This window comes from Rana temporaria, chromosome 5 (assembly GCF_905171775.1).
Source record: "Rana temporaria chromosome 5, aRanTem1.1, whole genome shotgun sequence".
Taxonomy (NCBI): Eukaryota; Metazoa; Chordata; class Amphibia; order Anura; family Ranidae; genus Rana; species Rana temporaria.
This window is the reverse complement of record NC_053493.1, coordinates 95,980,950-96,125,128: the sequence shown is the minus strand read 5'-3', so window position 1 is coordinate 96,125,128 and position 144,179 is coordinate 95,980,950. Positions and strand designations below refer to the sequence as shown.

Below are 144,179 nucleotides of genomic sequence, written 5' to 3'. Positions count from 1 at the left end.
TTTTCTTGTCCATTTTGCTCCATTGTTCGTCAATAATATCTTTCAATTCGCAGAAAATTAGAGCTACCCTTCCCCAAGTGATTCTCCTTTGCTTAGCTAGCAGAGTAGAAGACTCTTCCCACTTCAGGACCTCTTTCCATTATGGCAGGAGCTAGAAGCCGCATTTAAAATCCCCGCCCATGACGTCAACGCCCCCCTCCACCTCGCGTCGGCGCATGCACGAGCCAAGCCTTATTCTCGCTGAGGCCTCCATGCATGTGCAAAAGACGGCGACGCTCGTGACCCGGAATTGCCGCGGCGAGCTGGAACGCAGAAGTGTTCCAATCGCCATATGGGGTAGCTCGGGACACAGAAAGGGACTGATGAAAAATAAAAAAGGGACTACAAACAAACAGAAAAAACACAGAGGCGACTGCCATGTATATAGGAGAAGAAGAGAGTCGCAGACCTTGCCAGCCGTTGATGCGTCCATCTTGAAGGCATACAGAGGCAACCTCCCCTCCACCACTGGGGAATCTAGTGCCTTAAAGCTACTCGCCCACCCATGGCTGGGCCCTGCGCTGCATTGCATAAGTAGTATGCCAGATCCTGGAAAATATCCGACTGGACGCGAACAGGAACAATTGTGTGTGTAGGTCTATTGGAGGAGGACAAAAAAGGAACGCAATCTCTACCGGTGAGCTCAAACTTATAGGGAAGGGGGTCCTATAACATTGGAGAGGAGGCGGGGTTTATCCACACGTAGGCTGCCATGGAGTCTGTCAGGAAAATCTAATATGTTCATATCTATGGTATTGAGGTATGAACATGCACTACAGACCAGTGTTAATTTTGAAGTAAAATTTCAGTTTAGTTTTAGTCTTAGGCCCGGATTCACAAAGCACTTACACCGACGTATCTCGAGATACGCCGCGTAAGTGTAACTATGCGCCATCGTATCTATGCGCCGTGCCCACAAGCTGAGATACGCCTAAAAATAGGCTTCCTACGACCGACGTAACTCACCTACGCCATCGTATCGTGGGCGCATATTTACGCTGGGCGCATTTGCCGCTCCCTTTGATTTTCTATGCACATATGCAAATGAGGGAGATACGCTGATTCACGAACGTACTTGCGCCCGGCGCATAATATACGCGGTTTGCGTAAGTCGTACGTCCGGCGTAAAGTTATTCCCCGGATATGAGACGCAAGTCATGCAAAGGTATGGACCAGGGAACACAGCCGTGGTATTTTACGTTGTTTACGTAGTACGTGAATATGGCTAGGCGTAGGTTACGTTCACGTCGTAGGCAGTGATTCGACGTAACTTAGGCAGTTGTTTCGACGTGATTCTGAGCATGCGCACTGGGATGCGGCCACGGGACGGCACATGCGCCGTTCATTTTAAGTACCTCTATGGCGCTTGGCCCATCATTTGCATGGGGTCACGCCTCATTAGCATGGCTCACGCCCACTTCCACCTTACGCCGAGGAAACCCAGCGCAGTTTGGGAGGCAAGTGCTTTGTGAATACTGTGCTTGCCTCTCTGCGCTGCGTTGGTGTAGCATATATTCGATACGCTACGCCGGCATAAATATGCGCCAATGTATGTGAATCCGGGCCTTAGTCTTTTGACTAAAATACCCCTTAAATTTTTGTCCCATTTTAGTTTTTTGACTAAAATGCAGTTTTAGTCGTATTTTAGTAATCTCAATTGTTTTAGTTTTAGTCGTATTTTAAAACGTGTTAGTAGTTTTAGTCGACTAAATTAACACTGGTGCGTAGCCAGGAGGGCTGGTGAGTGACAGACACAGTTGGGAGCTTTGGAGACATGCTGGAGCCGACTGGGAGTGTGTAGTCTGAGATGGATGTAGAGCCAGTAGCAAGAACTGTGATGTCATGTGCAGTTGATTTGAGCAGCTGCAGCCAGATGGTTTGGTAGGGCCTGGAGAGAACTAGCTGGGAGCAGTAGTCCACCACGGGACAGCTAGCACAAATAGACTTTGCTATCATTGCTTTGCTACATCAAAGGGGCCCGCGGTCCCTGCCTGCAAAAGGCATTCAACAAGGCTTAACTGAGTTAGAGTTGGGCCCAACCATGTGCTAGCTAGTGAGTCCTGGGAGTTTAAGTGTTGTGCAGGAGAGAGAGAGAGAGAGAGAGAGAGAGAGAGAGAGAGAGAGAGGAGACAGTCTGCAAGCAAGTGTTGTGCTGAAGGAGACTGGAGTACAGTGTAAATAGAGGTCCTAAGCAATCCATCAATTTATTTCTGGGCATCTCATAATTCCCTTACCCATCCATTTACCAATCTGTTCATTGTCTCAAGAGTGACTGAGGAGTGAATTCTGGACTGGACAGAGGTAACAGGTGGGACCACAACTTTCAGCAGCTCCTACGGGGGGTACCACTACATATAGAATTAGCTAACAGTCTACTAATCTTATTACCAAACTCGTAACTAGTTCTTATGTCAATAGTACATCTGGTCCAGTAGCTGGAGAAGGTCCTAAAGTTTTCTTTCCAGTTGTTGAAAAAGATTAGCCACAAGGGTACGTTTGTGGGCAAGCTCTAATGTGTGAACTTCCTGTATAAGCCGCGTGATTTCCAAAGAGCGTTCTTTTTTCAAGGGCACCCTCTGAAATAAAGGTCCCTCTAATAACACCCTTCAAGGCCTCCCATTTGAATGGTTGCACTGTGTCTTGAATATGATCTAATACAAATTGATAGATTGTATGCCTAATTGCCTCGTAAGGCCCCGTACACACGACCGGATCTATCCGCTGGGATTGATCCGCGGATCAGTTCCAGCAGACAGATCCGGTCGTGTGTAGGCCCGAGCGGACATTTCCCAGCAGATAAAAATCCAGCCGACGGATTTCCAGCGGATAAAAATTTCTTAGCATGCTAAGAAATCTATCTGCTGGAATCCAGTCCCTCGGACTTATTCGGTCGTCTGTACAGACTCACCGGATAAGTCCGCCCGATCCCCATCCCTCGCATGCGTCGAAGTGATTCGACGCATGCGTGGAAGTATTTACCTTCCAGGGTCGCGCACGTCACCGCGTATGTTTTCCGCTGGGATTTTGATCTGATGGTGTGTACAAGCCATCAGATCAAAATCCGGAGGAGGAATGTCCGCTGGAAACGGTCCGGCGGACCGTTTCCAGCGGATATCCTCTTGTCTGTACGAGGCCTTAGTCAGTTTATCTTTTTTTTTTCAAAATTCTTTATTTATACAATACAACGGGCGATCTTGTACGGATCACAGCAAAAGTGCAACATACAGCGGTGAGCACAAACTTGTAAGCAAAGTGCATATCAGTTAAACAGTCATACTCATCCAAGTCTTATAAACATGACCCGCCGGCACGCCCATATTTTCCTGTTTTCTAAGAAATAGTAAGTAGAGGTAGAAAAGGGGCTGGTGGATCATCACCTTCTGCTCTATCCAGGTCGGGGTTACTGCTAGCCGCGTCCAGTTCTAGGGCGGCGGGCCTCTGAGGGACTGTCCCTCATCTGAGTATTTGTGTACGTTCCACAGCTGCCATTTATTTTTGTAGGATTCCTGTCTGTCCTGGTTCGAAAGGGTCAGGTCCTCCAATCTTCCAACGTCGTCCACCTTCCGTAGCCACATTGCCACGGTCGGTGGATCGGGGGACTTCCAACAAAGTGGAATGCAAGCTTTGGCGGCGTCGAAGAGGTGTCGAAGAATCGACTTCTTATACACACGGGTCGGGATGTCATTAGCGTGTAGTAGATAGAAGGCTGGGTCGTCAGGGAGCTGTCGTTCCGTAAACTTCTGGGAGATCTTTTTGACCTCCGACCAGAAGGGTTTCCGTTTTGGGCAGGACCAAAAGATATGTAGCAATGTACCCGTTTCGCTCTGGCAGCGCCAGCACAGTTCCGACGTTGTCTGGTATAGCTTACTGAGGAGAGCTGGTGTGCGGTACCAGCGTGTCATGATTTTATAGTTCGTTTCCTGCACTTTTGTGCAGATGGAAGATTTATGTGTAAAGGTCAATATGTGTTGTTTTTGTCTTGTCGAGAATGAGCAGTGCAGTTCTTGTTCCCATTTGACTATGCATGGGATTAGGTAGCCGTCCGGTGGCGTCAAGAGTGTGGTATACAGGATGGATAGGGCATGCGGCAGGGCCTCTGTGCCCGAGCACAGTTCCTCCAAGGGTGTCAGTGTTTGCGTTCCTGTCGCGGGAGGTGACAAGGAGCGAAGGAAGTGATGAAGCTGAGTCGCTGTCAGGAAGTTTAAACCATAGTTTCCGGTCGGGTCTGTCAGCTCTGTCAAAGTCCTCCAGCGGCCGGCCACACCAAAGTGGGAGGCCCTAAGCATTCCTAAGTCTCTCAAGTTTTGAAAACTCCCGCCTCGTAGTCCTGGTTGGAAGTGTGGGTTGCCCAACACTGGGTATAAGGGTGAAACACCCTGTGCCGGTCCCGGTCTGGGTAGTAGCTTAGCACACACCTTAACCGTGGTGAGTCAGTTTATCTTTTAAGAGGGTTTTGTTCAGTCTCCAAGGTAAAATGAGTGAAAAAAAGTGGAAAATTATCCGACCAAAGTTGGGATCCAATAAGCGCCTATGGCTGCCGGCTATGCATATTATGCAAGACAAAAAATAGGTCTATCCTACTGTAGGTAGAGTGAGTTAGAGAATGGCAGGTGTAGTCCCGTTCAGTTGGATGTAATACCCACCACATATCTACTAATTGGAATTCATGTAAGCAGCGCTTTAATCAATTGAGTTGGAAAAGGGAAGGCGATGACAGGTTGAGGTTGTGTCTAATGATGAATCCAGTATGATATTTAGATCCCCTCCCAGTGCTGCCCTCCCTTCTGCCAAGGCACGTACTTTATGCAAAAGGGTGAGCAGCATAGGGATCTGTCCATTATTATAAGCATACACATTGATCAAAGTAAATGGCATTTTGTTGATTTTACATTTAAGGATAAGATATCTTCCTCCTGGATCCCTTACCTCATGAACATCCGAGACCGAGAACGAGGATGAAAACCTATAGCCACACCTTTAGATTTACTTACTTGGCTATCACAAAGATACCACTTACCATAATGACGAGTGCGCAAAGAATTGCTTTTTCAGAGGGCTTCTTTTCTTTTAGCTTTGGATAGAGGTGGGAAGAGTTCAAACCTTTGTCAGGTTTTGGCTCCTATCTGTGTTGAGTAGATATCCCTCCTGGACCCACTGTGAGCTGTGCAAGAACTATGATCTATGATTTCTTCCTTCTTTAAAGATATGACCCAGCTTTACTACATCCCCATTGTTTCTTTGAAGCGGGATCCATGCTTAGTGCATTTTAGCAACATTGGGCTGGATTCAGGTAGATTTGCGCTTTTTTTACGGAGGCGCAGGGCAACGTTTTTGCCCTGCGCCCCCGCAAATTTACTGCGCTGCCCTTGATTCACGGAGCAGTAGCTCCGTAAATTGCGTGGGCGCGCCGGCAAAATGCCCGGCGTAAACGCGCAATTTAAATGATCCCGTAGGGGGCGGGAATTATTTAAATTAGGCGCGTTCCTGCGCCGATCGTAGAGCGCATGCTCCGTCGGGAAACTTTCCTGACGTGCATTGCGGCAAATGACGTCGCAAGGACGTCATTTGCTTCGAAGTGAACGTGAATGGCGTCCAGCGCCATTCACTAATCACTTACGCAAACTACGTAAATTTGAAATTTTGCGACGCGGGAATGACGGGTATACGTAACATTGGCTGCCCCTGCTAATAGCAGGGGCAGCCTTACGCGAAAACCGCCATACGGAAACGACGTAAACTGCGTACGCAGGGCTCGCGTAACGTTGTGAATCGGCGTTAGTATGCAATTTGCATACTCTGCGCTGAGCACAACGGGATCGCCACCTAGCGGCCATCGCAAGAATGCAGCCTAAGATATGCGGGCATAAGAGCCTTATGCCGCGCATATCTTAGGCTGCAGTCGGCATAACGAGGTTCCTGAATCAGGAGCATTCGTTACGCCGGGGCAAGTAAGCAATTGCGCTGTGTAACTATGGTTACACAGGCGCAATTGCTTCTTGAATCCAGCCCACTGTAGATACATGCTGGGCTACATATCTGATGTCCAGCGGTGGAGCTGGAGTTTCTTTATGATGTTAGTTTTGTCTTTTAGTCTATCTGATCCTTTCATAACTACTTGCCTACCGTTCACCGTCATATGACAGTGGGACAATGAGGCTTTCATTACGGGTAGACATCATATGACGTCTTCTCCTTCCCAGGCCACTAGGGGGCGCGCGCGCCTGCCGGCGTCACTGGGAACCCGATGTGCGTGCCCTTTGGCCGTGATGTTCACCGGCCACCCGCGATTGCCCAGTAACTGAGCAGGACTGTGAATCTGTGTGTGTAAACACACAGATCCACGTCCTGTCAGGGAGAGGAGACCGATGGTGTGCCCTTGTACATAGGGACACTGATCGTTCACCTCCCCCAGTCAGTCCCCTCCCCCCACAGTTAGAATCACTCCCTAGGGAACACATTTAACCCCTTGATCGCCCCCTAGTGTTAACCCCTTCCCTGCCAATCACATTCACACAGTAATCAATGCATTTTTATAGCACTAATTGCTGTATAAATTTGAATGGTCCCAAAAATGTGTCAAAAGTGTCCGATATGTCCGCCGCAGTCATGATAAAAATGGCAGATCGCTGTCATTACTAGTAAAAAAAAAAATTATAAAAATGCTATAAATCTATCCCCTATTTTGTAGACGCTATAACTTTTGAGCAAACCAATCAATATACGCTTATGTAGAAGAATATATATCGGCCTTTTTTTTCAAAATTGTCACTCTTCTTTTGTTAATAGCGCAAAAAAAAAAAACTGCAGAGGTGATCAAATACCACCAAACGAAAGCTCTATTTGTGGGGAAAAAAATAACATACATTTTGTTTGAGAGCCACGTCACACGACCACGCAATTGTCATTCAAAATGTGACAATGCTGAAAATGTTAAATTGGTTTGGGCAGGAAGGGGTTGAAAATGCACTGTATTGAAGTGGTTAAAATAGTTGTTAGCCAGAACTGGAGAACCTAGAATTGTCAAATACTATAATAATAATTTATCCACCAATTAGTGTAGATACACAAGGTTGCAATGAACAATGAGTTTTCAGCCCACCTGAATGGTGTCCAAAATTCTGACCACATCAGCCCAAAGTAGTATTAAGGGTCCTTTCACACTGCCTGCGATCCGCTTGCTCAACAGGGGATCTGTCCTCTGATCCCCGCTGAGCAGGCAGATGACCGGTCAGTGTCCATTGCGCTTATGCAGAGCAGTGTGTCCACTCTCCTCTATAAGTGGTCGGATGTAAATGGACCATAGCAGGTCCTCTTTACTACCAATAATTACTTTCCAAATGCTCCCCTATCTCTAGGTTATGGGGGTGCATAAAATTCTCTCTTCTACCCATAAGGCAGGCTTTGTGTCTAAGCACCCATTCACCAGGCCTGGATGCTGTCATGCTGAAACAGGAAGGGTCCTTAGCCAGTTTTAGCTCAGACTTGGATCAGATCCATAATTTACCCAGGGATTTAAGGGGGTCTAGTCAGTGAACATGGTAGCATAAAAGCAAAGTAAATAGTGCCCAAACGAAAATGAAAAAAGTAGGCTCTGACCTGCACATAGCTGTATTTCTGAGCGCTGCAAGAAAAATAAATTGGAACTCAAGAAACAAATATAGTAAATGTGTCTGACATCAATAAAGATCATTTGGAGTATACATCATTTGGAAAAAACACATCTACACTTTACCATTTATTATGTTGTATAGAGGGCCTCCCGAAGCCCAGACCCAAACTAAACTACACTGATGCGTCATTTCCAAATTTTCCATGATCAGTATCTTTGATAGGCCAAAAACATATAGGGGCAGATCCACAAAGATCTGCCCCGGCGCAGCGTATCTGAGATACGCTATGCCGCCGTAACTTACTTCTCTTTGCTTCGAATCCAGAAAGAATTTGCGCCGTAAGTTACGGCGGCGTAGTCTATCTCTCGCGGCGTAATAATGCGTAATTCAAATCGGCGAGTAGGGGGCGTGTTTCATTTAAATGAAGCGCGTCCCCGCGCCGAACGAACTGCGCATGCTCCGTTCCTAAATTTCCTGCAGTGCATTGCGCTAAATGATGTCGCAAGGACGTCATTTTTTTGGACGTGGACGTAAATTACGTCCAGCCCGATTCACGGACGACTTACGCAAACTGATTTTTTTTTTTTAATTATACGCGGGAACGACGGCCATACTTAACATTGCGTACGCCACCAAATAACAGCTTTAACTATACGCCGAAAACAGCCGACTAGAGACGACGTAAAAGAATGCGACGGCCGCTCGTATGTTCGTGGATCGTCGGAAATAGCTAATTTGCATACTCGACGCGGAAAACAACGGGAACGCCACCCAGCGGACGCCGAAGAATTGCATCTAAGATCCGAAGGCGTACGAAGACGTACACCTGTCGGATCTAACCCAGATGCCGTCGTATCTTGTTTTGAGGATTCAAAACAAAGATACGACGCAGGAAATTTGAAAGTACTCTCTTTGTGGATCTGCCCCATACATTTTGTTAAAATTCATCAATAAAGTGTATTAGTCAGAATTTAATTCCACTCTGATGTAATTAAAATTTTAACACTGGTGATGATGAAGTTTCTGCACAGACACTATTAGCATGCATATGAATCAAACCTGCCCAGTTCACAGAAAGAAAATTGTAAATGAGCTATTGTTGTAGCAGCCAAAGTGTAAAACAGCCACTCATCTTCATGTAAATTTTTTACTGTTTTATTTACATATGTTTTGTTTTAATGCAATTAAGTTGTACTGCAATGTCTCCTCAAATACAGCAAATATACAGAGCATGCTTATGCATCTCACATGTTTTAATTGCAAATATTGATGAAAAGCAATACCAAAGGCCTTGTATTTTTTTTTTGCTTTCTATTTTTACAAAGACTGTCCACTTGCGTACTGGGCACCTCTTCCTGTCCAGGCCAGTTTTCAGCTTTCAGCGCTATTGCATTTTGAATGACAATTGCGCAGTTATGCAACACTGTACCCAAATTAAATTGTTATAAAAAATAAAATTCACACAAATTATTTTGGTGGTATTTAATCACCACTGGGTTTTTTATTTTTGCTAAAAAAAAAAAAATCATAGTTTGTTATACTATTTTTCTCTCACAGAAGAGCGTTATGGGCACTGATAGGCTGCACTGATGGGCACTGATAGGCGCCACTGAAGGGCACTGATAGGAGGCACTGATAGGCAGCACTAATAGATGACCCTAATGATGAGGCACCGATGGGCAGTGATTGGCAGCACTAATAGGTGGCACTGGTGGGCACTGATTAGCAGCACAGATCGGGTACCGATGCCCCTGTAACATAACATCATTGGATGACAGCTGATCAAGTGGTAAAGAGCCCACTGTGATTGTCCCTTTAAGTCCAAAGGACTCGGCTGATCACAGCGCGGTCATGGGGGCATGTCTATTGATGCCCTCCTGGCACTGGAAGCCCACGATGTAGCCGTCATTTGGCTATAGCGCGGTCGAAAGGTGGTTAAAGTGGATGTAAACCCAAAAAATGTTTTTTTTGTTTTTGATGTCACATTGTAGAGTATAAGATTCCCTATCATCTGTGCCCAGTCTTGCCACACAGAGTTAATGCAGCGCTGAGCAATCCTCTTTTAATATTCAGTGAAAATTAACAGAATTCCAGATAAAAACTTGCCAAATTATAAAGTCCGTTTCTCTGTTCTTGCTTTGTGTTCATTTAAGTAATATATACGGCATAGGATTACACTTAAGCCCTGTACACACGGCCCAGATTCTCGTCAGGAAAAAAACATTGTTTTTCCTGACGAGATTCCTGGCAAGAGTTTACAGACACACCATTCAAAAGAACCGATGTTCGAAGGCACGAACGCGGTGACATCATTGACTACAACGAGCATGCGCTCGTCACATTCAATGCCGTCGCCGCCATCTTGCTTCACCCCACCTATGCCTTGGAAGCTACTGCGCATGCGTCAAAGTCATTTCGAGCATGCACAGTTTTCCATGGAGAGGTAAGTAAGTACACACGCTCGGGTTTCTCGGCTGGAAAACACTGCCGAGAATCTCACGACGATAAAATAGAGAACAGGGTCTCTATTTTTCTCATCTAGATTCTGGGCAGTTTTCTTGACGAGAAACCTCAAAGCCTCGTGTACTCTGCAAGAAAGCTCTGCCAGCAGTTAACTTGCTGGTTCTTGCCGAGAAAACCGTGCGTGTGTACGAGGCTTGAGTTGTAGATTATGTCCATAATGTGGCAGATCTTTGGAATGATCTTTTTGTCCTATCCAAAAGAGGACTCCATAAGACCCGCCCTTCTTAGATCTGTTCTACCCAAAACAGGTCTCCCAAAATCATATCCAAAAGAAGTCTCCTAAGATCTGTCCTAGCCAAAAGAGGTCTCCTAGGATCTGCACTACTCAAAAGAGGTTTCTTAAGATCTGGCATACCCAAAAGAGGTCTCCCATTGCTGCTTACGCTGCTTCTCCTGTGGTTATTCATGCAGCCCAGCACAATGAAAGACTCGTTCTTTTATCATACGGGAAAATTAAAGACTGAACAGAGATTTTTCAGCAAGTTTAAAACCTCTCCAGCTGGCCCTGACCTGAGTTGTACCGCTAACAACAGGGCCTATTTGTAAGGCAAGAAATGTGACATTCACCAAACAATCAATGAAAGTGAACCAACCACTGTAATTAAAGCCCAACTTCAGAAAACGTGAAAAGTTGATAAGAAAGTGAATAAAATCTTTCATGCAGACTATGCAGCACGCTGGAAAAAATCACCTTGATGTGGTTGGAATCAGTCATGTCATGCACCTTACAATGGTACAGCTGATGCTGGAATTGTTCCTACTGTTATATTGGATTGTGTAGAGCCATCTCACTTGATTAAAGGGATTCTTTATTATGTCAGTCCATGGTAGTTCCTGGATTTACAAAAAAAATTGAGAGTTACGCTTACCGGTAATGTCTTTTCCAGTAGTCTTTCAGGACAGCCACAAACAAGACGCCTTGGCTCCTCCCCTTCCTTCAGAAACACTGCACCAGCCCATACATTTTCACCTCCCCAGACCTCAGTTTTTTAACACTTAAGGACCGCCTCCTGCACATTTACATCGGCAGAATGGCACGGCTGGGCACATGCACGTACAGGTACGTCCTCTGCTAGTGCCCAGCTGTGGGTTGCGGGCGCGCGCCCGCGACCCGGTCCGAAGCTCTGTGACCAGGACCGCGGGACCCGTGGACCCGATCGCCACTGGAGTCCCACGATTGGAGCTGAAGAACGGGGAGAGCTGTGTGTAAACACAGCTTCCCCGTTCTTCACTGTGGCTCATCATCAATCGTGTGATCCCTTTTATAGGGATACACAATCGATGATGTCACACCTACAGCCACACCCCCCTACAGTTAGAAACACATATTAGGTCATACATAACCCTTTCAGCGCCCCCTTGTGGTTAACTCCCAAACTGCAACTGTCATTTTCACAGTAAACAATGCATTTTAAATGCATTTTTTGCTGTGAAAATGACAAGGGTCCCAAAAATGTGTCAAAATTGTCCGCCATAATGTTGCAGGCACGAAAAAAATTGCTGATCGCCGTCATTAGTAGTAAAAAAAAAAAATAATTATAAAAATGCAATAAAACTATCCCCTATTTTGTAAACGCTATAAATTTTGCACAAACCAACCGATAAACGCTTATTGCGATTTTTTTTACCAAAAATAGGTAGACAAATACGTATCGGCCTAAACTGAGGAAAAAAAAGTTTTTTTATATATTTTTGGGGGATATTTATTATAGCAAAAAGTTAAAAATATTGCATTTTTTTTTGTTTATAGCGCAAAAAATTAAAACCGCAGAGGTGATCAAATACCACCAAAAGAAAGCTCTATTTGTGGGAAAAAAAGGACACCAATTTTGTTTGGGAGCCACGTCGCACGACCGCGCAATTGTCTGTTAAAGCGACGCAGTGCCGAATCGCAAAACCTGCCCGGGTCCTTTAGCTGCCTAAAGGTCCGGGTCTTAAGTGGTTAAAGAGCAACTCTGGTCAGCTGGGGAGACACAAGAACACATTAATAGCATATCATCACATATTACTATCGTGCCTGCGTTTAGGTCTTCCTCAAAACCCCACAAAAAATTGGGTGGGTAACTAGGGCTGTCCTAAAAGACTACTGGAAAAGACGTTACCGGCAAGCGTAACTCTAATTTTTCCTTCCCGTCTTAGGACAGCCACAAATGAGAGGATAGACGAGCACTTACCACTTAGGGCGAGACAACAGCTTGCAGAACCTTTCGCCCAAAGGCTTGCTCATTTGCCGACACCAGGTACACTCTGTAATGTTTTACAAAGGTGGTAAAACTGGACCACATTCCTGCCTTGTAAATTTGCTCTGGCGTTACTTCAGCACTTTCTGCCTGCAAAGCCGCCATAGCCCTAGTAGAGTGTACTTTTAAACAAAACAGGAACCTCTTTCCCTGCTAGTTTATAGGCCTGACCAATGGTTACACTGAGCCATCTGGCAATGGTGCGTCGAGACGCCTTATGTCTCTTTTTTGCCCTGCCAAACAAAATAAACAGAGAGTCTGACTTTCTTCCAGTCTTCATCAGCTCTAAGTACTGCAAGATACATCTCCTTACATCTAAGGTATGAAATCTGAACTCCCTTTCTTATGAGGGATTAGGGCAAAAAGTGGGTAAAACTATCTCCTGGCTTCTATGGTATTTCAAAGCCATCTTAGGTAGAAAAGCCTGCTCGGTCTTGAAAACTACCCAATCCCAAAAAATAACACAAAGGGGGGGGGGGGGGGGTCTAACCAATAAAGCCTCTATTTCGCTGACCCTCCTGGCAGTAGTCACTGCAACCAAAAAAACGGTTTTGAAAGTAAGCTCCTTTAGCGCACAATCTTCTAAAGGCTCAAATGGAAGCTCAGTTAGGGCCTGCAAGACCAGAGATAGGTCCCACTTAGGGAAGGGTGAACCCTGCACTGGTCTCTGTCTTGCTTGAGCTTTAAAGAATCTGACCACCCAGGGGTTGGTGGCCAGAGATTTCCCCAAAAATGCGCTGAGTGCTAAGACCAGGCTTTTAAGGGTACTGATGGCTAGCCCCTTATCTTCCCCGCATTGCAAAAACTCCAAGACTGCTATAGGGTTACTTTTCAGAACCGGTGCTAGTGTAGATTTAGAGGGGTCAGGGAGTTAAGTGGCTATGACCAGGTTAATCTGTTTAAATTTGGAGCCTCTGTCCTAGATTTGGCTGTGCTGTGGGTTCATGCTGTCGTTTTTGGGGTGCTGGGCCACCCCAGGCCAACAGGTGGCAGCAGTGGAGTCAAGGGTTTGGATATTCCTTCCCGGCAGCCTATCAGGGGGAGTCTGCCTCGCTGTGCATGCTAGGGAAGGGTATTTATGGGGCAGACGCCATTTTCTTGGGTCTTCTTCCCATGTGGCGCCCACCATCAGGGAACTAATACTACATCACCCCGGCAAAATGGCCTTACAGGCCGGGGTGTGTGTGCTACGCAGTGTTCCTGGTCCTGGGACCACGTTGGCCCAGCACATTTGATCTGCGGCTGGGGCCTAGTGTTTGACTGGGTCCCTAATCTGATGAGGTCCTGAGCGGTCTGTCTTGTTAGAGGAAGTTGTCCGGTGGAGAGTCTGCCCGAGGAGTGCCAAGAGAGGCTGGTGTTCCAAGAGGGGTCTGACCAGCCATCGGGGACCAGGGAAACTGGGTACTGAGAGGCTGTACGTGGTCGCCTATCCTAAACAAAACTACCTGAAGGAGATCCGGGTGCTGGACCACTATTATCTCCATTATTTTCAACCATTGGGAGGGTCTGTGGCTGAGACTTAAAGTGGTTGTAAACCCACTTTTTTTACTTTTGCCTACAGGTAAGCCTATAATAAGGCTTACCTGTAGGTATAAAGAATATCTCCTAAACCTGTACGGTTTAGGAGATATTCCCCTCGCAATGCGCCGCTGATTGCAGCGGCGCATGCGCAGGGGGGATCCTCGGCTGAAGGGCCGGCCCCGCCGACCCATGCCGGATTGAAATCTCCCGCGCGCGCGGGAGGGAGTGACGTCATCGCCGCTCCAGCCAATCACAGCGCTGGAACGGCGATACCCGGAAGACACGCTCGGCTCGGCGTGGACCAGGTAAGTTCCCTACCTCGTTCCGAGGTAAGTATTTCATAATGAGCTAATATGCGGTGCATACTAGCTCATTATGGCTTTTGCCTTGCAGGTTTAAAAAAACAAAAAATGTATATGCGGGTTTACAACCGCTTTAACCCCAAGTTCCGAGTGACATTCTGGCTGCCAGGCTGGTGAGAGAAGCCTGTCCAGATGTGCTATACCCACTCTGGCTAGAGTGGTGAAGCAATAGTTGTCGTTGGAAGCAGGATTGTTTCCCATCTACATACACCTGAATCTGCTATTATTCGTTTCTGCTATCTCTTCACTCTTCACCAAGTTTTATTGTTTTTACCCGGCTGGGTAATAAAAGCACAGAAAAGACACCTGATGTGTGGACATTCCATTTACTACAACTCTCATCAAGTACCCCTAGATGGCAGAGAAACAGAGGTAACATGCTACCCAAAACAAACCAGCAGCTCCTTCGGGGGTAGTGCTACATAAGCAACGACCGAGGAGTTGTCTGATCGCACATGGATATGGTGGCCCTGAAGTTCCCCTCTGTAGGCTTTGAGTGCCAATCCGATCGCTTTTAGTTCTTTCCAGTTGGATGACCTCATGAGTTCCTCGTCCTACCAAGTGCCCTGTGCCAGCTGAGATCCCAAGTGTGCTCCCCAAGCCTCTGCCGCTTGCATCTGTGGTAATCACCCTGGAAACTGGAATGAGCCACAGATGCCCCTGTGACAGATTTACCAGCTTCCTCCACCACCAGAGTGATCTTTTTACCCGAGGATGAACTGATAGGTGTCTAACGACTCCTGGCTGTGATCACACACTTTTAGAACAAAGGCCTGCAGGGGACGGAAATGTAGGCCTGCTCATTGGGCTGCTGGGATGGCAGAGGTCAGTAACCCCAGGGTTGACATTGCTGCTCTTATTTAGACCTGCTGGTTGTTTTGGAGAGATGCTACTGCTCTGTTCACCTTCAGTACTTTCTCTGCTGGGAAAAAAATGCTCAGCTGGGTAGAGTCCAGCAGGTACCCCAGATAGGTAATTCGCTGAGCTGGAATCAAGCTGGACTTTTCCAGATTCAGCAGCCACCCCAGCCCTGTCAGGGTTTCCTTTGTTAGTTCCAGATCCCTGACTATTTGATTTGGAGATACTGCGAAGAGGATCAAGTCGTCCAGATATGCGATAATTAAGACTCCCCTGAGTCGCAGAAAGGCCATGGCTTCTGCCATGATCTTTGTGAATATTCGGGGTGACGAGGATAGGCCGAATGGCAGTGCTTGAAACTGCAGATGAATAGTTTCTCCATCTACATTCATTGCCAGAAAAGTTTCTGCAATAGGGACGTGGAGGTAGGTATCCTTCATATCCAATGACACCATATAACAGTTCTGGGGTAGTAATGTTCTGACTGTGAATATAGATTCCATTCGGAACCTTTTGTAGACAATCTTTTGGTTCAGGGGTTTCAGGTTTAGGATCAGTCTGCAACTTCCTGAGGGCTTTTTCACTACGAAAATGTGTGAATAAAAGCCCCCCTTCTTCCCCTTTTGGAACTCTGCGAACCACGTTCTGTTCCTCTAGTTCCCTTAATGCCCTCAGTAGGGCCTCTGCCTTTGGCATCCGGGAATAAGTGTGACTAGGCTTTCGTCATGGGGGGGGGGGGGGTCTGTAAATTCCAGGCAGTACCCCCTCCTTATGATCCCCAGGATATATTGATTGGGGGAAATTGCTTCCCACTGTGGAAGGAAGGCCCACAGTCTTTCACCCATTGTGACTGGCAGGTTATTGGCCTTTTCGGGGCTGTTTAGGTGAGCAAAAAATAGCCCCTCCTCTGCCCTTGCCCTTTTAGCCCCAAGTCTTCTTTTCATCCTCTGGCTTGGGGGCCCTCTTCTTTTTTGCGGACAAAACCCCTTCTTGGTTTGAATTGGGGGTTTTCGTTAAACCGGGAATTACTTCTTCTTGTCCGCTGTATGGTTTAGACCTGGGCCAAACAGAAGATCCCCAGTCAGTGGAATGCCGCATAATTTAACCTTAGAAGCATTGTCGCCTGGCCATGTTTTAAGCCAGAGAGCCCTTCTGGGCGAGTTGGCTGGTTATGCGGTTCTGACCAACTTGAGAACCGACTCTGCAGATGCATCCGCTATATATGCTACCCCTCGCAAAATAGTCGGAAAGGATGACAAAATAGTCTCTTTGGCTGTACCTGCTTCAATATGAGCCTGAATCTGGGTAAGCCAGTGCTCCAGGTTACGGGCCACTACTGTGACCGCCATTTCTGGTTTCAAATTGCCTAAAGTTGATTCCCAGGTCTTCTTTAGAAGGGAATCTATTCTCTTGTCCATAATGTCTGCCAGAGCCCCCATATCCTCGAAGGCCAGATCCGTGTGTCTGGAGACCTGCGAGAAGGCTGCGTCCAGTTTGGGGTTTTTGTTCCAGACTGACCCTGGGTCCTCTGAAAATGGGAACCTTCTTTTCAAGGATCTGGAGAAAAAAGGTTTCTGCTCAGGATCCTGCCACTCCTTTTTTACTGTCTTTACCAGGACCTCATGAACTGGGGGAAAAAAATTCTGTTCCCCCAAGCCCTTATACATCTGGTCGTGGAGAGTTAGGGGTTTCTTGTCCGCCTGAATTCCAAGGGTGGCATAGACTGCCCCTAAGAGGTCCTCTACCTCATCTAGGGACAGTTTTTATCTTGAGGGTTTCCTGGACTCCCCGTCCCGGGTTTTCTCCCTCGGATTCCTCCTGAGAACCGGAGGTGGCACTATCTGGCTCATCCCTAGCCTCCTCTCTGGAGGCCCCCGTAGTCTCCTCTGCCGTGGCAGTGGCAACCGGCCGAGAAGATGCAGAACCCTGTGCAAGTGGAGGGGTTGTACTCTGTAATGCTGGTGAAGGATTAGCGGGAAATTGTAAACCTTAAAACAAGGATTTAAAGGACTGAAAAGTTGAAGAAAACACCTTAACTGATGCCGCTAACCCCACCTCCTGCTCTGATGCCTTTTCTCTGACCAGCGCAACAATAAAATCTGACTTTTTTTTCCTTCAGATATTACACTTTGTGCAGGGACAATTCCAAGCACGATAAACATGCGCTACTTTACATGCATACTTTAGACACCCCCCAGGTACGGAATTTAAAGGAATATTTCACTATTATTGTTTCACTTTAAGCATTATTAAAATCACTGCTCCAGAAAAAACTGCCGTTTTTAAAACAGGCATAGGTGGAGGTGCGGATGGAATCTTGGGCAGCATCCAGGTGGGACTGTAGGAGTTTTTTTTTTCTGATCGTTGCTGCAGCAGACGGCGGTCGAAGCTGAATGGCTAATTTGATGAGGCCTTCGAGGATAACGGGAGACTCAACTCTATCTAGTTTGTCCTTAAGAGCTTCGGACAGACCGAGCCGATACTGGTATTTAAGGGCGGCCTCATTCCATCCGGTATCTGCAGACCATTTATGGAAATCAACGATATAATGCTCAACAGGGCGTCGCACTTGTTGCAGGGTATGAAGGGTATGAAGGGTAGCCTCTGCCATGGCCACGCATTGAGGATCATTGTAAAGCTGTGCCATGGCCTCGAGGAACGTGGCAACAGTATTGGTCACAGGATTTTTCTGCTCCAGTAGATGATGTGCCCATGACTGGGTGTCAAAGAAACCTTCAGCTGCAGACTGGGCGTCCCAGGTGGCGGAGTGCGCTAGGTCGCAACAGCAAAACCGCTCTCGGCATCTGTGAGTACTCTTATTCTGACACTGGGGTTCTTCTGAGAGGAGGGAGATGATTAACCCGACTGTTATGGATTCCAGAGAAAAAAGTCCTTGCAAAATACAGAAGGCACGCATTCTGGAATGCTCTGAACTTTCGGGCCACTTTCGGGGCGAGGCAGAACATTCTTGGGCAGGAGCCGCTGAACCAGAGGGAGCAGCAGAGAGATTCTGGCTAACAGGTGCAGATGACACAGCAAGATTCTGTAGGCAACCTTCCAGCTGAAAGTAACCTTCTTGCAGGTTCTTCACCGTTTGGGTAAGGGCAGTAACTTGCTGGCATAGAGTCTCTAATGGGGAAGCACCTCTTACAGCCTCAGACATTCTGGCTGGATTATACTGTCACGTACCAGGCTGGAGGCTGAGGTGACGAGAGGGCTCTCCTTGTGGCTGAGTGCAGAGTACCCCTGGAGTTGGAGACAGAGGGTGCTATGCCCAGAGATGCACGGGTTGCCTGCCAGTGAAGCTGGCAGTGAAGCTATTTGATGGTTCCAGAAGCAGACAGCCCAGGCTGACTTTAGGGCTATTCACTGCATCTTTCAAGAAAAAAACATGTTTGCTCAGAAGGGAGGTATATCTCCCGAGCTTGCTCCACTCATCCAAAATGATGTTCCCTAGTTCCATTTGGAATGGGAAAATAGAACACTCTCTCTGAGACTATGCCACTATTGCGACCCCAAATTTGCACGATTTAGAGTGCTACTTTGGAGTGCGACCTTGATACGACTGAGTGCAGCCCCGAACCAACTTCACAGTCTCTGGTTCAAATTTGCATCAAAAGTCACACCAAAGTAGTGCAGAAACCTTTCCAGAGTCGCTGCAGCTTTAATTTGCTATGACTCATCTTGTGACCATGTGTGTCCCAAGTCGCATTACAAATTGCACTAGAGGAAAACAGAGCCCAAGATGCTTACAGAACTTCCTCTTGCTTTGCAGGAGACTCTACAGGTTCCATTCATGTAAATACACCCATCATTTCCATAACCAAAAGGTGTTACAAGGGTAAAGAGGCTCATCTCCCTCTGCCTCACTGTCTGAGGTCTTCATAGATGGATGGCTTGGTTGGGACAGTTCCAGTTCTTCCTGGTCATCCTAGTGGGAGAACACGCCGCAATGGCTGTTGAACTTTGCCTTTTTGCTTTGTATTCCACTCTTTAAGTGGGTTCCAGCACCACGTGCCTCACCAGAGATTCCATTTGCTGGAAATCACCATCCCCTTTTCCAACCGCCTGGGCTTAGCGTGGCTCACACAGAGACTTGCCCTCTGGGACCGAAGTCCGGCATCCCCAGCAGGCTCCCTCCTTGGATCGGCTGACATAGCGGTGGGTGTGTAAAAGATGATTCATAGCTTCTACTATGAAGGCTGAACCTTCACGTTGACCTATGCCAAATACATCTGGAAGAGGAATGTTGTGACCTAATGAGGTCTTTATCATCTCGTGACATGTATTGTCTACCTAACCCAGAAGGACTTAAAAAAAAAAAAGAAGAGAGAAGAAGAGGATAGAAAGAAAATGGTTAAAAAAACAAAACGAGTACCCAGGTCAGCAAGGAAGGAAAGGGTTAAACCCACCCTCTCAACCTGCTGCACAAGGGCTGGGGACACGGGGGGGGGGGGGGCAATGAAACATCCACAATGTGAACTGCACAGACAGACTACCTGCACAGGTGATCAAATCATAGCGGAATCACACAGAGGCAGCATACAAGGGTGTTAGTGCAGAGCATATACCTATCTATGATGGCACACAGCATTTAGGGAAACAGCTGCAAGCTGCCCACAGAGAAATCCCAATATCGATAGTACTGACCGCCGACGCTGATTGAATTTCCCCCCTGAAATTACGCCACCACCGCCCACAGCGTGCATGCACTGGGCCCCTGGGCCAGAAGAGAAAGCAGCGGCTTGGAACGCAAATGCACTCTAGCTGCCATAGACTGGAAGACACTAGAGCCAGAGAAGAAAACAGACAAACAGAAACACACAAACCGCTGCCATAGAATATGTAATATAAAAGTATACATTGCTGCACACGGCATGCACACACATCTGCAATTCAATCCTGCTTCCATGATCAAACTGGGCCAGGTAGGCTGATCACGCCATACTTGGGGCAGATAGGGCCACCTGCTAACAGCTGGGCTTTCTGGCCATTGCACCGCTTGCCTGCCAATAGCCAGGCTTCAGCTCTTCCAGCGCCTCTTCCGTTTTCAGACTCCATACCTCACTAACAGCTAAGGCTTATCGGAGTACCGCAACCTATTCCAGTGCCTCTTCCTTTTGCCCACTTCATAATCCGCTAGTAGCTAAGGCTTATTGAAGTAACGCCAGTGGTTACCATTTGCCGGTCTTGATCACGGAGAGTAAAAACTTCAGGTAGACAATTTTTTTTTCTAAAGCCCATGGTGTGTGAAACACATTCAAAAACTTCACCCGGTGCCCAAAAAAATGTGCAGAACATAAAGGGGTGACACAAAAACGTGCAACGGGTGTACACAAGCCCTCTAAAATCAGAGGGCCTTGCCTTGAATCCCCTTGGGGGTTAGGCTACAGACAGGGACATGGGTACCTACACTTTGGTCCATCTGGCCGAAACCAGACGGACCCCTTTCTCTGGTGGGTCTGCTGAAATTACACCAACCCAAGTTCTAGGTGGGGCTCCCCCCAAGGGAGACCCCATGAGAGAGGGTGACCTAAGCCAGAAGGCCATGTCCACCCCCTCCCAAGACTTTCAGGGCAGGCCCGAGGATCTACACCCTACCAGTCAAACAGTTCAACAAACCGTGTACAACACAGAAATACAAAAAAGTGACAAACAAAGGAATAAATAAAATAAAGTGGGGGAGGAAGATAGTGGAGAGGAGAGTGAAATCACCTTCCTGCAACATCAGAGGGAGCTGAGTTCCTGTTAGGCACAAACTGTAGTCTATAAGCTATGTTCACAAAGTGACACCTTGCTACACACTCACCCCCACTTGAAATCTTTGGTCCCCAAAGATGGCAGTGGTTTGTGACTTGTTACATGCTTTGTTCAGATACACAAGGAGAAAAAGGACCAGTTAGTGTAAACAAGGAATAAGACAATTCACATTTTCAAAAGAACTAGGCAGAGTAACCCCCCACAAAGCTTTGGAGAGGATGTTGTTCTGCCTACAGGCCACCTTAACTGGTACAGCCCAACCAGATGTGCCAGGGGGTGAGCTAGAGTTGTCCTCCATTAAATGAGCTGTGGAAGGACTAGGCATCTCAATTGTCCTTTTCGAGATAAGTATAGCCTCTTCAGAGCATTCACCCAATAGATCATAAGTCAGTCTCTTGGGTGGGTGAATGACTCTTCTCTCTCTCTCTGCTCCTTAGGTGTCAAAGTCTCAGGCGCACTAGACTCTGCTTCCTCCGCATCTTCTTCTCTTTGGTCAGGCACACTGGACTCTGTTTCTCCCAAAGCTTCCAGTTCTTCTTCTACAAGGGACGAGAACCCCGATGTCCGCCAACTTAGGAGCAGTTGAAGGAGAGGTCGTAGGCCCTGGTAGTTGAGATGACCACAGCCAGTCATTATCCTCAGGGTCTTCATCTTCCACATCTTGAGGTACTGACTGAGACCTGAAAGAAAGAAAAATGTGCTAGAAATCAACTACTAGAATATATAACAAACTGGTAGACAAATATACGTATATGCAACATAAATGATAACATATGATGATCCCATATGGTGCTCGTGCTTAATAAAGACTCCTATGGTCTGGTGCTCAGACTGGGTGCCCCACATAGATGTGCACTCACCGCAATGTGTGGACCAACTATCACTAGTGTGGTCTATTAGGCATGTGGGGATACCCCGAACTCAGATCTTTAGGATGTCGTCTTATTGATAGAGATGTTGCTCATATGGATGAATGGGGATCGAAAGAGCCTCATTGCGCAATGCAGTTTAAAACATTTATTGATTACACAAAATAAAAAAGGTTACACTTACATTGCTGAGTGCCTAATAGCCCTGGCACCTGGTGTGTATAGCAGGCGATGGATTAAAAGGGTAATCGGCCCTGAACGGCATAGTCCTAGTAGCGGCGTCCTCGTGCACGATTCCCTGGTGGTTTCAATTGGGACGGAAGTAGTACCTCGACGTTTCGGCCAATCACAAGGCCATCATCAGGAAGTAGTAATTCAACCATATTGGTTGAGGGCATTTATACCCTCACTATAAACCATTGGTTGAATGGTTAGAAAACAATATATCGTCTGCTATATATTTCGGGGGTGCTCACAATCTAATGTTAGCTGCTACAGCACTGGTGATAGAAGAATCTATCATAAACACATATTAGCAGTGAGTATTGATCCAATACATATAAACAATAGACGAAAATAAGATAGAAAGAAAGGGAAAAAAACGGGATGGCCCTCTGGTGGCCAAAAAAGATTATTATAACATATGTGCCCTATGTTGAGGCCAAGAGGCCATCTTAGCCAATCACTGAGACCTAGTGATTGGTCGGTACCCTTAAGAGGTTGAGGGGGCCATCTGCAAATCTGACATGGGTGGCAGATGAACCGCCTCTGAGAGGGGCAGTAGATGATTTTGATGCCAAGCCTTTAGTGGGCCTACACTCTCTTCTGGCCTGATCTGGTACACTGGGAGGCCTGGCAGTTGCTTGCAGACAACATACAGCTGTGACTTCCAGTGGTCGGCCAACTTGTGTTTTCCAGGGACACCCAGATTTCTTAACAGCACTCTGTCCCCTGGCTGCAAATCCTGCACTCGAAAATTGAGATCAAAATTCTTCTTGTTTCTCAGCCTTCTCCGGTCTGAGGTAGCTTGGGCCTTGTCATAGGTGGTCTTCAAGCTTCTCCGCAGTCGATCTACATACCCTTTGCTGATGTATGATCAAGGGATATGCCAAAGGCCAGATCCACTGGTAGTCGAGCTTCCCGTCCAAACATTAAACGGTAGGGAGAGTATCCTGTAGCATCATTTTCAGTACTGTTGTAGGCATGCACAATACACTGGCAGCTACATGTTTGCTCCAATGTTGCTTCTTCTCCGAGCTTAGCGTTCCAAGCATGTCAAGAAGTGTTTGGTTAAATCTTTCAGGTTGAGCATCCCCCTGGGGGTGGTATGGGGTGGTTCTGGACTTTTTGATGCCTAACAGGTCTAAAAGTCTTTTGATAAGGCTACTTTCAAAGTCTCTCCCTTGATCTGAGTGGATACGTTGGGGAAAACTATAGTGCATGAAGAACTTCTCCACTAAGACTTTAGCCACTGTTGATGCTTGCTGATCTTTTGTTGGGAATGCTTGGGCATATATGGTGAAATGATCAGTCACCACTAGAATGTTTCCCTGCCCACTCAGGTCAGGCTCCAGGCAAAGGAAGTCAATGCACACCAGCTCCATGGGTCCCTGACTCTGAAGATGGCCCATTGGGGCGGGTCGATGAGGCAGGGTCTTCCACTGGATACATCGAATACAGGAGTGACAGTAACCCTCGACTTCAGCCCGCATGTAGGGCCAGTAGAATCTGTCTCTCACTAAATGAAATATTCTCTCAGGCCCCAGATGGCCATGATTGTCATGAAGGGCGGTTAGGACCGTCTCTCTGTGCTTCTTGGGCAGGAACAGTCGCCACTTTTCTTCAGGACCATCAGAGGGGCCCCTTCGGTAGACCACCCCTTGATGCAGCTGCAACCAGTCCCACTCTCGGTGTAGCAGATGAGCTTCTTTTGGGGAATCAGTGAGAAGCATGTCAGAGCATTGATTCTCCAGAGCCTTCAGTGTCAGATTTCCCAGGGGGTCTTCCAACTGATCCCTTCTCAGGTCCTTCTTTGACAGCTTTGGCAGGCCTTCATCCCCCACTTGGGTCACATTGCAGTAGCATTTGGGCACACCAGCAGCCGAAACTCCAATCTCTTTGGCCCTGGACCCTCCTCCGGCCTGACGTTCAGTTCCCTGATATAAGGCTTGCACTCCTTCTGGTGACAGATGAGTCCATTCTTCTGTGGGGTTACTGGAGCCATGAGGCCTTCTAGATAGGGCGTCTGCATCCCTGTTGCCAACTCCTGGTCGATATTTCAGATTAAAGGTGAACCCTAAGAGGGCAGCCAACCACCTATGTCCTGTGGCATCCAGTTTGGCTGTAGTGAGGATGTAGGTAAGCAGGTTGTTGTCTGTCTTGACCACTAACTCAGCCCCATAGAGGTAGTCTCTTAATTTATCCACTACAGCCCACTTTAAGGCCAGGAATTCAAGCTTATGCGTGGGGTAGTTCCTTTCAGTGGGGACCATACTCCGACTCACATAGGCAACAGGCCGCAGGTGACCATCATGTTCTTGGTATAGCACCCCGCCCAGCCTATCTCGACTGGCATCGACATGTAGTTCGTAGGGCTTGGTGGTGTCTGCATAGGCCAGGACTGAGGCAGAGGTTAAGCTTTTCTTTAGCTGAATAAAGGCCTCTTCACACTCGGTAGTTCACTGGTCCTGGATGGACTCTTTAGGCTTCCTTGGCCCCACGGTGGACCTCACAGGTTTGACCGGTTCTGGGACATCCTCCTCTTATTCACTCCTCAGTAATTCATTAAGTGGGCGGGCTATCTTGGCTATCTTGTTTCTGCTTTTTGCTTTGTTTGGATTTCGTTTTGCTTTCTGTTTTGATACATCGCCACTCTGTTTGTTATCAGCACTATTTGGTAGCGGTTACTATCATCATCATTTAACTGGCTTATTCATAGCCATTGTTGTCTTCCACACTGCTAGTTGCACTGTATTGGTACACTTATTGTTTTCACATAGTGTTGTGTATATTTTTATATACATTTCTTATGTTTAGTGTGTAGGGAATTGCGCTCATCACTCTTTTCTCTTTCACTCCAATTTTTTAAGTGTTTTGTACACTTTTAGATTTGAGCAGCATTCCTATTAGATTACACATTTTCCCTGGTTTAGATCCTTGATTATTCATTTTGGCCAGCGCAGAAGATTTTCTTTTATTCTATCTTGGCAAACCCTTCTACAAATCTACGATAGTAAGAGCAGAATCCCAGGAATGACCAAACCTCGGTCACATTAGTGGGTCTCGGCCAAGAGGTGACGGCATCCAGCTTTTCAGGGTCTGTGGCTATCCCCTCGGTAGACACGATGTGGCCAAGGTAGTGGACTGAGGGCTGATAGAACTGGCACTTTTCTAAGGAGAGCTTCAGGCCTTCTTCGTGGAGTCTCTTCAGAACCTTCTCCAACCGCTCTTCGTGCTCTTCCAGAGTCCTGCCAAACACTATAATGTCGTCCAGGTACACCAGCACTTCAATCAGGTTCATGTCGCCCACTGTTTTCTCCATCAGCCGCTGAAAGGTGGTCGGGGCCCCTGACAACCCCTGAGGCATGCGGTCAAACTCAAAAAACCCCACTGGAGTAATGAAGGCAGTTTTTTCTTTGTCCTCAGGGTGCATGGGGATTTAATAGTACCCACTCTTCAGGTCCATCATGCTGAACCACTTAGCTCCTGACAGACTCTGCAAGGCGTCTTCTATCCAGGGGGTGGTGTACTGATCAGGAATGGTTCTTCTGTTCAGTGTTCGGTAGTCAATGCACAACCTTAATGACCTATTCTTCTTCCGCACCACCACTATTGGAGAAGCGTATGGGCTCCTGGATTCTCTGATGATCCCAGCTCTCTTGAGTTCTGCCAGTTGCTCACGTAAGTCTTCCAAGTCCCCCAGCGGAACCAGTCGGACCCTTTCTCTGAACGGTTTGTCTTGTAGACGAATCTTGTGGGTGGCACTCTTTGCACATCCTACATCAAACTCGTTCTTAGAGAATGCAGCCTGCCATCAGACGAGCTGGGCCTTGATGCTCTCTCCATTCTGGGGGAAGGGTATCCTCTTCTGGGTAGGACTTCTCTACTAAAGTCTCACCCCTCTCCTCCTCCTTCAAGTCAGATGGCGCGATTGGGGGGGCTGGATTCACTTGGCACAACAGCATTCTGCCCAGTACCTTCACAGGCGAGGTGGTTGTGTTGCGAATACTCACTGAGACCTTCCCACGATTCCTCTGCAGGGCCTTCAATGAAACCACTTTGGGCATTACTTCTATCCCCTTGCCTTCCCTCCGTGGGTCCGCCTCAAGGACAATAAAAGGGGCCTGGTTGCTTCCAAGTAAGCTTAACGGACGCTCTCAGTCAAGTCACCTCTCCTGGCTGTAGTACTTTCTCTCCTTTATCCAAACGCCAGATCGTGCCGACTCTCTGTTCGAGTACTAGGCGCTGATACACCTGCTTTAACATGGGATGCACTCTGACAGTTGAAGTACTCTGCTCCTGGGCCAGAGGTGTTCGTAGTCTCCTGACCAGGTCAGTGTTGGTCCCTATGATGAGGGAACTCTTGCCAGCTCCTGGTAGGCGAGGGCAGACCACTGCCAAAGTGTGAAAAGTTTATGTCTCTCCTGCCACTGAAGGGTCAAAAGTTAGTTTGATTGGCAGGTAGTCATCATAGGGAAAGTTTTGAGTTCCAATGCCCCATATCTCCAGTTCTTCCAACTTCTGTAACGGCAAGTGTTTGAGGTGCTTGTTGTAAAAGTCCCTGTACAGAAGAGTCACTTGAGCCCCAGTATCAAGGAGGGCTTTGGTGTAAATCCCTTCTACCTGGATGGAGACTACTGGGGAGGGCCCCACTAACTTGGCAGGAAACTTTCGAGGAGGGGCATGTTTGCCTGGTTCAGTAATCTGTACCCTTACTCCTTTATTTTTGGAACTTTGACTGGATCTCGACCCCTGTTGGGTCTGGTGTGCACTGACTCCCCGCCGTTTTGGCAGTTTGGGTCATGGAGCGTGAGACATTGGGTCGCTTGGAGGTAACAACAGAGACACTTGGTAAGGTTCTAAAAATCGTTGGATTTTGTGGAATTAGCTGAAACTGGTGGGCACCCGGTTGACTCCTTCACCGCTGCCCTCTGAAGTTTTCCGCCGGCTTGCGGTACAGTGCTGCAGCTTTCTCCGGACTTGGAAACACTTCCTTGTGATGTCCGACTCCTCCACAGTTGAAACAAGTCATCAGTTTCCTTGGTTTCTGCATTTGGGCAGCATTGGAGCTGAGAGACTTCTTGGGTTCTTGAGTTTTTCCACTGGGTAGTACAGTTGCCTGGTTGGTCAGTATAGACATCATCTCTATTAGCTGAGACACTTGAGTCTTTAGAAGCTCAACCTGGGGGTCACCATCATCAGCACTTATCACTCTGACTCCGGCAGTGGGTTCAGATCTCTGGCTCTTCTTCTTATTGTCCAACGTGACTTCTTCTTCCCTGACAATCCAGATCAAGTCTGGGTACTCCAGGATACCACCATCCTGCCAGGTTCTCAACAGAAGGGCAATGGGGTCTAACGGTTGAGCCCCCTTCAAAACTTGCTTTGCTCTGATCTCATCCACCATCCGAGGGTCTAACCCCTTCTTCAACAGGATCTGGTGTATGATCTTGTCCAGGCGCCTCATGTACTCAGATAACTTCTCTCCTTCTTTCTGATAACAGTGCTCCATTTGATAGATGAGTTCATTGACTTTCTCGGTACGGCCAAATACATCTTGCAAAATGCTCAGGTAGTCTTGGGCAGTATGGTTTGTTTTACTGAGCTTCAGGTTGCGTACAGCCTCCAAGGCAGGCCCCTTCAGACTCTCCGTGATCCTCTGTTTCTTATGTGGCTCTGGTATATCCCATTCATCCAAAGCTTGGGTAGCTTGGTCCAACCATTCTTCAAAGCTGTTTTCTGCTGAAGGTACTGGTTGTCTTCCAGAGAAGATCCTGAGCTTCCTGTAACCAGCGGCCAGGGAGTTTAAGGGATTTTTCTTACATTTGGCAACGAATTCCCCAAGGGCAGTGCAGAGTTCTGGCCCAAGAGTGGTCAATGGGGACGAAGTGGAAGCCTTTGATCGGCTGGGATCACCTTGACTGGAGTCAGCTTGGCTGGAGGTCGTGGGGCCTTCTTTTGAGGCCTCTGGGTGTATCAGATTAAGTTCTGTCTGGTTGGCTGTTTCACACTAGTGCCCTTGAAATTCTCGGAAATTCCCTTCTTCCATTCGCACAATGCATAGGTGTGCAGAGTCACTGAGTCTGTTCTTACATCAATCACCCATACTTTCTTGTCTGGCGATAGTGTCTTTAAGACTTGACTTATCTGCTCCTCTCTATAGGCCTCTCCTTTAATTTCAATAACTACACTGAGGCAGGGGAGAGTGTTTTCTTCCTCACACCACCGGATTGCAGCAGTGGAGTCCATCGTGGTGTTGGCAGGGGTTCTGTCTAGGGGGGAGGGGGTTGATTGCATAGTCGCAGAAATCCCGGACAAGCCCCTACGTGTAGCACTACCCCCGTAGGAGCTGCTGGTTTGTTTTGGGTCCGCACTCTGCCTGTCAACCCCAGAAATATGGCTCAAACCCTCCCCTGGCACACCTGGATAATAACTTGATTGTGGGACTCACTAGCAGTAGAGAACCACGGTAATACCATACAGTACTATACCAGTATATGTGTAAAGGAAAACTGTTACCTTGTTGCTGGTTTCCTGCTCCACACATGCAACATACAAAGTCTGAACCAAACAAACTGCAGCAATATAATAATTGAACACCAGAGGGAGCTGAGTTCCTGTTAGGCACAAACTGTAGTCTATAAGCTACGTTCACAAAGTGACACCTTGCTACATATATATATATATATATATATATATATATATATATACATATATATATATATATATATATATATATATATACATATATATATATATATATATATATATATATATATATATATATATATATATATATATATATATATATATACAGTGCCTTGCGAAAGTATTCGGCCCCCTTGAACTTTGCGACTTTTTGCCACATTTCAGGCTTCAAACATAAAGATATAAAACTGTAATTTTTTTGGAAGAATCAACAACAAGTGGGACACAATCATTAAGTGGAACGAAATTTATTGGATATTTCAAACTTTAAAAAAAAATAAAAACTGAAAAATTGGGCGTGCAAAATTATTCAGCCCCCTTAAGTTAATACTTTGTAGCGCCACCTTTTGCTGCGATTACAGCTGTAAGTCGCTTGGGGTATGTCTCTATCAGTTTTGCACATCGAGAGACTGACATTTTTGTCCATTCCTCCTTGCAAAACAGCTTGAGCTCAGTGAGGTTGGATGGAGAGCGTTTGTGAAAAAACTGTTTTCAGTTCTTTCCACAGATTCTCGATTGGATTTAGGTCTGGACTTTGACTTGGCCATTCTAACACCTGGATATGTTTATTTGTGAACCATTCCATTGTAGATTTTGCTTTAGGTTTTGGATCATTGTCTTGTTGGAAGACAAATCTCCGTCCCAGTCTCAGGTCTTTTGCAGACTCCATCAGGTTTTCTTCCAGAATGGTCCTGTATTTGGCTCCATCCATCTTCCCATCAATTGTAACCATCTTCCCTGTCCCTGCTGAAGAAAAGCAGGCCCAAACCATGATGCTGCCACCACCATGTTTCACAGTGGGGATGGTGTGTTCAGGGTGATGAGCTGTGTTGCTTTTACGCCAAACATAATGTTTTGCATTATTGCCAAAAAGTTCGATTTTGGTTTCATCTGACCAGAGCACCTTCTTCCACATGTTTGGTGTGTCTCCCAGGTGGCTTGTGGCAAACTTTAAACAACACTTTTTATGGATATCTTTAAGAAATGGCTTTTTTCTTGCCACTCTTCCATAAAGGACAGATTTGTGCAGTATACGACTGATTGTTGTCCTATGGACAGAGTCTCCCACCTCAGCTGTAGATCTCTGCAGTTCTTCCAGAGTGATCATGGGCCTCTTGGCTGCATCTCTGATCAGTCTTCTCCTTGTATGAGCTGAAAGTTTAAAGGAACGGCCAGGTCTTCGTAGATTTGCAGTGGTCTGATACTCCTTCCATTTCAATATTATCGCTTGTACAGTGCTCCTTGGGATGTTTAAAGCTTGGGAAATCTTTTTGTATCCAAATCCGGCTTTAAACTTCTCCACAACAGTATCTCGTACCTGCCTGGTGTGTTCCTTGTTCTTCATGATGCTCTCTGCGTTTTAAACGGACCTCTGAGACTATCACAATGCAGGTGCATTTATACGGAGACTTGATTACACACAGGTGGATTCTATTTATTAGTCATTTAGGTCAACATTGGATCATTCAGAGATCCTCACTGAACTTCTGGAGAGAGTTTGCTGCACTGAAAGTAAAGGGGCTGAATAATTTTGCACGCCCAATTTTTCATTTTTTTTTTTTAAAGTTTGAAATATCCAATAAATTTCATTCCACTTCACGATTGTGTCCCACTTGTTGTTGATTCTTCAAAAAAAATTACAGTTTTATATGTTTATGTTTGAAGCCTGAAATGTGGCAAAAGGTCGCAAAGTTCAAGGGGGGCGAATACTTTCGCAAGGCACTGTATATATATATACATATATATATATATATATAGATATATATATATATATACATATATATATATATATATATACATGTATATATATATATATATATATATATATATATATATATATATATTGTGACAGGAAGTCAGGTAAATCTGTGGGTGTTGTCACAGACGGGACATACATTTCTGCCTTGTTTAGACAATACACCAATTGTTATTAGGCGTCGGCTGCAAAAGTAGCCAGAAAAGGTCTAAGGGCGTTGGAAAATTTCAGCTGTTCAGAGTAAGGCAATTGAGGCCTCTATAAGTAATCCAGAGGATTACCACTGAATTGCTGCATCCTGAGGCTTTCTGAGTGAAAGAGAGCAGTAGCTGAAAGTCTTCTGAGGAGGTGAGGAGGTGATTGATTTTTCTGTGTGATAAAAATCAAAAGACTATTGTTTTTCTGCTGTATGACCAGCAATGTCTGCCCAGCACTAGGCTGTGCCAGACTCCATAGATAGGTTCCTGTGTGGTGAAGATAGACTCCCCAAGTGGCCAGGGTTTATTTTATGTTTGATTTTGTTTATGCTGTTTGGATGCTTGCACTTGTTTCCAGCAAGATGGAAGAATAAACCAAAATCTTTGTTTTCAACCGTCTTCGACTGCCTGTCTGTGTAAATTCAGTGTGTAGTGAACCCATCCAAGGGGTCACACACCCCGCTACCAAGCTAACCCCTTACACATGGTGGAGTGCCGCGGGCAGTTAAAGTAAACCCAAAATGGAGGAGATACTGAAACAGCTGGCTATAGCAAATGCAAATCAACAACAGGCAAATGCAAATCAACAACAGACGAATGCAGGTTTGCAGCGGAGCATTGCAGCTCAACAACAGAGCCTTGCAGCTCAACAACAGGCTCACGCAGCTCAACAACAGGCTCACCAAGAGAGCATTGCTTTTCGGGTAAGACACTTATTGCCAAAAATGACTGCAGATGAGGACCCTGAGATGTTTCTGACCACGTTTGAGAGAGCAGCGGAAAGAGAGAGTTGGCCTAAAGAACAGTGGGCTGGACTAGTGGTCCCCCTATTATCTGGAGAAGCCCAAAAGGCATATTTCGAATTGGAGCTTGCAGACGCAAAAAAATATGATCGATTAAAAGAGGAAATATTGGCACGTTGTGTCCGTGCTCAGCGGGTCCACAATTGGAGTTATCAGCAGAAGAAGCCACCTCGGTCGCAGATGTATGACCTCATCCATTTGGCTAAGAAATGGCTGCAGCCAGAAACTCTGTCCGGACCAAAAATTTTGGAGCGAGTAGTCATGGACAAATTTCTTAGGTCTCTTCCTAACACCCTGCAGAAATGGGTGAACCATGGTGGTCCGAAAACCGCAGACAAACTTGTAGACCTGGTCGAAAGGTACCTAACAACAGAGAATTTGTCCTCTTCCACCAGAGACGCACAGACTTTTCACCCCAAGACCAGACCCTCCCCACCTATAGGTAAGACTGCATCAAGGGATGGGGGTGGAGAGAGGTACCAAAGAGCAACTAGAGGAATTATCGGGACTACTACTAATGTTTGGCTAGAGCGGCCTGAAAGACACATCCCACAGGAGAGGACTAGAAGGTTGATTTGTTACCGTTGCCGGGAAGAGGGACATGTAGCAGCGGTTTGCCCAGCGGGTGATGAACCCATGCAGTGTGACTTTCTGACAGAGAGACGACAGTCCCTTTTTGCAACCACATGCACTGCAGTAAAGGGAAATGAGAAACCTTTATATAGAATGTGCTTAGATGGTAAAAATGTTGTGGTATTGTTGGATTCAGGTAGCCTGGTCACCTTAGTGAAAAGTGATCTAGTGGTGGGAAAAACCTTACATCCGAGGAAAATGGCTGTAGTTTGTGTACATGGGGACACTCGAGAATATCCGGTGACTACGGTTTCCTTTGAAACCTCCCTCGGTAACTTGTGTCACCAGGTGGGTTTAGTTCCCAAACTGCCACATGACGCCATTGTGGGAAGGGATTTCCCAAAATTCTGGGAACTCTGGGACTGCCCAGATTTCCCAGTAGGTGGTTCTTCTGAGTCTGAGTTTCCATTCTCAGTATTAGCAGTGGAAACACCAGTCCCTAGGGAAGAGCCTGCTACCTCAGAATAGGAACAGCGGCCGATAGGGTTTGATGACCTCGAGTTGCACAGAGAAAATGTTGTCACTAAGCAATTGAGGGACCCCACATTGCTAAGAGCCCGGAAGAATGTAGTGAAGATAAATGGGGAGTTAGTTAACCCAGACGAGAGGGTTGCCCTCCCTTACTTCATTATTGAAAGGGACCTGTTATATCGAGTGTCACAGAGGATAGAGGACACCATTGAGCAACTGGTAGTGCCTAAACCGTACCGCAAGATAGTTTTGGAACTGGCCCATGGGCACATTCTTGGGGGACATTTGGGAGCAGAAAAAACCCGGGAGAGGATCACCCAGAGGTTTTATTGGCCTGGGATCACTAAAGAAGTGCAATTGTACTGCTCTTCCTGTCCAGTGTGTCAGATTACTGCACCCATGCCACATTTCCGCAGTCCGTTGGTACCCCTGCCCATTATCAAGGTCCCTTTTGAGAGGATCGCCATGGACTTGGTTGGCCCCTTACTGAAGTCCACTAGAGGGCACCAGCACATCTTGGTAATAATTTGTGTTGCTCAAGAATATTCGTATTGCGAATATTCGTTACGAATATTGCATATTCGAGTATTCGCGAATAACTCGAATATCGCGGTCAAAATTCGCTATTACGAATATTCGTATTTTTTCAAATTTATTTTTAAAACAGATCACATCCTAGTGATCTCCATCGACGTCTAAAAGCATTGCTGGTATGATTAGAGACCCTGGGCCGAGTAGCTGAGGCGATCCTTTTATGTTGACGAATATTCGCTTTCGCGAATATTCGTATTACGAAGATTTGTGAATACTTTCTCCGCCCTTCTTTTGCATCAGAGCCAATCAGAGTTCTCCTACCACAGTTGTCAGAGGTTAGCAACCTCCATAGCAACCAATAGGAACCTGCCTGCACGACCAGTATATAAGATCACTCCCAGCAGTATTTCAGTGCAGATTCACAAGGTGGCTAGAGAGAGTGGAGTGTTTCTGTGCGTTTTTCCAGTGTATTGCGATCTTAGAGCTTAGAGCATTGTGCTTCCTATAGTGCTTTCAGTTCTGAGTTTCCTGCTTCTATAACCAACTGCTTTTTTCAAAGCAAAAGACCCAACAGCTTTTCTAAAAGCTCAGATTTGTGTTGTTTTGTCCAGGTTAGTGTAGCTTAGTGTTAGATAGATTTCTGTGTAGTTAGTGTAAGTGTACATTTCTTTAAGGTAGCTTAGTTTAGTGTGTGTTTAGTCTCTGGCAAAGATCCAGGAAATGATCTCCGTTATCGCGTGTTCTTAGCGCGAATGCGCGGACGAGAATTTCGCAATCAATTTCGCATTCGCATTAGCGAATATCACGAATATTCGATTTTAACGAATATTTCACGAATATTCGTCTATATATTCGTGATATATCGCGAAATCGAATATGGCGTATTCCGCTCAACACTAGTAATAATGGACTATGCCACCCGGTACCCAGAAGCGATTCCTCTCCGAAACACCTCTGCTAAAACAATTGCCAAAGAGTTATTTCAGGTTTTCAGCTGTGTGGGTCTTCCTAAGGAAGTCCTAACTGACCAGGGCACCCCGTTTATGTCCAGGGTGACCAAAGAACTTTATAAACTCCTGAAAGTGACCCAATTACGTACATCAGTATATCACCCGCAAACAGACGGGTTAGTGGAAAGGTTTAATAAAACCTTAAAAACAAATGTTGAGGAAGGTGGTGGATAAAGACGGAAAGAATTGGGATTATCTGCTCCCTTATCTGATGTTTGCAATAAGAGAGGTTCCCCAATCGTCCACAGGGTTCTCTCAGTTTGAGCTACTGTATGGGAGGCACCCCCGGGGCCTACTGGACATTGCCAGGGAAACATGGGAGAGTGAGAGTTCCCCTCATCGAAGTGTGATTGAACATGTAGCCCAAATGCAAGATAGAATTGCCCAAGTGATGCCGATTGTGAAGGAACATTTAGCCCAGGGGTGCCCAACCTTTTGAAGAGCGAGGGCCACTTAAGCAACTTGGTAACCAGTCGCGGGCCACAATGAGCAGAGCGGGTCGGATGACAGGTCACAGCTACTCTATTGGTCCTCCGATCCACCCAGATGGAAGGGGACAAATTCCCTTTTGTTTTTCGGATTGGAGGTAGGCGGGCGTAAACGGACATCTGTCACTCTGTAGAGGTGAATTGAGGGTCCCATTTGGTCGGGCTACTCGTGTGAAAAGGGCCTAAGGCTGCTTTCACACTGATGTGCTGCGGTTTACCCACACCGTGGGTGCAGCGTAGTGCACCTGTGTCTAACCTGCTGGTTAGCTGAACTTTGCCATAGAGTCCACCTGTGGCAAAAGCCAGCGCTGTGGAGGACGCATTGGCTTATGGGGCTCTGCACTGCAGCCGCTTTCTTCCTCTACCACCGGCTTCATTCACAATACTGATGTTGCAGTATGGCAGGTCGGCAACCTGCGATCTGGGCTTGCAAAGCCGCCATTCCAGAGTAGGAGGTCGCGGGCCACTGGTTGGCCACCCCTGATTTAGCCCAAGCCCAATTGGCTCAACAAAGGATTTACAATCGTGGGGCCCAGGTCCGTTCCTTTGCACCTAGTCATAGGGTGTTGGTGCTGGTCCCCCACGGTCGAAAGTAAATTCCTAGCCAAATGGCAGGGTCCATATGAAGTGTTGGAAAAAATGGGAGTGGTGAATTATAAAATTAGCCAACCGGGAAGACGAAAACCTGAGCAGCTCTATCACGTGAACTTGCTGAAACCATGGAAGGATAGAGTGTCCTTGGTCGCTAAGACTACCCGATTTTCTGCTCCATTTAACCTGGCTGTCCCTGAAGTTGGGATAGCGGAGACTCTATCCAAAACTCAGCAACAGGAGGTTAAAGAATTTGTGCTCCGTAATAAGGAAAAGTTTTCAGACCTGCCAGGTTGGGTCTCCGGAGTTGAACATGACATTATCACCATACCAGGGGATAATGTCACGTTGAAGCCTTATAGAATTCCAGAAGCCCAGCGAGAGGCAATTCGCCAGGAAGTAAAACAAATGCTTGAGCTGGGGGTGATAGAAGAGTCAAATAGTGATTGGTCCAGTCCCATTGTCTTAGTGCCCAAACCAGATGGAAGTTGGCGGTTTTGTAATAACTTTCGCTGCCTGAATCAAATCACTAAGTTTGACACCTATCCTATGCCCCGCATAGATGAACTGATTGATCGCCTAGGCACTGCCCGGTACATGACGACGTTAGACCTGACCAAGGGTTATTGGCAAATTCCTCTCTCGGAGTCGGCCAGGGAAAAAACAGCATTTGTAACTCCAGACGGATCTTTCCAATATAGGAGGATGCCTTTTGGGTTACAAAATGCTCCCGCCACATTCCAGCGCACCATGGATAAGACCATTCGGCCTCATCGAGCCTATGCTGCTGCATACCTCGATGACGTTGTCATCCACAGTGAGGATTGGGAATCACACTTGCCAAAAGTTTAGGCTGTGTTGGATTCCATCTGGAAAGCCGGGTTTACAGCCAATCCAAAAAAATGTACCCTTGGCTAGAAGAGGCGAAGTATCTGGGGTATACCATTGGAAGAGGTCTAATCAAGCCCCAAATAAACAAAGTTGAGGCTATTCAGGATTGGCCACGTCCCACCAACAAGAAACAGGTTTGTGCATTTTTAGGGATCGCGGGGTATTATCGCCGCTTTATCCCCCATTTTGCATCACAGGCTACTCCCCTGACAAATGTGACCAAAGGGAAGGAGTCTGTCATGACCAAATGGACTCCCGAAGCAGAAACAGCTTTTCAGGCTTTAAAACAGGCTTTATGTAGTCAGACAGTTTTAAATTTGCCTGATTTTTCATGGGACTTCGTGGTTCAGACAGATGCGTCAAATGTGGGCTTAGGAGCTGTACTGTCTCAATTATCAAGGGGGAGGAACACCCTGTTATGTACCTCAGCCGAAAGATGAAGGCCCATGAGGAGAATTATGCCACCATTGAGAAAGAATGTTTGGCGGTGAAATGGGCTTTGGATTCTCTCCGGTACTACCTCGTGGGTAGACAGTTTGAACTGGTGACGGATCATGCCCCATTGAAGTGGATGGCACAGAACATAGAGACCAACAGGAGAATAAATAGGTGGTTCCTGGCCCTCCAGGAATTTAGTTTTGTGGTAACGCATCGCCCCGTTGCTAAAATGGGGAATGCAGATGGGTTGTCCCGAGTGCATGCCTGCCTGGCAACCTGTGTCCCAACCCTAGGGTTGAAACAAGAGGAGGGGGGGTATGTGACAGGAAGTCAGGTAGATCTGTGGGTGTTGTCACAGACGGGAGATACATTTCTGCCTTATTTAGACAATACACCAATTGTTATTAGGCGTCGGCTGCAAAAGTAGCCAGAAAAGGTCTAAGGGCGTTGGAAAACTTCAGCTGTTCAGAATGAGGCAATTAAGGCCTCTATAAGTAATCCAGAAGATTACCACTGAATTGCTGCATCCTGAGGCTTTCTGAGTGAAAGAGAGCAGTAGCTGAAAGTCTTCTGAGGAGGTGATTGATTTTTCTGTGTGATAAAAATCAAAAGACTATTGTTTTTCTGCTGTATGACCAGCAATGTCTGCCCAGCACTAGGCTGTGCCAGACTCCATAGATAGGTTCCTGTGTGGTGAAGATAGACACCCCAAGTGGCCAGGGTTTATTTTATGTTTGATTTTGTTTATGCTGTTTGGATGCTTGCACTTGTTTCCAGCAAGATGGAAGAATAAACCAAAATCTTTGTTTTCAACCGTCTTCGACTGCCTGTCTGTGTAAATTCAGTGTGTAGTGAACCCATCCAAGGGGTCACACACCCCGCTACCAAGCTAACCCCTTAAAAAAAATATATATATACACACACAAAGCGGATCACAAGGGCAGTGCAATTGGAATTCGGGGTGAGAAACTCATGCGGATTGTTTCCCTGCACCACATTTGTGTGAACCTTGGCCTGGTTCACACCTATGTGTTTTTGCAGAAACGCACGACTAGTCCATTTAACATGGTTTCCTATGGGACATGTTCACATCTTTGCATTTTTCAGCTGCTGTGTTTTTGGAAAGGGTGGGGGACTTTTTCAAGTGCAACATGGTGCGTTTTTGGTTTAATAAACGGCAATTGACACACTGCAGAAATCCGTTTCTGCATTGCTTTTTGCAGTGCATTTTTTCATGCGCTTTTTCACTTGTTTTTAATGCGTTTTGCTTTTTTGCATTTTTTTTTTTTATATATATTTATACATTTTTAGCAAAATAAGGTAAAGATCCTTTAAAACAACAGCGATACATCAAGGGTACATCAACATAACCAAAGTGATTGTAACCTCGTCTCCAGATGTATGGACCATCAAAAAGGAGATGTATTTTGTTGTTAGGCAGATTAAGGCCTCGTACACACGACCGAACATGCCGGCTGAAACTGGTCCACGGACCAGTTTCAGCAGACATGTTCGGTCGTGTGTACGGCCGACCAGACAATTTTCCGGCGGATCGGACAGGTTTCCGGTGGACCGTTTTCATCGGACTGTCCGCTCGTCTGTACGGGGCCTTAGAAAAAACACAATACATGCGTATTGTCCCCTCCCGTCGCCTGTAAAGCCTCATACACTTCATCGGATTATCCAATGGGAATTGTGTGATGAAAGGCTGATGTCGGAAAATCCGACCGGTTGAACGCTCCATCGGACAATTGTTGTTGGATTTTCCACAGACAAATGTGGCATAGCATGCTTTAAAATTGTCTGCCAACAATTGTGTGTTGTCGGTTTGCTGTTTGTATGCAAGACAACTTCCTGGCCAACGCCCTTCGGACAAAAGTCCTACGCTTTGTCTGTTGAAAATCCGATCGTGTGTATGAGGCTTAAAGCAGAGGTCCCGTGAAAAAAAAAATATTAAAAGCCAGCAGCTACAAATACTGCAGCTGCTGACTTTTAATAAATGGACACTTACCTGTCCAGAGCGCTAGCAGCGCAATCGCTCGTCTCTCTGCTGCCCCGCTGGCATCCTCAGTGAGGGAGCCAGGAAGTGAAGCCTTGCAGCTTCACTGCCCGGTTCCCTACTGCGCATGTGCGAGTAACGCAGTGCGTTCCCAGTGGTCCCCGCTGTCTCCTGGGACCAAGTGTGTTTCCCAGAAGGCAGTGGGGAGGGGGACAGGAAGTGGAGTGACTCCCGTAGGATTCTCTCACCGGAAGTGGGTGCAAATACCTGTATTATACAGGTATCTGCACCCCCCTCCCCCCTGTAAAGTGCCAAATGTGACACTGGAGGGGGAGGGTTTCGAAAAGCGGAAGTTCCATTTTTGGGTGGAACTCCGCTTTAAGAACGTTCAAGTGGTGGAACTGCCGCTATGATCATTCTTATGGTGCATAGAATTGCCAGCTGAAAACAAGGGCCCAGATTCTCGTCCAGCGGCTCAATTTTGTGCGGGCGTAACGTATCCGCTTTACGTTACGCCTCCGCAACTTAGACGGGCAAGTGCTGTATTCTCAAAGCACTTGCTCCGTAAGTTGCGGCGGCGCAGCGTAAATCGGCCAGCGTAAGCCCGCCTAATTCAAATTTGGATCAGGGGGGCGTGTTTTATGTTAAACTACTGTGACCCGATGTGATTGACGTTTTTGCGGAACGGCGCATGCGCCGTTCGTGGAATTTCCCAGTGTGCATTGCTCCAAAGTATGCCGCAAGGACGTCATTGGTTTCGACGTGAATGTAAATGACGTCCAGCCCCATTCACGGACGACTTACGCAATCGACGTAACTTTTTAAAATTTCGAGGCGGGAACGACGGCCATACTTAACATTGGTACGCCGCACTTATGCCTCATATAGCAGGGCAACTATACGCCGGGAAAAGCCTAACGTAAACGTCGTAACTTTACTGCGTCGGCCGCGCGTACGTTCGGGAATTCGCGTATCTAGCTAATTTGCATACTCGACGCGGAATTCGACGGAAGCGCCACCTAGCGGTCAAAAAAAAAATGCAGTTAAGATCCGACAGGCGTAAGAGACTTACGCCTGTCGGATCTAATGGATATCTATGCGTAACTGATTCTAAGAATCAGGCGCATAGATACGACGGCTCGGATTAGGACTTACGACGGCGTACATGGCGCTGCGCCGTCGTAAGTCCTTTCTGAATCTGGGCCAAGGATATCTGAAGGATGCCTGTAGCTGCAGACATCATTCAGATATTCTCACTGAAAGTCAATCACGTCATATGACGGACGGCCTTGGGCGGGAAGTGGTTAATCAGTACAGTTGTCATCCGAAAATACAATAGAAATACACTACAACACGTGACATCACTTGTGATTTTTTATTCTGTCGTACGAGAATTTTTGGAACTTTAGTAATAGTCGATATGCAACTAGCATGCAAAATAAACCAGGGATGGTCTGTTGTCTGATTTTCGGATGGGGTGTACAGGCCATTAGGCCAGGGATGTAAAAAGTTGTCAGAAGATCCAGCGTAATGTCTAAGGCCTCGTACACACGGCCGAGGAACTCGACGTGCCAAACACATCGAGTTCCTCGGCGAGTTCAGCCCTGAAGCCGCCGAGGAGCTCGGCGGGCCGAGTTCTCCCATTGAAGGAGAAAATAGAGAACATGTTCTCTATTTTCTCGACGAGTTCCTCGGCGGCTCCATCGGGCCGAAAGTGTACACACGACAGAGTTTCTCGGCAGAATCCGGCTCTGACCAAGTTTCTCGCTGAATTCTGCCGAGAAACTCTGTCGTGTGTACGAGGCCTTAGGCCCCTTTCACATTGAGGAGTTTTTCAGGCGGTACAGCACTAAAAATAGCGCTGCTATCCCGCCTGAAAAACTCCTTCACTGCAGACTCAATGTGAAAGCCCGAGGGCTTTCACACTGAGGTGATGCGCTGGCGGGAGACAAAAAAATCTCCTGTCAGCAGCATCTTTGGAGTGGTGAGAGGAGCGGCATGTATACGCTCCTTCCCATTGAAAACAATGGGAAACCGCGGCAATGCCCTTCAATAGAGGCGCATTGCGGGCGGTATTAACCCTTTATCGGACGCTAGCGGGGGTTAATACCGCACCGCTAGCGGCCGATTCCTGCGGCAATCTCGGCAGTATAGCGCCGCTATTTTTAGCGGCGATATACCGCCACCGTGGCTACAGGTCCAATGTGAAAGGGGCCTTTTTTAGACAGGCAGATTGCGGATTTGTCTCTTTGGCTAACGATCAGCAGGTGCCGGAGGACAGCGGGTACCGTTCACCCACCAATTGGCCTCTGCTGTGTGGAAACAAAACACCGGCGGCACACATGTGCCTACCCGAAAGTGTCAGATCGCGAATGCGCTACCCTGTAGCTGTAAAACTGCCATGGGGCGGACCTGAAGCCATTAACTCTTTGTGTAATCTCGCGTGAAGCCATAAATGAATGCAAAAAAATCTTCTTCATTGCCAGTGCTTTAATGAATGCAAATACTCTACATTTCTGCGCTAAAATGTAAATCGCTTTTTCACTTGCGGCTGTATACTGATCATTGTATGTCTGAGCTTTATGTATCGGTGTGCATGGCTCCCATAAAGAACAATGCCTCCAGATTCAGATCAGTAGAACACGTGCTCTTTTTTTCCTCCAGTGTTCATGAGGCCTATCTAGAGATTTTACTGCAGGATGGTGTGTATTGTCCCCGGATGGAACACAACCCCCCAGCACCCATTTCCCTCCCATAGAAGAAGAAAGCGGCCCAGCAGACAATAGAATGAAATCTCCCACAATCCCTCGCGCCTGCCCCCCCACAGCAACCCCCTCTGCATTCGTTTCACGTCCACGGGAAGGGCGTAGCCGTATTCACAAAGCTCGCCTCAGCCTACGCAGCCCCCCATCCTCTATTCACAGCCCGCTCCTTTACGAACATTGGCCCGCCCCCTGCCGAGCGCCATTATCATTCTAAAGAGGCGCCGCCATGGCAACGCCGCTCGGGTTACGCTAACCACCAGCCTCTCGGGTACCGCCCTCCGCCCGCCATTGGCTGAGCCCACGCTTTCTAGTGACGTAGAGAGGCGTAGCCAAAGCTGGCGAGAGAATTTTCTAGAAGAAGCGGGGGTTGCTCTTTCGCCATTACCATCGAGCCGTCGTCCGGTGTGCATGCGGGGAGAGTTGTCCTTCCGTATATAACATTCTAGCATCTCGGAGGTCGGTGTGGCCGGACAACATGGAGGTGAGTGAGGCAAAGGGGGTTGTATGCGGCTCGGTGCTTTGTCCCGGGTGTGTGCGGAGCGGGAAGGGGGAGACCGGCTCTCTGTATGAATGAATGAATGGCGGGCGGGGAGGAGACCGCGCGCGGCCTGGGGGCCCGGCCATTGTACAGTGAGATGTGTCCCGGTACTGGGAGAAGAGGAGGGGGAGCCGGCTCGGCGCTGCTCCTGTAATGGCGGCTTTGCTCTCTTATTGGCCGCCATCTTGTCTGTTCTGCAGTGTGAGGCTGAGATGGCCGCGAGCACCCCCCTCCCCCCACCATGTTACCGGGGGACATGATTGTCATTTGTCAGCATATGATGAATCTGAGTGTATGGAGGGATCTGATCATCCACCAGTTAATGGAGAATACACATCACTTATCACATTCTGCAGCACTGTGCATGGCAGCCAACCAGTGCATACTTTTCTTTTTCACATTTTACATGAAGATGGAAGTGGATCAGTTTTGTGAGATGGAGAATGATGGTTGGTGAGCTGCCTGCACTAACGCGTGACAGTGATTGTATGACTGGCAACAGATCATTATCTATGAACATTGCTAACCGGCTCTGCATACAGAACACTCCAATAAGGAGTTCCTCCTTTACTGGCTCCTCTAATATGAATACCAATCATGCCAGGGTTCCTCCAAAGGTGGTTCAGGGTTCCATGGATATCTAGGGGTTCCTCCCCCATAGGTGGGTTCCATGGATCTCTGGGGGGCTTCCCAGGGTTCCATGGATCTCTGGGGGGCTTCCCGAGCAATTTCTTACTAGGTTTAATGAGGTATCTCTTCTCACTGACCTCACACTAATGTGCCCGAGTTATAGTTGGTTTTAGTGGGGCTTCCCTGAGACTGCAAAGTTATTCAAGGGGTCCTTTGTGTTGAAAAGGTTGAGGCCAATTTTTTTTTTCTAATAAAAAAAAGGGGGGTGGGTGCAGCCCCCCCCCCCCCAGAAACAGTGGTTGCTGTGTGAGCCCTTTCTTTATAGATCTCATCTTTTGTGTCTTTTGCAGAGGGAAAAGGAGCAGTTCAGGAAGCTTTTCATTGGAGGACTCAGCTTTGAAACGACAGAAGAGAGTCTGAGGAAATACTACGAACAATGGGGGAAGCTGACAGACTGTGTGGTGAGTAGATGAGCTATGGCGAGGACATTGTGCGCACCCTAGTGTAACTGTTTTTTTTTTTTTTTAACTGATTTGGCAAACTTGTATTATTGGCAAGTGCTTCTATACGTAGGGGTTGGTTCAGGGTTTTATGCAAATGGAAAACCAATACTACTCCCTCGTTCACACCGGTGCAACTTGACATTTCCAAATTGAATTACAAGTCGCACCCCATTTCCGGCAATGGAACTGTTCAATTTGTCACCTCATGCTGCAGTGACTTTGAAAGGTTCCTACGCTACATCTGATTTTCATTGCGACTTGCGTAGGTTTTTGTTAAATGAAGTCGGAGCTGCAAATCACACTGATCAGCAGCTTTGATGACATGCTGGAGTAACTTTTTTTTTTAAGCGGGGGTTCACCCAAAAATCAACTTTCTGACATCTGCAGTATTTTTTATTTTTTTTTGTACTTATTGTTTTATCAGCCGTTGTTATCCGGCTCTGAGCGGGGATTCCTTCCGGGTATAGGTGTTGCTAAGCGGAGTTGATTGACGGGCTGCTAAATCGCGTCACGCCTTCCGAAAATACCAGACGTGACACTCGGGTGTTTACGGCGCCTGCACAGTCAGCCCTACACGGCAGGCGCAGTATAGCGCCGTAAACACCAGAGTGTCACTAAGGGTATTTTCGGCAGGCGTGACGCGCTTTAGCAGTCCCGTCAATCAAATCCGCTTGGCTTAGGAACGCCTATTCCCCGCAGAAATCCCCGCTCGGAGCCGGATAACAACGGCTGATAAAACGATAAGTACAATAAAAAACCCAGCATACTGCAGATGTCAGCCGTATGCTGGATCTAATGGCAGAAAGTTGATTTTTGGGTGAACCTCCGCTTTAAGCTGCTTTGAACCAGGGCTTGATCTCTAATCCTTTGTTGGCACAGACCACAATTGTCCATTATAAAAACTGTATGTACATGAACAGTACACAGGGTTAATGATAGTAAGCATAAATCCCCCCCCCATTGATTTTTCTTTCACTTGACTGTAAAACTACCAATGTGCTATTGTAGGCCCCTCTCATTCAATATGCTGCTTTGAAATCCACAATATCAATCTTTGCCTCTTAACACCGGCATCTGGCTGCTTGCAGTGAAGGTGATGTCACTCACCGAAGCTTCCCATTCTTGTGAGAACACTTGCAAGATTTGGGGTCCTTTGAGGGACTCGCAGTAAAGCTGAATGACCTAACCCTAAGATCACTGAATATGGTGACTGGGGTTTTTTTTTTTTTATTATTTTTATTTTTTTTATTATTATTATTATTCGAATGTGCCTTTTTACAAAGTGATGCTGTTTTTCCTCCTAGGTCATGAGGGACCCTCAAAGCAAAAGATCCAGAGGTTTTGGATTTGTAACCTTTTCATCCATGAATGAAGTGGATGCAGCAATGTCGGCTCGCCCACATTCTATTGACGGTAGAGTTGTGGAGCCGAAGCGTGCTGTAGCCAGAGAGGTAATAATGCTTGTTTATGCACCAACCCTGTTTCTACCACTTGACAGCTGCATTGTTTTCAGAGCTGTTATGTGTGAAAGGAGATTCAAGTATTCTTTTAATTTCAGGAATCTGCTAAGCCTGGTGCCCATGTTACAGTTAAGAAACTCTTTGTTGGTGGTATCAAGGAAGATACAGAAGAGCATCACCTTAGGGAATACTTTCAGGAATATGGAAAGATTGACAGCATAGAAATCATCACAGACAAACAATCTGGCAAAAAGAGGGGCTTTGGTTTCGTAACATTTGATGACCATGATCCAGTTGACAAAATTGTTTGTAAGTCTTTCTTTTTTCTTAATGTATCTGCATATAAATGCAAAAAGCAGGCATTTTTGAAGTTTGACTTTTGGTATTTTGTTTTCTTTCTTAGTGCAAAAATATCACACTATAAATGGACACAATGCAGAAGTCAGAAAAGCTTTATCAAGACAAGAAATGCATGAAGTACAGAGCACAAGGAGTACCAGAGGAGGTGAGCATTAGATTCCCAATTGCTGTCGCAGCTGCTTTATGTTGACAATGTCACCAAATATTTATGGTTGATGGTCGGCAAGCGTTGTACGCTGACACTTGAATGACCCTAAATATGCTATGCTCTTGGTTTTTAGGCAACTTTGGCTTCAGTGATTCACGTGGTGGTGGTGGTAACTTTGGACCAGGACCTGGAAGCAACTTCAGAGGAGGCTCAGGTAAAGTGTCTTCGTGTGTCTTCGTGTGTCTTCGTGTGTCTTCGTGTGTCTTCGTGTGTCTTCGTGTGTCTTCGTGTGTCTTCGTGTGTCTTCGTGTGTTAATTTTTTATGTACTTTTAAACAGATAGCTATGGTGGTGGACGAGGTTATGGGGATGGATACAACGGATATGGTGGAGGCCAAGGAGGTAAGTCATTTGCCACATGCTTCAGACACCTCCGACTCTTGGCTCCCATAGAATGCAGATCTAATTGCCTTGTCTCCCAACCATAAACAGAATGGGGTCGGTTAACTCACTAGTGTGATGGTGGCTCTTGGGGCAGTGTGCCATTTGATACAGACTCGATATTCCCATCCCATAGTTTTAGCGACACTTTCTGGTCACTGGTAGGATGCTTTTAACCCCCACTGGTGGCTGAGGAAAGGGTTAATGGCGCCCGTATTGCCAGCACTTCGGCAGCGCTGCCCATTTCAGTGGGCAGGGGTGGTGTAGGACCACCCGACTGCTAAAGTGTGAAAGCGGTCGGGCTTTCACACTGGGGTGGCTTGAGAGGCACTTTACAGAATATATATTATATAATTTTTTTTTTTTTTTTGTGGAGGGTCTTGGCATGCAGATAAACTGTCCATTGGGAGAGGGGTGGTTTCTGCTGCTATACTGGGCCTTGTATAGCCCAATTTCTACAGTTATGACCTCAGTCTTGACAAATAGTAACCACCTAAGGACCGCACAACTATATACGTTTTTGGTTTTAAAAGGGATATCTCAGTAATGGCGGCAGCTGCTGCCACAACCGAGGTATCCATCTCTTCAGGCAGCAGTCCTGTAAACGATAATGGTGGTCTCTGCGGGAGATTCGCCGCGAGATCACCATAATCACCAGTGGGGCCCTCCACCACTTACCGGAGGCGAAAGGGTCCATTTTCGTGCTGGGTATGGATACGAGAGGGCAAGATGGCCCCCACCCATCTCCATAGCAGCGACGTCGAAACGTCACTGAAACATACATCTGAAACAAAAATCAATTTACTTTGTTTTTTTATTTGTATTGGTCTAAATATTTAAGAGGACCTGTCTTGCTTGTCTATTACAAGGGATTTCTACTCTACATTCCTTGTAATGAGAATAAGTGACTCAATTAAATAAGGTGTAAAAAAAAAAAAATCTAGTTAAATAAAATTAAATAGACTTGACGAGCTCACGCACAGAAGCAAACGCATAGGTTAGTAGCGACCGCATATGAAAATGGTGTTCAAACCACACATGCGAGATATCGCCACGATCGTTGGAGCAATAATTCTAGCCTTAGACCTCAAAACATGCAACCTGTAGAATATAATTTTCAAAAAAGCCTGCAAAGCGCTTTCAGTGTGAAAGGGGTCTTAACCTCTTAAGGACCGAGCCTGTTTGTTTTAAAAAAAAGTCTAAAACAGGCTCGGTCCTTAAGAGGTTAAGACCCCTTTCACAATGAAAGCGCTTTGCAGGCTTTTTTGAAAATTATATTCTACAGGTTGCATGTTTTGAGGTCTAAGGCTAGAATTATTGCTCCAACGATCGTGGCGATATCTCGCATGTGTGGTTTGAACACCATTTTCATATGCGGTCGCTACTCACCTATGCGTTTGCTTCTGTGCGTGAGCTCGTCAAGTCGATTTAATTTTATTTAACTAGATTTTTTTTTTGGATTTTTTTTTTCTTTTTTTTTTACACCTTATTTAATTGAGTCACTTTTGTATTAAGAAAAGCACCTGTAAACTGCCTCCCAGTGTGAGTGCGGTGCGCTCTCCAGTCTCTGGTGTGGTCCTAAACTGCCCCTTCCATTGAAATCAATGGGCAGCACTGTCAAAGTGCAGTGGCTCTTTTTGGGTACCCTTGACCCTTAGGGTTAAAAGCACCCCGCTCCCACACAGTGCTGTTTAAAATGAGCATTGCTTTACCGCTAGTGTGGGGCGCTCTTCAGTGGGTCTAGGGGGTTTGTTAAACTGTGGCTAATGCACTGCATTATATACTCCAGTTCTACAATTGTCTTTATGTCTAAAATGCCTAGAAAAAGCCTATGATTATCTGCCTAATTATGGGCTTCCTGTTTTTCTGCAGGTGGAAACTTTGGAGGTGGACCTGGCGGTTATGGTGGTGGCCGTGGTGGTTATGGTGGTGGTCCTGGTTATGGCAATCAAGGTGGTGGATATGGTGGCGGATATGACAACTATGGAGGAGGTAAGATACTTTGTACATTTTAGGACACTAGGATCCATTCCCAAAACTTTATGGACTTTTTTTTTTTTTTTTTTTTTTCTCCCAGAAATGTGGTTGCAATTTTTAAATCTTATGACTTGGCTGAGAATATTTTCTTTATCTCTTTTGTATAGTGAACTCTTCAAATGAATCTGTTGCTACAGGTAACTATGGAGGAGGAGGAAACTACAATGAATTTGGAAACTACAATCAGCAGTCTTCTAATTATGGCCCTATGAAGAGTGGAGGAAACTTTGGAGGCAGCAGAAGTATGGGAGGACCATATGGTGGAGGTAGAATTGGTAGTCATAGGCCTTTGGGTGTTACATAGTACACATCAAGCTGGCCATACATTACATTTCTTCAATTTCCTTTAGCTTTAACTATATAGTGCAGAGGCTGGCCTGACTACATATAAATTGAAAGTGTTTAGGTCTGACCTCATTATATGGTTTTTGGTAAATCGAAAGAAATTGTTTAATGTATGGCCTGCTTTCATTAAGGCTCCATTCACATCTAGGTATTGCTAGCTTACATGCATGGGGGGGGGGGGTTTGTTTTGTTTGTTCTGCATTTTTGCAGCATTTTTATACAGGTGCTTTGAAGTTCAAAAGGTCACCAATGTTAAAAGCGGTTAGACTTTTAATCTGTCAAAGCTCATGTACTTTTTTGAGCGACGGGCATTTTTTGCCTTGGGGCCACTGAAATTAACAGGATTGTTTTGGGTGTTTTTAGAGCTGAGGCTTGGAGCGGAAACGCCTGGATGTGAACGGAATGTAAAGATCTTTTCATACACACTTCAGGAGTTTAATTTGACCTAGTGGAGCGTAATGCATGTTATACTCAGAAGTTCATTTTTCTCCCGTCTATGTGGGACACAGAATTTTTTTTTTTTTCTGTCCCAATGACCACAGGTAGGGATTGAATAGTAATGCGGGCAGATCACATACCAGAAGAGATCTCTAGCTTATCTATTTAAAAAAAAGAAATCTTACTGGCAGAACGGCACAGAGATCATCTGCTTTCCACACCTTCCTCTTGGTGTGTTCTGCTCTTTGAATTAGGGGAAGAGACCATCACTGCTTGGTGTGGCTCCTACCAGAATAGAATTGCACACATTTTCTAGCTAAAATTCCCAACTTCCTGTGGGGAAATGATTGCATTTCTCCTCAGATGGTAACACCCATTGTCCCCAGGCATTTTTTTTGTATTTAGAAATGACAGACTTTTGAGTTTATTCTGATCTAAGGGATCACAGTGTAGATCTGAAATTCTCATCAAACATCCAATCACTTGCAGTAGAATTTAAATAGTCACTTGTTAACATGGCTGAATGTGTAGGTCAGGGTTTTAAAAACAAATCTTGCCTTTTCCAGGCAACTATGGCCCTGGCAGTGGCAGTGGAGGGAGTGGTGGTGGAGGATATGGAGGAGGAAGAAATCGCTATTAATTCCACATTGTCACTTCTGGGTAAGTAAACAAAGCATCTTCTGAATCTCTTCTCTCTTTTTTTTTTTTTTTTTTTTATTTATTTTTTTAAAGATATGAAGAGTTCTTTAGCTACAGGTTAAGCTTATCAGGATAGTATTGTCTTTTTAAACTGGCTAGCTGGATATCGTCATAACCTATTTTTACTCTTTACTTCTGTTGAAACAGGCTTCAATGTATAAATAGGAGAGGATGAGAGCCCAGAGGTAACACAGCTGCAGGTTATCGAGATTACAAAGTTAAGGAGTCATTATCTCAGTCATGCGTAGAACATGCAGTGATATGACAGAAGACACCAGAGCAGATACAGAGAGCCATTTTGTGAATGGAATGGATATATTTAAGTACATACCTTTACAATGGAGGAAGGACTGTAAAATATGCCTTTTTTGAGACAGTTTTTAGGTTTTTAAATGTTTATTTGTAGTGGTCATTTGTAAAGAGTGCAACAGCATTCCTTTTTGATAATGTTCAATTTAAGTTGCAGGTAACGTGACACTTTTATAAGATTTATGAACAGTCAAAGCAACTAGCCAGGATCATGGTGTAATATGAGACTTTTTTTTTTAACTTTATTTTCATTTTAAATTTCAGTGTGTGTATAGTTCAAGCTGTTGTACACTTTCATTTAATAAAAAAAAAATTCGAAAGGAAATTCTTGTGTCTTTTTAGCTGTATGTATTGAATTGTCAAGGAAAGGTGTAGTACAAAGTGTTGTACAAAATAAAAGTTTTAAGTGTTAATGTGTGTTTTTGCAAGTTGTAAGGAGAAAAGAACCTAGATAACAAGGGCTATCTCTACAAAGAGAAGCTCCTGTTTAGATCTTTTAGATGCAGCTGCTTCATCCATGGCGAGTAAAGGAGCTTTCTACCCAGCAAGGGACTCTACCCAGGGGCACAGGTCTAGTGCAAGAGAAGCAATGGGTGCCGCCTCTAAGCTCAGTCGTTATTATCACTGAGCTAAAGTTCTGGATAAAGGTTTTACTACACTAGATTTAAGGAGGACAACGAAAGCTGAGGGGGTAGAGCAAAGTAGTGCTAAGCTTCAGTTAAACTTCTTTAGGTAAGATCTGTTTTCTTTCTATTAACACATCAGTTTACAGTATAGTTTCTATTTGAGCATTGTAAAACTTTATGTATAATATTCTAACTTTGTTCAATGTTTTGTAAGTCTAAGGTTTTTTTTTTTTTTTTTTTCTCTTGCTGGAATTTTCAGCATTGTGGTTTGAGAAGTGGACAAGCAGTCTGACAAAGGCTGAACTTCGTTTCAACAAGTGAAACCATGTACACTCAAGCGGTCCCAAATTTTGAAATCTTACAGGATGCTGCTACAGGTAACTGAATAGAGGGAAGACCCTTCTAAATTATTTTGGCTTCTAAAGGAGGGTTCACAAGTGCCCATTGTTTGTCCTGTCCTAGAGCACAAAGACATTCATATTTATGCAGGGGGACTCTTCAATGGAAGCCCATTGTGCACTGAAAGGGTTAGTTGCCCATGATTGCTAGGATTTTAGACCAGGCAGAACTGCTTGGCAGTCTCCCTGCTCTGGCTGCTCCAGCGGCGGTCTCTGCATGAAGCTGCTTGGGGTGGAGTCTCCGTTTCAGAGCCTACATTAGAGACCCTAATCTTGTTTTGGAAGCATCAGAGCCAGTCAGTTTAGAGGGGCTGCAGGGACCCTGCTGGCATGATTAAAAAAAAAAAAAATGCTTTAACTTATCTACCTAGTTGGCAATTTAACAATTTTTGCAGGTGGCTCCTGTTAAGACAATCTTTTACAGTGGTATTTGCAAGGATGGGGCCACCTACATTAAGAGTTCCTGGTTTAGTTCCAATAAACACCTATAAGCCAAGTTTTGGCCCATCAGGGTAGTTTCTATTGCAGAACAAGACTGGGTCCTTGAGTGTGAGAGATATAGATAGATAGATAGATAGATAGATAGATATCTATCTATCTATCTATCTCTATCTCTATTAAAAAAAATCTATATCCCGATGCCACTTTAAGTCGAGTACAAGTACCGATTTTTTTTTTTTTCCCAAGTACTTGCCGATACTTTTTTCAATGTTTGACAGATGAGGACTGATAGGCAGCACTTATGGGTGGCACTTGTGGGCACTGAAATGCTGCCAAAAATGACAGGATTTAAAAAAATAAGCTGGGCTGCAACTAACAATAATTTTCATAATCTGTTAGTTGGCCGATCGGATAATGGCCTTAAAAAAAAAAATTGCATTTAAAAAAAATTTGGGATAATTTGTTGGGCAGATTACAAAACACAAATTGCCGCAAAAACACATTGCATGCTTTTCTGCAGCTTCTCCATTGAAGTATATGGCACCGTCTTGCATTAAAAAAAAAAGTCCTTGCTTTTCTAAATATGCAGCAGCTGAAAGAATCATGGATGTGAACGTGTCCCATAGGGAAACATGTAAATGAACTGTAGTGTTTCTGCAAAAAGCGCCAAAAACCGAGGTGTGACCCCGGCCTGAGATGTTTAATAACATAATGGGGGTTAAAAAAACAAATGTACAAAGAGCAAATCGCTACTGTAAGGGGTTCATTTTTTTTCTGTTGGACAGTGAAAGTAATATTTACAGTAGCAATTTGCTTTTTTGTAATATAAAGGGCTAATTTTCATTTTTTTAACTCCATTATATTACTGCCCAATCGATTATGAAATTAATTGGTTACCATTTTCATAATCGATTAGTTTCGGCCCTAGCTGCATTGCCCATCTTGGTACACCCTGCTGCAGTAAGCAGCAGCAGACATCTTGTTACACCCAGCCCATATAGCTCGGGCTGGGTGTAACCAGATGTCTGCTGCTTACTGCAGCCGAGTGCAGGGTGTACCAAGATAGGCGTAGGGACATTCCTCCGCTGATGGCTACCGAATGTGACCGCACCGGTCGTTGGTTCTGATGCGCCCTACAGCCCTGCCAGCTTAGAGTTCCACTGCAGGTGAGGACTTGCTCTGTGCCTGCCCTCTCCAGACTACGCCTGCACTTTCCTTCCACAGACTCAGCCTGCCCCCTCTCCAGCCAGACTCCGCCCACCCTCCCCAGCCACTGACTCCTCCGGCCATTCTACACTAAAAAAAATCTACTCAAGCAAATGCTCTGTATTGGTTCAGATACTACCCTAATAGAGATATCTCTGTCATGTAAAACTTCTATGCACCCAGTGAAGTGAACAGCCTCTGATACACAGGGATGAACCATATCTCCCTACATAGGTTTGACATGTATATCTGCTGTCTTCACATTTTATATACTGTTTAGAAAGTTCAGATTGTGTTTGATTTTCTGTTTAACACCGTGTCGGGAGTTAAAAGGAACGGTTCAGAGAGCTAAGAGACTTGGCTCATTGGAGATGTAATAAAACACTGCAGATATGTAGGAGATCAGATTTACATTTTTTTGTAATGATGGGCAGTACTCTACTGTATCAACGAAGTGTGTGTAGTTTAATATATAAATTATTTAAACTAATATATTCTTTGTCTAACAGGTCATTTCTGGAGCAGGTAAAAGTGCAAATGGAGACTTGTGCAGTATTCAAAGTAACTTATTGGAGCTTTTATGGCCCAGACTTCAAGATGCAGTTACTTGAAATTAACTGCCAGTGGTGGCTTTTTTAAATAACTTTTTGTGGAAAGCAGACTGGTTCTGTATAACATTTATTTTTTGTAGTTTTTAATAAACACTTTTTTAAATAAATGGTAATTGTCTTTTTTGTATTTGCAATGTGTTTTAATCATCTTGCTTAAAAGGGTTGTAAAGGTTTGTCTTTTAATTTATAAATGGGTTCCTTTAAGCTCGTGCATTGTTGGTTCACGTACCTTTTCCTTCGATTTCCCTTCTAAATGTTTTTATTTGAATTTCTCACTTTTTGTTCTCCTCAGTAAGCTTTCCACCACCTGAGCCATGGAAAGTAATTTAGAAACAGCTTACTGAGGAGAAACAGGAAGTGAGAAATGCAGACAAAGGGGGGGGGAGAAAACATTTAAAAGGAAAAGGTAAGTGAACCAACAATGCACTAGCTTAAAGTAACCTATTTAGAAAATAAAAAAACCTTTACAACCCCTTAAATACTATGAATTTCTTAAGAGCATGAATGAAGAGCAGAATACAATTAAGCATGCCTTTAATGGAATAACTGAAGTGAGAACTATATTCAAAGTGGGGGTGTGTTTAGAAAATGGACAAAACATGCCTAGTTTTGATGACCTGGATTTATGCGGCAGAATTTTATTTTTTACACACAAACTGGGTTATAAACCCTCCATAACACTGGCTTGGGGGCAATTGAACATTTTTGCAGATGTACAGTAGGGGGGGGAATGATTTCTCCCCATAGTATTTGTACAAGCTTCTGCGGGGACCTAAACCAATTTTTCTAGAAGGTGGATCTATAAAGTGGTTTCTGAACCCCTTTGACTTCAGTGGTTGCCAACCATAATGGACCACTAAATTCGCAATTTTGAATCCTGCAGCCTGCTAACATGGGTTTTGCTTGCCTTATAGTGCTGTCTCTGCTGCCTTAAACACAATCAGGATCTCCCCTTCTTATCCAGCCATGTTACCGCTCTATCGCACAGTTTGATCAGTGCTGCAATTGGAAGTTGCCAGTATCAACTGTCGGCACGCATTGCAAACAGTGGATCATATACATTAGGCACACTGTTGATTTGCGATGGGACCACCAAAATGTTCTGGTTGGTGATTTCTGCTTTACACACCTTTTGCTGAATGACTAGTCTTCCACTTTAAAAGAACAAGCTAAAAATGCATTCCCCCTTTTTATTTCAGCAATATAGTGTTTTTTTAAATTTAAATAACCCTTTGTCTGGATTGGGCAGTTCCCAAAAATAAATTCAGTAACCCCTCCTGTCTTCCACCGCCCACATTTGCTATGCGTATGTAGGTGAAAGAGGACCTAAGGTCCAGATCTATGACTAGGGTTTTACATCCACTTTCAAATTATTGGACACTGGCAAAAACATCCTGTCCCAGCAGGGATTTTCTTTGCTAGTGGTTTAAAGTGATGGTCATGTCTATAAAGTCTTTGCATGGGAAAAATTAGCTGGCTTCTCAACAGATCCATCTGGGATCAAGACACTTTCCTCCAGATCGATTTCGTATGACTAATCTACACAGATAAATGGTATTGGATGTGTGGCGATTGCCTATAACAGCAGGCTTCTATACATGTCCAGGGCAGTGATTCCCAGCTGAACCATCAAGTTTCTGAAGGCCTTAGTGGCAGAAGCTGCCATGATAGGTGGAGACTGGATCCCCTAAGGAGTCCTGTGGCAGACTGGTGGGGTGCTCTAGAATAGCTTTTGCTGATGTGGTAAAGTTGAGTCACAGCCTTGTTGCCATTTTTCTGCACACAGGATGTGGAAGCAGGTGCTCTGGACTGATGATTTGAAATATTTGGATGTTACTGGAGACAGTTTGTAAAGGGCTGGAGCGCAGTACAATGAGTGCCTGCAGATAAGTGTAGCATGGTGGAGATCCTGTGCAAGCTTGAGGCTGCATTTCTGCAAATGGAGTTACTTGGTCAGGATCAATAGTGTTCTCCATGCTGAGAAATGCAGGCAGATACTTCATCATGCAATTGCACCAGGGAGGCATATGATTGGCCCAATTTTTTTTCTGCAGCAGGATTGCAACTCCAAACATACAGCCAATTTCATGAACCATCTTCAGTGTAAAAAACAAAAGGGAGTCCTAGAAGTGATGGTTTGGGCCCCCCCCAAATAGAAGAATTTGAGGCTACATACATCCACAGAAGATCTGTGGTTAGTTCTCAAGATGTTTGGTCAACCTACCTGCTGAGTTCTTTTAACCAGTTTCGGACCGCCCCACATACATATTACTGCAGCAGTGAAGCCCGGCTGCGCAAAGTCATGTAAATGTATGTGACTTTTGAGTGCCCACCATCATTGCGGCGATCAGATTCGGTTGAGAACTGATCTCTCATTAGGTCCAGACAATTGAGTAATGTCCTGGACCTGCTGATCAGTTCTAGGAAATCTGAGAACTGCCTGTGTAATGTAAGCACAGGAAATTAAGTAATCTCGGTTAACCCTTTCACTTCCTGTCAGTCTCACCAAGTGCAGTATATATATATATATATATATATATATATATATTTTTTTTTTTAATATTGATCACACTTGTCCCAGGTAGGTTTAGGGTACCCCCATATATTTCCTAATAAAGGTTTTACCCATTGATCAACCCCAAGTAAACCCTTCCACTCCCTGTCGGTGTCATTAGTGTACAGATTATTATTTTTTTCTTCTGATCACTATTGGTGTCACTAGTTAGTGCCAGTGTCAATCCCAGACACCGTCGGATTATAACCCTTTGATCGCCAGTAACACACTATATACCCACATTACTAGTATAGTGTCTGAACGGATTAATATCTTTGATCTGATCAAAACTATACTAGCATCCCCAATAGTATAGCGTTCCCAAAAACGTGGTGTTGGCAGGATCAGCCCTAGCACCTGCATTTAGTCCCTCTGCCCAGCACACCCAAGTGCAGTATCAGAAGATCACTGTCACTCCAAATACACGGCACACAACTGCAGCATTTAGCAGTCAGGCCTGATCCCTGCTAGTACTAGCAGTTATTTTTATTTTCTCTTCCATTCATGGACGGACACAGTAGTTTCCCTTTGCAGCAATTGACCTTAGGGTTATCTACCTTCCTTTTAGGAGATTACTAGGCAGAAAAAACAGCACTTCAAGTGTTAAAACACTTCTCAGTATAGCACCTCCCAGGGAGCAGTTCCCCCGGGTACATCCCTCACTCTGCATCATGCAGCCCCAGTTTTTTTCTGCCTAGCGTGAGAAGACATGCCTCCTCTGGGCCCATGTGCTCTGGATTTTTTTTTTTTGCGATTTATTTTCAATGTTATTTTATTTTTTCCTGCATTTTTGGATCCTGGGATCTTCAATTAACTGCCGACTGGGTGACAGGCTGGCTCCTCGATCCTTGTAGTCCCCCCATGTACGGCCATCGAGCGTGTGCCGACATGCTATACGCTCCAGGGCACACATATGACCGGTCTCTATGGCCGAGTCACAGTGTGCCGGGCTGACATCCATGCCGTACCTACTGCGGACGTTGGGTCTGTCTGGATGGGGTAAGTAGTTTCCCCTTGCCTTGGTATGGTGGTTCGGCTGGTGCATTCCCGGGGGGGTCGATCGAGGGTCCGCCCTGCTTTCCTCTCTCCCTTCCTCTCCCTCCTTAACCGCATTCTGGGTGGCGGCCGTGGGTTGAGGGGTCCGCCTCGGAGGCTCCGTCCTACCTGGGGCTGCGGCTGCTGTGGGGTGCTGTATGCTTTTTTGTGATGTGTGTGCGGTGGGGGACCTGCAGGGTCTGGTACGTTTGCCGTGTTTATGCTGCTTTATGTCACTGTGTTTTAAAAAGGTGTTTGGCCACCATTTTTTCGGTGACGGGCGCTCTTATTGGCGTTCGGCGGACATTTTCTTGTAGCCCGCATGCTGTTTTTTTTTGCATGTCGGCGGCCATTTTAGAATTTTTTTCTGCCTTTAGTGACCAGAACAACGGCGCGAAAGCTCCCAGCACACTTCCTGAGGGACGGCACAGCACTACAGCTTGGTCAGGTGGTGAGTCCTCTGGGGGGTCCCCTGCTCTCTGTTGCGGCCGGGAGGGTGGGGGTCTTGCCTTTCAGTACAAGGGTGGCATTTACAGTGGGTCAGCATGGCGTCCAAACCGGAGGCTTCTTCCCCAAGCATGCCAGAGTTAACCCTTAGTGCCCCTGTTCCTGCGGCCTCAGTGGATGCTATGACAGCAGTCCTTGAGGCGTTTGTTGCCAGGATTGAAGCGGCGAGTGGCCAGAAGCGGGGTAAAAAGCGCCCCTCCCTCTGCCTTCTTTTGGGGATGTCTCTGACACGGAATTAGGCCCTGCTACAGCGTCTGGCCCTGGTTCCGTTATGTCAGAAGATGCAAGCCTAGCCCACACGCACAGTGAGGATGACTCTGCTTCAGGGTCAGCGCATGATAAGGCGTTTGTTGGAGCTCTTACCACTGCAGTGCGGGATACTCAAAAACTTGAGGATTCGGCGGAGACATCAGATATGCCGGTACCTTTTGGGTTCCGCAAGCCGCCCCGCAAAAGTTTTTTCTTGTGTTCCTTATCTGGACAAATTGTTGTACAAGGAGTGGGATCGGCCGCAGAAAGTTTTTGCTGTTCCAAAATACTTTGCGGTCCGTTACCCACTTTTTTTTAGAAAATCCTCCTCAAACGGGTATCTCCTCCGTCAGTGGACCCCCCTGTGTCCAGACTGAACAAGGCTACCACGTTGCCTGTGGAAGGGGCTCCCGCTTTTCAAGATCCCGCAGATAGGAGAGCTGAGGCTGTGGCCCGCTCCATGTTCACAGTGGTGTGGTCGGTGGTGAGACCGGTCTTGGCCAGGGCTCTAGTGTCGCAGACACTTACCGAACAGGCAAAGTCCTTGCTGCAGGAGCTGGAGGCGCAGAATGCTCCTGAGCTCTGTGTGGAACTGGCCAACCAGTTGGTACAGGGCCTAAAGTTTGTGAGTTGGCCCTGGATACACTTCCCTTGCTCTCCAGGGCCTCCACTTACGCGGTGGTACTACGCCGCCTTGTGTGGCTGAAGTGTTGGTCTGCAGACCAGTCTCCTAAAAATTCCTTGGTGGATTTACCCTTTAAGGGTGAACGGCTTTTTGTATGACATAAAGGATGCCACTGGAGGTAAGAGCATTCTGCTCCCGCAATCTGGAAAGGGTAAGGAGCCTCGCCGTAAGCAAGGGCCCTCCTTTACTACCCCCAAACATTTTTTTCGCCCCCCAGGTGCGGCAGGAAAACGTTTCCAGGGTGCGAAGGCGCCCGCTGAAGGACAAAAGCGCACCTGGTACCGCAAGCCTGCTTCTGCATGAAGGTCTCCCGGGTGGGTGGCCGGCTTCGCGTCTCGGTGGAGGTCTCTTCTTTCCAACCGATGGGTTTGCAAAGTAGTTTCCTCGGGGTACAAGATAGTTTCTCTCTTGTCCACCAAACAGATTTATTCCTTCCAGCTTCCTCCGGAACGCCGGGTGGCCCTGTCGGGGTCTGTTCAGGATCTGCTGGTCAGGGGAGTGATTGTGACGGTTCCCTCAGTGGAACGGTTTCAGGGGTTTTACTCCAATCTGTTTGTAGTCCCCAAGAAGGAAGGGGTCTGTCCAATCCTGGACCTCAAGGACCTCAATTGTTTTGTCAAAGTGCAAAAGTTCAGGATGGAGACGATTCGCTCGGTAGTGGCGTCGCTCCATCAGGGGGATTTTCTGGCGTCCTTGGATATCAAGGACGCGTACCCGCATAGCCCCATTGTAACGGTCACCACCGTTTACGACCTTCCATCAACCCACGACAGCTCATCTGACACTCCAATCAACAGGACCCGATCCATCCCATTTCCCAGAATAACCGAAACGCACACAGCTCTGGGTTCTGGTTTTAAAATGCAAGACAACTTTAATGGTTAGCTCTCAAAGTTATATACAGTTTAAGCATGAAAGGAACAATCAAACTCTCCACCCACACCTCACACCCTGGGGGGCTTCAATACACCTTCAGGTGGCTAATTGCTAAACATTCCAGACATCTCGGTGCCGGGCTATAATTATCACTGCACCTGAGCAGTCACATTCCTTCATTAACAGAATTCAACAAAACACCATCACACAATGATTTCTTCTCAATCCACATCTTTAAAAAGACGGTCCGTCTCCGACAAAGGTATTCACACCTAATCATCAATAGGCTTTAAACAGTGTTATCACACAATGAAAGGCCTTCCAAGAGCCAGCCTTATTTAACATGTCAACAGTCTACACAGAGAGATGAGTCATAGAATTAACCAACACTTTGCAATCTCCTGCAATATGAACTATCAGTAATGTCCCCTGTCCTGTAATTTAGGATATCATTTCTCAGTCACCCTATGGCCCTATCGGTCATAAGGTGACCCTAGACATAAGAGTTATTAATGACGCTGGCACAGGAGTAGCCCTCATCCTTACAAAGTCTCTGTTTGTCCTGGGTCATTCCGTTACACCCATCACCAGAGATTTCTGCGTTTTGCAGTCGGAGAGGACCACTTTCAATTTATGGCCCTCCAGTTCTGCCTAGCCTCGGCACCACAAGTTTTCACAAAGGTGCTTGCTCCGATTCTGACCCTGCTGAGGCAGCGCGGGATCGCTATTGTGGGATACCTGGACGACCCTCTTCTGAGAGCTTCCTCAAGCTCAGAGTTAGAAGAGGACGTGTCTATCACCTGTCAGGCCCTCCGAGTGTTCGGTTGGCTATTGAATGTCCAGAAGTTGGTTCTGGTACCGTCTCAGCGTTGGAATATCTGGGGTTGGTCCTGGATTCCTCAGAGGCAAGGGTTTTTCTCCCAACAGAGAAATTACAGACTGCAATCTGCAGTGCAGCGGTTGGCGACTCAGGAGTGGTTGTCGCTTCGCTTTTGCATGCAAGTTCTGGGTCTGATGGTGGCCTTGTTCAAGGCAGTTCTGTATGCTCAATTCCACACTCGAGTGTTACAGAAAGAGATTCTGTCACGTTGGGACAAGCTCCCCTCGTCTCTGGATTACCAGATTCGGGTGAGTCGCCTGCTCAGGTCCTCCCTAGTGTGGTGGCTGACATCCCCGGTACTTCGGACCGGGAAATTGTTTCTGCCGTGCCATTGGACAGTGGTCATGATGGATGCCAGCCTCTCCGGCTGGGGAGGTGTCTGGGGTGTCCAGTCAGCCCAGGGGCGCTGGACTCAGGAGGAGTCCCGCCGGCCGATCAATGTCCTGGAGCGCCGAGTGATCCGGCTGTGCCTCTCCAAGTGGTCAGGATCCAGTCTGACAACGCCAGGGGTTGACATAAGTCAATCATCAGGGGGGCACACGGAGCTCGGTCGCAGCGACGGATGTCGCGCACATTCTCCGGTAAAGCTGAGGGCAGGGCCACACAATGACCTAAATGGGTGACCCGCTCCCTTCTGACATCATGTGATGTTACGTAATGTCAGAGGGGTGCGGGGTCATCCGTTTACGTCACTGGGTGGCCCCATCCTCAGCTATATAACAGCTGTCAATGCAGAAAGCCTGCAGTCAGTGGGAGCTTTCCATGGAGGCAGAGTTTTTTCCTTTTTTTTTTTTTTCCTTGGGCCGTTGGACGCTGTGATCGAAGATAAATGGACATCGCGGGACAGTTTTTTTTTTTTTTTTTTTTTAAATAAAGGACTTGTCCCAAACTGTCTCCTGTAATTTTTACACTTTTTGGTGAATGTGTAGGGGTACAATGTACATATAGGGGGACCCCAAGCACCCTCCCCATGTTGAGAGCATGTGGCCTGGTATAGTTCAGCAGGGGGGCCACTCTCTCGCCCCCTTTTCCTGCGGCCTGCCAGGTTGCGTGTAAAATTATTTTCTTGGAGTACATTGTGGAACATGCAGTACACTTTAGAAAAACTTAACCCTGTCAGTCATAGCTTTTCCATTTTAACGTAAACCTTTTTATTTTAGTTGGCGTAGAGTGGTAACAAGGTCTCTTTAGAAAGCCATAGACGTGCCATTTTTTTTAATGAATTATCACTGTGTAAGAGTGGACCAAAATCCCTCCTGAGATGTGTGCAAACCTGGTCACCAACTGCAAGAAATGTCTTACCTCTGTGCTTGCCAACAAGGATGTCTCCACCAAGTACCAAGTCCTGCTTTGCTTGGAGATCAAATACTTATTTTACTAACTGAACTGCAACTCAAAGTATAGCATTTGTAATGTGTGTGTTTTTCCCCCTGGATTTTTGGTTGATATTCTGTCTCCATTTAAAATACACATATGATAAAAAAAAATTATAGATCCTTAATTTCTTTGTAAGTTTGCAAACTTACAAAATCTGCAGGGGGTCAAAATAAATGTTTCCCCCATTATACAGAATCTCGTAATTACATGAATATATTTATACACCTCACGGCCCCTCTAAGTCAACCTTTTAAGTGGTTAAAAAATCTGTTGTAAAAACGCCAAACAAATTTATGCCCACAAACCATATCCTCTAGCACAGGGGTCTCCAAACTGCGGCCCGAGGGCCAGATGTGGCCCTTTGCTAGCCCTTATGCGGCCCTTGGGGCACTATTCCTCCAACTGATATGAGGCACTATTCCTCCCACTGATACCAACAAGGGGGCGCTATTTCTTCTAATAATATCAATGATGGGATACTATTCCTCCTACTGATAGGGGCCCTACGCCTCCTCCTACTGACCACCAACCCTGAAACCACATTTATTCTCACTGGAGCTGGGTCCAGGACATTTTCTGCCCCTCCCGCTGGCCACAATCCGGCCCTCCTAAAGTCTGAATGGCAATAAAGTGGCCCTTTGTTTGAAAAGTTTGAAGACCCCTGCTCTAGCAGAACGAGGCAAAGTAACAGATTTACATGTTTTTGCTCCGATAGAACTTGTACAAGAGTGATATAGGATTGTCAAGTGACTTTGTATATTTGTTTTTATAGAAAACAAATAATTTAGACACAAAACTAAAAATGATAAATATGCACGTTTATTGGTCGCTTATTTTTGACATTACCCCTTACTGGTAAACCAAATCTTGTAAAAATGTGAGTAGTTAGTGACTAAAAATAGTTACATTTTTTTTATAGAAAAGTTAAATAGCTGAGTAATACACAGACCCAAAACTAAAAACTGAAAATATTTAGGTTTATTGGTTGCCTATTTGAAACATTACCTTTTAGTGGTAAATCAAAAGCTTAAAGCGGGGGTTCACCCTTAGAGGGCACTTTTTCCCCCTTAGCTTCATGCTCGTTTTCTCTAGGGGAATCGGCTATTTGTTTTAAAATATGTGCAGTACTTACCCGTTTACGAGATGCATCCTCTCCGTCGCTTCCGGGTATAGGCTGCGGGAATGGGCGTTCCTTCTTGATTGACAGTCTTCCGAGAGGCTTCCGACGGTCGCATCCATCGCGTCACGATTTTCCGAAAGAAGCCGAACGTCGGTGCGCAGGCGCAGTATAGAGCCGCACCGACGTTCGGCTTCTTTCGGCTACGAGTGACGCGATGGATGCGACCGTCGGAAGCCTCTCGGAAGACTGTCAATCAAGAAGGAACGCCCGCTCCCGAAGACCCATGCCCGGAAGCGACGGAAGAAGATGCAGCTCGAAAACGGGTAAGTACTGCTCATATTTTAATACAAATAGCCGATTCCCCTAGACCGAACGAGCAGGAATCTAAGGGGAGAAAAAAAAAAATTTAATAAATGGGTGAACTCCCGCTTTAAAGTAGCAGTCAAGTAAACCATGTTTCAAGACAACAGATACTCACAGACCTTTGATAGTGTTTACAAATGGTAATCAGGTTATAAGTAGAATCTCTTCATGATAACACTATCAGTACATTAGAGATTTTGAAAGAGTTTTGATCATGAAGTGACAGAAATGTGTTTATAAAAAAAAAAAAAAAAAAAATCAGGAAGTAGATAGGTTTGCCCCAACTGCATACAATGGGGGTTGATTTACTAAAGGCAAATGGACTGTACTCTGCAGCTGCTCAAGGGGGTTTGTAATTGAGGCAAAGCTTCACTTCGCAACCAACCAACCACATGCAAGTAAAATAAAAATACTGAATTGTTGCTTGCACATGATTGCATGATGGAAGACAACAGAACCTCTGCTCATTTACTAAGCTCAGGAACAACCGCTCTTGCAGGGTTTAAAGGGTCACTAAAGGAATTATTATATATTTTTTTAGCTAAATAGCTTCCTTTACCTTACTGCAGTCCTGGTTTCATGTTCTCATTGTTCGTTTTTGCTCGGACGTTGCTGTAATTCTGCTCTGTTCTGGACACTTCCTGGTTGTCTGTTTCCTGATCACCACAGTACTGGGAGATTCTAGTTTTGTTTTCCAAACCAATACTGCTCTACCGGTCTGTCCAGCACAGAGGCATCAAATAACATGCAAAAACTAAGCTAGATGCAAAAACGAAACTGAAACTAGGAGGTACATTATATGATTGATTTGTATCTATTTTTAAAATGAATCAGTTAACTATTATGTCTCTATATCCTGTAAACAGTAATTTCAGCTAAAAAATGTTTTTCCTTTAGTGACCCTTTAAGTGCCTTTAGTAAATCAATCCCAATGTTTTTTTGCTCAGCATGGCTTTTAAATAATAGTTACATATTGAAGTAAAATCAGACAAGAGAATTGTCTCCCTTTACCAAGAGGTCTAGCCTCACTGGGACCCCAAGGGGAGCAGGGCTACAAACAGCATGTATTGCAGTTTATATTAATATAGTTTGATGGTGTACTCTTAAACTTGGGGCAGATACTATTTGGTTATGAAACGCTTGCATGGCAGTGCTTTTGGTAGTATCCAAGGACTGGTTTAGTAAACACTTATGTATGTTTGTGTATTAAGAACATATAAAGATATATTTTTCTGTCTGAATGCATGTACAGTTAAAGAGGAAGTAAACCCTGATGGGTTTTACTTCCTGTTTCCCTGCAAAGGTAAAGCATAATGGGCTACTATGCATTGCATAGTAGCCCATTATGTGTCACTTACCTGAAACCGAAGCCTGCAAAGTCACAGCTGTCCCCTGTTGCAGGAAGCATCCATTCTTCACCCCTCTTCCTTCCAGGGACCGCAAACTCTGGCTCTGTGATTGGCCGGAGTCGCGTGACGCACGGGAGCCACCAGTCACTGTATGACCCCAGCGAGCCGTTTCTAGAGTGCATGCGCCGAATACATCGCCGTATGGGGAATTGTAAATATCTCCTAAACCGTGTAGGTTTAGGATATATTTCCAGCACCTACAGGCAAGTCTTAATCTAGGCTTACCTGTAGGTGAAAGTGGTCTGTAAGGGTTTACAACCACTTTAAAATAGATTCATCAACTATTAAAAGATGGGGGGGGGGGGGGGGGGGAAACAAAATGTGAAAAATTTGTGATAAACCTAACCTGTTCTAATATTGGGTTCTACTCTTAGATAAGGGCAGATATACAAAATACGCTGGGGCAGATCCACTAAAGCAGGGATATGCAATTAGCGGACCTCCAGCTGTTGCCAAACTACAAGTCCCATGAGGCATAGCAAGACTCTGACAGCATCAAGCATGACACCCATAGGCAGAGGCATGATGGGACTTGTAGTTTGGCAACAGCTGGAGGTCCGCTAATTGCATATCCCTGCACTAAAGGATTACACCGGCGTAATTTTAAATTTCCCGCATCGTATCTTTGTTTTGTATCCACAAAACAAGATACGACGGCATCTGGGATCGATCCGACAGGCGTACGTCTTAGTACGCCGTCGGATCTTGGATGCAATTTTTTTGGCGGCCGCTAGGTGGCGTTCCCGTCGAAATCCGCATTGAGTATGCAAATGAGCCATTTACGGCGATCCACAAATGTACGTCCGGCACATTGTTTTTACGTCGTTTGCGTTCGGCTTTTTCCGGCGTATAGTCAGAGCTGCTATTCTGAGGCGTACTCAATGTTAAGTATGGCCGTCGTTCCCGCGTACAATTTTGAATTTTTTACGTTGTTTGCGTAAGTCGTTCGCAAATAGGAATTTGCGTCGAATGACGTCACCGTCGTAAGCATTGGCTTGTTCCGGTTAAATTTCGAGCATGCGCACTGGGATACCCCCAGGGATGGCGAATGCGCAGTTTAAAAAAAAAAACTTTGTTTACGTCGGGTCACGACGTATTTACAAAAAAAACATGCCCCCATTACAACCATTTGAATTCCGCACCCAAGATACACTACGCCGCCGTAACTTACGGCGCAAATTCTTTGTGGATTAAAAATACAAATAAATAAGTTACGGCGGCGTAGTGCATCTTAGATACGCTGCGCCCGGCGGAAGATTACACGCAGGTACGTGGATCTGCCCCGCTGTGTATAACCTACTGAGAAACTACAAGTACCAGTGATTTTATTTAAATTTTGGTGCTTGGGCAATAGAGGATATTAATGGTTAATTGTTCACAAGTAAAATGTCAGGCACTATGCAAGCATAAGAATAATAGCAGTATTATTAAACAGATATGTGCTAAAGCACCACTGTACTGTATACCAGAGGTGGAAGATATAGTATACAGCACTGGAATTAGTTGAGTGCTGTCTAAGCTTTTTCAGAGCTCATTGCCTCTCTATGCTGATCCATGGGTTTATTTTGCTCACATGGTTTGAAAGGCATGAAACTAAAGGATAGTATGGATGCTGAAGTCAGCTGATAAAGAAATTGTAAGAAACACTTCAGTGGGTTTACAAGTTGTGAAAAATGAAAGCAACAAGGAAACTGTTCACCCTTTAGTACAACCCGCATTTAAAATAGATATCACTGGCTGGTATGGTATGTATTTTCACATAAGAATAGTTATTCAAGTGGTTGTAAAACATCTGAAATGAACAGAGTATATCCTTCTACAGTGTGTAATTGCCTTAATCCAAAAGCAATTTATTTTCCTTTTCTCTCCATCTGCATTAGTTACACTTGACAGGTTTTCCTGACCCCACAGAATTTTTGGAGACAGCCCCAACCTCCCTTCAGTACACAGAAAGCAATAGCCTCAGCCCTGTGTTTTCATATGAGACTTTGTGTGTGGGGGGGGGGGGGTCCTTTCCCTCAACTCAGGTCTCAGGTTACACTAGGTTCTCTATGCAGTGTGTGACCATTGCATCTCCCCCTTGCTTTCTGGAGCTGGGGAATGGTCTATGATCTGGGTGTTTTAGAAGGCTGTAGAGAAGAGAGTGCCGCAGATTAAAAAAAGGTACACCTTTTGAAGAAGGATTTGTTTCATCTATGTATATCAACCTGCCACTTCAGTGGGGGTGATTTACCAAAACTGATGCACTCAGAATATGGTGCAGCTGTACATAGTAGACAATCAGCTTCCAACTTCAGCTTGTTCAATTAAGCTTTGGCAATATCACCTGGAAGCTGACTGGTTTCTATGCAAAGCTGCACCAGATTTTGCACTCTCTGGTTTTGGTAAATAACCTCCAGTGGGTATATGTAAGAATTTACAACCACTTTAAGATAATGTACCATCAACACAGCAGTTTGAGTTTCATAAGGCCCAAATACAGTCACACACTAGACCAGGGGGGTCTTCATACTGGCTCGAGGGCCAGATGCAGGCTTTTGCTAGCCTTTATCTTGCCCTTAGGGACCAATAATATGAGGCACCATTCCTCCCACTGAAGCCTAACTATGGGGCACCATTTCTTTTTGCCAATACCAATGATGGTGTACTATTCCTCCCACCAATAATGGGGCACTATTCCTCCCACTACTACTTTTCTAAAAATATGTAAGGTTGAATAAAGACAACAGTTCATCCAATTCAACCAGTGTTGGTGTTGTCATTTCCCATATTCCTGTATATCGTGTTTGCTAAGATGCTCATCCAAGAGGCTTTTAAAACTATCAATATATCCTCCTGCCGACAACCAACCCTGCATCCATGTTTATTCTTGATCCAGTCCCCCTAAAATTTGGAGACCCCTGCACTACAGAAATGAAACCGCAAATCAACACACTAAAAGATACTAAGCTGCCCAACTATGGTCAAATTTGAATTGGTTTGAAAAGATTTGCCAGCAATATCGCTATTGGTAAATTCTGCTTAACTGAATACCTTTGATTTCTTTGTATGGTCAAATTTAAAGTGCAACTACAACCAGAACTTGTTTTCTCTTTTGTCCATGGACGGACACAGCTTCCTTATATTCTTGACTGTAGGGTTATATTCCCTCTATCAGGAGAGAATATAAAGGAAGCCATGTCCATCCATGGACTTCAGAAAAAAGGATTTTACAGTGAGTACAAAAATCCTATTTTCTCTTTTGTCCATGGACAGACACGGCTTCCTTATATTCTTGACTGTAGGGTTATGTTCCGTCAAGCAGGAGAGAATATAAGGAAACCGTGTCTGTCCATGGACAAAAGAGAAAATAGGATTTTTGTACTCACTGTAAAATCCTTTTTTCTGAAGTCCATGGATGGACACGGCTTCCTTATATTCTCTCCTGATAGAGGGAATATAACCCTACAGTCAAGAATATAAGGAAGCTGTGTCGGTCCATGGACAAAAAAGGAAAAGGATTTTACAGTCAGTACAAAAATCCTATTTTCTCTTTTGTCCATGGACAGACACAGCTTCCTTATATTCTTGACTGTAGGGTTATGTTCCATCAAGCAGGAGAGAATATAAGGAAATGTGTGTCAGTCCATGGCCAAAAAGGAAAAGGATTTTACGGTGAGTACAAAAAATCCAATTTTTTTCCCCCCTTTCAAATAGACTTGGAGAACGTAAGCCTGTCAAAGCCCAACTTCAGGGAGAAAAACTGTGTCCCATCAGGAGTTGAAAACAAACCCAAACCCCCCCCCCCCCCCAGAATTATCTGCAATGCTCACCTCCTCTTCTGTGCTTTCCCTTGCAGTAACTCCTTTTCTCCACTTGATGCCCCCAGTTCCAGGCACAATTTAATCCAGAACTCCTCTTTAAAGTATGATTAAACCCACATCATTAAAAAAAAAATCTATCACTAAAGGCTGAATTCCATGCTGTTCATACGCTGTCACTATGTGATTGGTTTTCTGTATTCTGCACAAAACCTGGTTGATCCTGCTGCTCTCTATCGCCACGTTCATGTCCCTAATTCAGCTAGGGATTTGCAGCTGTGGTGGCAACTCAACACATGCTTAGTTTTCAGAGAGTTTCTATGCTGAGCATTTCCTCCACTTACCAGCTAAATACAACGGGGCAGGATATTACATGTAGATTAATGGGGGTTTCACCTCCCTCTTAATTCTAAGACACAGGCTGGAGGGAAAAGACACAGCTTGTGACTGGCAAAATCTACCCACACCATGTTATTGACAAAAATAAAGATTTGATCCAAATATAAAATTAGTATGACAAGTTAAAACCGTTTGATATTACATTTTTACTCTTTATTCCAAAGGCTGTTTTTATTGAACATGTGACCAGCAGAAGACTAGAGGGGACTAGCTGGGTCACGTGACAGCTGTGTATCAATTAGGAAAATGGTACTTAGATTTGTTTTTTATTAAAATAATTACAGTGCCATCATCCACATACAGAAATAGAAGGGACAATGTAAGATTACTACACAGTGTGTGTTTAATATCACTCTAAGCTGTGGAAATAAAATAAGCCGATTGGTTGCCATGCACAACAGCTCCAGTTTTTAGAAATTCCGCTCAGTTTATGCAACTTTGCTAAGCATTCAAATGTAGTGCATTTCTAAAGCTGCAACACAAAGCTCAATATTGCAGAGGAAGAGGGAATTGGGTATTTGGTGGGTGAAGAAAGAACAGTTACTGTATATACTCGAGTATAAGCCGAGATTTTCAGCACATTTTTTTTGTGCTGAAAATACCCACCTTGGCTTATACGCGAGCCATCGCTGCGCTGTCCCCATCTGCAGCCTTCTTATCTCCAGGGCTGCGATATATTCAGTCTACTCGGCAGCCGTGCAGTGTACCAAAGCCCCGCCTCCTCCTCGTCCGCGATAGGCTGAACACTGACTCACTGCTGGAAACTGAGTCAGTGTTCTGTCACGGACGAGGACGAGCTTTGGTACTCTGCATGGTCGCCGAGTAGATCAGGGAGGCTGAGGCATGCAGATGGGACACAGCGAGGGAGGCCGAGGCATGCAGATGGGACACAGCGAGGGAGGCCGAGGCATGCAGATGGGACACAGCGAGGGAGGCCGAGGCATGCAGATGGGACACAGCGAGGGAGGCCGAGGCATGCAGATGGGACACAGCGAGGGAGGCCGAGGCATGCAGATGGGACACAGCGAGGGAGGCCGAGGCATGCAGATGGGACACAGCGAGGCTGCAAATGGGCATTGTTGACCCTCTTTTCCACTTACAGTAGCTGCTGCATTCTCACCCTAGGCTTATACTCGAGTCAATACATTTTCCCATTTTTTGTGGTAAAAGTAGGTGCCTCGGCCTATACTCGAGTATATACGGTACTTATCTCTGTAGACACACAAATAATTTTTATTCTAAAATGTTTTTTTTTCAACAGATAAATAACAAGGTCAGTGTAAAAATAATACATTTCCAATCATCTGGTGATGAGCAACAAAATCATAACTATAGGTGCCTCAGTCACTATGGAAACTGGTGCATTGCAGACAGGTAAAATGGTTACCCATGTAGTGTTTATATGATGTGAATGTTTCACTATTTTTAGAGAAAGTCCAATAAGACAGACTAGCAATTTTGTGATGTCTGCTTTATTTTTTTGTTAAACCACAAATGTGGACTATACATTGTAGCCATCAAAGTTCTTCAGGAACTGGCGACATCGGTGCTGTAATGGCAAGGCTCCATATGTTTGTCTGGCCTGTGTGGATGGAACAGGCAGACATTACCAGTTGTTTTCCATATTTTAAATTTCAACTGAATTTATAATTTTGACTTTTCTACACTGAAGAGAAGGATCCAACATGCTACTCGGTATAAAAAAAATAAAAAATTGCTAGAGGGCAGTTCTCATCCCACTGTTGCAAAGGGCAGATTTGAAATGTTAAATTCACCACTAGTGATGATCTAACACAATTCCTACAATCCATTATGTGAGGATAAAAGACAAATAATACCAGGGTAAAGTTATGGCACCATGTAAAACATAAGAGGCCCCAGATCAGGATGTTCTGGAGATGGGGACGTTAAGTGGTCTCTCTCCATCATGGGCCCTTTAAATTAAAATGGAGAATTCCTTGAAACAGCTGCTGTGACATTCATCCACCTCTCTCAGAATGAAAGGCCACACACTAGGGCTGAAAACAAAATACAAGGTGGTGCAATCACTTTATACCGAATAAAAATCTCAGCCATACAAGTTCAAAATAACGAAACAGGATTTTTAGATAAAAAAAAAAAAAAACATATTTCCCTGTAGTATAAATGCAAAATAAGTTGATCGTAAAGTAAAATTTCTTTAGCAAGTATTTCCATTGTAAACAAAGAAAAAGAATAGCCAGCCAACATTTATACTGGAGAAATTACATATAAAACAATACAAAATAAGCAACTCCAGCTTGCTATTATAATGATAGTCTTAAATACTGTTTATGACAAATATACCAGGATCAGCCACCAGGACTTTTTTTTGTAGAAAAAAAATAAAACACAAGGATGAACAAGAACCAAAAAAAAAAAGTAGCACTCATAATTTATAGATCTATTGTATAAATTAAAAAAACAAACACCACTTATCTTAAATGAAAAAAAAAAGCAAGAATATAACAACATTTAGCAATGTGCTCCAGTGCGACAGACTAAATCTAAGGTCACTTTGTAATTAGACAATTTTGTCTTTTTTTGGGGTGTCAAGGTCTTTGATTTCTCATATCTCAGTATTTGTTTAAAAAGAAAAATCAAAATTCTAAAAAATAAAGGCAAAAGAAAAACCCAAATACATTATATTGATATAAGAATGCTTCTTGTACAACCTAGGTCATATTTTACACCAAATTTCCATGTATGAAGCAGGATAATATTGTACAGCCATGATGATATCAATTTGTAGTATGTCACACGGTCTGAACAAGTTTAGTGCCAGATAAAAGCAGCTTCCTCATATTTTTTATATTTTTTTAGGAGTGCATAGCCATCTTGTGGAAAAAAATATGTTAACAGCTACTTTATCATTATCACACATAGTCCAGTGCGCAACGTCTGGCATGTTACAGTATTATATCACTGCTGCCACTATGTTTTGGGATAGTTTGTCTCTCCTTATAACTACTGCATTAACGAGTTCAGGGTTTTTATTTTTGTTTCTTGTCTTTCTGTGAATCTTTTTTTTGCTCAGATTTGAACAGTCTCCTTGGAACCACAATGATGCTGCCATCACTATTACAATGCAGTGAATATTGACTTGGATTGACCGGTCTGCCCTGATCGTCTCGTAGTCTGCTAAACACATTGCGGTAGAGGTCATTGAGTTTCTGTTTCAAGTGGCCCATGGACTTGCTGCATTGAGATCGTTCTTTCAAAAGCTTTTCTTTCTGTGCCTTCAACTCATTTACATCGTCCTCCAAGTTCAAAATTACATCCAGCTTACGTTTTCTACAGTTCTGAGCAGCGACCTTGTTTTTCCCCCTACGCCGAATATCTCTTATAACGGATATCTGTGACTCAGTCAAGAAATGCTTGGATAACATGTTGTTAAACATCTCTACGGGCATGCCAACAATTTCATCTACTGTGAAAGGAATTTTTAGGGACTTAGCTCGACGTTCATCACGGCTGAGGCTTTTCTCCATTACACAGGGGCTTCCCGATTTACCCGATTTTGCTGTCCAGCTGTAATGATGTTCAGGACTGGACTCTAACTGGTCAGGCAGCTGATTGTATGAATGGTTATGGCGGACATTATTTAACGACACTTCATCATAGTAACTTGCATCATCTTGATAATCCATCTGGCAAAGTTTGTTGATATCTGTCCAAGTTCCTCCAACTGCCCCTTCAAGGCCATCATAAGAGACAGACTCAGAGTCACTGCTGTAGCCAGCAGCTCCTTCATCCTCCCCATAGGTTATCGATGAAGAATCAGATATGCTTGCAGAAGCAGGGCTATGGCTTGAATTGAGAGAAAGTCCAGAATCTGAATCTGGTTCTTCAAACAACTGAGACACCTCCAGAGGATCAAATCCTTCTTCCAGGGCTAAGGACATTAAGTTGATTTCATCAAATACATTCTCGTCAAGACCAGAAAGAAGATCTTGATTTGTTGAATTTCTAGAGCAGTTGTCAGTAGTTGGAAATAAAGATGTTAAATCTGTTACACTCAGGGGTCCTCCGGGAACAGTACTTGAGTTTAATTGCATGAAGCTTTCGGGTGTATGGGTCAAATCTTCAATGGACCGGACACTCTGACTTGATGTGTACATGGCTTCCTGCAGACTTACATCTTGACTTATTGCCTCAGTAAAATCCACATTGTAGGGTGCAGTAGAGCCGATTGGATGGTTGGTATTTGAAATTGACTGGATATCCTCCAGTGTAATCTGGGGGAAAAAAAACACAAGAATCATGGATTTATGTTACTGTTGTTTTATTTGTAGATCTATTCTTAGAAGTTTATAACTCAAAGCTCAAAAATGGATAACGAGCCAGTTCAGCCCCCATTATTTTTGCATACTATAAAGCACAACGTTTAGTGTTTGGTCGTACCATTTAAAACCATAAAAATTAAACCATACCATTTGTCTTGCTATCCCATTCAACAGTACTTATGCGCATAGAATAAAACGCTTTATTGCTCCCTCGTATGTTACAAAAAGCAGCTGTGAAAACCCAAAGGGGAAATCAAACCTTTGAAGGTAAAGTTCATTTTTACAGTCTGTCTGGACACAAATACCATCTCTCCTTTACATACAAATTAAAACTATTTTAATGCAGTATGTTGTCTTAAAGCGGGAGTTCACCCGAAAAATTTTTTTTAACATTAGATGGAGGCTCATTTTGTCAAGGGGAATCGGGTGTTTTTTTTTTAAATTGAAGCAGTACTTACCATTTTAGAGATAGATCTTCTCCGCTGCTTCCGGGTATGTTCTTCGGGACTGGGCGTTCCTATTTGATTGACAGGCTTCCGACGGTCGCATACATCGCGTCACGAGTAGCCGAACGTCGGTGCGGCTCTATACGACGCCTGCGCACCGACATTCGGCAAATCATGGCGCGATGTATGCGACCGCCGGAAGCCTGTCAATCAAATAGGAACGCCCAGTCCCGCAGCCCATACCCGGAAGCGGTGGAGAAGATCTATCTCTAAAACGGTAAGTACTGCTTCGATTTAAAAAAAAAAACCACCCGATTCCCATTGACAAAATGAGCCTCAATCTAATGTTAAAAATTAACTTTTTGGGTGAACCTCCACTTTAAGGCCAACCAAATATCCCAAATTCCAGCCTATGGGAAAAAAAAAAAAAAAAAAAAAAAAAAAAAAAAAAAAGGAAATAAAGCTGCTATCTAGGGATTGCTAGAAAGCCAAAACAAAAAGGGGTGTAATTAAAAGGTTAAAAACAGTACCACTAATGTGTTCGGTGTGATAGCAAGAGATACGGGTCACTTTAATGCAGAACTTCACCCAAAAGGGGAAGTTCCGCTTGTTTGCACCCCCCCCCCCCCTCCACTGCCACATTTGGGGGGTGTGTACCTGGTTTTGACAGATATCCACTCCCACTTTCAGTCAGATGTGCTGTGACGATCTGAGCCAGTACTGTTCTCCCTCCTTTCTCCGCAGCTTTCTGGGACACATCATAGGTCCTAGAAGACTACGGGACCATTCAAAGCGCAGCATGGCTCATGTATGTGCAGTAAGAAACCCGGAAGTGAAGCCCTTACTTATGATGCCCGCGCCAGCACCCTAAGCCGATTGAAGAATTGGCTCGGGTGAGGGCATCGCTGGATCACTTGAAAGGTAAACGTCCTTATATTAATAGTAGGCGGCTACAGTATTTGTAGCTGCAGACATTTAATTTTTTGGGGGGAGCCTGGAGCTCCTCTAAGTTTTTGCTAACTACTAGTTAATTTGGTCACTAATCAGCTTCTCATCTAAACTCCATTGACGACAGGCCTGCACTTGAGCTTCCTGAGCAGCTCACTTATTATAGCCTTTAAAAAATAAAAATAAATAAAAATTTTACTATTTTTTAACCTATTTAATATTTTTAAGAATAGTATTGCAGCAAAGATTTCAATATGAAGTGGCCTAGCCAAGAACTGAGCTGGAGATATATTGCCAAGAGTCCCTGGACAAATCACCAAAGCCTAATGTAGATTAAAATGCTTTGGATAAACTGCCTTTAACTAGAACATGTGCAGGTTTTACCATTATGTACACTGGGTTTGTGGCCAAATCAAAGAGGTGGCTTTTCTTTGTGGGGGTTATTGGCTTCACTTCTCTTATCAGTCATCTATTATGAGTTTACCTACACACAGTCACAATATTGTGAAGAAGGTTAGGGCCAGTAAAAAAAAGAAAATAGTTTATAAAAGAGGTGATCAAAGCAGAACAGGGTTTTATTTGGTACCAAAGGCTGGGTTCCTACTGTCTCTAGTGATGGGAATCCAGCCTGAATGTAGCACTGCATTTCAGATAATTACATTGAGAAGTGTAATTAAACTGCAACATGTACCAACAAAATATACATTGTTATCTTGTTTTATTGGCCAAAGGCTGCAGCCACTCTAAGAGCCGGGTTCACACAGGGGCGACTCGTCAGGCGACTCAGCCGCCTGACAAGTCGCGCTCCGCTCATTCATTTACAGAACCGTTCTAAAAGGAGCGACGCAAGTCGCTCCGACTTAAAAAAAGGTTCTTGTACGAGTTTGGGGGCGACTTGCATGGACTTCAATACAGAAGTAATTTTGCAAGTCGCCTCTCAAGTTGTCTTGCCGAGTCGCCCCCCAAAGCCCCTGTGTGAACTGGCTCTTATTGTCAATTGCATTAATAATAATAAAAAATAATAATAAAACTGCAACATTTTCAGGACCAAAATCTCTAAATATACATACATTTAAATCAGGCAAGGAAAGGAGGTCTTGCCATAGTTCATTGACTGAATTTCCTGGTCGGGGGGAGGGCTGAGTGTTCTGAAGAGAAGTTTCACTTGTGCCCTGCACAAAGAAATTAGAATTTATCGTTGATATTAGCACAAAGGGTACTGACGTTCAGACAAACATGCAGAATATTACAAAATAACAGGCTTAAAGTGGATGTAAACCCTCCATACATCCAGTGAAGTGAACAGCCTCAGATGATACACAGAGATTAACCAAATCTCCCTACATAGATTTTACATTTATATCTGCTGTCTACACATTTATATACTGTTTAGAAAGTTCAGATGTGTTAGGAGATTTTTCTCTTCCTGTTTAACACAGAGTGTGATGTCTGGGCATACAGCCAAGATAGTTAAAATTGCTGATTGGAGGAAAGGCACACACCCCTCATCATAGGCAGAGACTCTCAGAGGCGTTTTGTAATAGGGCCAGCTCCCTGCTAATCTATTTATAGCAACCTCCCCTGACAGAAATTTCAGGCTGCTTTTATCTGATGCTTCAGAGAATTTGTCAGGAGTTATCAGGCTGATAACAGAGGAACGGTTCAGGAGAGAGCTACGGGACTTAGCTCTATGAAAAGAGACAACAAAATACTGCAGCTATATGTGCCCAGCTCAAATTTCATGAATCAGGTTTACACCCACTTTAAAGTGAAACTGTCAGACACTGTAAAGTAAGAAAAGTAAAGTAAAAGTCCAGCCCTAGAGCATTCAATCAAAGATGCAGCATCGGATCGGACCTAGGCGATAATTATTTTTTTTTAAACCCTAAACTTCTTTTAATGTAAGTCTATAAGTTGGCCAACTCGTTTAAAACCAAGCATGGAGAGAGGGTGGCTAAATTACCTTGCATTTTAGTGTTCAATTTACAACTCTCTGTATTTAATACATTAACAAATGTAAGAACAAAAACATTAAAAGGGGAAAAGCATATACAAAATTCCTTTAATGAGGTTGTAAACTCTGAAAAAACAACAACCTGTAAGACAAAAAGGCATAATGAGCTAGTATGCATCGCATACTAGCTCATTATAAAAAAATACTTACCTTAGAACCAAGCTGTTGGAGTTTCTTCTGGGTTCGCGGGCTCCGGCGCTGTGATGACGTCACTCCAGCACATGCGCATAGTAGCGTTCATGACACGGGCTCGGAAGGAACGGCATTTGTGACCGTTCCTTCCGAGCGCATGCGCCAGTGATATCACTGGCTGCATGTAATGTAAATATCTCCTAAACAGCGCACGTTTAGGAGATATTTTTTAGCAGTAAACCTTAATATAGACTTAGCTATAGGCAAGTGTCAGCAGAGGAAATTTACTTCCTCTTTAAAAGGTTAAAAACTGCCATAAGTAGTCAAAATATACACTAATTCCTTTAATGCCCAACTAACCCGTCTCTCATAATGTATTTATGAAATCAGATCCTAGAACACTGAAGGACTGTAGATTTGGGAATTTTCATTCCAAACCACAGTACTTTATATAGATGAACTGTACAGATAGCGGCTTTTAATTGTCTTCAGCCGTTGGCCTGTAACAATTATTCTGCATTTGGTGACAATTGGAGCCTTGTAATAGAATAGCCAACATATTTTGGAAGGTCAATTAGGCCCTCCAATTGTTGGTTAAACAACTGTTACGAAATTACTGAATACCAATGCAAATTCTTTTTTGTGACAAAGCCCAAAAGTGCAGCAAAACATCTGTTTCTTTTATAAGTGCTATACATAAAAGCAGCTCTGAGACAATACCGATACTAGACAGAAGCTTTAATCAAAGTAATGCACTTCATGGCTCCCCAAATGCCATGTCCGTTATACTTAGCTATTGCACAACTGTGTACTCCGATATTTTATACATTAGAAAAGGTACATGGTATACCTTCTGTAGTTTATGGAGCGTGTTAATATGTCAGATGCACAAGTCATAATTATCTATTAGGCTGTTGTGGAGAAGCCATCCTATGTACCCAGAATTCAGGCGAAAATTCATAGCACTGTCAAGAGTCCAGAACAAGTAGGTTTATTCTAGGGTAGTGAGTGTGAAAAGTCTTAAACCCAAAGAACTACATACTGTATATTTATTCAGCAGCAAACAAACACAGTTGCAATGCAGAGGGCTTTGTACAGCAACTCTATAGCATAAAAACAAACTAAATAATGACTTCTCCAAGCCAATAACTAAACTCAGGTTAGTTTCTAACATGGTGCTCTTTAAGGAGTTCCTCAAAAAAATCAGGCAGCATCTGAAACTTTTCAGAGTTCTGTCAGTACTCAGCCTTTTCACACAGCAGCAGGCTCCCATACCAGAGAGAGAGCGAGCCCTAAACATTAGTCAGCTTACAGTCAGGTATCGGGTATTGGGATATTGATACAATTCTAATCTTTTTGGCTCTATACACCACCACAATAGATTTGAAATGAAACAAACAAGATGTGCTTTAACTGCAGACGTTCAGCTTTAATTTGAGGGTTTTTGCTTCCAAATCAGGTGATCGGTGTAATAATTAACTGGTAGGCGACAGGTCCTACGGTAGCGAGGCGGTCTGTGGTTGTCTCCTCCGGTTACTGGGAGTAGACTAGTGTCAAAGAGATCTAAGGCCTGATCACTAGGTACAGGAAGGAAAGCGTTAATGAGCATGCATGAGGTCCGCTATGTGCTCAGCAGGACTCCACTCTGATACTTGGAGCGAGGTAACAGATGCGCTGGACTGGTGGAGTGGGCCAAAGGTTTCAGACACCAAAACGCGGTAACCTCATGTTTAGCAGCGTTCCATTTATAAGCGTTTTTCGTTTTTGGCCATTAAAAAAAAGCATATAAACACAGCAAAATGGACGTTTTAAACATAGGTTACTAACTGTCAAGTTAAATCATTCAGGAGCCGTTGTAAAAACGTCCTGTGTACATAGAGGGAGATTTGTTTCATCTCTGTATCATCTGCAGCTGTTCATTTCACTGGGAAAGTGAAAAAGAAACAATGTTTCTTTCTATATCGGTGTCTTTATCTACGGATCAAAAAGGATGAACTTCGATCTGCAGATGAAGTTAGTGTAAAAGCAACCTGTCAAGTAAAAAAAACATTTTTTTATGCGTTTCTTTTAATAAATGTTCCTGTTTAACCCCTTAATTTACTCTAATCAGCTGTAATTAACTCCTAATTCTCCTCCAATTATTTTGTTCACTTCCATTTCATATGGTATTAATAAAATTAAAAAAAATTGTTTGACTGTCTGTTAATATTTTTACACCTTTAACATACACGTATCACATTGAAAAATATTTTTAATTTGTAAATACATTTTCAAAGCTTTGTACCATTGCCGACAGTTGAAGTGACTTCCAACTTGGGACACAAACCTAAATGCTTTACATATACCTCTGCCCTGATCAATAATTCAGAAGTCACATCTACAAAACGCTCTTGCAGTAAAATGAAGGGATTTACCTCTAGTGCATTTTCCGTTTGTGCTAGCAGCTGAATAAATTCTTCAAAGAAAAGAGAAGGCTCTGTTGTGTTTCCTTCAATCTGAAAAAAGGTAAAATCACTAAATAAGACAAAAGATAAAAGTCATCATGCAATCGCCTGCTTATTACAAAGAAAACAAGCCATACAGTTACACATGAGAATATTTTGCAGGATTTATGCATTTTTTACTTCCAAAGTACATTTATAATTTTAATGCACGCCTGTTAACTTGTACCTATTTTGCAAGGCAAATGATTAGAAAACAAAAAAAATAAAAAATATGGGAGTTGAGTTTTACAAAAGTAAAGTACTTTTACAGGGTTAAATGAAAGCCATCAAAAAGGAAATAATATATTTATATAACCATATGTGATTAATACAGTATTAAGTGTTTTTTTATTTTATTTCACATGGCGTTATGACATGTTATTCTCTACAAGCTGATAAGCAAAAGTAACACCGTCAGGGGTTAGAACAAACACCGCTATGGGCGATTACAATGGTTTTCTTTGATTCACATGTAATCTCTGGCACCTAGACAGCACCACAAATGCATTGTGACCTCTTTTTGGTGCAGCCTAAATGTCTATCTGTGTAAGGGAGGACAGAACACACAGTTCTTATTCTTAGATTATAAGTTGCAGTTAAAAGGTACAGAACTGGGAAAGAATCCTAGATTTATTCACATGAATGCAAGAGTTAAAATTGGTTTAAAGTGGTTGTATATCCCGCTTGGTAATTTTTACCTATAGTTAAGCCTATAATAAGGCTTACTTGTAAGTAAAATGAATATCTCCTAAACCTGCACGGTTTAGAAGATATTCATCCTGGATGCAGCCACTCACGTCAGCAGCGCATGCGCTCTAAATATCCTGGGGATCGTGCCGAAACTCCAGAGCTCATTGCCAGAACGGAACGGAGAACTCTCGAGCACATGACATAAATCACGGCTCTGGCCACTCACAGCGCTGGAGCCCACGAACCCGGGGGGGGGGGGGGGGAACATGTCTGCCCCCTCAGCGGTGACCGGGCACGCTGCAGGGTCTTCGTTCTAAGGCAATCTTCCAATGGGGACCCTAGTTCTGGTAACCTGAGGGGGCACCCAAGGATTTCCTTAATTTGCAGGGATTTTCTCTCATTTCCTGTTTTGGCTATGGGACAGGAAGTGAAGGTAAATCAACCAAAAGGCACCCAATGGGTTAAAGGCCTCTCTTACTATATACAAAGTGGAAAAAAATAAACTAAAAGTCTTGCCTATAGTTCTACTTTAAGCTCCTCAGTGAATGTGGGTTAGATTCATCAAATGTCTAACATCCGCGGAGCGCTGTGCTTGTTTACTCAGCTACGTCAAAATGCCTTCATTTCACAGCTCACTGAAGTACAAGATTTCTTACAAGGTCTTTGAACACAATAATACAGAATCACTATCACAGCTTTGAAATGAATACATCAGCTGCAGAAATACCACTTCCTACATTTTTTTCCCCCCCAAAGATGAAGGGAAATAGTTGCCAGGCGCAGTGCTGGTTTGGCTTAATATCGCAATATGCTCATAGAAGAGATCAGACAATGCATCATTTGTTATTCTGTGACTTTTGGGTACTTGAGATTCTATACAAGGACCGGACAAAAAAATAGTAACAATTAAAAAAATACTGATACAAGAATATACGGTATATTGCCAATTACACAATAATATGTGATATTTCCTGCGATGGCACAAAATTTGAAACATTTGCTGCTATATTCCTATTTACTATGAAGTTAAATGTGCCTATTGATTTCTCTTTGTCAACCATTGTAGGCTAAAAAGGCTGCCTAAAGCTAGAAGATCTCTGTATGTGAATGAGGAGCGGTGACAGACCCATCAATCACTTAGTGAACACTTCACACAATTGCTGTCTCCATTTGGATGCGGCACAATTGGGGGGCAGTGCCTTGCTATAGAGAGAAGGGAAACATGTTTGAAGTGCCGGCAAGCCTTTAAATACATCTATATGTATGAGTGTTCATTGTTGTTTTCAATTAGAATTCCCAGATAAACCTAGTCTTAAAATGCTCCCTCCCAACACCTATGGTGACCTGCGTAAGAAAAATGTACATATTTGCCCATATTCTGCCTGGTCCAGTGCAGTCATGTGATCTCCTGTGTCAGGAAGTAGCGGCTGTAGCGGAGATGAGGCGAGAGAGCTTGACAATGGCTGGTAAAGCCTGGAGCGCTGATGTTACCCATAGATTTATGAAGCCCATCCATTGTTGGTGTTCCCTTCTCCCCCCTGCAGCCACCGCTGATTGACACAGGGGAGATCATGTGACCAAACCGAAGCAGGCAGAAAATAGATAAGTATATACAACACAGGTGTTGGGAAAGAGCATTTTTAAGACTAGTAATGTATCGCCTGGAATTCTACTTTACGTTAAAAAGGTACACTCTAGTCAAAATAGAAAAATTAAATGAGGAGTACACACTGGCAAAGCTAGAGGTTCTTTCACCCGGGGCAAAGATGCAGTTTGGCACTTCCCACTCCAAAGAGGAGAAAAGTGCACGGTGTCAGCAGAGCACAATGTCAGTAGGGCAGAGGTTGGTGTCAGTAGGGCAGTGGACATTGTCAGTAGTTTATTTGTATATTAATTATATTTATTATTTTTTTTTTTATTATTATAATTTATAAAACAAATTTAGGAGCCCTGTTGAGACAGAGAAAGGGACTGAGAACAGATTCCTCAAGGGCCTCATTGTTAAAGCGGGGGTTCACCCTGTTAAAAAAAAAAAAAATGTTTTTTTTTATTAGACCATTACTTTCGGCATCGTAGCGCGAGCTACGGTATGCCGGTCCTAAATTTTTAATCCCCGTACTCACTGTGCTATCGATGATTGAAGAATCCGGGGAATGGGCGTTCCTATGGTGAGAGAAGGTGATTGACGGCCGGCCCTGGCACGTCACGCTTCTCCGGAAATAGCCGAAATAGGCTTGGCTATTCACGGCGCCTGCGCATAGCCTGTGCGCAGGCGCTGTGAATAGCCGAGACCTACTACGGCTGTCTTCGGGGAGCGTGACGTGCCAGAGCCGGCCGTCAATCATCCTCCCTCTCCATAGGCACGCCCATTCCCCGCGGGAGTCGGATTCTTCAATCATCGATAGCACAGTGAGTACGGGGATTAAAAATTTAAGACCGGCATACCGTAGCTCGCGCTACGATGCCGAAAGTAATGGAATAATGAGGTGAAGGAGGGTGAACTACCGCTTTAAGTATATACAATATAGTTGATAATAGCTATAAAAACATGTCCAAATATCCACATGTTCATATTACCAACAATGTTGCCTCCAAATTTTCTAGATCTCAATACAATTAGGCATCTGTGGGATGTGCTAAACAACAAGTCCAATCCATGGAGGCCCGTCCTAACTTAAAGGATCTAATACGGAAACCTTGCTGTCAAACGTCACAGCATACGTCCAGAGGTCTAATGGAGTTCATGCCTCGACGGGTTATAGTGTGCGGTCAAAATGTTATGGCCGATTGGTGTATGTAGTCATTTAGCCTAAAGTTACACTAAAAGATCCTTAGGCCCTTGTATACGGGGCTGGCTAAGTGCAGTGTGTCCCTCCCAGTGTTTTAGTATGGGTACATTGTAGTTGCTCCTCCTGGGTGCGCTAAAATGACATGAAACCACTCCAAAAATAATCCATACACATCTACTGTATAATGGCCCTGTAATTGATTTTTCATGCCACCTTGTAACATCCTCCGGGACTTTCTGAACCTCTCCTTTTCCCCCTTACTTGGAATCAGCAGTGGTAGTTGTGGTCATGCGAGAACTGCTTTATGCATACTACAATTTGCATAGTCCATTTCTAGAGGAGCGATGTTCCCACATAGAGTAGGACCAGAGAACATATGTAGCCACCCTCTACCACAAAGTCAGATCATAGCTGCAAAAAAAAAAAAAAGGAATTTGGAGATCCGAGTGGTTCTCAACCTGGGGGGGGTCGGGACCCACTTGGGGGTCGAATGAAGATTTGCCAGGGGTCACCAAATCCTGGGCTGTTGCTGGAGCCCATGGCTGCTCACTCAGCCTCTTCGCAGCTGCCCATTCAGTTCACGGCATGGCTGGGGGGCAGAGACTAGAGGTCAGCTGACTGGTGAGGAATGTGAAGTGGGAGGGGCTGGAGGAGACCCTATCTCCTGATTTCGGCATAGGTGTCACTGCTACGAGACACCACAAAGTAGGAGAGACAGTGAAACCGGAGACGCGGTAAGTAACACTACCTGTGATTATAGTTCCCATAAAAGTCCCCATTACAGTTCTCAGATCAACAGATGACCTTGATCAAGAGTTGGCTGATCAGAACTCCCCCAACACTGCCACTGATTCCCTCCCCCCCCTCCGCAGCACTGCCACTCATTCCAACTCCCTGTCACTACCACCAGTATTCATGTTTCCTACCCCCCCCACCAAGCAGTAAGAGAAGGAGTAAAAATAGAGAATACATGGAAGGGAGGGGGAGGCACAAAGAAAAGAGGGGAGAAAGAATAAGAGAAAGAAGAGAAGAACAAGAAAACAGCTAGAGAGATGGATAGGGAAGAAAGAAAGGAGAACAAAGAGAAAGAGTGGTACATCCTAAAATGTACCATAAGGGGTTTTAATACTGTAAGAGTGGAAGGGACTCAGGGAGTGCTAAATTTCCATGGGTTAGGGGCGCAAATTACTTGGCTTGCCTTGGATGCTCAAAACCCACACTACGAAAATAATTTTACTGTTAGGGGTCCCCACAACGAGACATTTTATCAAGGGGTCACGGCACTAGAAGGGTTGAGAACCACTGCGATAGAGGCTGGATGGAGAGCAATATAAGGGACATTTTCTAGCGTTTAGTGTCACCAAATGTGGGTTTAAAACCGGTTTCATACTAGCATAACATTGCAATACCTGTAAAAAAAATAACAGTGATCTTGGTTCACAAATTTATAATCCCATATCTAAAGAAAACACACAGGTCTCAGAAACAAATCAAAAAGCCGATTATATGCTGAAAAGTCGGGTATAACCTACTCTTAGCTATAAGCCACTAACAGGCTTATTCAGCAAGGCAAAGAACAATGTGATGAATGTGGAAATCTAGACAAATCAACCAGAAATCTTCTTTATAATCTGATTGGTTGCTATGGATTTCTGCACTTATTCGTCCTCCTTTATTCAATGTGTCTTAAGAGACAGAGAAGCTGATCTTTAATCTTCTTGGATCACAGCTTGGCCAGATCATGATCCACTGAATGATTTGGGACTTCATTTATCACAAGACGTACCTCTGATCTTAGGTTGCTGTTGGCACTTGAATCCGTATTTCTAGCGGCTCCAATTGTGCCATCCTGGCCATTTTGCTGAGCTACGTCCTCGTCCAGTCCTCTCTTCCCATTCTCACTCTGAAGGTAGTTGTAACCATAGGAATCAGCAGCATATCCCAGCTTTTCATCTTGTGTCTGAAACATAATGTACATCTGGTTAGATTGACTCTATAGACAAGCAATTATGTGTGTGGAAAACTGTACAGTGAAGGACAAAATCCCAGTGTTTTATTTTTTATTCTACAAGGCCAAAATGTTCAGTTTATTTCATTTCATGGTATAAAATGTGACAGTCTGAAGCACCTACCCAATTGCCAGGTAAATTCTATGTAAAGCATACCAGACATGGTACCCGTAGAGTTTAGGATATGACTGAATGTATATAATATATATATATATATATATATATATATATATATATATATATATATATATATATATATATATATATATATATATATATATATATATATATATATATATATATATATATATACACATATATACATATATACACACACACACACACACACACACACACACACACACTGTACATCTATACCGTAGTATAGTTAAAGTGGATGTAAACCCACTCATTCTTTCTAAACTACTGCCATAGTGCTGATCTATAAGGATATAGATGCCGCCTGCAAGTATCCTTACCGGTCAAATATCTCCCATCTGTCTGTTATGAGACCTGAAAAACTGCAGATGTTTAGGTGGGTCTGTTGTCCGGAGCTCAGTGGGTGGAGTCGTGATGTCAAGACTCCCCGCCCACCTCTACACTCCCCTTGTCAACATGCATTTTCTCCTGTGTATTTCTTACACTGAACTTCTGCTTTGATCACCAACATCCAGTCAAAAACACAGAAAAGTCCCCACATGACTTCAGCATATCCAATCATGCTGAAGTGTGGAGCAGCCAATCCTGGGAGAGCTGGAGAAGAAAGGAGGAGGGGATCTGAAGTACACATAATGTCTATCTCAGGCTTGTGCATGAGATATGCAAAATCACCTGTCACTCACAGCAAGGGGGAAGAACTGACTCCCGTTTACCTGTGTGTCAGTTTTTATCTCACTGAAAAAAAGATGAGGACTGCTCACAGCTGGATTAACTCTTTGTGGCAAGACTGGGCACAGATGACAATGTACAAGCCTTAATTAAAAAATGTTTTGGGGGGTTTACATCCACTTTAAGGCAACCTATAAAAGTATGCAATATCTGGAGGCACGCCAGTCAAAAAAATGTAAATAAAACATAAAATGTATCCATGGGAAACCTGAGCCTAGGACGAGCAAGCGCTTATAATCTAAGGTCCAACTCGCATTCATACATACATTACAGGGACATGCAGTCAGGAGAGGCATATAAAAAAAACACTTCCTGAAGGATGCCAATACAGTGAAACATATGCCGGAGCAAAGGATCTGTCATTCTAGGTCCTGATCCTATATCCCAGTCAGGCTTTGCCCTTGGGAGAGACGCGGACTACACGCCATCCTTCAAGGACTAGCCGTCTTGCACACACCGATTGCACCTGGTGCCAGGATCGGCACTGTAAAATGTGAGTGTAATCGCCATTTGTTGTAATTTTTTACCATAATAAAAACTACTACACTATGAGACCTCCCTCTGTCTCTTGTGAAGTCATTTTGCCATCCTAGTTTCCTCTCGAGGGGCCAGTGAAGTGGAATTGTGCCGTCAGTGGAATCAATTGGTATTCCAGAAGCGCGGTTTGACCTTCCTGTAAAAAGGGGTCATACATTTCTGGTAAGTGGCCACCCATCTATTGAGCACTTGTGGTGAAGAACTAGAAGTCTTTATTTTTGAGCATCAGTTTGGTGTTGGGATTCATCACATATGGACTTTCTAGCTTGCTATTCCATGTATTATATTTGCAATTAATTTTATATGATTAACTGAACATCATTAGCACCTCATCTATTAATATATTGTTTACTTAACCACTTGCTGCCCACCCTATTACAAAATGACGGCGGCAAAGTGGTTTCAATATCCTGACCCAACGTCATATGATGTCTTCAGGATATTGAGCCGCTGCGCACCCCCGGGGGCGCGCGTCGCGGAGATCGTTGTTGCGGTGTGTCAGTCTGAAACCCTGCAACACTGATCTAGGTAAAGATCAGCCGTGTCCAATCATGGCTGATCACGATGTAAACAAGAAGAGCCAGTGATCGGCTTTTCCTCACTCGCGTCTATCAGACGCGAGTAGAGGAGAGCCGATCGGCTGCTCCTCTGACGTGGGTTTGTGCTGATCGATTATCAGCGCAGCCCACCCCCCCCCCCCAGGATGCCCACACTAGACCACCAGGGATGCCAATCGGTGCCCACAATGGGCGCCAATTGGTGCCCACAATGGGCATCACTGATTGGCAGGCATTATCGTTTGGCATCCATCAGTACAATTTATTACAGTACATCCGTGCTGCCCATCTGTGCCCACCTGTGCCGCCTATCCGTGCCCATCAGTGCCCATCAGTGCCACCTATCGGTACCCATCAATGCTGCCTTATCAGTGCCCGTCAGTGAAGTCCCATCAGTGAAGGAGTAAACTTACTTCTTATTTACAAAGTTTTGTAACTGAAACAAAAAAAAACATTTGTTTTTCAAAATTTTCGGTCTTTTTTTTTGCAGAAAATAAAAATCCCAGAGGTGATCAAATACCACCAAAAGAAAGCTCTATTTGTGGGAACAAAATGATAAAACATTTGTTTGGGTACAGTGTAGCACGACTGCGCAATTGTCAAAGTGCAATAGCACTGAAAGCTGAAAATTGATCTGAGCAGGAAGGTGTATAAGTTTCCTGTATTGAAGTGGTTAAAAATCTCCAAAAAGTAGTTTTTTTTTTTTACAGGTTGCATGTTTAGAGTTAAAAGGAGGTTTAGTGCTGGAATTATTGCTCTCGCTCCAACGATCGCGGCGTATGTAACCTTTGTGTATCTGGCTCTGATACTAGCCAGTGCCTCACCAGCCACTGACCTCACGTCCTTGATTAGGGCCAAGTTGAAAAAAATCCAATTAGCCTACCAGCATGTCTTGAGTGTGGGAGGAAACCGGAGCACCTAGAGGAAACTCACGCAGGCACAGGGAGAACATGCAAACTCTATGCAGGTAGCACAATGGTTGGAGTTCGAAGCAAGGACCCTAGTGCTGCTAGTTGGAAGTGCCAACCACTGTGCTGCCCATTTATCTCTGATCGGGGGCAAACTGGTTATTGGGCTCTCAACACCCAGGTGGACCCCAAATGGCACCCTGATTGAGAAACACTGGTCTAAAGTAGATCAAATGTTTCATGTCAGTCCCCGATATTGGCTTTGCATTCCCTGTCACAATCTGTGTTGTCAGCAGGCATACAATCTACACATAGTGTTGCCATTTTACTTCTCTCTACAGGAAATAAGACTAAAGCTGGCCATGGATGGATCGAATCTCATCTGGTTCAGCAGGGACTGGCCGAGATTCGATGCATTTATAGGCAGGCTGATTGTGCCAAAGTTGGTCCATGCATTGTACAACCAGCATGTTGGAGTTTTAGCATGAGACTATTGCCAGCGGCTATACCCACTAGCAATCAATGTGTTCTGCCAGCAGGGACAGCTCCCCACCCGCCCCCACGGGAAAAACACAAGTCAGTGAATTCTGCATCTGTATGGAGCTACCTGCAGACCCCCAGGAGTGATTTTGCAGCCTCCAATTGTATGTCTGCATGAGACCGAAGGGGTGATCTTGCCATGAAGGTATTCTGTCCTGTCCCACAATTATGCTCTTGTGTTGTCACAGAAGACTACAATTGGCTTTTCCCACTACACTGGTTTGTCTGGTTTGTCAGGAGAGCCACCCTGGGAAATGATGTTCAGAGGTAGCTGGAGTGCCTGTGGATGGAAAAAGCCCGCAGGAGATCAGAAGTGCTAAAGTGGTTGCAAATCTTTCATATATTTAGTAAAGTGACTGGTCTCAAGTGATACCCAGAAAATAAATAAATTCTCCTACATAAGTTGTACCGGTTTATCTGCAGTCTTATCTTCTCTAAATCAATTTAAAGTGCAGAATTTATAAAGCTCGTCTGAACAGTCAGAAAACAGGGGTGCAGAGACAAATTTTATTACACACTGCGGAGCTCAGTGAGGAGAGCCGACAGCTGATTGGAGGGAAGGAGCACACTCCCCCTTCACCAGAACAGAGCTTGTCAATCTGCTGGAGATCCCTCCCATACCCCTTTTTCTCTTGGTGTCAGGAAACTTGTTTAAAGGAGAATCATGCTGATAGCAGAGGAACAAAGCAGCAGATAGAAATAACACTTAGTGCCCTAGATTGAGACAAGTACACACTATAGAGGGATATGCTTGGTTCATAATTCACACCTGAGGTTTGCGACCAATTCACAATAAAGGATGAAAATGAAGTAAAAACTGTGTTTGAATAGAATAAAACATGGCACGTTTTTATTATACATGGTGCTTTTCGCAAATTAAAATGTCATCTAGTTATTGTTTAGATGCAATTCAATAGATGCTTTTTTCAAGTGTAGTATTTGTGTAGGAGGCCTGGAACACAAGTCACCATTGTAAAGCTGGCCATAGAGTAGTCATTTTGTTACGCTGACCCAGTGGGTTGGGGAAAAAAAAAAAAGGAGATTCCACCATGCACACAAATGTTTTGCAGCTTGTCCTTATTACAGATGGTAATCAAATGATGGACTTGTCAAGCACAGATAGCCACACACTGATCAAAATGCGTCTGTCTCAGTTGAACGTCAATCGGTCTATTAGCAGCTTAGAGCAGAACTTCACCCAAAGGGGAAGGGGCGCTTGTTTGAGTCTTCTCCCCACTTCCACATTCGGCACTTTTTTTTTTAGGGGGGGGGGGGGGATATATGAGCCCGAAGTTCAGCCCCCCTCCTTCCCCTGCAGTCTTCTGGGACACATCACAGGTCCCAGAAGACTATGTAACTATTCACAAAGCGCAGAGCAACTCGCGCAGACGCAGGCTTCACTGCCTGTTCCCCCTTACTTGTAATGCCTGCGCCTAAAGCGGATTGAAGAATCAGCTCCTGGGAGGACATAGCTGGACCCGGATCCCTGGACAGGTAAGTGTCTTGGAGCTCCTCTAACTCTTTAGTTATCCCCTTAATAGCTCAGCCTCAGTATTTTTCATATTTTTTCCCCCAAGTTAACGACTGGTGAACTAAATAAGAAATTTAGGCAGCCAGAGTTCTAAAGATCCGAGTTGCCAATGATTTCTACTTCTGAACGGAGGTGGCGTGATGTCACTGCCGGCTGTTTGCGCTCCACACTTGTCCCGGACACCACTGAGCAGCCATCTTGCAGCGCCGGACACATCCCACACTGCAGAACTGCACGTCCAGAGGGCCCTAGGACATCCCACATCACTGCACAGGCTGGAGTTACACTTAAAATGTACTGTTCTGACTTACAAACAAAATTCGACTTAAAAAAGGGGTTGCAAACCCTCGTGTTTTAGGGTGCATTAAGGTGAAAAAACTTCCGACACTGAGCAGCACCCCCCTCTCCCCAGTTTCTCACCCGAGCCCATTCCTCCCCACAGTGTAAATGTGCTCTAGCTCTCTGCCCGGGGTTCTCGGCTCTTGATTGGATTGATAGCAGTGCAGCCATTGGCTCCTGCTGCAGTCAATCAAATCCGAAGACGTGGGCGGGGCCGAGCCCGGAATTCGGTCTACGGAGCGTGCCTGCATGGTAACCCCCTGGGAGTGCGCTTCTTCTAGGGGGCTTACAGATGCCAGGAGTAGCCAAGAGTGCTGCTGGGGGACCCCAGAAGACGAGGTTTGGGGCCACTCTGCAAAACTAACTGCACACTGGAGGCAAATATGATAGGTTTGTTATTAAAAAAAAAAAAACCACGGGGGTTTAGTAACCCTTTAAGAACAAACCTACAGTCCTCATCTAGTTGGTAACCCGAGGACCGCCTGCATATAGAAAACAAAAGCACAGACTAGCCCGCTGCTAAAATGGTGCAATGCTAGCAGTTGGACCATCAAGGTTTTGCCTCTATCACAGGTAATTTTATCTCTAAAAAGGCTAAAAATCTACTAGACAAGTCCTTCAGGATCAACGCTCAGCAGATGTTAAATTGCATTGTAAGCCTATTGTTCACAAAGGCATTCTCTAGCAGCTGCTGCTGTGTCAGGGAGACAGCTGTCCTTCTACCATTACCCAGAATGCCTTGTTCTCTTCTCATCAGAGCTGAAGAACTCCTGTTCAAAGACATTACAAAAAGTGGTGTTCTTGTGACAAAGGAGGAAGGGAAGGGATGCACACAATAAAATTGGGTCCGGTTACTTTAGTGCCCAAAGAAGATTACAAGGAGCCTGGGCACATGGGGGTCTAATGATGCCTGTGGGATATCTGCTGTCCAAAGTGTGACTTTGGAGATAATAGGCGGTATAATTAAATGCAGGTCTATAGCACAAGACATGCAAAGATGCCTTCAGCACTATGACCAGCTGTCCTAAAGAAAATGGTAGGTTAGGGGCGGAAAGCTTACAGGGTGTGCCAAGGCATGCACATGACCCCCATGTTTTATCCATTTAAGAAACCTGCGAGAATACTACCTGTTCATCTGCCAGAAATGCATTCAGCTCCTAGGAGTCTTTGCTCATTATTGGCGCGTTTATATGCACAATTTCAAGCTTTGGCTTTTTTTTTTTTATTAGCCAATAGCAAAAACTCATCTATTGAATCATTTGCTTCTAGGTATTTCAGTTTTTTTTTAGCTTTTCTGTTAGCTTTTATTTCGTTTTTTTTTTATTTTATTTTTTTAAGGAGTTATAAGATTAGGTTAGGATTAGGGTTATTTATTTTGTTAGGGTGTTAATACTGCTACTAATAAATCAATAAACACATGTAAAATAAATACACAAATAAATATATTCATAAATAAATTCAATAAATGAATACGAAGTAATATAGAATTAATCCCTAACTTAAAAAAAAAAAAAAAAAAAACACACCCCAACACAAATTAAACACATTATTATTATTTTTTTGGGGAGTTTGGTTTTTTATTAATAATTTTATATTTAACCACTTAAGGACCGGGCCTATTTTTCAGGCTATATGTTTACAAGTTAAAATCCCCAGATTGAGGACACTGTCCCCGGACCAATTATCTGTGCCCCTTTCTGATGATCATGTGCTGGTTGGAGCGGAGGGAATATTTCTTAATTTTTGGGTACATGCCCATTCAGCTCCGCTCTCATGTTCTCCAGCCTTGGCTCAAGGCTCGGTCAGCCTCCTGCCTGCTTATTTTCTTTGCTTTCCCTGGTGGATTGATCTTCCTCCGCACCCCATCCAGTAGTAGCCGGGGCCCGGAGAGTAAGATTTGACAGGCTGTGAGGCAGGCGGCGACGGGCAGAGAGCCGCTGATTGCCGCCATTACTAGTAAAATATAAAATTTCATTTTAAAAATCTGGTCACTAATATATATATATATATATATATATATATATATATATATATATATATATATATATATATATATATATATATATACATATATACACACACACACACACATTATATATATATATATATATATATATATATATATATATCACACATGTACCTATATATCTATATCCATCCACATCTATATCATTATCTCAGACACCCTAGAGAATAAAATGGCGGTCATTGCAATACTTTATGTCACACCGTATCCAACTACCTACAATACAACATATCTCCTTTCTTCAAAACTACGAGTACTGTTTAATATGCAATTTGTACACCTTAAAGTGGAACTTCTGCTCACCGGAACCCTCCTCCCCTCCGGTGTCACATTTGACACCTTTCAGGGGGGAGGTGGGTGCAGATACCTGTCAAAGACAGGTATTTGTACCCACTTCCGGGAGTCCTCACTGTGGGGATTCTGCGGGTAGTGCGACACTTTCCGCCCCCACCTGTTGTGTTCTGGGAAATACTCGGCTCCCAGAACACAACGCGGACCACTGTGGACGGCGCTCGTCTTCTGCTGCAGACGTCGTGATTGACAGCAGTGGTAGTCAATGGCTCTTGTTGCTGCCTCTGTCCAGTAATGGGAGATGCTTGCAGATTTTTTTTTTCATTTTCAAAAGAATCTGCCTTTATAACCACTTGCTGACCATGCTATAGCCGAAAGATGGTTACCGCAGTCATCCAGTCCTGGGAGGGCATCTATTGACACCCTTCAACAATCCCGCCTCCCCGTGCGTGCCCCTGGGGTGCACTAATAGCGGTGTCCTTAGGACACAGTTGATCACAGATCAAGGTAAGGGGCCCTTTACGGTGTGAACAGCTGTGTCCAATCACAGCTGATCCTATGTAAACAAAGGCCCGTTATTGCCATTTCATTTCCTTAGTGCTGCCACTGTGTGAGGAATGGAAAGCCAATAACTGGCTATCCTGTGACGGCACACATTTACACTGACTGATCATCAGTGCAGCCCCATCAATGCCAATCAGTGCCACCCCATCAGTGCCCATCATTTTATAACAAAGAAATAAACCTTTTTTTTCCCCCCAAAATTTTCGGTGTTTTGTTTAAAAAATAAAAAACATTGAAGTGGTTAATACAGAGCCTTGCAGATTGTTTTTACAGGTCATGTTTGAAAAGAAAAAAAAAAAAAAAAGCTCAGTACCTAAAACCAGTTATGATTTTTGGAAAACAAATATACAAAAAATGAATTACTAATAGTGGTGGCACTTTTACTTCAGATAGCCAAATTTGCATCAACACAAATCTATAAAATGAACATTCTTTTTTTTTTAAATAGGAAGCACAATGCTCAACACAAACACTTTCTCTATAGATAGGTAATGCTAAACCTACATTGACAAAGGGTAATTATTTCTTCACTGTGAGAAGTTACAATGATTGACAGAAACAGCCCCCACCCAACCAGATTACCAAATGAGCCCACAGGCAGATCCAGACAGAACACCTTGTTCCCAGCTGTATTACTTTATACTGTCAGGTCACAGCGATAGGCAAAAGCCCATTTTAAACTTAAAGGGTGGTACAGGAACCATCTTGAAACAGAGAAATATGCAGAGATCAAACATGATAATTATAACCTGGTGTGCCCATGGTTTTATGTAACAACTTGTGGACCAGCAGGTGCTGGCATCACCCGGCACCATTTTGAATTGCTTTTACAAGCAGTGGGATGGGACATATCCCCTCCCCCCTTCCCTTTCCCACAGCTTCACAAGGCTGTCCCTGTCACTACAACTGGCTGATCATAAAGTTGAACAAAGATTTGATCGGTTTTGTTTGGTTCTAGGACAGGGCTCGACAAATCCCGGGCGCCAGGTCGCCATGGCGACTAGAAATAGGGTCCTGGCGACTTGGCTTGGAAGGGGGGGCAAAAAAAAAAAAAAAAAATTTTTTTTTTTGTTATTTTATTTATTATTTAATTTTTTTTGTGAACTGGCGCCATCTGATGGCGGCCGTATGTATTACAAGTTAAGCATTACAAGTTAAACAGCAATTCTAATGTAATTTTTCACTATTTTCACTGCCATCTTCTTCCCTCTAATTAGAACCCCCAAACATTATATCTATTTTTTATCCCAACACCCTAGAGAATAAAATGGCGACCGTTGCAATACTTTCTGTCACGCCGTATTTGCACAGCGGTCTTGCAAGCGCACTTTTTTGGGGAAAAAATGACACTTTTTTTAATTAAAAAATAAGACAACAGTAAAGTTATCCCCATTTTTTTAATATTATGAAAGATAATGTTACGCCGAGTAAATTGATACCCAACATGTCACGCTTCAAAATTATGTCCGCTCGTGGAATGGCGCCAAACTTTTACCCTTTAAAATCTCCATAGGCGACGTTTAAAAAAATCTACAGGTTGCATGTTTTGAGTTACAGAGGAGGTCTAGGGCTAGAATTATTGCTCTCGCTCTACCAATCATGGCGATACCTCATATGTGTGGCTTGAACACCATTTACATATGCGGTCGCTGCTCACATACGTGTTCGCTTCTGCGCGCAAGCTCGTCGGGACGGGTGCGTTTTCTGGCTCCTAACTTTTTTAGCTGGCTCCTAGATTCCAAGCAAATTTGTCAACCCCTGGCCTAGGATACAGAAACCCGAAACAGACGACCTTACATCTCCGGTTTACCCGAATATAAATGGCACCATTTATTTAAATGAAAACATTTGATTACGCCAATCTTGGTGTGATGATCAAATGCTTTTAAGGGCAGAGGGGGGATCTGGGGTCTTATAGAACCAATATTAAATCCAAAGGCAATGTCCATAACACGGTTACAAAATCTGCATATATAGTTCTATACAACTGTAATATTCAGGAAAACAAGAAGTTAACTAATCTGAATCGTTATTTACAAATCTATTTAAATAATGCATTTTATTTTATAGTAATGTTTGCAGATATTGAAAGAGGCAGAACTTACTAGGATAAAGGTTCACAAGAAGTCAGGGATGCCGATTATGTGCAATGACCACAGTACTATGGGATGGACTTGTGAGAGGAGAATTGTATGTGTTGGGTCAGTGAAGGTTTGTGGTGTTCATCTTTGTTCTGATGCATTGCATGGAAGGTCCTTGTGCTACATTTACTGCAAACCAATAAACCCCAAGTGATTGCAGCAGTAGCATTCCCCAGGACTCCCCTCAACTGGCCTTCCATGGAACCTACAGCTATTTCTGCCCAAACAATAGATGACAGATGAATGACCGGCTGATCCAAAAAGTATGTGCTTTATCACTACCAAAAGCTGCTTTTTGCATGTAAGGCTTCATGTACACTTGTAGGCAGGTGCAGTCTACTTTCTCCACTGCAGGTGGTGCTCTTTCACAGTGGCACTGCAGTTGGAAGAGGAAGTCAGAAGAAACGTGGTTTCTCTATGGTTTCCTGGGTCATCACATTGGACGCTGCCTCTCCATGTAACTAGCAGCCATCTTGGGTCAGGTAGAGGCTTTTTCTTAAGACCGATTCATGGGTTTGGTGCGCAATTTGCAAGTTGGGACAGTTAACTGGCCTGGTAAATACAGAACTAGAGACAGGGAAAGGTTCCCAACAAGGAGGGAAAGCGCAGGGCTCACAACTTCTCTGGATATCTGCCTGCTTGGGCACAAGACAGCCAGGAATCATTCTACCCCTCTCTACAGGCGCTATCAGTTTGGCTGAATCCTGCTCTCTACACACTTTTGGAACTGTCTTCTTTCATTGAACTGGGACCGAGTAAGTTATTCCCACTGCACCCCACCTACACATTGGGCATTTGTCCCAATGAACGAGATCCTTGTTTTTGGTGAAGGAGGAAGCACAAGTGCATTGTCCAGCCCTGCTTCTGGCAGCCTGTAAAACTCTATGAAAGGTTAAAATCTTCTGCATGTGGTACACAGGGTGGTATTATCACTTAGGCCAGCCATAGACAGAGCAAATTTCTTTCTTGCAACCATGGGTTACAGAAAATAAATTGGCTGGTTTCCCCCATTGATATGGATAGTGTTGACAGGAGAATCCTTGCCACCGAGTCATTGTGTTCTCCTGGCGGGGCAAGCCGTCTCTGCCAGGAGAACACAGTGATTTTTGCTAGCAACTATAACACCCATTAGCGATAAATGCATGTAAATCTGACAGGCTGGTTGTACCCAAGTTGATTGAACTTGGGTACATTCAGCCTGTTCATACATGGTTCAAATCTCGGCCAAGAATCGAACGGTCTATGGTTGGCTTTAGAGCAGGCAGCACACAGGGACAAAATGTCCAGAATGCAGACTGCTTTCTGGAAAGGATTATATGAAACACTTAATACATGGCTTCAATCAATATCACCATCTATGCTAAAGCTGGTCATACCAGATTGGATTTCATCCGATTCCTACTAGATTTCGGCTAGGGCCTGCAGCTGCTAAATACAACAACCGGCAGCGGGAGATTACTTTATCTATGCCGTTTAGCATAGATTAAGAAATCGCATAGACTTTGCTCGTTCACTTACAGGTTGAACAAAGAATTTTGTGTGGATGGCTAGCTTAATTCTTCTCCACTTTATTCACTCTGGGTGGAATTGGGATTTACCAACACGTGTGCTTTGTACCGGTGTTTGCCGATGTGCAGCAGGGCAGTTGACCGGTAGAGCAGAATGATGGACTGTTTAGTAAATGTCGAGCAGATAATAATGTATAAGATGATGTATGTAATTACCAGTTTGGGAAAAAAATATATAAAATCCAACTTAATTCTCATCTGGAGTGACCCGTTTTAGCTGCAACCATTTATTACTGCCCCAGAAGCAGATCTACATGATAAATATTGATTTGACTGGATAATATACAGCCATAATGAGATCATTCACTGGTAATTAGGCTGACAAGTAGGTCACCCAGAGACATCACTGGGAAATGTATGGTACAGAGCTGTTTGTTGGCCCATACAATGAGCACGGCGGGTGCAATCTTCAGGGAGTATCAGGTTTTCTGCTGCTATGATGTAAGCTGCTGTCTTCTTACAAAAACCAAGGCATGTGTTACTAGGAAGAGATAGTCCAAGTCACAAAAATAAGATTGATTTGTATAGGTCTATTGCTTCAAGCCATATACTTCTGGACATGCTATACTAGAGGTCTTGCCATGTATTTAGTCCCGGCCTTTATGTGTAAAAAGAAAAAAAACAACAGTGGGGTAGATTCAGGTAGCTTTGCACAGTTTTTACGGAGGCGCAGGGCACCGTTTTTGCCCTGCGCCCCCGCAAATTATCTGCGCTACCCTTGATTCACGGAGCAGTAGCTTCGTAAATTGCGTGGGCGCTCCGGCAAAATGCCCTGGCGTAAGCGTGCGCAATTTAAATGATCCCGTAGGGGGCGGAAATCATTTAAATTGGGCGCGTTCCAGCGCCGAGCGTAGGGTGCATGTTCCGTCGGGAAACTTTCCCGACGTGCATTGCGGCAAATGACGTCGCAAGGACGTCATTTGCTTCAAAGTGAACGTGAATGGCGTCCAGCGCCATTCAAGATTCACTTACGCAAACAACGTAAATTTCAAATTTCGCGAAGCGGGAACGACGGGTATACGTAGCATTGGCTGCCCCTGCTATTAGCAGGGGCAGCCTTACGCAAAAACCGACGTACGCAAACGACGTAAACTGCGTACGCAGGGCTCGCGTAACGTTGTGAATCGGCGTTAGTATGCAATTTGCATACTATACGCTGACCACAACGGGAACGCCCCCTAGCGGCCTGCGTAAGAATGCAGCCTAAGATATGACGGCATAAGGAGCCTTATGCCAGTCATTTCTTAGGCTGCAGTCGGCGTAACGAGGTTCCTGAATCAGGAGCATTCGTAACGCCAGCGCAGGTAAGCAATTGCGCTGCGTAACTATGGTTACGCAGACGCAATTGCTCTTTGAATCTACCCCACTGTCTTTGCAATGATATACAGAAAGAACAATATATAAAAAGCAACATGGCATCTGTCACTAAACATCTACAGACCCGCCGTTTTGTCATGCTCCATGAATGAGTGCAAATCACCCAACACTGAAGTGAAGGCCCCATATCTGCAGCCATTCTGAAAATGAAGCACCGAAGCCTCCTCTGCACAGCAGACAAACTGGATGAATCCCTGTAATATGGGTGACCTTCATTATTTATAGACAGTGTGGAGAACGCTGGCAGAACATGAGGATCCCATACATCATTGGAAAGAAAAGTCCTATGAGGAGACGTGGACTTTCTAAAAACGGAAGTGTTTGCCCCAGTTTTATGGAGAGTGTCAGCTTCATGAGCATAAAAAACAATAACGTCTGTCAGATGAGTCACTCATATTCCTCTGTTATTCCTTTCCTCCAGCAGCAGATTTACCCTGCACCATCCATCACTGCTACTTATTCCCTCTGCTTTAATATATATGTCATAAGCCATACCTAACCGGGGCTCCTAACCTGCGTCCCCAGTGCAGCACATCACCATCATGTCAGGAAAAATACTGCCCCATATCAACTAAACCTCACTGAGCATGTTTTTTACATTATACTGTAAAAGTGATAAACAAGCAAATAATTAGAGGTGTACTGAATGCAAGTTTTGGTGGCTAAACTGAAAATTCAAGATGCACTGACAATGACAGAATATATATATATATATATATATATATATATATATATATATATATATATATATATATATATATATATATATATATATATATATATATATATTAGTGACAGGAAGTCAGGTAAATCTGTGGGTGTTGTCACTGCTGGGACATACGTTTCTGCCTGGTTAGACAATACACCAATCATTATTAGGCATCGGCTGCCAGAAATAGCCAGGAAGGCTCAGGCTGGGTTCACACTACTACACTACTTTGATCCGCTACATTGGTCCTACATCCATCCTACTTTCATGAACAGGATACTACTTTGGTCCGACTTCAATGATATTCAATGGGCCTGAAGTAGGATCAATGTAGGACCAAAAGTAGTACAGGGAGCATTTTCAAAGTCCGACCGACTTGTGTAGGACGCTACAAGACGCTCTCATAGAAACATTGAACACAGAGCAAAGTAGGATGAAAGTAGTGTAAACCCAGCCTAAGGGCCGTTGGAAGACTCCAGCTGTTCAGAGTGAGGCAATTAAGGACCTATATAAAGTAGCCCAGAAGATAACCACTAATTGGCTGCATCACTCCTAAGGCTGTGTGAACAGGAGAAGCAGTGCCAGACAGTCTCCTGATGAGGTGAGGAGACCATTGACTTTTCTGTGTGATAAAAAGTCCAAAGACTATTGTTTGTGCTGTATGACCAGCACTGTCTATCCCAGGGGTGGGCAATTATTTTTTCGATGGGGCCACATGAGAAACTAAAAATATTTTGGAGGGCCGGGCCAAAAGGCTAAACTCAATACTGCATAAAATCAATTGTATTTCTTTATAAAAAGCAGTAAATATCATTGTTGGAAAACTGGTACGAGTACTTGTTATAGACATGGCACAGGAGGGGGACAGAGGCTGGGGACGACACAGGAGGGGGACATGACACAGGAGGGGGACAGAGGCTGGGGACATGGCACAGGAGGGGGACAGAGGCTGGGGACATGACACAGGAGGGGACAGAGGCTGGGGACATGACACAGGAGGGGGACAGAGGCTGGGGACATGACACAGGAGGGGGACAGAGGCTGGGGACATGACACAGGAGGGGGACAGAGGCTGGGGACAGGACACAGGAGGGGGACAGAGGCTGGGGACATGACACAGGAGGGGGACAGAGGCTGGGGACATGACACAGGAGGGGGACAGAGGCTGGGGACATGACACAGGAGGGGGACAGAGGCTGGGGACATGACACAGGAGGGGGACAGAGGCTGGGGACATGGCACAGGAGGGGGACAGAGGCTGGGGACATGACACAGGAGGGGGACAGAGGCTGGGGACATGGCACAGGAGGGGGACAGAGGCTGGGGACATGGCACAGGAGGGGGACAGACGCTGGGGACATGACACAGGAGGGGGACAGAGGCTGGGGACATGACACAGGAGGGGGACAGAGGCTGGGGACATGACACAGGAGGGGGACAGACGCTGGGGACATGACACAGGAGGGGGACAGACGCTGGGGACATGACACAAGAGGGGGACAGAGGCTGGGGACATGACACAAGAGGGGGACAGAGGCTGGGGACATGGCACAGGAGGGGGACAGAGGCTGGGGACATGGCACAGGAGGGGGACAGAGGCTGGGGACATGGCACAGGAGGGGGACAGAGGCTGGGGACATGACACAGGAGGGGGACAGAGGCTGGGGACATGGCACAGGAGGGGGACAGAGGCTGGGGACATATGCTGGGGACATGACACAGGAGGGGGACAGAGGCTGGGGACATGGCACAGGAGGGGGACAGAGGCTGGGGACATATGCTGGGGACATGACACAGGAGGGGGACAGACGCTGGGGACATACGCTGGGGACATGGCACAGGAGGGGGACAGACGCTGGGGACATACGCTGGGGACATGGCACAGGAGGGGGACAGAGGCTGGGGACATGACACAGGAGGGGGACAGAGGCTGGGGACATGACACAGGAGGGGGACAGAGGCTGGGGACATGACACAGGAGGGGGACAGAGGCTGGGGACATGACACAGGAGGGGGACAGAGGCTGGGGACATGACACAGGAGGGGGACAGAGGCTGGGGACATGACACAGGAGGGGGACAGAGGCTGGGGACATGACACAGGAGGGGGACAGAGGCTGGGGACATGACACAGGAGGGGGACAGAGGCTGGGGACATGACACAGGAGGGGGACAGAGGCTGGGGACATGACACAGGAGGGGGACAGAGGCTGGGGACATGACACAGGAGGGGGACAGAGGCTGGGGACATGACACAGGAGGGGGACAGAGGCTGGGGACATGACACAGGAGGGGGACAGAGGCTGGGGACATGACACAGGAGGGGGACAGAGGCTGGGGACATGACACAGGAGGGGGACAGAGGCTGGGGACATGACACAGGAGGGGGACAGAGGCTGGGGACATGACACAGGAGGGGGACAGACGCTGGGGACATGACACAGGAGGGGGACAGAGGCTGGGGACAGGCAGCCACTGTTTAATCAATAACAATTGATTAAACAGTGGCTGCATGTGATGGCACAGTGGCTGCGTGTGATGGCACAGTGGTTGCGTTTGATGGGCACAGTGGCGACAATTGATGGCACAGTGGCTGCGTGTGTTGGCACAGTGGCTGCGTGTGTTGGCACAGTGGCTGCATGTGATGGCAAAGTGGCTGCGTTTGATGGGCACAGTGGCTGCGTGTGATTGGCACAGTGGCTGCGTTTGATGGGCAGAGTGGCTGCGTTTGATGGGCAGAGTGGCTGCGTGTTATTGGCACAGTGGCTGCGTGTGATGGGCACAGTGGCTGCATGTGATGGGCACAGTGGCTGCGTGTGATGGGCACAGTGGCTGCGTGTGATTGGCACAGTGGCTGCATGTGATTGGCACAGTGGCTGCATGTGATTGGCACAGTGGCTGCATGTGATTGGCACAGTGGCTGTGTTTGGGAACAGTGGCAACAATTGATTGCACAGTGGCTGCGTGTGATTGGCACAGTGGCTGCGTGTGATTGGCACAGTGGCTGTGTTTGGGAACAGTGGCAACAATTGATTGCACAGTGGCTGCGTGTGATTGGCACAGTGGCTGCGTGTGATGGGAACAGTGGCTGCGTGTGATTGACACAGTGGCTGCGTGTGATTGGCACAGTGGCTGCGTGTGATTGGCACAGTGGCTGCGTGTGATTGGCACAGTGGCTGCGTGTGATTGGCACAGTGGCTGCGTGTTATTGGCACAGTGGCTGCGTTTGATGGGCACAGTGGCTGCGTTTGATGGGCACAGTGGCTGCGTGTGATTGGCACAGTGGCTGCGTGCGATTGGCACAGTGGCTGTGTTTGGGAACAGTGGCTGCGTGTGATTGGCACAGTGGCTGCGTGTGATTGGCACAGTGGCTGCGTGTGATTGGCACAGTGGCTGTGTTTGGGAACAGTGGCTGCGTGTGATTGGCACAGTGGCGACAATTTATGGTGGCACAGTGGCTGCGTGTGTTGGCACAAGTGGCTGCATGTGTTGGCACAAGTGGCTGCATGTGTTGGCACAAGTGGCTGCGTGTGACCCCTCCCGGCCCTGCCTACTGTTATCACCGCGGCGGGGAACATTAGACAGCGTTCGTTTGAACAGCTGTTTTCCCCGCTGCGCATAGACACTCCCCCTTGGACGGATCTGTCCAATCACGAGCAAGGGGGAGTGTCTATGTGACTCCCCCTTGCTCGCGATTGGACAGATCCGTCCAAGGGCGAGTGTCTATGCCATAGACACTCCCCCTTGGACGGATCTGTCCAATCGCGAGCAAGGGGGAGTGTCTGTGACTCCCCCTTGCTCGCGATTGGACAGATCCCTCCAAGGGGGAGTGTCTATGCGCGGCGGGGAAAACAGCTGTTCAAACGAACGCTGTCTAATGTTCCCCGCCGCGGTGATTAACGCGGCAGCGGCTTCGGCGGCGGGGGTGGGCCGGATTAAAAGGTCCGCCGGGCCGTATACGGCCCGCGGGCCGTAGTTTGCCCAGGTCTGGTCTATCCAGTGGTAGGCTGTGTTAGACTTCATAGATAGGTTCCTGTGTGGAAGGTAGACGCCCAGAGTGGCTAGAGTTTATTTTATGTTTTGATTTTGTTTATGCTGTTTGGATACTTGCAATTGTTTTCCAGCAAGAAGGAAAATAAACCAGAAACTTTGTTTTCAATCGTTTTTGATTGCCAGTCTGTATAAGTTCAGTGTGTGGTGAACCCATCCAAGGGGTCACACACCCCCGCTACCGAGCTAACCCCTCACATATACATATACATACATACATATATATATATATATATATATATATATATATATATATATATATACACATACATACATACACGTATGTGTACGTGTATGTGTATATACACACACACACACACAATTATATATATATATATATATATATATAATATATAATATATTACACACACACATATACACACACACACACACACACACACACACACACACACACACACACGCAATTATATATATATTTGACTTTTTAATGAATATGTATGTATTTATTGTCAGCCATTATAGGCACCTTTAGCGCAAGAAAAGCATAAGAAAAAAGAGATTTTTAATACAGCTTACCTGTAAAATCTTTTTCTTGGAGTACATCACGGGACACAGAGCGGCATTCATTACTATATGGGTTATATGGAGTACCTTCAGGTGTAGACACTGGCAATCTTCAAACAGGAAATGCCCCTCCCTATATAACCCCCTCCCATAGGAGGAGTACCTCAGTTTTGTAGCAAGCAGTATGCCTCCCAAAATGGTCCTCAAAAGAGGGGTGGGAGCTCTGTGTCCCGTGATGTACTCCAAGAAAAAGATTTTACAGGTAAGCTGTATTAAAAATCTCTTTTTCTTTATCGTTACATCACGGGACACAGAGCGGCATTCATTACTATATGGGATGTCCCAAAGCAATGCTTACAATGAGGGGAGGGAGAACATCTCCAAGACAAAAGGATTTAATTTAGAGATATACTCAAATCATAATAAATCCAACTTATTTGAGAAAAATAATCTTAAATTTTAAATTTAACTCAAAAAAAGAGGAGCCCCCGGAATCCGAGGGTCTCAAACTGCAGCCTGCAGCACTGCCTGCCCGAAGGCAGTATCAGTATTCCTTCTTACGTCCAACTTGTAGAATTTTGTAAACGTGTGGACAGAAGACCAGGTTGCCGCCTTGCAAACTTGAGCCATAGAGATCTGGTGGTGTGCTGCCCAGGAGGCGCCCATGGCTCTAGTAGAATGAGCCTTTAATGATACTGGAGGAGGCAACCCTTTCAAGCCGTAGGCCTGAGTGATTAATTGCTTAATCCACCTAGAAATGGTGGACTTTGCAGCTGCCTGCCCCTTCTTGGGCCCATCCGGTAGAATGAACAGCACATCTGTCTTCCGGATCTTCTTTGTAGCTTTAAGATAGGCCTTCATGGCCCTGACAATATCCAAGGTATGCAGCAACCCTTCCTTTCTGGAAGTAGGTTTAGGGAAGAAGGATGGTAATACCAAATCCTGGTTCAAATGAAAACTGGATATGACCTTCGGAAGGAAGGAAGGATGAGGGCGGAGAACGACCCTGTCCTTATGAAAAACAAGATATGGTTCCTTACAGGATAAGGCTGCCAGCTCCGAAACTCTTCTTGCGGAAACTATGGCAACCAAAAATACTAACTTCCTTGTCAGTAGAACCAAAGGAATATCAGCCAACGGCTCAAACGGTTGTTTCTGTAAACTTGACAGAACAAGATTTAAATCCCACGGACAAAGCGGGGATTTAACTGGAGGTCTAATACGTAAGACCCCTTGAAGGAAGGTTTTAACCAGCGAGTGGGTGGCCAGCGGCCGCTGAAACCACACTGACAGAGCAGAAATCTGTCCTTTGATTGTGCTTAATGCCAATCCTTTATCCACTCCTAGCTGGAGAAAACTTAATACTCTATCGATGGTAAATTTGCGAGAAAGCCATCGCTTGGACTCACACCAGCCTACATAGGCCTTCCAGACCCTGTAATAAATCACCCTAGAGACCGGTTTCCTGGCTCTGATTAGGGTAGAGATTACTTTCTGAGACAGACCTCTACCCCTGAGAATCAGGGATTCAGCTTCCAGGCCGTCAAATTTAGATGCCGTAAGGCAGGGTGGAGGATCGGACCTTGCGATAGCAGGTCTGGCCGTAGAGGAAGAGTCCAAGGGTCTCCCACTACCATCCTTAAGATTAGTGAGTACCATGCCCTTCTGGGCCATGCTGGAGCTACCAGGATGACTGGTATGTGCTCCACCCGGATCCTGCGCAGCAGGCGGGGGTAGTAACTGGAGCGGGGGAAACGCATAAAGAAGTTTGAACTGATGCCAAGGGCAAACCAACGCATCGGTTCCGCAGGCCATCGGATCCCTTGAGCGGGACATGAACCTGTCTAGTTTCTTGTTGAGTCTCGATGCCATGATATCCACGTCCGGCACTCCCCATCTTTGGCAGAGTGCTTGAAAGACTTGTGGATGCAGAGACCATTCCCCCGGCCATAGAGTCTGGCGGCTTAAGAAGTCCGCCTGAAAGTTGTCCACTCCGGGAATGAATATTGCCGATATGCAGGGCACATGAGCCTCTGCCCATAGGAGAATCAAGCTCACTTCTCTCTGAGTGGCCTGACTCCTGGTCCCCCCTTGGTGATTTATGTATGCCACTGCCGTGGCATTGTCTGATTGAATTCTCACCGGGAGCCCCTGCAATTTCGACGTCCAAGCCCTGAGGGCTAGTCGAACAGCTCTGAGCTCCAAGATGTTGATGGGTAAAAGCTTCTCTGGCTTTGTCCAAATACCTTGGCGAGTGGAACCATCCACAATCGCTCCCCAGCCCGTCAGGCTGGCGTCTGTGGTCACTATCTTCCAAGCCACTGGGCTGAAAGACCTCCCCTTCAGTAGATTCTGAGGGTCTAACCACCAACACAGACTTTGTCGGACTCTTGATGAGAGAGGCAACGGGATATCCAAGGCCTGTGGCCTTCTGCTCCATGCTGACAGGATGGCTGCCTGCAGGATGCGAGTGTGGCTCTGGGCGTATGGCACCGCCTCGAAAGTAGCCACCATCTTGCCTAGTAATCTCATACATAGGCGAATAGTCGGTTCTTTCTTGCTTAGAACCAGTAGGATTAATTCCTTGATGGCTTTGACCTTCCTCAGAGGTAGGAACACCCCTTGTTGTTCTGTGTCTAATCTCATGCCGAGATATTCCAACTGCCTTGTGGGCTGGAATGCTGACTTCTCTCGATTTAGGACCCAGCCGAACCTCTCGAGGTATTGGACCGTGAGGGCCACTGCTCGTTCCAAGCCGGGAGACGAGTGGTCTATGACTAGGAGGTCGTCCAGGTATGCTAGGATCGTGACCCCTTGGATCCTTAGCTTGGCTAGGATTGGAGCTAGAACCTTCGTGAACACCCGGGGGGCCGTAGCCAACCCAAAGGGAAGTGTCACGAATTGGAAATGACGCGAAGCCACCATAAAGCGTAGATATCTTTGATGTGGCTGATAAATTGGAACATGAAGGTAGGCATCCTTTATGTCTATGGACGCCATGAAGTCGTCCTTTTGGAGTGTGGCAGCTGCTGACCGCACGGATTCCATCCGAAATGAGCGGATTTTTAAGTATGCATTTACCATCTTTAGGTCCAAAATTGGCCTGACATCTCCATTGGGCTTTGGGATGATGAATAGGTTGGAGTAGAAACCCAGCCCCTGTTCCAGGACTGGTACCTCCACTATCACTTCCTGGGAAAGTAGATGATCTAGAGCCGACTTTAATGCGGCTCCTTTCTCCAGATCGTTTGGAATCCTCGACTCCTGGAAATGAGGAGGAGGAAACCTTAGGAATTCTAGCTTGTAGCCTGTGGCCACGGAAGACCGTACCCACTCGTCGGGAATGCTGGCTTCCCAAATCTCCGAAAAGAGTCGCAGCCTTCCCCCCACCTTCGTGGGTGGGGGCGCCCCTTCATGAGGTAGACTTGGGGGCTGGTTTTGCCGGCTTGCGAAACCACTGCCTCTTGCCCCTAACAGCCTGTCCTCTTGATCTGCTGTTGAAGCCGAAGTTTGTTCTTGCAGGAGGCCGTCGATACTGCTTGGCATTAGAGGGCCCCTGCCCAGGGGAGGACTGTCGTTTAAACGCAGGCCCCTGAACCCTCTTCTTAGTTGGCAAGAGAGTACTCTTGCCGTTTGAAATGGTCTGAATGTATTTATCTAAGTCCTCTCCGAAGAGCCGTCCTCCATGGAAGGGAAACCCTGCCAGGAGCTTCTTGCATGGGGGCTCAGCCTCCCAGCTTTTTTAACCATAAGAGTCTTCTCATATGGATAAGGGATAATGATAAACGTGACGCTTGTTGGATAGAATCCTTGATTGCGTCTACCGTAAAACATATGGCTTTAGGGACATCCGAAAATTCTTCTGCCTGCTCGGCAGGAATAAGTTCAAGCATTTGTTTAAATTGATCCGATAAAGCTTGAGCGACTCCAATCGCAGCCACGGCTGGCTGTACTACTGCCCCTGCAGAAGTGAAGGAGTTCTTAAGTAGGGCTTCCAAGCGTCTATCAACTGGATCTTTGAAAACCTGTACGTTTTCTACAGGACATGTTAACGATTTGTTAACACATGAGATGGCTGCGTCTACTGCAGGAGAAGCCCATTTCTTGGAAAACTTTTCTTCCATAGGATATAAGACAGAAAATTTCTTAGGTGGAAAGAAAACCTTGTCTGGTTTGTTCCACTCTTGGAACAAGACTCCCTCTAAGAGAGGATGGATCGGAAACACAGCCCTGCTTTGAGGCGCCCTCAGTGAGCCCAAAGCTGAAACCGTCGATACCTGGAGATCTGGTACAGGCAGGTTGAATGCCTTATGGACCAAGTCCGTCAAGCCCTGAATCCACCAGCTCTCCCTCAGGGAGACTGCCCCAGACTCCTCTGTATCCGGATCTTCGATCCCTGAACCTACTTGGTCTCTGTCCAAGAGGTCGTCCAATTCCCCAGAGGAAAGGACCTCCTCTTCCGAGGGTCCGCGCACGGGTGACGGAGATCTATTCCGCTTACTACCCCGCATGGCTGCGGCTATCATTTCTCCCATGCTTCTCCGCATCTCATTTAAAGAGGCGAGTAACACCTCTTCCGTGACCACCTTAGGGTTGGGTTGACTCGCGTCAGCTCTAGCCCCAGACCCCGATGGCCCAACGGCTCCCTGTGGGGAAAGCAGCGGCATAGCTCTATCCGAGACCTCAGACTCTGCGGGGGAATCCCCACCTTTTGTACCCTCTGATCTTGATGCCATAGTACAATACCGAGGTACACCTGCTACTTATTGGTACCTGGGACTTATAATAGTTAAATGCCCAAACACCTGTTTGGGGAATAAAAAATGTTTCCTCTACCCTAGATGACACCTTTTTTTTTTTTTTTTTTTCAAAGAAAAACTTTTCTTCTTTTTTTTTTTTTTTTTTCAATCTAGGCAAGAAAAAACATTCTATCCCCCTGAGTAGTATTGCCAAAGAAAAGACTATGAGATGGAAAAGAAAACCAGCCTATTCCTAGGCTAAACCACAATCTTCTGAAGACTGTAGTATTCTTTCTGGCCACTGTGTGTCCTCAGCGCCCGTGCTTCCCTCCAGTCCTTCCTCCCTTAAGCCAGAGAAATGAATGAGCTGTGGCATCTAAGGAAGGGCCGCCCCTTCCTTTAAACCACTGACCCGCCCTTCCCCCCCAGCTAAAACGGCGCCAAATGCGTCTATAACACGTGCACGCGCACCGCGCGCGCGCCCGCGACGGGGGGTTGGGAGGAAGGGCCTCTCTGTTCCTGCAGCCGCAGGCCTGTGAACACACGAGGAGGTCAGCGTTTTGCCTGCCTTGCAGGCATGAGGGAGAGGACTGGATAGAGCATCGCCTGGAGGCTTGCAGGTAAGCATAGCTCTCTGACACACACATACACTTGTACATAAAAGGCCCCACTCACAGCTTTTACAACACTACCAGGGAGGTCACTTTTTATGGGGAACTATAACATATAGAGCCATCCTATCTTCATGATATGTGACTGGTTTGCCAGATGCAATGCATAACCTTTAGGCATGTCCCCTGTGACCTCCCAGAAAAAACTTGCTAAGAGCCAAGCCCCGCAGGTTTTTCCCCTTACTTACCTGCTCCATGCCGCAGGACTTTGCCAAGCAAGAGGTCCAATCTTCCCCCATCTCCGTGGGGATGTCTAGACCTTCAGGCCCTGGGAACCTTCTTCTTCCATGAAGGATCCACTGTCCTGGGCCCATACAGCACCCTGGCAAACAGAAAACATTAGGCGCCCCAAAGGTTTCTAAGTTCTGGGCCCAGGGTCCAGCTCTCTTAAAAAGAAAGCATTATGGGCTATACCCCAAGGGTTTGGGGTCCGGTTACTGACCACTTTAGCGCGCAGGCTTTTTTGGACAGAACCGGTAGCTCACCTAATCCCAAGGATGCGGAGGCAAGCTAAACCATGACTAACACCTAAGACACTGGCGTAAAAAACTGAGGTACTCCTCCTATGGGAGGGGGTTATATAGGGAGGGGCATTTCCTGTTTGAAGATTGCCAGTGTCTACACCTGAAGGTACTCCATATAACCCATATAGTAATGAATGCCGCTCTGTGTCCCGTGATGTAACGATAAAGAAAATCCATCACTTTAAAAATTCTATGCAAGTCTTCATACTGGTCCCTCATACTTCCATTGTTTTAAAAATCTTGCTTGCTGCATTTTTGGTTAGTTAAGAAAACTGCACCAAAAAGCACCTGCCTTTTGAAATGCAGCAATAACGCACCGTTGTTACATTTGACTTATGAAAAACACCCCATAATCACAGTAAATTTGTGGTAAAATCGTGTGCATTTTCTGCGCCCTTATCAGAACTTTTTTCTCTATTGGCAAAATGCAGAAAACCATTTTCGGCTGATCTGTTTTGGCGTGTCTCTACAAATAATAAAAAAGGTAGTGCATTCATATTGGAAATGTGTCTTCTCCCCAGTCCCTGCCTCACTCATTCTTGTATGTACGTACTGCCCAGACCAAATTTTCAGCTTTCAGCTCTGTTGCACTTTGAATGACAATTGCGCGGTCATGCTACACTGTACCCAAACTAAATTTTTATCATTTTGTTCCCACAAATAGAGCTTTCTTTTGGTGGCATTTGACCACCTCTGGGATTTTTCTATTTTCTGCAAAAAAAAATAAAAAATTAGCGAAAATTTAGAAAGAAAAAATATTTTTTTTGTTTCTGTTATAAAACATTGTAAATACATTTGATCCTTTACTGATGGGCACTGATGGTACTGCACCGACAAGGCGGCACGGATGATGGGCACGGATGGGCGACACAGATAGGCACTTTAATGTAACTAAAGGATGCATTTTGGTCCGGGTCTTAAGTGGTTAAATGCTCAATTAGGTCTAGAGGAGGGAAAAAAAAAACAAAAGGCAGTATACTTACCCAATTAACCCACAGGCTCCCTCAATACTGCTAGCTTGGTACCTGCAGCCTCTTCTCACCTACATTCCAGCAGTTGTAGGTCCTCTGATGTCATCAAGTACAATGCAGACCACATAGCCTTTGCCCAGAGATTGTAAGCTCTCACAAGCAGGGCACTCCCAACCCTCTTGTATTGAATTGTATTGCAACTGTACGTTCTCCCTTTATATTGTGAAGCACTGCCCAAACTGTTGGCGCTATATAATTCCTCATTAATTATAATAATTAGGTCAAATATTTTATTTGTGTATAAAGAGTTGTGTTGCCCTGCTTATTTTATAAGTAGTTACATTTTATTCTTCAATCCTACAGTCCCCTCCATTTCAGTACATTAAGTGACATTGAAGATTAATGGGTGACTATATTAACGGTTGCATAGAACACATCCTGATAAGTCAACAACATAATACAGTTTTATTCATGAAGGAAATTGCTGACAAAAATTATCTCAGTAACTAAATCACTGTGCAGGCCAACTAGAAGTTATTCTATTCTAGCTGGACAATACAGTGTATGTGTGCCATTGTACTCAGAAGATCCAAAGTTATTTGCATAATTTCATTTCTGTATTGTTCCACAGAAAGGTGGAATGGACTTTGTAGTCACATTTTCCTAGAAAGAAACAAAAAACATGGCTGTTGAGTTCCTTTCAGGAAACAGACTGCTGTGAATTAACAGGAGAATTTATTCCGAAATGCCAGCTATCAGGGCAAAAGGTGCAAAAGCTTCTCAAAGGATACACACAGCCAAGGTCCAGTCCTTAGCTGAGAATGCTATTCCTGTAGCTATCAATTCTGCATGATTCTTGCTGTGATTTGTCCTCCACTGCACCAAATTTCTGTACAGTAACTCACACAGCAACACATCAGTAATGGCGTTAGTTGCGATTTTTAACGGGACTACTAAACTGCAGCGGACAGATTGGACACCTGACATTTTTTACGCTTTTTTGGGAACAAGTGACATTACAGTGATCAGTGCTAAAAATACGCACTGACTTTGTACTAATGGCACTGGCAGGGAAGAGGTTAACATCATGGGCGATCAAGGGGTTAAATGTGTTCCCTCAGTGTGCTTACTAACTGTATGGGCTGCCTGGGACAACACACAGATCCATTTTTGCATAGCAGAAAGACAGGATCTGTGTGTCATTCCCCAACAGAACGGAGATCTTCCTTGTTTAGTTCCGTTCCTGCGGGGAACGATCACGGGTGTCCTGGGGACATAGAGTCTGGTGGACCCACTCATTGGATCCCCCGTTGGCCAATGTGGGTGCCCACAGATCACTGGGTACAAGCCCGACGTACATCTACAGTGATTTGCGCAGCTGAGCCAACCTGCTGCAGTAAAACGGCAGAAAACCTGGTTGGCAAGTGGTTAAAATAAGACGTATAACATACACCGCCATCCCTGAATCTACATTAGAGCTGCACGATTCTAGCTAAAATGAGAATCACAATTTTTTTGCTTAGAAAATAGATCAGGGTTCTCACGGCGTAACATCTTTCACATTAAAAAAATAAAATTGGGCTAACTTTACCGTTTCTTTTTTTTTATTATTCATTTGCCCGCTGGGCAAATACAGTGTGATGTAAAATAGTGCAGCAATTGGCATTTTATTCCCTAGGGTCTCTGCTAATTTTATATATATATATATATATATATATATATATATATATATATATATATATATATATATATATATATATATATATATATATATATATATATATATATATATAAATAAATATATATATATAAATATATATATATAAAAATATATATATATATATATATATATATAAATATATATATATAAAAATATATATATAAAAATATATATATATATATATATATATATATATATATATATATATATATATATATATATATATATATAAAATGTTTGGGGGTTCCAAGTAATTTTCGAGCAAAAAAATATTGATTTTAACTTAAAGCGGAGGTTCCACGGTCCATCTTCTTTTTTTTTTTAAAGCCCATTCAATGTGGTTTCATATAACAATTTAGTACTCACTCGTCTGGCTATTAAAATCATCCCCTGTCCGTTTTCTTTTAAAATAAACACTTATAACTGATCCTGGGATTTGCCATTTTGCTTGTGGGCATACTGAAGCCCACAAGCACAGACTCCGGGTAGCGGTGTCTCGAGACATTTCGCTGGACGGCGCTGCGCTTAGTTTTCTAGGAAGCATGTCACTTTGCTCCCAGGAGACATTGCGGAGACCTCCCAGCATACATAGCGCCGCCAGGGAAAGCAAAGTATACGCCTACTACCACGGGAGGAAAAGCCGGAAATCCTAATGCAGACAGCCGAATCAAGGCAATTAGAGACGCAGAAAAAAAAAAAGGTTAGGCCAGGGCTCGACAAATCTCAGGCGCCAGGGTGAAAAATTTCACCCTGGCGCCTGGGCTTTGATCCGTGACAGGTGCCTCTGCTACAGGGTGGGTTGCAGGGTCTTGGCCATGAGCATGATTAGTGGTATAAGCGGGGATGGAGCAGGAAGAGAGCGGCACAGCAGCGGCTGACAAGGCAGGAGGAACGAGTGGCCAGTAGAGTGAAGTCCAGCTGGGGATCCTCGGCGGCCTGTCATCCCCACTGCTGCTGTCGCCCTGCCCCAAGGTATTGTGGGAAGCGCCTCGAGAACATCGGGGAGTCGGTGGTTTCCTAGCGCCATGCTCCTCTCCGCACCGGGTGACACATGAAATACATTAAAACATTTACAGACCTCAGAACAGCGCGGATAGGCACAGCGGAGTGTGCCCCTCAGACCCCCGGGGACTGTGCGACGAGTAGTGTTAGCGAGCGGTGCTGCCGGCTAACACTACACTCGTTGCACGGCCCTCGCCCCCACACAGCGTAACGGACCGAAGCCGCCTCCCTCTCCTCTCTGCTTACGGAGGAGGGGGTCCGAGGGACACACTGCGCTGTGCCTATCCCGCGCTGTTCTGAGGTCTGTAAATGTCTTAATGTAGTCCAAATAGACATGTGCTGGAGGGCGCTATGGGAGGGAAGAGGGGGGTGTACACTGATGGAGGGGGGTCTGCATTGATGGGGAGTCTGCATTGATGGGGAGTCTGCATTGATGGGGAGTCTGCATTGATGGGGAGTCTGCATTGATGGGGAGTCTGCATTGATGGGGAGTCTGCATTGATGGGGAGTCTGCATTGATGGGGAGTCTGCATTGATGGGGAGTCTGCATTGATGGGGAGTCTGCATTGATGGGGAGTCTGCATTGATGGGGAGTCTGCATTGATGGGGAGTCTGCATTGATGGGGAGTCTGCATTGATGGGGAGTCTGCATTGATGGGGAGTCTGCATTGATGGGGAGTCTGCATTGATGGGGAGTCTGCATTGATGGGGAGTCTGCATTGATGGGGAGTCTGCATTGATGGGGAGTCTGCATTGATGGGGAGTCTGCATTGATGGGGAGTCTGCATTGATGGGGAGTCTGCATTGATGGGGAGTCTGCATTGATGGGGAGTCTGCATTGATGGGGAGTCTGCATTGATGGGGAGTCTGCATTGATGGGGAGTCTGCATTGATGGGGAGTCTGCATTGATGGGGAGTCTGCATTGATGGGGAGTCTGCATTGATGGGGAGTCTGCATTGATGGGGAGTCTGCATTGATGGGGAGTCTGCATTGATGGGGAGTCTGCATTGATGGGGAGTCTGCATTGATGGGGAGTCTGCATTGATGGGGAGTCTGCATTGATGGGGAGTCTGCATTGATGGGGAGTCTGCATTGATGGGGAGTCTGCATTGATGGGGAGTCTGCATTGATGGGGAGTCTGCATTGATGGGGAGTCTGCATTGATGGGGAGTCTGCATTGATGGGGAGTCTGCATTGATGGGGAGCCTGCACTGAGGGCGGGTGCACTGTGGGGGTCTACATTGATAGGGGGGATCTGCACTGAGGGGGGGGTGTACACTGATGGATGGTGGGCTGCACTGATGGAGGGGGGTCTGCAATGACGGTGTCTGTACTTAGTGAGGGGGGTCTGTACTTAGTGAGAGGCATCTATACTGCGCAAGGGGGGTCTGTACTTAGTAAGGGGCTCTATACTGCGGGAGGGGGTCTGGACTTAGTGGGGGGGGGTCTATACTGCGAGAGGGGGTTCTGGACTTTAGTGGGGGGTCTATACTGCGAGAGGGGGTTCTGTACTTAGTGGGGGGGGGTCTGTAGTTAGTGGAGGGGGGACGGATACCAACCCTAGTGACGTCAATAAACCTGGCACCTAACTTTTTTAGCTGGCTCCTAGATTCAAAGCAAATTTGTCAAGCCCTGGGTTAGGCATATGTGTATGTAAATGTTGCAAGGATGTGGATAAAGTAATGTTGAAAATTAGGGTGAACCTCCGCTTTAAGAAACAAGTGTCAGAAAAAGATTTGGACTTTAGGTGGTTAAATTTTATGCATTTACACACAGAAGTTTGCTCTAAGAAGGAAATTATTTACAATGTTACAAACTTGGCAGACTGCCCAGAATTTTTCTTTACACACACAGAAGTTTATCCCTTTGATCTTAGAAGGAAGCATTAGTTACAATGTTTCCTGTTAAGAACTTGGCAGACTGATATTTTCTTTTCACAGCTGAGTGAGCAGATAAAGTCTCTCCACTTGTTTTATGAAAGAATCAGTAAACTTTGCATTGCAGAAGCACTTTAAAAGTCCAACTCAAGGAACAAAAATGATTTTAAATGCATTGTGCATCAATTACCTTACTCATCAGTCTTGAATCTAAACACCTTTTTCTTGGTCACAGTTTTCTTTACGAGCAGCTGAGCCAATTCCTGCCCTGGGGACCAGACATTTTCCCTGCTCATTATCTTCTTGGGCACTGGTCATCTCATAGCCCTGTGAATTCTCCTGCCTTTGGAACATATGAGAGAGAACCAGGCTGCTGGAAGCGTCGCCTCCATCAAAAAGGAGGAGTTGACATTATGCAGGCAGTGATGTGAACACCCAGAGAAGGATTGCAGGAAGCAATCAGTGAAGAGAAAATTATTGGGTCAGAGATGTCACATGACCATGGATTCAGGCAAGTAAAATAGGCATTTGATTTGTTATTTTTGTTTTTCTATACCAGGAGGTTAGCTAGTGGTTTGGTGGGAGGGAGAAGTATGAATGGGTTGCTAAAATCCTGGAGTTGTGCTTTAAACCTTCATTTTGCTTCACACATCAGATACACTTTTACATTAAAAGATTATTGCATCCTAATGTGAACAGTATACATGTTGGACCTCCAGCCATGTAATAAAGCAATTTCCTTTATGTTCACTGCAGAGCTCCATGGGAACAACTAGGCCTAAAAGATTCTGAAGTAACCGATTGTCAGTAATGGTGTCCATCACTGGGATGGATCAATCATAAGAAGCTGGAGAGAAAAAGGGAAATGAAAACTGAAGTATTTGCTTCAATATAAGATATTAAAACGTACGTTGAGGCACTTTCACATGGTTGTCCAACTATACCCAATTCTATACCCACAGTTGATTCAGAAGGAAAAAAAAACCCAGCAGAGCATAATACAATTTTCTCCAGCAAGGGAAAAATTTCCTTCCTGATCCCCCTTCCTATCCAGTGCGCCTACGAAGTCGGCAAACGAGGACGAGCAATCGATCGGTCCTCGGATGCTGCCGCTGCCATGCTCTGAGGGAATCAGGAAGCGAAGCCTTGCAGGTTCACTACTGCCCGGTTCCCTACTGTGCATCAGCGAGTGCGCGGCGTATCGTCACTGGTCCCCGCTCTCTCCTGGAACACTGTGCGTCCCAGAAGACAGCGGGTGGTGATGCAAAGGGGCGTGACTCCCGCGTAAGTCAATACCCAGAAGTGGTGCAAATACCTGTTTTATACAGGTATCTGCACCCCCTCCCCCCTGAAAGGTGTCAAATGTGACACCAGAGGGGGGTTCCAAAAAGCGGAAGTTCCACTTTTGGGTGGAACTCCACTTTAAAGCAATCTACTGAGCTGGCCAGAACCACCTCTGCAGTGAGTCTGTTCCATATTTTCACAGCTCTTACTGTGAAGAAACCTAACCTAAAGACTTATATGGATGTATAACCTGAGCACTGAAACAGAAAGGATTTCTCAACTTCTCCAAAGAATATCCAACCCACGGTTTAAAGTGTACCTGAACGCAAAAGTAAAGATTTGCTATCTTATGGAGAAATGTTTATTGCGCCTAAACAGTACCATTAAAAACAACCTTTTCTCAGGGTATTCCTCCTGAAACATAGCAGAACACAATAGTAGCACACCTCCTGGCATGTGAGTGTACCTGTAGGCTCATAACTGTGTATGTGATGTTATGCCTTGTACACACGACCGGTTTTCCAGATGAGAAAACTGAATTTTTTTAGATTGGTCAGGAAAACCGGTCGTGTGTATGCTCCATACCAGTTTTCCTGACAAGAAAACTGCCCGCAAAAAATTTCAAACCTGCTCTATTCTTTCCCGTCACGAAAACCGCTCATGTGTATGCTCAGAATCAAGTATGAGACGGGAGCACTCGTTCTGATAAAACTAGCGTTCGGAGTAGAGATAGCACATTTGTCACGCTGTAACAGACTGAAAAGCGCGAATCGTCTCTCACCAAACTTTTACTAACACGAGGATCAGCAAAAGCAGCCCAAAGGGTGGCGCCATTTGAATGGAACTTCCCCCTTTAAAGTCCCATCGTATGTGTTGTACGTCACTGTGCTTTGGTCAAGCGTTTTTTTTTGACTGAACGTGTGTATGCAAGGCAGGCTTGAGAGGAATCATGGCGGGAAAAAAGTCGGGTTTTGGCATGTCAGGAAAACTAGTCGTGTGTCCAGGGCATAAGAGTCACTGCTGCCTCTGCTAGTCTTACGAGGATTGTAATGGGATTCGGTGAGGTCTTTACTGTGCTGCTGGATGGAAAGGAAGTTATGTATGCATTTTCCGGCAGAAAAAAAAAAGGAATATGGAAACTCCAGAGTATAAATCTTATGTGGCTCTGCAGGATGGGGGGGCAGACATTTGGGAGAGGGGGGAAGATTTGGGGATAGAAATGACTAAACCAGCAAATTAAATGAAAGCAGCAAATAAAAATATCAAAATTAAGGTTGCACCAACACCGTTTTTTTAACCAGCGAGTACAAGTAGCGTTACATTTGGTCAAGAATGTACCGATACCTGTACAGTACAATTTTAGCCCATACAAGATGAATTGTTTCAAAATTGCACAGCAAAGAATCACTGATGTCACTATGACAGGCTTGGGTTCACACAGGAGCAGTGGGGGGGGAGCACACGTGATTCAGGCAGGAATCACACGGTATTCCTGTTCAAATCATGTGCGATTCTTTGCAGTGCGATTTGAGCCAATTCATTTAGCATGAGCTCAAATCGCACCACAAAGATATTGGTTTCAGGTATCCGAGCATTTGCACAATCAGTAGTACTTGTGCAAGTGCTTAGTATCGGCACCGATGATACCGGTATTGGTGCAACCCTAATTAAAATGACTTGAAATCGCAGTACCATAATAAAGCCTATACAATATATTAGAATTGTGTTTACATCTACTTTTTAAAGGGGGAAATCGATTCTTTATAAGAGAAGTCATTCTCCTGGAACTAGAATGCAGCCCAGGAGTGACGGATCGGCCGGCCATCCATCATAACAGGTGTTCTGTTCCCAACCAATCCCTTCAACCTCCCTAGAGGTCTTTTGTCTGAGGTCAACAAGTGTATGTCTGGGGGGGGGGGGGGGGGGGAGTTGGATATCCCTTTACAATACCAGGGCAGGCATTTTACAGAAACACATTTACTAAAGTGGACAATTGCTTTTAAACCACAAAACTCTGTATGACCATTACTGGCAAAGAGAAGTTTGACTTACTGGTGTATTGCCATCAAGTTATACAGACATTCTGTTCTCTTCTTCCATTATTATCAGTTCTGAGACAGATAAGGAAATTCTTGTGCATAAAATATATTTCCCTTTCTCTCCCTGGTTAATACTTTATGATCTTGTATTGTTAATGCACTGAAAGCCACAATAGAATCTCTTTGTGATCCTCCTCTGTCTTTGCATTGTGGATAAACAAATAACACTAAAGCTATACATATAAAAAAAGAAGAAAACCCAACAGATTTACAAAGCCACAGGAAAATCATACAATGAAAACTTCACACCTGCACCAGCCACCTGCCTACACACCAGCTGTATAGAGCAAGAAAGAAACAGTACTGCTTGGCTTTTCAAGCGGGTTTCACATTTTTGCATTTCAAATCGGTCTGAAGAAACAGCCGTTTAGGGCACATAAATAGATACATATACAAATCATAAAGAAATGATCATTTCTAAAGAAATATATATATGTAAAGCACAGGAGCCTGCAAAATCTGGTGATGCTCTGCATGAAAACCAACCGAAGTGCAGGTTTTCTTTTCAAATCTTAATTAAAACAGACCAAAGTTAGAAGCCGATTGGCTACCATGCAGAGCTGCACCAGATTTAGTGCTTCAGTTTTAGTAAGTCTCCCCCCAGTATGTGCTGTTCTCCCATATAGGATGCACACTTTATCCAATAATTTTTGTTTTTTTTTAAAGCCAGCAGCTACAAATACGGCAGCCGCTGACTTTTAAAAAAAATGGACACTTACCTGTCCAGGGCGCCCGCTATGTCAGCCGAGGACGAGCAATCGCTCGTCCCTCGCCGCCATCCTCGGTTAGGGAATCGGGCAATGAAGCGTTGCAGCTTCACTGCCTGGTTCCCTATTGCGCATGCGTGAGTAGCGTGCCGCACCATCACTGGTCCCCGCTCTCTCCTGGGAACAGTGTGTTTCCTAGAAGACATTGGGGGCTGCGGGTAGGGGCGTGGTTGCCACAGATCCGTATTCCCAGAAGTGGATGCAAATACCTGTCTGAGCCACTGGGCTGCGGGAGTGAAGCCGTGCGAGTTCAGCTGAACTCGCACAATTTCACTCCCGCTGGCAGTCCCGATTTTGGCCGCAATTCCAGAGACATCTGTGCAGGTTTCTGCACAGATGTCAATGTAAATCACGGCCCGAAATCACAAAAAGTAGTACAGGAACTACTTTTTGAAATCGGTGCAGCGCGGCAGATGCGGCGTCGCCCTGATTAGGACGGTGCCATTGCCGACAATTGCCGCCGATTTGAGATGAGATTTGACATCTCAAATCGCATCTCAAATCGTACCAGTGTGAACCAGGCCTTAGACAGGTATCTGCACCCCCCTTCCCCCTTAAAGGTGCCAAATGTGACACCGGAGGGGTGTAGGGTTCCGAAAAGCAGAAGCTCCATTTTTGGGTGGCGCTCTGCTTTAAAACAATGCCCTCCAGCTGCATTCTGTCACTGCTGCAGAGGCTTCCATCTTCACCCGGTCCACCACCGCTTGAATGGCCGAGCAGCAATGACGTTACTCCCATGCATGCGCACAGACCTCTGAAGGAACGGCATGGGTATGCCTGTGCCAGTGACGTCTCCGGGTGATGCTCCCTAGAATAACAACTAAATGGTGCACATTAAGGAGATATCCATTTAACCTACATGTTGGTTTTATTATAAGCTTACCAGTAGGTTAAAATAAAGAGCGTTTATTACTACTTTAATTAGCAACAAAATCACTTAAAAAGGCGAGGAATACATTTTTTGGATTTAGAAGGAAAATGACACTGTGTTGGTACCGAGTGTTTGGTGTGTTTTCCTTCCTTAGGGGGTAGCTTTTTTGGGATTCTTTGTTGTGCTTTCTATAATATTACCAGTTCAACAATTTAAAAACTATTGGGGCACACCAAAGCAAAAGTGAAAGTATAGATGGAAAATTCCACTGTGGAAATTCCCTTGGCTGAAGGATTAGATAAAATACGATTTTTAGTTGAAAACAATTGCATTTTTTACACTGTACTTCCTTGAAGACCTGAGACTTTGGAACACGGAGGGGGATCTGAACTTCTAGGGACTTACCAGGAAGAAAGCTCAAATTAGAGTCTTCGAGAAGCCCCTCATTTCTTTCCAAACAGCAGTAACTTCTGACTATGAAGCTGGCCACACACAGGGTAACCTTCAGGCAATTTTAATTGGAGTTGGAATTTAAATTCTGAGCAATAAATGCAGAAATTTGTGGTTTTGATCGACTGCAAGGAGGTGGGATCAAAACTGGCAAAACAATCCATCTCTCCACGAAATTGGCATTGTTTTCTGGTTTCCATGTTTTTTTTAAATAACCTGCATTGAAGCTGGTAATTCATAGGCCAGTTTAATCGATCAAATCCAGTAGAATGATCAAACACGTCTGTATTGAATTGCTTGGTTACAGGCAACCACTTCTGATCGGATGTTTGATACTGATTTAAACTGGTAGTAAAGTCTGAATGTTTATTTTAACCTTACCCAGCTTATGTCGGTTACATGAATATCTCCTAAATGTGTACCAGTTAGGAGGTATTCTAGGGAGCAGCAGCTGGTAGCATCACCGGCGCACACGCTCTGAAGGAACGGCATTACATGTACCGCAAACAGTGACATCATCGTGGCTCAGCCATTCAAGCAGCTGCAGCCTGCGAACCCGGAAGGAAGACCAGGTGAAGATGGAAACCTCTGCAGCGGTGACAGCATGCCGCTGGAGCGATTTGTTTCAAGGTAAGGTCTTTCATAATGTGCTAGTATGCAATGCATACTAGCACATTATGCAATGCATACTAGCACATTATGCCTTTACCTTGCAGGTTTTTATTTTTTTTATTTAAAGCAGTTGAAAATGCCATGCGTGTCCAGCTGAAAGTCAACCTTCTCCCCCTTCAACCACATTCTTTAAGTTTCGTACTCCTCCTTTTACACAAATTAGAAATTATTTTTTCCTTTTTTTTATGTGGGAACTGGACCCACACTTCTGGCTTTCTCGCCTTGGTGAGAATGATGTCAGCTAGTTGATGCAGCCTCTTGCGATACCATATCTCACAACCCAGAGGCTTTGGGGGGCAATGTCCACAACGTTGTTTGGTTCCAGGCCAATCCACACCACTGCATTGTATAAGGGCTCATCCAGATGGGTACCGAGACCCATTCCTGTATGTTGAGCTGCTTTTTTGCTACGTGCAGGCAGCCCATAGCAGTGGATGCAGAGGCTGCACAAATACAGTGCATGCACCCCCAGGTCAGATTTTGACATGCGACTGTATCACGGACCGCCGAGATGGATACACATACAGCAAAAAGCAGCACAGCATGGAGGACAGGTCTAAGCCCCCATCTGAACGAGCCCTTAGGGGGTCAGCAGCAAAAACTAGGAAGAGACAGCCGGCTCCCAATGACCTGAGAGAAGATGGTGACCTGGGACCCGACGTGCAGCAAATTACACCAGACAATGCTAGAATTTTGTTGGGTGAGAGCATGTTTTTTTGAGGACGACCCATGTAAAAGGGGGGGGGGAGGGGAGTTATGGGAGGGGGTCCTTCTTTACCTCTCTGAAATAACATCGCCCCCAGGTACTCCCACTAGATAAAACTTCCCATACTATTATAATATTACTTTGGCAGTTTACTTGCCAAGTTACTTATGCAAACAAATAAATAATCCTGTAGAACAAGCAAGTACATTATGGGGTTGATTTACTAAAGGCAAATCCATTTTGCACTACAAGTGCACTTGGAGTTGCAGTCGCTGTAGATCTGAGGGGTAGATCTGAAAAGAGGGGAAGCTCTGCTGATTTTATCATCCAATCATGTACAAGCAAAAATGCTTTTTTTTTCTCCTTAGCATATCTCCTTCAGATCTACAGCGACTTGCAGTGCAAAGTGGATTTGCCTTTAGTGAATTTTCCCCTTATGTTTTCTGCTCAGCTGTCTTATGATTTCTTGTCACGGCGCTTATTTATTACCTTGCAGTTATACATTGAAAAAGGAAAATGAACCATAAATGTAAAGTAAATGCTGAGATTTAATGGCATCAGCTATTGATTTTAGAACAGAAATATGTTTAAGTTCTCCAATGATTAACCAAATTTAAAGTTGACTTTATACTAAAAAGTTGGACAAAAATCACGTCCAATTCTGGAGCCAGTCTAATCTTGGAACCAGCAATAAACGTTATTCATTTAGAATGTATAAGCCTGCAATGACATTGATAACAATGACTGTTAGAACTTCAGAATTGTTATATATATGTAAACACAATCACTTTGATTTCATACAGGCTTTGATGTGATGTATAATAAAAAAAAAACAACACCTTTCCTGTTTTTTTTTTTTTTCAACAAGAGACAGAAGGAAAAAGAGGTTTAATATTTTAAAACCTGCTGCTTTTCATTAAAATAATACCTGGTGATCCTGCCATGAATGACCTACCTCAGCATTTTATTTAAATAAATGGCAATTGCTTATGTTACACCATAAAATGTCAATAGGGCCGGAGTCAGCAACCCGATCGCGGCAAGCCAACAGGTAGATCACGATCAGGGCTGTGCCGATGCTTCCCCGTGCCTCTGCCACTCTCCTTTTATTTACAGAGCGAAATGAGTTAAGTTATTTAACCAGAAGGCGATTGGTTGCTAGGCAGTCCTAACAACCAATCATCAGCTTAAAAGGAAAAAAAATGTTGTTGCTGAAATGACTGTTTACAGGTATAGAGACATAATAGTTAACTGATTCCTTTTAAAAATGATTAAAAATAGATAAAAATCAATCATATAATGTACCTGCAGTTTCACTTTCGTTTTTCATCTAGTTTCATGCTTGTGTGAAGGACAGAGTCACAGAGCCAATACAGGGCAGTGTTTGTTTTTAAAATGAAACTGATTGGTTCTGAGGGGTTTTAGACACACAGTAATCACACCTTCTTGATTAGAGACCACAGAGAGAAGCTCCCAGTACTTTTTTCATAAGGAAACAGACAACCAGGAAGTGTGCAGAACAGAGAAGGATTACAGCAAAAACGAACAATGAGGACATGAAACCAAGACTGCATTAGGGTAAAGGAAGCCATTTAGCTTAAAAAATGTTTTCCTTTAGTGACCCTTTAACAACATGAAAAGTTAAAGCGGGGGTTCACCCTAAAAAAAAATGTTTTTTTTTTTCTAACATGCCATCTAGTGAGCTACAGTATGCCTTTATTTTATTTTTTTGCGCCGTACTCACTGTTTAATCCCGGAGATAAGTTTCAGTCTAGTAGGCGTTCCTAGTCAGAGGGGAACATGATTGACAGCCGGCTATGGCGCGTCACGCCTCACGGAAATAGCCGAAATAGGACGTGGCTCTTCACGGCGCCTGCGCAGTCAGCTCCGATGTCTGTGCGCAGGCACCGTAAAGCACCGTGAAGAGCCGAGTCCTACTCGGGAGGCGTGACGCACAATAGCTGGCCGTCAATCATTGTCCCCTCTGACTAGGAATGCCCATTCCCCGCGGGGAGCCTGAAACTTATCTTCCGGGATTAAACAGTGAGTACGGGGCCAAAAAAATAAATAAAGGCATACTGTAGCTCGCGCTACTATGCTTGATTTAATGGTAGAATGTTGTTATTGAGGGTGAACCACCACTTTAACTGACAGCTCCCGCCCTCCATCCAGCACTGTGCTGCTTCTCCCTCCACTCTGATGTACAGCTAGTGTAAGGTAGGAGATAGCTCCCTACACATGGCTGTGTGTTGTAAACCCCGTTACACCACTTGTAAAAGGCTTACCTGTAGGTACTAAAAATATCTCCTAAACCTGCACAGTTAAGGAGATATTTACCATATAGGCTGGCATCCGCACCGAACAGCTCGCTTGTGCAGTTTTTTCAGCAGCACCCTGTGACCGGCAGCTCCACGTGCATGCGCGGGGAGTGACGCCATTGTGGCTCTGGCCAATCACAGCGACGAGGCTCACAAACCTGGAAATAACTCTGGGAGATAGGTCGCTGGTCACAGCGGTGTTCGGGGGTCGCTGCAACAGCTTCGATCTAAGCATTTCATAATGAGCAATTATGCCTTTGTCCTACAATTACAGAGTTTGTTTTTTAATTTCGGGTTTACAACCACTGGCTATGGGAGAGCGGAGGGGCAGAGGACCCTGTGGGGCCGATGCCAGAGGACACTGCTTCATTTTTTTTTTTAACCACTTCAGCCCGGGAAGATTTTAACCCCTATATGACCAGGTAATTTTTTACTATACGGCACAGCATTGCTTTAACTGACAATTGCGCTGATGTGCCATGTTGTACCCAAACAAAATCAATGCCCCCCCTCGCCACAAATAGAGCTTTCTCTTGCTGGTATTTGATCACCTCTGCGTTTTTTTTTTTTTTGCGCTAAACTAAAACGACAGACAATAAAAAAAAAACACACACTATTTTATACTTTTTGCTATAAAACATACCCAATCAATTTTTTTTTTTTTTAATTATTCATCAATTTAGGCCAATATGTATTCAGCTACATGTTTTTTGTAAAAAAAATCCCAATAAGTGTATATTAATTGGTTAGCACAAAAGCTATTGCGTCTACAAACTATGGGATATTTTTATGGCATTTTAAATTTTACTAGTAATGGTGACAATCAGCGATTTTTAGCAGGACTTTGTCATTGTGGCGGACACATCGGACACGAAGTATCACTTTTTAGGGACCAGTGACACCAATACAGTGCTAAAAAAAATTACACTGTCAGGGAAGGGGTTAACATCAGGGGGGATGGTTTAACTGAAGGAAGAGAGATCTGTGTTCCAGATTCCTGCCTGACAGACGGCCGTTCTGCCTCTCCTGCGAACGATCGGCAGGTCCCGGCTGCTCCCGCTGTGTCCAATCACAGTGGGAGCGGGTCGCTGGTGGCGCGCATGCCCGAGACCCGTAAAAGAAACATGTACAGGTACGTTGCTTTGCGCAGCTGGGCCGCCCTGCCACAGTAAATTTGCGGTGAGCGGTCCAAAAGAATTTAAAGGGCAACAATGGCAAAGCTTTCCTCTTCGGGGGATCTTTGATTTTCTCCATGTTGTCCAGGTAGATCAACTTCTGAAAGGTTGCCTACCCCTGCCATAGGGTTTACATTTATTTGAAAGGAAACCAGTCGTGAGAAAAAAAAAAGAAAAAAAAAAAGACTTGTTGACCTCTTTCCGAGTCACCAAACCAAGTGTAAAGCTTGGGAAAACACAAATACTTATTTTATGTCAGTGAAAATGTAAGGGGCAAGACGGCCAGGCAACTAGAATTTTCAGAAAAAAAATGGCAGCCTCCATGTTTTTCAAAGTTTGTGCTTTGTAGATTGTTGGTTCATGGACCAGCTCTTTGCTAGGATATTTGTCCTATTGTTTACACATGGTGAATCATTTTTCCATGTATATCTGGTGGTTCCCGTTCCCGGTCTGCTCACAGACATATCAGATCAAAGGACAAAGGTAAGGCAGCTACGTCAGAGGTTTCGCTTTCGGCTTAAGGCTGGGTGAGATGGTTAGGACTAAAGAATAAATGATACTTTAAGATGCATTTTACACATAGACAAATCAAAATGCATATTTTAACAAAAAAATTGCAACAACCAAATCTGAAAATACACAGAAAAATGCTAATGTTTATATAATGCAAAAGTGTGACCAGGGATATATTTTAGAGCTGCCCTTCTTAACTAGGGTTCCCCCCGATTATAAAGACAAAAAACATACACCAGCTTGACTGCTGTACCCCAAATTCAAAGGCCGAAGACCAGTGTTCTGGCTGGGATGTTCAGTGCCCAATACAGACACTTCAAAGCAAATTAAGCCGGCTACTAAGATTTATTTACTCGATTTTGCTCTAAACCCCATGGATGGAGGAATCTGCATTGCTGGCTGTTGTATTCAGACAGTTGCAGCACCAATGGCTATACAACAGGCAGAACATTGACTGAATCGGATTGGAGGAACTCATCGTTCAACAATTTTCCACCTGGCGCCTTTAATTTTCCAATCAAAGTTTGACAAGCCAGACTAGGTCTTCCATGGCTCGATTTCGAGCCGATTTGGCAGGAGTCAGACAAATTTGAGATGTGTATGGCTAGCCACTGTGTTCGTTCCCCACCCCCAAAGTCTGAAGGACAGTAAACTGGCCCTTTGTTTGAAAAGTTTGGAGACCTCTGGTGTAGAACAGGAGTCTCCAAACATTCTAAACAGAGAGCCAGTTTACTGTCATTCAGTATTTGGGGACAGACTGCAGCCAGTGGGAGTACAAAATGCCCCCTTTCTTGGTTTTAGCAGTAGGAATAATGCCCTATCGATAGTGTCAGGAGGAGGAATCGCGCCCCCGTATTTGGGGTCAGGAGGAGGAATCGCGCCCCCGTATTTGGGGTCAGTAGGAGGAATCGCGCCCCCGTATTTGGGGTCAGTAGGAGGAATCGCGCCCCCGTATTTGGGGTCAGTAGGAGGAATCGCGCCCCCGTATTTGGGGTCAGTAGGAGGAATCGCGCCCCCGTATCTGGGGTCAGTAGGAGGAATCGCGCCCCCGTATTTGGGGTCAGTAGGAGGAATCGCGCCCCCGTATTTGGGGTCAGTAGGAGGAATCGCGCCCCCGTATTTGGGGTCAGTAGGAGGAATCGTGCCCCAAGGCCTGGATAAAGGCAAGCAAAGGGCCACAGTTTGGAGACCACTGTTCTACATCAGGTCTCTCAAACTTTTCAACACAGAGGAACCCTTGAAGAAAACTTTCCAGTTTCAGGGAACCCCTGCTAAAAATTACTATATCTACAACTCATTATACATCAGTGTAATGGTCAGTGGAAAGAATGCTCCTTACAATTGTGGTCACTGAGAAGATTTACCTTCTTACACGGATCACAATTCAGCCAGTTCAGCAGCGAATGGACACATTTTGATCAATGCATGGACAGGCTGGTTGAACAGAATCTATTGACTTCCATACAACCAGTCTGTAGGGTTTTCCCCGATCCGTCAGTGCAGTTGGCTATAGCCGGCAACGCTGGTCAGTGTGTTTTGATGGCATGGAACTCTCGCCTGCTGTCAGAACTAGGGTTGTCCCGATACCACTTTTTTAAGACCGAGTACAAGTACCGATACTTTTTTTTCCACTTACTCGCAGATACCGAATACCGATACTTTTAATTTAATCTCATGTGAAAGTGGCACATGTGTCAGTATTTTTTCTTCTTATTTAATTTTTTACAAAGCTTTTTTATTTTATTTTATTTTTTTTTTGGGGGGGGGGGGGCAGTGTCAGTGTTTGTTTTTTGTTTATTATTATTTTTAATTTTTTTTATTATTATTTATTGCCATTTTTTTTATCAGCCCTGTTGGGGGGCTATGGTGAGATATCAGGAGTCTTAAAGCGGGGGTTCACCCTAAAAAAAAAAAAATCCATTACATCCAGGATACCAACAACATTTACAGTATGCATGTCTTCTTTTTTTTATCACCGTACATACTGTTATATTGTGATTTTAACAAGGCGCGTCACCAGATTTCCGTAAATAGCTGAGCTGCGAGTATAGCGCCGACTAGCAGCTTGGCTATTTACGGAAATCTGGCGACGCGCCTTGTGCGACATGGGAACTGTTTCACCAGACGTCAATCATCTAACCCAGGGATAGGAACGCCCAGTCCCGCGGGAATCAGAACCCGGAAGCCGGGGAGAAAATCTCAATATAACGGTATGTACGGCGATAAATAAAAAAAAGACCTACATACTGTAAATGTCGTTAGTATGCTGGATGTAATGTTAGAAAATTGTTTTTAGGGTGGACCCCCGCTTTAACATACCTCTGACATCTCCCCTTTGAGACAGAGAAAGGGAATAGGGACACATATTCCCCAGTCCCTGTCTCAGCAGCCTCCGCTGCACTGAAAATGAAAGGAGAGAAGACAGCGGCTTCTCTTCATTCATTCATTAACTGAGACAGCGTAATCACTGGAGGTTACGTTTCAGTTACAGTATGTGAATAGATCACTGACTCTGTCCATTCAGAAAACGAAGGAGCCGGGTTTACCGGCTCCTACTTTCACTCTCCATCCTGAGATGCCGAGGGGGGCGGCAGCACGGAGGGGGACACGGAGGAGAGAGGGGGACAGATGCACGGAGGGGGAAACAGAGCAGCATGAAGGGGAACAGATGCATGGAGGGAGACATGGCGCAGCATGGAGACGGACGGATGGGGAACTGGAGGACAGTCAGCGGTGATCGTGTGTGGGAGAGAAGCACCGATCACCGCTGAAAGCCGCGGCGGGGGGGTTTAAGAGAGAGGACCGGCTGTGGCTGTCAGACTTTTAAATCTATACAGGGTGATCAGTGCTTGCAACTCCTCCACAGCACAGATCACCCTGACTACCCAGGTATCGGGGTGAAATATCGGAGCATTTGCCCCGAGTACAAGTACTCAGGCAAATGCCCGGTATCAGTACCGATAGTAGTATCGGTATCGAGACAACCCTAGTCAGAACACAATGCCTCAGCAGTAGCATTGAATATGTGGATGGGGGAATTGGGTAATTTTTGTTTATGTTGAACCCACTGGTGGAAGGAAGGATTCACGTATAGCCAAGCCTAGTACACACTATCAGTTTCTTTTTCTGTTCAACCCAATGGGCTGAATGCAAAAAAAGAGCTCGGGAGGAGATCCTGTAACAATCCAATGTTAGTACAGTGATCTCCCTGCTGAGATCTTGTGTTCTGATAGGGGGGCGGCCTCCGCCAGAGCACACCGGTCAATGGCTGAGAGCGCCGATTGGCAGACCTTTTTCAATCATGTCTCTTCGACAGAAGCCGGACCGGCTGCCGCACACACGGGCCAAACGTCAGCTGGTTTCTATTGATATCCGGCCCATGTGTGTGGGGCTCAACAGAGAGCTAAAACGATCAATGCTGTCAGTGGGAACTTATCTGAGAGGCAGAAAGGTGCCCCCCAGCAACCTCTGTAGGAAACCTAGGACTCCATGGAACCCCCCGGTCTACATTCTTGAAGATGAAACACTATTACTATTGGAACTACTACAAGTTGAGGTGTAATATAGGCCAGACACTACACTAATCCAGGAGCTCAAATGTTTCTAACCAGCTAACAGACAGATGCTGAGTGCACCTGCTCCTCTCCATTATCCTCCATGAACCAGAGATGAGCTTATTTCTCTTCACTTCTCTTCAATATAAACCTTTGAAATCTTAAGAACATAATCTCCTCTGTTTATTGCTCAAAGATTTCATGAGGTTATTATTAAGTTTCACATGTGTTGCAACACCTGGAGAACCATCCCTTCCAGTTCAGATGAGGTTCTTCTACACCTGATCTATATGAAATATGAGAGAATATGCTCCGAGGCAATGTAGGAGGACGTGCCGCTGCCAAACCACCACCCCATTCAACAGCCATAAACAAAAAGACAATACAATCATCTAAAGAGACAGTCATGCCAATTCTTTGTTTTAATATTTACATATTTCTAGGAGGATCTCCAACAGACCCGTCGGATTACTGGGGCTGTGGCGGTTTTGTGTTCCTAACATATATAATAAGTGTACACAAGAAAGTCAGGCAGGGCGTGGTGCACCACACTACAGACACAACATGCTCTCCACTAACAGACATCTATTCTACAAACAAAGGCCTGGGGGTGATTTACTAAAACTGAAGAGTGCAAAATCTGGTGCAGTTCTGCATGGTAGCCAATCGGCTTCTAACTTCAGCTTTGACAATAAAACCTGAAAGCTGATTGGTTTCTATGCAGAGCTGACCCAGATTTTGCTCTCTACAGCTTTAGGAAATCAGCCCGTGTGTCTGTACATTTAATATCACAAACTGGCACATACATACAGGTAGATCTATGTGGAAAACATACACCAGAAAGTGAAAGCAAAACCTCAACAATCCCATAATTGTAATCATAGGTGTGCCAGCTGTGCCTGGGCACACCCTAATCCTAGGGTTGGCAACCTGTCATTGGTGATAGGTAAACCACAATCCTTCCTTGCCGACCCTCAGAACCTGGACAGGAGAGGTGTGGGTGGAATTTAGTGGAACTGATCTGTATTCTCCTCCTGCAGCAGCTGAAAGTAGGCTTCTCCTACTCTCCCTTTTGTCAACATTCAGCTGCCACAGGAGGAAAATATAGGGGATCGTTAATATATGGCACCCCTCATTTCTGTTTCATTTCCTTCTGTTGCCTGGGTCTCCCATGTGCTCCCCTCATTGAATGGGGAGCGGGGAAGAGGCCGGTAAATATGTCAAACGCATATGTTGAAGGTTTGTGGTGCACACCCTAATGCAATAGGCTGCGCACACCTACGATTGTAATCAAAGCCTGCTACATGAGAGCTCTGAGCCACAGACTGGTAATTTCTCACCAGGAAAGGGCTTGCAAGGACTTGTGCACGTGGGTATACCTATGCCAGGCCACATGATGGCTGTTATGGTGGACGTAGGCTGGCATGTACGCAAAGACCTGTGCAGCTCTACGACACATTTCAACACACCCCTTTTTATGTAAACTGTACCCACTGATCTATGATACAGAGATCATGCCTACTACAGGTACATAGCCACCTGCCTACCATGCCAGTAAGAGACAATATACAAATGCCAATGTAGATCTAAGCACTGGGCATCAAGATGCATCGCTAAAGTTACTGGTCAGTGCACATAGTCCCTCTGGCTTTTCTTTTTTCAAATTGATGAGAAAAAGTCAGCTCCAGTCAAACAACATTGAGATATACAGATACAGTGTCAGTTAACTGTCAATTCTGTTCAGCCAGTCCTGATGTTTACAGACCCCTTACAAACAGAGACACCCTCTTGCTACCCAAACAGAAGCTGCACTCCTCCTAGCACTTGACCTTCAGGTAATCAGTGGGTGCTTGAAGTGTCCTGCCATGGATGATGGGCCTGCCGTGGACGGTGGCCATGCCATGGATGGTGGGCCTGCCAACACCAGAAACAAAGTCACTAGCACTCCAAACAGCATATTTATCGAGAAGATAACATAAGGCCATCAGAAACCAATGTCTTAGGGGCCTCGCATGTTCCCTTCTTCAAGGCAACATAACAAAGGCTAGGTCACCTTGAGGAAGGGACCTCATGAGGCTTCGAAATGTCAGTTTCTTAAGACCCACTAATGTTGTCTTCACAATAAATATGTGAAACGCGTCAATTTGGGGTGCTGGTGTATCTTGTAGTTAAATACCATAGTTCAGTCACTTCCTTGCCCCTTCCCTGTGATTGGGCAATGAAGGAGCAGCAGAAGATTGATAGGGTCATCTTTCTGCTCTCTCCTCCTGTCAGCACATGTGCAGGCACTGGCAGAACACCTGATTGGCCCAAAGTACTACCCCTCCAGTCTAAGTGCTGTTGGGCTGAAATCAAGCCAAATTCTGGTATATACTAGGTTGCTTTCTGGGGGTTCTTTACCCCGGAGCCAGGCGGGTGGGCTTCTGATCGGCCTACCAGATCCTGGTCCTCAATAGTAACCAGAAGTAGTTGGTGGGGCGCTGAGTGAGCACAGATCACCTACGTGCAGGGGCGGACTGACAACTCATGGGGCCCCCGGGCAATAGGAGATTATGGGGCCACACATTTTTTTAAACACAGATTTTTACATACTGTCCCTGGTTTTACTGAGGCTGGCAACCCTGATGGGGCACAGTGCCCGAATGGTCAGTCCGCCCCCTGCCTACGTAGTGGCCCCACGTTGAAGCGCTATGGATAAAGCATACGAAGTATGGTTGAAATAAAGCCCTAGGGGTAGGTTACCTCTTTGGTATAGTCTCCAGGGCCGGCCTCGGTAGCGATGTGTGGTTGGGATGGGGGGTCATGGCTAGGCTGCAGGTTGCTGCTCCTGGCAGGTGTCTGGCTGGGGCCCTCATTGTCACTTGGGGGGTCAGCAGGGCTCTCCTCATTGGTTCCCAGCAGAACGCTGACCGGTCCAGCCTCGGCATCCCCGGTTACGGCGTGAACCAACCAGGCGCTGAGCTCAGTCCTGGGGATATGGGGGTCCCCCAGCGCCCTCACCTCGTCCAGCAGCCTCCTGGCGGTGAAGAAGGAGTCCAGCTCCGGGCTCTTGGGGTGCAGGCTGAGGCTGTGGAAGGGAATGGGGGAATAGGCAGAGCTGCTCCCCAGAATGATCTCCCGGATGGGGGGCAAGTAAGACTCCAGATCCACCCTCACCCCGACCAGGCTCAGCAGGATGGTGAACTGCAGCAGACCTTCTGTCATATACTTCTTCAGATCCTTCATTGTATCCCTGCCGGGCCGGGGGGAGCTCCTCACTGTCCTGGAACTAGTGCCCCGCTCTCAGCATCACCGGGGGATGGGGGTGGGGGGGAGCAGCCGGCGGGGGAGCGCAACTAGCAGTAGACAATAGAGCACGCCGGCTGCTCCGCTCCTCTGCAGTGAGACACAAAGACATGAGAGAACACACCGAGAGTGAGAGCCGGGAGACGGCCAGTCCGCGCCCCCGCATCCCTACACACGTGCACGCCCATAGAGCTGCCCTGCCGGCCCCACTGCGCATGTGTGACCCTGCTGAGCCTGCTGGTTACATTGTATCTCCCACAATAGAAGGACATCCCTGTACATACACACTGTACAAAGTCCAAAACATTGTAACACAATCACCACACTGACCATACTGAATACTAATAGAGTAGTAATGATGGTATACTTTCACTTAGAGGTACACTGAATGACATTCAAGGCTATGCACACTCCAAACTGAGGCCTATGGGTAAGATGTAGCCCTTTGCTTGTCTTTATCTTTCCTTTCACTGACACCAATGAGAGGACATCGTTCCACCCAGTGACACCAACAATGGGACACTATTCTTACCATTAACACTGATGATTGGCCATCATTCCTTCCATTGACACCAACGATGGAGCATCATTACACCCATCGACACCAACAATGGGGCACTATTTTTCCAATTGACGCCAACAATTGGGCATCATTGCTCCCATTGACACCAAGAATGTATGGAACACTATTCTTTCTATTAACACAAATGAAAGGGCACTACCTCTCCCATTCGCACCAACGATGGGGCACATTCCTCCCATTGCCACCAGTGATGGGACATCATTCCTCTCATTGACACCAACAATGGGGCACCATTCTTCCTATTGACACCAATGGTGGGGCATTATTCCTCTTACTGACACCAACAATGGGGCATAATTCCTCCCATTGACACTAATTATGGGGCAACATTCCTCCCATTGACACCAATGATGGGACATCATTGTTCCCACTGACATCAACAATGGATGGAACACTATTCTTCCTATTAACACCAATGGAAGGGCACTACTTCTCCCATTGCCACCAGTGATGGGACATCATTCCTCCCATTGATACCAACAATGATGCACTATTCCTCACATTGAAACTGATGTTGGGGCATCATTCCTCCCATTGACACCAATGATGGGACATCATTGTTCCCACTGACATCAACAATGGATGGAGCACTATTCTTCCAATTAACACCAATGGAAGGGCACTACTTCTCCCATTCCCACCAATGATGGAGCATCATTCTTCCCATTGCCACCAGTGATGGTGCATCATTCCTCCCATTAATACCAGTGATGGGACATCATTCTTCCCATTGCCACCAGTGATGGGACATCATTCTCCCATTGATACCAATGATGGAACATTATTCTTCCCATTGACACCAACGATGGGGCACCATTCTTCCCATTGACACCAATGATGGGACATCATTCCTCCTCCCACTGACACCAATGATGGGGCATCATTCCTCCCATTGCCACCAATGATGGGACATCATTCCTCCCACTGACACCAACAAAGGGGCATCACTCCTCCCACTGACACCAATGATGGGGCATCATTCCTCCCATTGACACCAACAAAGGGGCATCATTCCTCCCACTGACATCAATGATGGGGCATCATTCCTCCCACTGACACCAACAAAGGGGCATCATTCCTCCCACTGACACCAATGATGGGGCATCATTCCTCCCATTGCCATCAATGATGGGGCATCATTCCTCCCACTGACACCAACAAAGGGGCATCATTCTCCCATTGACATGGTGGCAGCTGCCAGTGAGAATCAGTGATTCTTGTTGTCAGTCACTAGCTAGACATAAACAGTGCGTGGGAACAGCAGCAGCGCAGACTAATTTGTACCCTGTACAAATCTATGGCCGGCACGGCTATTGTTGCTCAAATGAACAGTTCCATATAATTAGGGACTCCCACCAGCCCTGGGAGCAGCCAGTTTGTGTTTCTGGATGCAGTTAATCGTCCAGTTTGTATGCGGTCATAGTGCAGTGTGCTATGGCTGAAAAATGCCACATGTCACCTCTGAGCACAGCAGCCAATCTGCCCTCATTTGACAATGTAAGTGAGGCCCAAAAATGCAGCCCCACATGTCACTAATGTATAGGAGGAATGTGTCCTGCAAGCTGCAAACCCTGGGCCAGATTCAAGAAGCACTTGCGCCCGCGCAACCATAGCTTGCGCGGCGCAAGGGCTTACTTGCTCCGGTGTAACGAGTGCTCCTGATTCAGGAACCTCGTTACACCGAATGCAGCCTAGGATGTGACAGACATAAGCCTCCTTATGCCTTCACATCCCAGGCTGCATTCTTGCGTTGGCCGCTAGGGGGCGCGGCCATTGTGATCGGCGTATAGTATGCAAATTGCATACTACCACCGATTCACAAAAGTTGCGCGGGCCCTGCGCACGCAAGGTACGGAGTTTCCGTACGGCGACTTTAGCATAAGGCTGCTCCTGCTAATAGCAGGCGCAACCAATGCTAAAGTATGGCTGCGCTTCCCGCTCGTGAAATTTAAATTTCACGTCGTTTACGTAAGTGAACCGTGAATGGCGCTGGACGCCATTCACGTTCACTTAGAAGCAAATGACGTCCTTGCGACGTCATTTGCCGCAATGCACGTCGGGAAAGTTTCCCGACGGAGCATGCGCTGTTCGCTCGGCGCGGGAGCGCGCCTAATTGAAATGATTCCCGCCCCCGGCGGGATCATTTACATTAGGCGCCCTTACGCAGGGCTATTTAGCATATCGCCCGTGCAATTTACGGAGCAACTGCTCCGTGAATCGCGGGCATTTCAAAATATTTGCGTGGGTCGCAGAGAAAAATCTTTGCTCTTTGCCCACGCAAATATTGCGTGATTCTACCTGAATCTGGGCCCCTGTGTGAGGGAGTATGTGACAGCCTCAACCCGGACTCCAACCAGGCCACGCCCCCATCACATTTTGCTCCACCCCCACGGGGATCCTCTAGAGCAGGGGTGTCAAACACAATTTCATCGTGGGCCGCATCAGCATTATTATTGCCCTCAAAAGGGCCGGTTGTATCTGTAAGATTAGATGTCCAGGGCATCCCCCTCCCCTTACATTAGATGTCAAGAGCCACCCCACCATCAGAAGTCCCCCACTCTCCCTTACATCACAGTGCACTCCCTTTCCTTATACTGCTGCTGGAAAGAAGCTGGATGCATTGATTGAAAGCAGAAAATAAGGGTCTGAAGGAGGACCAGAGGAGGGCTGGGGCTCTCCTGCAGCTGCAGAAGAGGTGTGAGGGCCACATGAAATGGCCTAGAACCTGAGCAGCATCCACTATTTTACTACATTGCTTTGCACTTAAAGTGGAGGTTCCACCTGAAAAAAAAAATTCCACCATAAATAAAAAAATAAAAAAATAAAGAAATAAATGGAAAGTGCCGAATCTGCCTCTTCATCCTTCGCGGCGGATTCTCTTCCTCCTCCTACACTCGGTGGGCCGGATTCAGATACATTGGTGTATCTGTCCGGCCCGCGTAACATATCTCTGATACGTTACGCCGCTCTACCTTTGGGCGCGAGTTCTTTATTCACAAAGAACTTGCGCCCTTAGTTAGAGCGGCGTAGCGTATGTGTTGCGGCGTAAGGCCTGCGTAATTCAAATGGGGATGTAGGGAGCGTGTTTTATTTAAATTTCCCTTGACCCCGCGTTTTTTACGTTTTACTTGAACGGCGCATGCGCCGTCCGTAAAACCTCCTAGTGTGCATTGCTCTAAATGACGTCGCAAGGACGTCATTGCTTTCGTCGTGAACGTAAATTACGTCCATCCGTATTCGCGAACGACTTACGCAAACGACGTTAACATTTCAAAACTCGGCGCGGGAACGACGCCCATACTTAACATTAGCTACCCCTCATATAGCAGGGGTAACTATACGCCGGAAAAAACTGAACGCAAACGACATAAAAAAAAAGCGCCGGGCGGTCGTTCGTTTCTGAATCGGCGTAACTCCTCATTTGCATATTCGTTGCGTAATAATACGGAAGCGCCACCTAGCGGTCGGCCTGGAATTGCAGCCTAAGATCCGACGGTGTAAGACACTTACACCAGTCGGATCTTAGGGATATCTATGTGTAACCTGATTCTATAAATCAGGTGCATAGATACGACGGCCGGACTCAGAGATATGACGGCGTATCAGGAGATACGCCGTCGTATCTCTTTCTGAATCCGGCTGGGTGTCTTCTTGTGAATGGGGCGCGCTACATTCTGGGAACAGTGTGTGTCCCAGAAAGCTGCCGGCCCATTCACAAAGCGCCACGCTGCTCGCGCATGCGCAGTAGGAAACGGGCAGTGAAGCTGTATGGCTTCACTGCCTGTTTCCCTTACTGTGGATGGTGTCGCTTGGAGCTGCCAGGATTGAGGATCGGCCTCGACGGGGGCCGACATCGCTGGCGGCTAGGACAGGTAAGTGTCCTTATTAAAAGTCAGCAGCTCCAGTGTTAGTAGCTGCTGACTTTTAATTTTTTTTTTTTTTGTAATGGAACCTCCGCTTTAAATGAAGTGTTATTTTGTGACACCTCAATAAAGATCAGTTAACTAGGGATGTAGTCTATTTTTCTGGATAGCATTCCACTCAATTAATACTTTTTTTATACTTAGGCCCCTTACACACTGGGGCGGTTTGCAGGCGCTATTGCGCTATAAATATCGCCTGCAAACCTACCCTGAACAGCGGCTGCTATTTCTCCAGTGTGAAAGCCCAAGGGCTTTCACACTGGAGCGGTGCACTAGCAGGACCACTCCAAAAGTCCTTCTAGCAGCCTCTTTGGAGCCGTGAGAGGAGCGGTGCGTTCCTTCTCATTGAATGCAGCTTGCCATTTTGTAAATTTAGTTAATTGAGCTGTAGTTTAGCTCAGAATTTTATGCCAAATTATGTGTCTCTGTTCCAGCTCGGCCTGACTGTGGGTGTTGTTGTCACCAGTGGTCAAGGTTGGAACTGCAATGGGCTGGGTGTATTGGGTGCTTCTTGCCCAGAGACAGCTCAGTGGCCCCTGCCGCTGTGCATTCTAGGGAGGGGTACTTAAGGGGCAGACATCGTTCTGGCGGGGTCTTCCGATCCTGACCTGAGGGCCCTCCTGGCCTCAGGTATGTGTTAGCAGCCTTTTGGTCTTGGGGGCCTGCTGGCCTGAGGCTTCGTTACTGCGATCCGGTCCAGGGATGGTCCTGTGCTGTCTTCTCTGCAGGAAGAAGCTGATCAATTGAGGACTCAATTAGAGGACGCATCCTGGCCAATTTTACTCACAGTGCAGCCAGTTTGGCTGAAAGATTCTGGCACCGTGAGCTGTATAATTTCTTTGAACTTTTGCAAAGTGCATGTGTGGGTGCATGGCCCTGTGGCAGAGGACTGTGTAACGACTCAACAGCATTCATCAAGTCTGTGGCAGGGACTTCAGAACGAGCTTCGCACCGGCTGCTCGGTCAGAGAGAGAGGCCTATCCGATGGTGGGTGGATCCAGTGTGGGATAAGTTGTCCGCCGGATCCAAGATTATACCCGCAAGCAAGGTACCTGAATCTTCCCTAACCCTCTATCCCTCTAACGGAACTTGTTTAACAGCTTGCCGACCAGCCGTCGCAGTTATACGGCGGCAGGTCGACTCTGCTGGGCGAGAGCACGTAGCTATACGTCACCTCGCCCAGCCAATAGGGGCACTCGTGCAACGCCGGAGGTGCGCACGCGCGCCCCCCGCTCGCCCCCAACTCCTGTGCGCGTGCCCGGCTGGAGCAATCGCTGCCAGGGCAATGGTCCCAAAAATGTGTCAAAAGTGTCCGAAGTGTCCGCCATAATGTCGCAGTACCGAAAAAAAATCGCTGATCGCCGCCATTACTAGTAAAAAAAAATATTAATAAAAATGCCATAAAACTACCCCCTATTTTGTAAACGCTATAACTTTTGCGCAAACCAATCAATAAACACTTATTGCGATTTTTTTTACGAAAAATATATAGAAGAATACGTATCGGCCTAAACTGAGGAAAAAATATTTTTTTTATATATTTGTGGGGGATATTTATTATAGCAAAAAGTTAAAAATATAAAAAAATTTCAAAATTGTCGCTCTATTTTTGTTTATAGCGCAAAAACTAAAAACCGCAGAGGTGATCAAATACCACCAAAAGAAAGCTCTATTTGTGGGGAAAAAAGGACGCCAATTTTGTTTGGGAGCCACGTCGCACGACCGCACAATTGTCAGTTAAAGCGAGGCAGTGCCGAATCGCAAAAAGTGCTCTGGTCTTTGACCAGCAATATGGTCCGGGGGTTAAGTGGTTAATAAAAAAGCTTGAAGAAAAAGAAACCAAGTGTTGGTGTGGACATTTATAACTCTTTAAGAAGGACCCCTGGGACGGGCATGGTGAACGGTGGGGTAACGATTGGCCCAAATCTAAACCAGCAGCTCCTTCGGGGGTAGTGCTACATATGTGTTATCCGTTTTATCACCAGTTGCACTTGTTATATAGTCATATAAGCTGCAGTTTATGGATTTATGTTATGGCACTGATATTCACTTCTCAATGTTTTGTTGATTTGCATTGATTAACACCTATATTTGTTGATTGTTGTGCTGCAAACATTGGGCCGGATTCAGCAAGAATTTACGCCGGCGTATCTATAGCTATAGCGTAAATTCAAAGCTGCGCCGGCGTATCTTCTTTCTCTATTCGGAAATCAAGATACGCCGAAATTAGGCTAAGATCCGACTGGCATAAGTCTCTTACGCCGTCGTGTCTTAGGGTGCATATTTACGCTGGCCGCTAGGTGGCGCTTCCGTCGTTTTCGGCGTAGAATATGCAAATGACCTAGATACGCCGATTCACAAACGTACGTGTGCCTGGCGGAATTTTTTTACGTCGTTTGCGTAAGGTTTTTCCGGCGTAACGTTGCTCCTGCTTCTATGAGGCGTATGCAATGTTAAGTATGGACGTCGTTCCTGCGTCGAATTTTGAATTTTTTACGTCGTTTGCGTAAGTCGTTCGCGAATAGGGCTGGACGTAATTTACGTTCCCGTCGAAACCAATACGTCCTTACGGCGTACTTTGGAGCAATGCACACTGGGATATGTACACAGACGGCGCATGCGCCGTTCGTAAAAAACGTCAATCACGTCGGGTCACCACCCATTTACATAAAACATGCCCCCTCATCCTCATTTGAATTAGGAGCGCTTACGCCGGCCCCATTTACGCTACGCCGCCGTAACTTAGGAGGCAAGTGCTTTGTGAATACAGCACTTGCCTCTCTGATTTATGGCGGTGTAGCGTAAATACGATACGCTACGCCGCCGTAACAATGCGCCCGGCTACCTGAATCCGGCCCATTAAGTTTAGTAAACATTTGTATATGTTTTGAATGTAGCAAATCTTCACTTTAAATTTACTTTCATAGAAAAAAGCCCATACAAATTTTACAAGTTATATTACTTCATTTGTCATTTTGTTTTGTCCCATATAATAAGAGATTTTAAAAAGGCAGCGCATAGAGCTGTAGCGTGCACAGCACCACCTAGATGACAGAAGGGACAATCAGGGAACGTGCACGTCTGTAGGGAAGCTTGGGGTGCCATTTATGTCCTCCAACACTTGGCACTTGGCAGAGTTGTACTTCCCACAGACAGGCAGGCAGGCAGGGTGGGAGGCAGAGCCATGGAGAGGAGGAATTGAGACTGGTGAGGAGGAGGAGGGATGTGGCGATGAAGGTGTGAGCGTTACAACCCATCAATTTAGAGACATGGGTTCCATCATGTGACAGCTTTTGTCATTTTCCTTTCTTGAGAAAAGAATAAAGGGATAGGCGACAGTTTACATTCTACAGCAATGTTCAGAGAGTACTGCAGTCTATACTGAGGGCACCACGCCATGTATTATTCTTTATTTGTTAAGCAGGTTCGCTTAGATCATGGGCAATCATGGGCAACAAAAAGATTATTTACAAAGTTGTTGCCTCCGATGTGTCTCAACATCAAGGGGACAATTATGTGAATGGTGGTAGGTACAAATGTGAAAGGAAGTGCAGAGTGAGGAAATAGGAAGTGACGTAGTACTACAATAGAGACCACATGTACTCAGAGCTTAATTTATACTTCCTGTCCCCCTAGGCCAACTGGCTCATGCTAGCAACCTTTTCTTATCACAGTTGACTGGCTAGCTTTAGTATCACACTAAGAAGATCAAACATCATAGCTGTAAAAGGAAAATGGAGGCTGGGAACAGAGAGTGTGAGATAATCTGATCATACAAGCCTGGATATTCTCTCGTTCAGTCCCATCCACTCTAAACATTATTGATGAAGGATGTTCCATTGCTGGCTATTAAGCAGCCACAACACCCAGGATGCCTGAATATAGTGGCGCTACTAAACAGTGCGTCTGATAGGGTGGAGTCACTGTTTGGCCAATAATCTTTCCACCCAGCTCAACTGATTTTTAAATTGACTTTTGTCAAGCGGGGTGGTGCTTACAGGGCCATCCACAACTCAAATTTCAACCAATTCAGCAAGAATCAGCCAAGGTTTGAGCCGTCCATATCCGGCCTTACAGGGCAGGCCATACAACTATTTTCCTGCTACAAAGAATTTTTCATGATTCCACAGACAGTGCTGACAGGGTAATCCCTCCTACCAAGCAATTGTCTGACAGAGATTATCAGTAAAGGGCCCAATAGTAGTCCTGGTGAAATTGTGCACACATGCCCGGGTATATAAAGTTATTTATAGAGATACCTACAGATGAATGTTGCAGTAAAGTCTTGTTGCAGGGACCCCTGAAGATTATGTAGCATATGTTTTTGTGTCTGAGACTTGAAGACAAGTAGGTAGATTCAGAAAGAGTTAGGCCGGCTTATCAGTAGATAAGCCGACCTAACTCAGAATCTACGCCGACTTATGTTTAAGTGTATTCTCAATCAGAGATACACTTAAACATATCTAAGATACGACGGCTTGCGCCGTCCTATCTTAGGTTGCAATATTTCGGATGGCCGCTAGGTGGCGCTTCCATTGTGGTCGGCGTAGAATATGTAAATTAGTAGATACGCCAATTCACGAACGTACGCCTGGCCGACGCAGTACTTTTACGCCGTTTACGTAAGAGATTGGCCGCGTAAAGCTAGAGCTAGGCCCTAGTTGGAATAGTAATGTTAAGTATGGCCGCTGTTCCCGCGTCGAAATTCGAATTTTTTACGTCGTTTGTGTAAGTCGTCCGTGAATCGTGATTTACGTAGTTTACGTCCACGTCAAAATCAATAGGCCCGTGCGGCGTAATTAGCCGCAATGCACACTGGGAAATGTAGGTGCATGAGCAGTTAAAAAAAAATGTCAAAAACGCAAGGTCAAGCCCCATTAACATAAAACACGCCCCCTTATACACATTTGAATTAGGCGCGTTTACGCCCGCCTGCTTTAGGCTACGCCGCCGTAACTTAGCAGGCAAGTACATTGTGAATCATGTACTTGCCTCGCTAACTTACGGTGGCGTAGCCTAAATGCCGCCGCAAAGTTGCGGCAATGTATGTGAATCTAGGCATAGTTCTGCAGTGACGAGGAGACCCTCCAGCCCTTACACAACTAGTCTGGAACGCAGTCCTAGTTATCTAGCACTGTGCATGTGAGAAAGTAATAGAATGGGTACTCTTTTTTCAGAAATACATTCAAGAAGCTATGAGCATTTGCAGTTAAATTATTTGAACATAGAAATACTTGCATAATTGCCTCTTCTGATCTGGTATTAGTAGCATGGATAGCCAGGACATGCGGCTGAGACCTCTTTGCTTCCTTCTTCCAGGAAATGTTCCCAACAACCTCCAAATCATGAAGTGACATACATAATTTTACATTACAGTGTGAAATAGCAGCTGACAGTAGAGGGCAGCAGATCCCTCCACTAATACTGTAAATGTATGTTTATATTGAAATATCATCAGTTATTGCTGGGATTCAGCATATCAGTGGAAGAACTACTATTAATCATTGGGTTGTGTATAGCCACCAGTAACCGATCAGCAACCTGGACCTAGTCATGAAGTAGGTGTAATCAGGACCCAGTAACAATGTCAAGCTAACTCAGAGAGGGGAATGTAACAAGGACCTTAATTTTGATCTTTCACCCCGTTCTATTTGAACAGATAGAAGAATATGGTAGCAGATGAACCTGGCTAGGTCATCCCAACCCTTCCCTATTCTTTTTAGGTCCACTCCCTTGCCCTCATAGGGCCAGATCCACTTACATTTCGATTGGCGCAGCGTATCAGAGATACACTACGCCGCCGTACCTTACCTGGCGTATATTCGAATCCTCAGCGAGTTTGCGCCGTAAGTTACGGCGGCGTAGTGTATTTCTGGCGGCGGAATTCAAATTGGGCGGGTTGGGGGCGGGTTTCATTTAAATAAAGCGCGTCCCCACGCCGAATGAACTGCACATGCGTCGTCCCGAAATTTACCGCCGTGCATTGCGCTAAATGACGTCGCTTAGACGTGAGTTACGTCCATCCCTATTCACGGACGACTTACGCAAAAAATAAAAAAAATTCTAATTTCTATCTATACGCCGCAAAATACCAGCTTTAACTATACGCCGGAAAAAGCCGACTACAGACGACGTTAGAAAATGCGACGTCCGTGGATCGTCGTAAATCGCTAATTTGCATACCTGACGCGGAAAACAACGCAAACTCCACCCAGCGGGCGCCGAAGTATTGCATCTAAGATCCGAAGGCGTACAAAGCCGTACGCCTGTCGGATCTTACCCAGATGAGGTTTGAGGATTCAAACTAAAGATACGACGCGGGAAATTTGAAAGTAAGTCGGCGTATCAGTAGATACGCCGGCGTACTTCGTCTGTGGATCTGGCCCATAGAGTTAATATTTGAGAACAGTTTTCCAGTAATATTTCTGCTGTCAATCAAATAGGAACGCCCAGTCCCGCAGCCCATACCCGGAAGCGGCGGAGAAGATCGCTCTCTAAAACGATAAGTACAGCTTCGATTTAAAAAAAAATAGGCGATTCCCCTAGACAAAATGAGCATCAATCTAAGGTTAAAAATTGTCATTTCCGGGTGAACCTCCACTTTAAAATGATCAACTTTTATTTTTTTTATGTAAAATCTTTATCTCAAAAGAAAAAAAAACTGCTGTAACTGCTTATTAAGTGTTAGCTGGGGTTTGGCTTCAATTTTACATAGTTACATAGTAGGTAAGTTTGAATAAAGACAACAGTCCATCCAGTTCAACTTGTGTAGGTGTGTATGTTTGTAGAAAAATAATTTCCTGTATGCCCCTATATTGTTTTTGCTAAGACGCACTTCCAAAAGTCATTTAAAACTATCCATACTGCCTGTCGACACCACCGATTGTGGAAGAGAGTTCCACATCCCTACCGCCCTGACAGTGAAAAACCCCCTATGCAGCTTAAGGTTAATCCGCTTCTCTTCCAGTCCCTTTGTGTGGCCCTGTGTCCTCTTACACTCCCTGGGACTGAAAAGTTTCATTCTTACGCTGGGATCACCATTGAGATATTTGTATATCGCTATCAAATCTCCTCTCAAGCATCTCTTCTCCAAGGAGAATAAATGTAGCGCTTGTAGTCGTTCCTCATAATTGAGGTCCTCCAGTCTACATATTAATTTAGTTGCCCTTTTCTGGACTCTCTCCAGCTCCAGCACTTCCTTTCTGAGGATTGGTGACCATAACTGGATGGAATACTCCAGAAGTGGCCGAACCAGAGTTTTATAAAATGGCAGAATAATCTCTTTATCTCTGGAGTAAATTCCCTTTTTAATGCATGCTAATATTCTGCTGGTTTTGGTAGCCACAGCTTGACACTGCATGCTATTGCTTAGTCTGTCTTCTACTAGAACCCCTAGATACTTCTCCATCCTGGAAGCCCCTAGGGGTTCTCTCCCTAATGAGTAACTTGCGTTTATATTTTTACCCCCCAAGTGCATTACTTTACATTCTTTTATTTTAAACTTAATTTAACATTCAGTAGCCCACTCCATTAATTTATTCAGGACCTCTTGGAAAGTTTCTATATCCTGCTATGCTGTTATTGCCCTACATATTTTTGTGTCATCAGCAAACACTGAGATTGAGCTACTTATCCCACCCTCTATATCATTTATAAATAAACTAAACAGAATTCTTACAAGATCCTCTTCTTTTGGTACCTGACTCCGGACGTACTCCACAAAGTCTATCCCTCCACTTCCGATCACTGTTGGTGATTCCAGCGAGGCAGAGGCACGCTCTTCCACATCTTTTGAGCATGTCCCTTAATAGTCCCATTCTGGACCTCAACGCAACAACTATTGACCCGACTGTTCGAGACGCCCATTCCCTGGACCCCAAAATTCTTCCTCTTAGGTCTCTCCCAGCCAAGGCTAGCCAGGCCCTATAAAAAAAACACTCAGGCATATTCTCACAGTAGCAAGGTGCTTGATAGCCCTCCACTGGAAGAGAACCACACCCCCATCACAGGAAGCCCTTTACGCCAGGGTCAAGGCCTTTCAGATAATGGAGAAAATGACGGCCAGACTGAGAGACAGATTGGACGACCACGACAGTGTCTGGGAGCGGTGGCGTTCTTGGGAGGACCCGCCTAGATCCGGCGGTCGACACTAGGAGGTACATCTCCCCCTTACCTTGCTGCCTATTCGGTCTCCCTGGTCTCCCCCCTTCCCTTCTCCTCTTTCTGTTCTTCTTTCCTTTTCCCCCTCTCTCACTCTCTTCCCCCCCCACCTCTTTAAATGTTTTAATGTGTGTTATGAAAAGTTAAATGAGGCATCAGTCCCGAGGTACTGTACGCTACATATCCTGCTAGAGACACTGTTATTATTGTTAGTCTATGTG

The 144,179-nt window shown here is 45.3% G+C and overlaps 2 protein-coding genes across 5 annotated transcripts; one reads left to right on the top strand and one right to left on the bottom strand.

Moving 5' to 3' along the window:
- The first annotated feature begins 41,615 nt into the window (after positions 1 to 41,615).
- Positions 41,616 to 52,460, top strand: HNRNPA2B1 (heterogeneous nuclear ribonucleoprotein A2/B1). 4 transcript variants are annotated; one of them, XR_005749400.1, is made up of 12 exons: positions 41,616 to 41,766; positions 42,804 to 42,914; positions 44,261 to 44,407; positions 44,515 to 44,725; positions 44,820 to 44,921; positions 45,058 to 45,138; positions 45,263 to 45,325; positions 47,237 to 47,356; positions 47,509 to 47,667; positions 48,751 to 48,844; positions 50,078 to 50,195; positions 52,373 to 52,460. XR_005749400.1 is itself a non-coding variant. In XM_040352890.1 (11 exons), exons 1-10 carry the CDS (start codon positions 41,761 to 41,763, stop codon positions 48,822 to 48,824), a joined length of 1,050 nt encoding a protein of 349 aa, XP_040208824.1. In that variant the 5' UTR covers positions 41,616 to 41,760; the 3' UTR covers positions 48,825 to 48,844; positions 49,031 to 49,605. The 4 variants fall into 4 exon arrangements, 3 of the variants coding, with proteins under 3 accessions (XP_040208824.1, XP_040208825.1, XP_040208823.1); XM_040352890.1 differs by lacking the exons at positions 50,078 to 50,195; positions 52,373 to 52,460 and adding an exon at positions 49,031 to 49,605 and having other exon boundaries at positions 47,509 to 47,643; XM_040352891.1 differs by lacking the exons at positions 50,078 to 50,195; positions 52,373 to 52,460 and adding an exon at positions 49,031 to 49,605 and having other exon boundaries at positions 41,617 to 41,766; positions 47,539 to 47,667.
- A 16,722-nt stretch (positions 52,461 to 69,182) lies between these two features.
- On the bottom strand, positions 69,183 to 131,443 carry NFE2L3 (nuclear factor, erythroid 2 like 3). Its single transcript, XM_040352888.1, has 5 exons — positions 130,750 to 131,443; positions 83,321 to 83,494; positions 77,987 to 78,067; positions 74,497 to 74,598; positions 69,183 to 71,984 (listed from the first exon to the last, which is right to left on the bottom strand). The coding sequence occupies exons 1-5, from the start codon at positions 131,230 to 131,232 to the stop codon at positions 70,740 to 70,742; spliced, it is 2,085 nt and encodes a 694-aa protein (XP_040208822.1). The 5' UTR covers positions 131,233 to 131,443; the 3' UTR covers positions 69,183 to 70,739.
- Between the last annotated feature and the right edge of the window lie 12,736 nt (positions 131,444 to 144,179).

What these genes read in the sequence shown, in the direction of transcription:
- HNRNPA2B1 (XM_040352889.1), top strand. An exon ending in ATATGGTGGAGGCCAAGGAG is followed by an intron (nt 45,326 to 47,236) that starts GTAAGTCATTTG and finishes GTTTTTCTGCAG; the next exon opens with GTGGAAACTTTGGAGGTGGA. An exon ending in GGGAGGACCATATGGTGGAG is followed by an intron (nt 47,668 to 48,750) that starts GTAGAATTGGTA and finishes TGCCTTTTCCAG; the next exon opens with GCAACTATGGCCCTGGCAGT.
- NFE2L3 (XM_040352888.1), bottom strand. Translation starts at nt 131,232, where the DNA reads ATGAAGGATCTGAAGAAGTATATGACAGAAGGTCTGCTGCAGTTCACC. An exon ending in CTGGAGACTATACCAAAGAG is followed by an intron (nt 83,495 to 130,749) that starts GTAACCTACCCC and finishes ATTATGTTTCAG; the next exon opens with ACACAAGATGAAAAGCTGGG. An exon ending in ACAGCAACCTAAGATCAGAG is followed by an intron (nt 78,068 to 83,320) that starts GTACGTCTTGTG and finishes ACCTTTTTTCAG; the next exon opens with ATTGAAGGAAACACAACAGA.